Source organism: Miniopterus schreibersii (genome assembly GCF_964146895.1).
Source record: "Miniopterus schreibersii genome assembly, chromosome: 18".
Taxonomy (NCBI): Eukaryota; Metazoa; Chordata; class Mammalia; order Chiroptera; family Miniopteridae; genus Miniopterus; species Miniopterus schreibersii.
The window spans coordinates 30,685,409-30,798,227 of NC_138121.1; the positions used below are offsets into that span (position 1 = coordinate 30,685,409).

General features: G+C 45.6%; 2 protein-coding genes across 8 annotated transcripts; both read left to right on the forward strand.

Moving 5' to 3' along the window:
- Positions 1-295: 295 nt before the first annotated feature.
- On the forward strand, positions 296-76,941 carry GARRE1 (granule associated Rac and RHOG effector 1). Of its 7 annotated transcripts, none has more exons than XM_081117916.1 (15): positions 334-360; positions 25,176-25,229; positions 32,042-33,328; positions 53,353-53,562; positions 57,322-57,462; positions 57,671-57,766; positions 57,891-58,052; positions 59,444-59,602; positions 61,726-61,823; positions 67,270-67,395; positions 68,484-69,517; positions 70,275-70,440; positions 71,315-71,452; positions 73,548-73,626; positions 74,364-76,941. In XM_081117916.1, exons 3-15 carry the CDS (start codon positions 32,834-32,836, stop codon positions 74,670-74,672), a joined length of 3,213 nt encoding a protein of 1,070 aa, XP_080974042.1. In that variant the 5' UTR covers positions 334-360; positions 25,176-25,229; positions 32,042-32,833; the 3' UTR covers positions 74,673-76,941. The 7 variants fall into 7 exon arrangements, with proteins under 7 accessions (XP_080974046.1, XP_080974042.1, XP_080974041.1 ...); XM_081117914.1 differs by lacking the exon at positions 334-360 and adding an exon at positions 4,954-4,994; XM_081117918.1 differs by lacking the exon at positions 334-360 and adding an exon at positions 15,409-15,431.
- A 6,722-nt stretch (positions 76,942-83,663) lies between these two features.
- Positions 83,664-111,077, forward strand: GPI (glucose-6-phosphate isomerase; the record flags this gene model as incomplete). Its single annotated transcript, XM_081118573.1, has 18 exons — positions 83,664-83,890; positions 84,929-85,019; positions 85,340-85,408; positions 86,789-86,908; positions 92,660-92,743; positions 92,874-93,020; positions 93,772-93,843; positions 94,320-94,364; positions 95,658-95,711; positions 106,788-106,848; positions 107,287-107,330; positions 107,467-107,619; positions 108,597-108,726; positions 108,860-108,936; positions 109,992-110,120; positions 110,341-110,416; positions 110,502-110,568; positions 110,667-111,077. The coding sequence occupies 18 exons, from the start codon at positions 83,664-83,666 to the stop codon at positions 110,797-110,799; spliced, it is 1,779 nt and encodes a 592-aa protein (XP_080974699.1). The 3' UTR covers positions 110,800-111,077.
- Positions 111,078-112,819: the final 1,742 nt, after the last annotated feature.

Here is a 112,819-nt window from a genome sequence, read left to right on the forward strand (position 1 = left end):
GTGGAGGAAGGATAACAGGATGCTCAGATGGTTACATTCAGGAGGAGGGAGGGGTAAGGAGTGACTTCCTCAGGGAGGCAGTCTGGGGGGATGGGGGGGGTTTCCTCTTCAGCACATGACCCACACTGCCCTCACCCCCTTTCCTGCCTGGGCCACACCACCGAGCTAGACTGGACTGGCCTCGCCCCAGTCTCTTCATAGTCAGCAGACAGCCAGCTGCTCTGTGTGCAGAACAGAACGTCTGGCCAACCCTCTCCAGACTGTCTTCCAAACCCCGTGGATTCTGGAATGCAGCTACCCCTCCTGGGGCTCGCAGCCCATCCTGCAGCTTCCACACTCTGTCCAAGGGAGACTGATAAGGTAAAGTAGGAATGTTACTCTCTCTAAACTGAAACCCATTGCCCTTCCTCCCCCTGCCTCCAAGAACACTTGGCTGTAAAAACGCCTTCCCTGAAGGCTCTTCTTTCAGACAAGCCCGCTAAAAACTAATGTGTAAAAGCCCAGCCAGGAAGCCCTGGCTTTTCCATCCGTGAAGGGTGCACAGACCAACAGCAGGAACTTTGCCTGCTTAAGAAAACCAGTTCTGTAATCCCTCATGAGCCCCTCTAGGTGGGATGTTTGTATTCTGCAGCCCTTCTGAGGTTAGGAATGTGAAGCCCTCGTGAAAGCTAGCCATAGCAAACCTGCTTTTATTTTCTCAGTAAGAGGAGGCATCTCATGCCAAGGTCAAGGTACACCTCTCGCCCATCTCACTAATGCAGGGCTCTTCCGTCACTGGGGAGCTTCTGAAACCTTGTTCTGCTTTCTTCTCATGGGCAGTGACCTCCAAGACTCATCCCTTCCACAGGATCTGGTTCCAGCTCTGCCTCTAACCAGATACACAGGGTGCTGGGTGGATTCAGGAATAGACCCTATCATTGGCCTGGCCCTTCTTAGCCTCCAAAGTGGCAAATTGAGGTGTGGTCTGACAATCTCAGAGGTGCCATCCCATCCCTGTGTATGTGTTGAGGCTTCAAAAAGACCATCTCTGGAGAGCTGGAGGGTTACAGCTTGTCTCTGAAGACAGGGGTTCCATCTCAACCCCTTGGGCTCCAACCTCTTTTCTTGGCACTCTGGTACAAGAGAGCTTGGAATAGAGGTGTCCATGAGGTGACAAGTGTCTCAAACCTGTGTGGTGGGCACATGGGTGTCTTTTCCTCCCCCTTCTCTATATAAATGTGTTTGATGGATGAAAACAAATAGTTCTAACCTCTAGAAGGTGGGTATGATAACTAGGTGTGCTCACAAAGAGGACTTGGTAAGTCCACTCTACAAAATGTCCTCAGGTAAGCTGGAGAGGTCAGAGCTCCACAGAGGTCACCCAAGGTTGGCAATGTTCACACTGAGCCCAAATAAGAACTGTATATATGGCTGAATGGGTCTCCAGGACCTCCTGGCCTGGGTTGAAGCCTACAGAAGGGGCCCAGGTGGTGCCAGGCACGAGCGATTTCCAGCACCTTACTCTGCAACCATGGTGTTTGGAGTGAAGTGAGCAGCAGTGGTTGGAATGTGGGTCAGAGCCTGCCACATGGGAAGGGGGCCTCTTTAAAGTCCCCTGTGGCATTTAGCAGGTGCCTCTAGGCATGGACACTGGAGGCTTCTGTGGCCTGGAGTGGGAGCTAGGACCTCCAAATATAAGGTAGACTTGTCCTGAGACTACAGGAGCCACAGTTGGTCCACTCAGAAGCCAGCCACCATCATCCCTGGTCCCTTTTCCAGCCTACATAAGAAGATAGCAGCACCCAGGAACACTTCCTCCAACCCAGCTGTTCTCTTTCACCTCACATCCCTCCTCCCAGAGCTTGGATTTCACAGCCCATCGCGTCAGTCACACTCTCACCTCCCTTCGCTGTCACTCCATCTCTTCACATTCCCTGAAAGCTGCTGGGACAAGCCACTTAATCAGAAAGAGGGTTCTATTCTGAACTAATGGTTATCAATCGGAAATAGTAGATCCTCAGTACAACTGAGAAATTCTACCACATTTCTCCTGTCAGCTCACCTTTCTGCTTTCAGACCTTTTCCATTCTCCTCATACCTCTGTCCCCACGTGCCCCTCACTCTTTGCTGCAGCCTGAGGTAATCCATTGTCAAGTATTTTATTTTATTATTTTCATTGATTTGAAAGAGAGAGACATTGATTTGCCATTCCACCTATCTATGCATTCACTGGTGGACTCCCGTGTGTGCCCTGACTGGGGATCGAACCCGCAACCCTGGCGTAACCGGAGGAGGCTCTAACTAACCGAGCAACCCACCCAGGGCTTGTAAAGCATTTTAGATCCCCCTCAGGCCTCTTCAGAATCTCACAAGATGAACCAGATCATCTCTCTCCTGTACGCTTACCCTCTTTTTATCAAGCGGATCTTCCTGACATCAAAACATGTTTCGGTCTCTTCTGCCTTAAAAATCCAACCTCCAAATAGCCTCCCCGCCATCTACAGCCACCTGCAGCTCCTAACCGCAGTTCAATGGCCACCTAAGCGCCAGGGACATCCCCAGCACTCTCCTAAACTCCAGACCCCCATCGCAGGGCCTACTTAGTACTTCCTCTTGGATTCATGTTCACAGTGGCATATGGCCTTTCCCCCCATCTTCCACCCTTCCAGATACGGTTTCTTCAGGGGCTTCCCCCCACTGTGAGTGTCACCACTACAGTGGTTGGTTCCAGAAACCAGGAGAGATTGAGGATTCCTCCCCCTCCTGACTCTCCATATCTATTTAATTATTGACTTCACTCCCCATTGCCACTACCACAGTCTGTGAGTGGCTTTCAGAGTGAGGTCACATACCCACTAATGCAAGAAGGCAGTCTACTGGGAAACAGGAAGAACCTGTTAGAACTCTTTTTTTTTTTAATTGATTTTTAGGGAGAAAGAGGAAGAGAGAGAGAAATATCGATTTATTCCACCTGTGCATGTATTGGTTGATTCTTTTTAAAAATATTTTTATTGACTTTTTAGAGAGAGAAGAAGGGAGAGGGGGAGAGAGAAATATCGATGTGAGAGAGAAACATTGATAGGCTGCCTCCTGCACACTCCTGCACACCCCCTGCCCAGGATCAAGCCCACAACCCAAGCATGTGCCCTGACCAGGAGTCGAACAGCAAACTTTCCGTGCACAGGGTGACGCCCAGCCGAGCCATTGGTTGGTTCTTGTATGTGCCCTGACTGGGGATCGAACCCAGAACCTTGGTGTATCAGGACCACGCTCTAACCAATTGAGCTACCCGGCCAGGGCTTAGAACTTTATATATATATAGTTTTTTTTTATATTTTAAAATTCTTTTTATGTATGTTTCATAATGTAAATGGCATATTAGTGCATATATATATTTTATAAAATCTAGGTGACAAACTTCTATCTGACAGATGTTCAAAAACAAAAACTTGTGGAGTTTCTGGTCTAAATCAGGATCACCTTTTGCTTGGACAATCGAAATAGCCTCCTGACTGATCTTTACATCTATTGATTGATTGATTGATTGATTGACTGAGGTAGAAAATGCATAAAATGTACCATTATAACCATTTTTATTTCTTTATTTAAATATGTCTTTATTGATTTCAGACAGAGGAAGGGAGAGGGAGAGAGAGAGAAACATCAATGATGAGAGAGTCATGGATCGGCTGCCTCCAGCACTCACCCTGCTGGGGATCGATCCCACAACCCGGGCATGTGCCCTGACCCGGAATCCAACTGAGATCTCCTGGATCCTAGGCCAATGCTCAACCGCTGAGCCACTCCAGCCAAGCATAAGCATTTTTAAATGTATGGTTTTGTGGCATTAAGGGCCTTCACATTGTTGTGCAGCTGTCACCACATCCATCTCCAGAACTTTTTCATCTTCCCAATCTGAAACTCTGTCTCCATTAAATAAAAACTCTCTATGTTCTCCTACCCTGGCAACTACCACTCTACTATCTGTCTCTATAAACTTCACTATTCTGGGTTCCTCATATAAGTGGAATTATAGAGTACTTGTTTTGATTTTTTGATTGGCTTATTTCACTTCTTTATGTCTTCAGTTTATTCATTTGTAGCATATGTCAGAATGCCCTTCCTTTTTAAGGCTGAATAATATTCTGTTGTATGGATATACCACATTTTGTTTATCCATTCATCCATCGGTGGACGCTTGGGTTGCTTCTACCTTTTTGATTATGAATAATGCTATGGACATGGGCACACAAATCTACATCCACCGTTGCCATCCACAATACAGCCCAAGTCGTCCTTTAAACCCACAAGTATGGTTAAATCACCCCTTGCTTAAAACTCAGTTTTCCAATCTCTCAGGAAAGACCTCAGCACCCTAGTTTCTTGAATACAAAGCCCCTGAAGACACCTGCTGTTTTCTCCTGCGGAAAAGTCCCTTTTCCCAGCTTCTCCAAGCTCCCCCCTCCCCTTATTCTTCCCTTTAAGACCTCCACTCCTGCCCATTCCCTGGGCAAAGAGTTTCCCGATTACCCGCCTTCTCTAGGTCAGGGGACACGCTCCCTCCCTCTTCCACTTTCCCCTCCTACCACTTGCCACAGTTGGCACTCTGTCATCACGCGTATTTGTGACAATTTTATTGTTTCCGCCACCAGAGACTAAACCTGTGAGGGTGAGGGCCTGGCACCTAGGAAGCGCTCAATATGTCAGTGATCAGTCCCAATAATAACCCCCCGAGGCCGCAGCTGACCCGGCCCGGAGGCCGAGTCCCGGTGGAGGGCTGCGGTGGCCCCGCGGGCCCGGCCGCGTCCCCGTCCTCGCCGTCCCGCAGGAGGGTCCTCAGGCCCCGGGGAGCGAGGCCCGGGGCCGCCTCCGCCCGCTCGCGCGACGGGGTCCCGCTCCGACGGGCAGGGTCCGCAGCCACACCGGCGTCCGCCGGGGCGGGGCCGGCCGCAGACGTCACTTCCGGTGTACACAGCCGGTCCGGGCGGTGCGCGGGGGGCCGGGGCGCGTCGCAGGTGAGGAGCGGGCGCGAGCGGGCGCTGCGTGGCGCAGGCGGGCGGGGTCGGGGGTCGGGGGTCGGGGGGGCGGCCGGTGGCTGGCGGGTCGCGGCCGGGGCTGGAAACTGGACGAGCTCGCAGGGCGCCGAGCCGTAGGCTCCCGCCCCTTGCCCGTCCGCTGTGGAGGACGCCGGGTCTGGGGGCGCTGGCCGGGCGGACGGAAGCCCGGAGGGGCCTCTTGCCTCGCGCCCGGGCCCGGGGGAGCGGCGGGGACCCCGAGGACGCGGAGCCGCGGGGGGGGCGAGGCGGGGGCAGGAGCTCCCTCAGGCCGGCGCCGAGACCGGCTCCCGGAAGCCCTCGGAGCGGTCGGCGGAGGAACGGCGGCCTGTGGGAGGCCGGGGTCCGCGGGGACGGGCTGGGGACGTGGCCCGCGCGCCGCCCCGCGGCCGCCCGGCCGGCCGCGCGCACCTGCCCCGCGGTGCCTGGGGCGTTCGCGGCCGGCGCCGCCGGGCTGGGGGCGGTTCCGCGGGGCCCCCGGAGGACGCGGGGCGGCGGGGATGAAGGACCCACGCGCGTGCGGCGAGCGCAGGGTCAGGGGTGTGTCTTCCTGCGCCGCGCGGCGCGGCGCGAGGAGGGAAGCGTGCCTGCTTGGCATGATAAGAATTTTGTTTATAGTCCTTACGAATTTGCCAGATAAACACTCAGCTTGGGGAGGGGGCAGTGTGAAAATAGCTCGTTCCCGCCCCTCGCCTCCATTATGAAATCAAGTCATTCTCCCCTCCCCGCTTTCAAGACAACACAGAAAGTATTGCCGCAATACTTTTTGAAATGACAGTCATCTGCCAGCCTATCCCTCAGTGACAACCATTGCTAACATTTTGGTGGTATCAACAAATAGAGTCATGTATTATTTTTATGGACTTAATGGTATACCATTGCATATCATAAATTTAACCGGGCCCGGCAGAGGGACATATAGATTGTTTCCAGTTCGTCACAAGATAAATTGTGTCAAAAGGATTTGTCTGATTGTTGTTATCGGATAAATTTACGAATAAGGGAAAAGGTAACACATTCATTTGAAAAATACATAGTTTTTCCATTGTTGACATGTTTGAAAAAATACTCCATCTTAATGTTAAAAAATTCTGTTTACCTCTTGTTTCACGGGATTTTGTTTTTTTAACTTGTAGCTGTTTAATCTACTTAAGAATTGGTTTTGGTTTAAGATATGAGATATTTTAAGAAATGGGTTAGTTGTCCTGATTTTGTTGAAAAGTTATAACGGCTATTTTGTCATATTTTAGACCTAAAGGCCTAAGTATGCTTTTGTAAAAGGATTACTTACAAATTTGATACTTAGATTTTGTGTATGCTATTTCTAAATTTCATTCACAGCATTTTTTAAAATCATGTTCCTTTACAAGTCCAGGAATTACTTCATGTTTGAGAGTTATTTTCTCTTTATCTTTTAAAGTAAAAAGTGTAGTTTATTGCTATTTCATTTGGTTTCTTGCTGACAAGATAACAAACCATAGGAAGAGTTCAGGTTTGTTGTGGCAGCTTTTCAGTCTGGCATTTGAGATTCTAATCTTCCTCTATTTTTGCACACGAATACGTAGGTTAGCATTGGAGACCAAGATAGAAAAGTTCTCAGATTCCCTTGGCAAGCCTAGATTTTTCAATCTAAAATTATCTCTGGATTTTTTTGAAGACAACATGTTTTAAGCATCCTCTTTAAAACAAAAAAAAAATTTAAAACAGGTTGCACACGATTCTGTTGAAAATTTTACTAAATGTTTATTTTGTTGAAAACCTGAAATCTAATACACCAGCTTTACGTTGAGTGGTTCTTCCAGTCTATGGGGAGATAATTGTATCTGAGAGTTAGAGTCAGATGGGTTGGGTGTCCACTGCTCTCCCTTTCCCTCCTGTGACTTTGTCCTGTCACTTTTTCCTTAGTGGAAAATGACAGCCTTCCTAGGTAGACAAAGAATGTTAGTTTGAACAAGGATCGCTTTTATTTTGGAGTTACAGAAAAAGCAGGATGCCATTTTCTCTTAGTATAAGTTCACAGAGAGCTTGCATGTGTCGGGGGTTGTGCTTCAAATGCCTGGATCTCTACTGAAACTGTCCTCTTGAGGGCTGGGCTCCCTGATTGATAGATGCAGTGGCTGCTGCTTACTCATTTCCCTTGACCTTGGCCATAAATATTTGGCATGGTGAGCCATATTTCTTGCTGCTGTGAATCTCTTCTTGGTTGACCTCCTTGACTTGGAGCTGTTGTGGTCATTTTCTTAACTTTGTGCCTGTGCTTTTTCACTGGTCTTTGCTGCTTCTCTCCTTCCCACGTCTGCCTGGGAGCACTTTCTAAGGCTTAGCTTCATGCCTCCACCCTTGTCCTTCAATGCAGGCTCCTTCCCACTCATTTGGTATGTGACTTCTAGGTAGAGACACACTTCACCTTCTCACCCTTCCTCCACTCAGTAACCCCAACTCAAACTTTGCTGCTGGTGATTTCTAGATCTCCCTCTAACTGACCCTGCACACATTCCTGAGGCCATACTTTATCCAGGTGATGGAGCCTTTCACTACTTCCCAACGTGTCCTATCCTTCATGACTTGAAGGTTCTTATTAGCTGACATATCAACATCTCTTCTACCTTCTTGATTTGGGTTATATTTGTCACACGCTTTCTATCCCTACAAATTGATTTAAACTTTGTACCTTTGCTCAGGGTCTTCAGACATCATTTGCTTCCACCCTGGATGGGAAAGATGAAATCCAGTGAATTTAGTTAGCTTATATGTGTGAAGTTTTTCCAGTAGAGGCCAGTTAACTGTACTGGAAAATTGGAATACAAAACTGCAAGGCCCAGTCTGGGGGAGAAAATCAAATAAGCTAGTGCCATAAAACATTGTAAGTGCATAGAGAAGCAGGAGACACGTAGAAGCTCGGCCAGGTTTTAGAGATCTTGCCTGTTTTACTCACGGCTGTTATTTGCAGGGCCTAGAACACAGTGTTCTGGGAACAATTAAGTTTTTGTTAAATGAATGAATCAGTGATCATCTAAGAATGAAATCAGAATAAATGTTACACAAAACAGCTATCTATAGAAAAGATATAAGCCAAGGGACATTTTGTAAATGTAGTTTGGAGAATTTCAAGGAAAACTTTTAAATTCTATCAAAATGACCGAGTTATAACCCCAGGAAAGCATGATTGGAATGCGTTTGTAGCCTGAATGCTTAAACTTAATTTTGTATCCTCAAAAGAAAGACTGTCTTTTTTAGAAGAAGGGGGTTGGGATGGTGTCTGTGGAAATTGAGGTGGTGGGTCCAGGAGAGGAATTGGGTGATGCGTCTGTAGCACTGTCTGGGGGCCTTGAGCAGAGGGGCTGTGTGTAGTTCCCACTGGGCCTCTACCAGATGGGTGCATCCCTGTTGATGCCTTTAGGAGAAGCTTTGCTTTACTTTGCTTCCATGCTCGTAATACTCTGATTAGAACATGGCTTCATGTGAAGATTTCCTGCCAAGGAGAGAATGTGAATTGTTGAGAGCTTTGCATCCAGACTGCTTGGGTCAGATCCTGGTCTTACAGTGCTGGCTAATCTGTTTCTCAATCTGTAGAATGGGGATAATAGTAACACCTTCCTCTTGGCTGCCTTGGCACCTGCTAAGTGCTCAGTAAGTATTAGCTCTCATCAGTATTTATAAACTTAGTAACTGGCCTTCTGGTTAATACATCAGTTGTCTTTGAGCCTGAGTCAGTTCCCCTGAACATGGGTGCACTGACAAAGCTGAGCACTATAAGGTGGAAGTCATGACAGATAGGCTCTTCCCAAACTGGTCATCCAGAGAATCCAGCTACCGTTGTTAGGGAAGACTTTGCTGGAGGCCGTACTTGAGCTGAGTACTGTGGGAAAAGGTTAGTGAGTCCAGCACACTTGGGGCAGTGACAAGTACAAAGGCATACATGTGAGCAAGCATGAGTTTGTGGTGAGCCGCTGGAGATTTAGGGTAAAGGGTAGAGGGAAGTGAGATTGGAGAGGAAAGTGGGACTAGCTCTTGAAGAAATAATAACAAGGTCTAAATAACTGGGCACCAACAGTGCCTCGGGTGCAGCGTTCATTTCTCACACTCACTGTGCTAGTCAGGTTTTGTGTTAAGTGCTTTGTGTATATTACCTGGTTTAGCCCTCATAACAACCCTATGATGTAGGTACTTGTTATTACTCTTATAGAAGTGACATGTTGAATGTCACCTAATAGGTCTGTGTTGATGCAGCGTGCACATTTCTGGAAGGCTAACCCTGGATATCTTTTGCACATTTAAAAGCCTTTTGTGACTCCTGTTCCCTAATGAAGCCGAAGCCCACCAAGATCCCCTGACTTCATGAAACCATCTTGGGTCAAAGTGTGAAAATACATGTATCTTAAAATTGAATAAAACTGCATGGGTGCAGATATGCATCAAGCTCAGAAAAATACCATTCAGTGAAAAAGGCAAGATGCAGAACAATATGTATATGTACCCATTTGTTTAAAGGGGGGGGAAGGAAAGAAAGAGAGATGTGAAATAGGTGTCTAAAGTGCAAAAATGTCTGGAATAATAGAAAGGAAACAGTGGTTGCCTTTGGGATGAGGCCCCAGAAATCTAGGCTGTTAGACTGACCTATCTTTTCTTGTGTACTGTTGTATAATATAAATTTTTTTAACTCTGTGTATTGTATTTCAATTAAAAATTAATAAAAATAAAAATTTAAATGTCTGCTATGTAGATAGTCATTTAGAGAATGTAACATAGAGGTTAAGAGCAAGGACTTTATCCAGATTGTTTGGGTTTGAGTCCTGCCTCTGCCATTTACTAGTCACTAACCTCTAAGTTATAACCTTCCTTTACCTCATTTGACCTTGTCTGAAAATGGGGAGGAAATAGTATCTACCTCCTGGGGTTATAGTGAGGCTTAAATGAGTTAATATTGTGGAGTCTTTAGAACAGTTCCTGACAGATGCAGGTTTTCTTTTTTTTGTTGTTGTTGGTGGTGGTGGTATTATGGCCCTGTTCTGTGCACTGCAGTGAATGTGAAGATGGATCCAGCCTCTGTCTCTGTGCATTTAACAATTCATTTGGAAGGGGAAGGCACACAAAGCTAAAAGGAGCAGTGGCAGTGGAGGCTGCAGGAGCTCAGGAAAGGCTCCAGGGGAACTGAAGGGGCCCAAGATGGTTTCATTGAAACAGAGTATCTTAAATTTATGAGTAACTTCTAGAAAAAGTGAAAGGAGAGAAAAGAGCACAAAGGGACTTGTTCTAAGGGTGATGTGTGTTCCAGATGGACTGAGGTAGAGGAATGAGACAGGACAGAGCCTTGAGGGAGACTGAAATTGGGATGTGCCGTGGGATTTCAGGTCATTGCTATGTGGTTTTTCTTAGCATATATAAAATAATGATTTATAAATGATAGCATCTTGGGCTTGTGAAATGTGGCCTTACCTTGATCTTTCAGGTGGTAAGGTGTCTCTGTGTAATTTATTTAATGACTCCCTTAATGCAGGATATATGGGTTACTTCCAGGTTGTTGCTTATAGACAATGCTGCCAGTGAGCATCCTGAATGCAGGCCCCCATATTCCTGAGTCAGTTTCTAGGATTCATTGCTCAATGTATTGCCTTTTTTTTAAAACCTTTTTTTTTTTTTTTAAATATATCTTTATTGATTTCAGAGAGGAAAGGAGAGGGAGAGAAAGAGATAGAAACATCAGTGATGAGAAAGTCATTGATCGAGCCCGCAACCCGGGCATGTGCCCTGACCGGGAATCGAACCCTGATCACCTGGATCCTAGGTTGACACTCAACCGCTGAGCCACGCCCGGCCAGGCTTTAAAACCATTTTGACTTGAGTGTGGGCCACTGTCAGATATGTGCCTTTTCAAATTGGTAGTTGCAAAAAATCATAATGGAAAAGTTTTTGAGTGTGGAATTAAAAAGCTAAATATTACCTGAAAAAAATCTGATTTTCTTATTAAAAATGCTTTGAGGATTAGGTGCTAGTGAGATGGTAATTATGACTGGCTGGGGAACTTGGGAATACTGAGTCTTTTCCCACCCCACTCCCACGTCCCAGAGGTGGACGTGTATGCCTGAGAACAGGCAGAGGAAAGCTGGCTTGGCTCCCAGACTTGAGTACTTGCTGCAGGCTCTGGTAACCTAGGCAGGGAGAGGCGAAAGTGGCCCCTCTCAGGTGCTCTCAGGGACCTACCTGTTCAGCCCCTGAGTCTCAAGGTGGGAGAGAATACATACACTACATCCGCCTGCTTAAGTAATTCCTCTGCAGGGGCTGAAAGAGGAGGGAGTAGTGGGCAGGGAAATGGGAGGAGCTGTGGCCTCCTTCCCTCTGGAGGACACAGGGCAGCACCCCTTTTCGTTTGTTTCCAGGACTTTGGGAGTTGGGGCTAGAGCTGCAGGAAGGTAAGTGATATTTTTTAAAGTAGTTGTAGCTCTGCAGTAGTTTGGGGGAAAGGGGGTTTATTTATTTTACTAATGGTAGGTCAGAATGAAGGATTTCAGTAGAAGGTAAAATGCTGCCCTCTGACTAGTTCCTGGCTTCTTCAGAGTGCTCGCTTCCATTTACTGAGTGAGACTCAGAATCTGCCAAGTGCTGTCCTTCATGGATTTCATCTTCTGTGCAGTACTGAGACATTGAGGCCCAAGAGTTCAAGTAACTTGCCTAAGGGCATAGAGTTATTAAGCGCCATTATTCAACTGATAATCACTGAGAGAGGAATTCTTATCTAGGTCAGTCTGGCTCCCATACCCATAACTATAACTACTGTACTTTGGCAGTGCCTATTTTCATGAAATCTCTGTATTAGAGCATCTCACCTACAAGGTAACAGCATGAGCATTTTCTTTTCGTCTATTATGGCTGTAAGTAAGCTCCTAGAAAGAGCAGGAATTGTGACTGTCATACCGCATCCCCAGTACCTGGAGCAGTGCCCTGCACGTAGTAGGACCTTAGTAAATGCTTAAGTATGCGAAGGCTCATGGCCTAGATTAGTGACATCCTGGAAGCCAGTCTGGTGAGCCACTGCTCTGTAAGGCTATCTTCCCTGCCTGTGGGAGGGGTGGGGAGGAGACTCTAATGTCCTCATTCAAAATGTTCAACCTGCTGCAATGTTTGAGAGGGAAGAATGGGCCCTTCCCTGTGACACGGGCTTGCTATTCTTTCTCAGAGATGGGAAGGCTTGCTGGGTGTATAACACTGGCGTCAGTGTCCCAGCCTGGAGGAGGGATCTGCTACAATTACCCATTGATAAAATTTTATGGGTGCCTTAAATTTTCAGAAATGGTCCAGGATCTGAAGCATATTTATCCAAAATTTATATAATTCCTCTCTGTAGTAAGATAATTTCCAAATTACAGTTTGATTTACCCATTTGTATATGTGCTTCTTGATAAATACTTGTCTTTCCCACTTGAGGTTAATTTTGGGTAAGTTCCACAGTTCAAGTTGTTATGAATGAGTAGCACTAGAGAATTTTAAGTTTTCTTAAACAACTTGCGAATGGATACATTAGTTTTCACTAGTTCAGCTTGCTTGTTCAAATTTGGAAACTTTTTGGATAACTGGACTAAAATTAGGCTTAAATAGAGCTCAGTGGATCAAGTCTTTTTCATACTGTAACATATAACAAAAATAAACTGCAGGTTTTTAATAGATGAAGATTTTTTGGAATTTTTTTTTTTTTTTTTTAACAAATTGGGTTTGAAAAATCACATCAGTGCTGCCTTGGCTGGTGTGGTTCAGTTGGTTGGGTGTCATCCTGTGCACCAAGTAGTTCGATACCCAGTAAGGTCACATGCCTGGGTTGCAGGCTCTATCCCAGTACGGGGTGTGCAGGAGGCAGCCAATCGATGTTCCGCTCTCACATCGATGTTTCTCTCCCTCTCTCTCCAAAAATCAATTTAAAAATATTTTTAAAAATTACATCAGTGCTTTGTGGTTTTTAAAAATGATATACTTTAAAAGTAGTTATTCTCACTCCTTAATTTACACTTTACTTTCCATCAAGCAGCACAATTTGTGTTTGGAAATGTTTCATAGTGCTTGGGTGCATCTGATGTGAAATGTCTTAATGGTCCAAAGCCATTTTAGTTTATAGATAAAAACTTCATTTTACCTGAGCAAACATTTTCCGAAGTTTAAGAGCCAACTTTGTTCACCCTTTGGTGATGTGTGGTAGTTGTTTATAGATAAATCTTCTTGACAAGGCTTTGTCCCCACCCTCCACCCCTTTTTCTCTCTTCTTTTGAAGATTTCTGTTTAACAAAGATTTTTTGAACTCAGACTGTTCCTCTAATAAAATTATTTCTAAAGTTCTAATACTTGTTTTGTTTGAAAGGCAGCAGGCTTTGAGAGTTAGTCTTTTGCCTTCATAAGAAGACTAAACCGTGATTCTTAGAATACAGTAAGTTGATTTATTACCAGAAAAGACAGTAGGTACGTCTGTCCTTGGTAGGACCAAGTAATGATGGATTTTTTTAAAAAATTAAATGTTCACTCTTTTTCTTTGTATGAAACTAAAGATATGGTGTTTACCTTCTATTTCATTTCCTTTTCTACTTATTTATATAATAACTATTTAAAAAAATTAAACTAGCCATTGATCTTTCTCTTTCTCCCCCTCCCTACCCCTGCCAAAATACTCTCAGTTTAAACAAAATTAAACTGTATGACTTTTTAAAACATTTGGCCTATTTTTTTTAACCTGTATTATTTTGAAACTAAATTTGTCAACTCTGTTGACTTGGGGTTAGAAATTTTTTCTTCTGCTTAAATGGAATTACCAGTTGTTTGTAGATTACCAAATATAAAAGTTCTTAAATCTGCTAATGAAAACTTCCTTTGTTTTGTAGAGGAATGTCTTATTTTGTGGTGATAAGTTGTTATAGAGCAACTGTCAACACAAAACACAGTTAGGTGTCACCAGGTGGAGGCAGACCAGGAGCTCTCTGACAGCAGGCACTGTTAGCCTCTGCATCCTATTAGGCTCAACTCACAGGGTTGACCAAGTTGGTGGGGGACTGGTGTAGAAGCACCTTTATTATTTATTTATTTATTTTAAAGACTTGAGTCTTCTTTCTTTTTTTTAAAAATATCTTTATTGATTCAGAGAAAGGAATGAAGGGGGAGAGAGAGATAGAAACATCAGTGATGAGAGGGTCACTGATCGGCTGCCTCCTGCACACCCCCTACTGGGGATCGAGCCTGCAACCTGGGCATGTGCCTTGAATGGGAATTGAACCTCGATCTCCTGGTTCATAGTCAGTGCTCAACTGCTGAGCCACGCCAGCCGGGCTGAAGCACCTTTATTTTATTTTATTTTATTTTATTTTATTTTATTTTATTTTATTTTATTTTATTTTATTTATTTTTTTAAATATATCTTTATTGATTTCAGAGAGAGGAAAGGAGAGGGAGAGAGAGAAATAGAAACATCAATGGTGAGAGAGTCATTGATCGAGCCCACAACCTGGGTATGTGCCCTGACCGGGAATCGAACCCCAATCGCCCGGATCCCAGGTCGATGCTCAACCGCTGAGCCACGCCCGGCTGGGCAGCACCTTTATTTTAACTATGATGGATTCAAGCTCTTATTAGAATTATTTAGAATTCTATGATTAGAATTTTTACTTAATAGTATTTTTTCTATATACTTGAGTTCTGGTAGCTCTATGGTAGGATAACATGGACTTCAGATTTTTTCAGACGGTCAATTATTTAGTAACTTTATTTTGTTCTGTTTTAACATCAGTTTTAGTAGCTACTTCTTGACTAAAAGGGAAAAAATAATAATTTAGCCTTAGTCTCCTTGAAACTTCTGCAATGACATTTTTTACTGATAGGACTTCAATGTTTCAGGGGTTTTCACGTGATTCTTTAACATGCTTTTAATTAATTAAATTAATTCCTTGGAAACTGCTTCTGTATAATAGGCTAGTATCCAGTTTTGCACATATTTTTCTTTGGGGCAGTCTGGGCTCGGTGGACCCAGAAGTGACGCTTCCTTTCCTCTGGCCTTGGCTCTCCATGCCTGCCTTCCGTTTTGATGTTTTAATGATACCCTCCCCGTTCAGTGATTTGTGTTCAGGAAGCTGGGCAGTGATTACTTTTGTTTCTGCTTTGTGAACTTCCTCCCCCACTTCCTATTTTTACCGAGCAACTACAGGAAATGAGGCAGCTCCTGGCTGCTGCTAAGCATTGACTTTAGGTGGGAAGAGGGCAAGGCCTTAGGGCTTGAGCCATTTAAATAAAGCATTTTCCCTCTTTGTCCTTTCACTGCCTCCTTCCTGTAGGAATCAGAGGAACACCACGGGGTTGATAAGACCATATACCCCCCTCAGCTTTGGGGTGGGGAGCAGGTGCTGCCCAGCTGGAGGACAGAGCTTTTGTGAAGTAGGTGAGGGGTTTTTCAGTGGTGACAGTAGGGGTGGGAAGTAGTGGCCCTACGGACCAGCTGCTGTCGTGGGTGAACAGAGTGGCAGGAGCAAAGGCTGAGTTAAAGGGACCTGTTACAAATAAGGCTGGAAAGGCGAATTCTGGTTACTTTGGGGGCCTTGACTGGCAGGCTTGAACTGAGGAGCCCCGTCTGCTCTCTGAAATCTCTGATGGGGCCTCAGCCTCTGTGGCACCCTCCTTCCTCTAAACTCATGGCATTTGTTTTCCAAACCACTTATTTAGCATTTACCTACCTCTTTTCCAGGGATACCTCTTACTGTCTTATGTACCTGTTGTAGCTTAATTTATGGGGAAGTTTGTATCATCTTCCCAGGAAGAGGTAACTTTTTATGCATTAGGTAACTTGAATATGGAAGGAGCTCAAAGCGGTTGTTTAGCAGTTGCTCATTAGCAGCTCTGTTGACCTTTTGGGTGGATAATTCCTTGTCTTTTGCTGGACAGGGGGCTGTACTGTGTATGGTAGGATATTTAGCAGCATTTCTGGCCTTACTCACCAGCACTCCTCCATTTATGACAACCAAAAAATATTTCTGGCCCCAGCCAGTGGCTCGGTTGGCTGGAGTGTCGTCCCACACAGCAAAAGGCTATGGGTTTGATTCCCAGTTAGGGCATATACCTAGGTTGCAGGTTTGATCCCCTGTGGAAGTGCATTGGGGAGACAACTGATCGATGTTTCTCTCTCACACTGAGGCACCCCTCTTTCTCTCTTTGTCCCCCTCCCTCTCTCTCTCAAGTCAGTAAACGTATCTTCGGGCGAGGGTTTAAAAAAAGCTCCCAGACATTGCTAAATGTCCCCGGGGCGTGTGTGTGCTGTGTACTCATCTCCACTGTTGAGAACTGCTGTGTTAATGGAATGAATGCTGACTTACTAATTTTGTGAAATGGAATAAAATAGAATGTTTGGTTCCTTAGGATTGGAGCCATTTGTTAGTTTCTAATTCCAGTATCTGACATTCTCAGACATTTTTAGTTTGCTACTGAGATTTTGCTCTTGTCCATTAGCCAGCTTTGAGATATAACTTCTGTGTGCTTTCATGGAAAGAGCTGGGGCCTGAGCATCTGTTAGCCTGGCTTCTGGTCCTCATTAAAAGGCATTCTCAGCTTTAAATGCTTGCTCTGGAAGGCTATTTCCTTGTGAAGAATTTTTGCGAGTTTATTTGAGCTAAACTGTGGACAATTGCCAGGAAGCCAAAACCTCAGCAGATTGAGAATATGCTCCAGAGAATGGCAGTTTTGCACCTTGCTTTATAGATCACAATCAAAGGGGGAGATGTAAGTGGGTTACATGAAATCCATTGGTGATAGGTTAGGGAGGCGGGAGAAGGCAAAGCAGGGAAACCTCTGGGATTGGATAAAAAGTAAAATGGTAGACACACACTTCTTTTACATAGGTGGGTACAGGATAGTTAACAGTCAACAGTTAAGATATTAATAACAATGAAAAGATTCCTGGTCTCTGCCCTGGTGCATTGAGGGCCTGGAAAAAACGGAAATAACTTTGTTTTGGAAAGGCATGTATTAATCAAGTATGTTATCTCAGATGCAAAAGACAACGGACAGGCTCATTTAAGGTGAAAATTAACCTTTGTGAAGGGAAAATACTGCCTTAGGGCATGACTACCCATCATAGACTGCTTTTAGTGAAAAAGTTTTTAAGCTTCGGACCATCCTTTGTGGTTATTTTAGGCCTCTGAGTTTGCAAGGCCACCATTCAGGCCTTCCCTGAGCATGTGCGTTTAGCATGTGGCCCCTTTTCGTCCACACTTGGAAGCTGAACAGTGCAGTGTAAAAGAGAGAAGGAGAGGCATTTAGTATGTCACAGCAACAGCAGCTAACATATGGACTAATTGCTATAGAAAGGTGAACAGGACTCAGCTGTGTGTGAACTGTGGTGGACGGGACTGGCAGGGCTGAATGTGAGGGAGAAGAAGGGCAGGGAGCCGGGACGGGGGTGACACCTTAAGTGAAGGCTCAGGTTGGCAGTCAGTACAGCAGGAAGAGCGGGGGATGGAAGGATGACTGGATAAATTTGAAGGACCTGAGGAGATGTTTTAGGAGTCTAGTCCGCAGAGAGGTCTTGACGGGAGAGTTGAATTTGGGTATCATGAGCAATGCAATGGGTATGATCTAAAGAGATCACTTTTTATTGCTCCAGCTCAACTTTGTGTCAATTTTGAGAAGCCTCCAGCGTTATTTAAATCATCTCCCAAAAGTGAGAAACAGAATGTCTTTGGCCAGATGTTTGACAGAGGCGGAATAGTACAGTGATGGAGCACTCAGCCTCTGGTGGAGGACAACCAGGCCCCAAATCCAGCTCTGTTGGTGACTACTACCTTATCCAAGTGGCAAGGACTTGAAGAACTCATTTAATCTCTGTATATGCCTCGACTACCTCATAGGGTCATTGTCAGCATTAAACTAGGTAGCAAGTGTAAGTGCAAAGCACAATGCCTGGCACTTAGTACCCATTCAGTATTAATATCAGTGGTTTTTATTTTACAGTTCTAGTGAGCATTAAAAATGAGATTATGTATCTAAAGCTCCATTGTAGTAATTTATGAGTGGTTCATTTTGTTGAGGAGTTCTTGTGTGAACATGATATGTCATCAGTAGGGTTTTTTTTTAAAGGTTAAGTTTTATTTTCATTTATTTATTTATTCTTAATCCTTACCCGAGGATATTTTTTCCACTGCTTTTTCAGAGAGAGTGGGGGGGGGGGGGCAAAGAAACATCGATGTGAAAGAGACACATCAATTGGTTGCCTCTCACATGCCCCCAGACAGAATTGTGCCTACAGCCGAGGTACATGCGTGCCCTTGGCTGGAATCGAACCCAGGACCCTTTAGTCCGTGGGCTGATGCTCTAAGCACTGAGCCAAACCAGCTAGAGCAGTGTTTGTTTGTTTGTTTGTTTGTTTAATAAAGCAGAACCTTATATCTAACATTTAACTGCTATCTCTATGGATGGCAAGGCTGACTGTGTGAAGGCTAGAAATAGCAATTAAATAATATTAAGAATGAACTAATCAGCCCGGCCAGGTGTGGCTCAGCTGTTGAGCGTCGACCTAAGATCCAAAAGATCACAGTTCGATTCCCAGCCGGGGCACATGCCTGGGTTGCTGGCTCACAGCCGATCGATGACGACTCTCTCATCATTGATGTTTCAACTCTCTGTCTCCCTTTCCCTTCCTCTCTCTGAAATCAATAAAGATATATTTTTTTTAAAAAAGAATGAAGTAATCATTCAACAAATATCTGTTGAATGTTTACAGTGTACTTAGCACTCTCGAATATCTTGAATGAGCTCTGTGATGTTGCGGGTTGGCGGTGGCAGGGAAACAAAGGAAACTGGCAGTTGTGATACAGTACAGTACAACAGAGATAATGCTGAGACAGAGCTAAAAGCAGGGTGTTAGGATAGCACACAGAGTTGCTTCTAACTTAGTCTTTGTCAGGGTGTCTTCCCAGAGGAGGTGATGTCTACCTTAGATATCCAGGAGGAGTGAGAGTAAGCCAGGAGAACTTTCCAGGCAGAGGGAACTGAGTGTGTAGATGGCGAGAGGGAAGGTGGCACAGCAAGAACTGGGTAGTGTTGGGCAGAGATTGGGAGTAGTGGTATAAGAAAGTTGGGAAGTGTAGTGGAGAGCCATATGGATTTTACACAGAAGAGGGACTTGATTAAATTGACTGTAACAATCACACAGCAACCAGAGGGGAGCAGTCTGGCCATTTGGAAAATCACACAGGAGGTTCTCTGTAATTCAGGCAAGAGGTGAAGATGGTCTGAACTTTGGGTTGGCAGTGAAGACAGAAAAGACCTGACATAATAAGAAGGCAGGAAGGATATGACTAGATGATTAACTGGATATAAAGGTGAGTGAGGAGTAGAGGATAACTCCCAGGTTTCTGGCTCGTGCGGGTAGGTAAGTTATGATGCCATTCACCAAGGCAGGGAAGGAACACTGAAAGACGGGAGAGTTGGTTTGGACATTTGTCGTGGAGACCTGTTTAGTAGGGATCTAGATATTTGGGATCTGGAGCACAGGAGAAAGATCTGGGTTAGAGAGACAGATTGGGGAACCCTGCCCAGGGAGAATATGTTGATCTTAGAAACACACAGGGCACAGCATAGAGCTCTGGGTAACCACACAACGCTTAAGGCCTGTCAGACAGAGGGAGAGTGGGGGGCTCACAGAAGCAACTAAGAATAGCAGGGGGAAGAGGAGAGCTAGGAGACCTACCATGTTTTCATATCACTGTTTTAATTTGATAACATAGAAAGGGATCCAAAAAAGGACAGTCCTAATAAGAGAGAGAACTGAATCTTTTAGACATTTTCTCTTGTCTGGGTAGGTATTTTTAATTTATGAATGTTGAGAATAAAAGTCTTCTAAGCATTTTTCTGCAGTACATTTCTAAATATGGCTTGTGTCATTCAGAACTGCCAAAAAAAAAACATAGAAATGGTTGGGCTTTGAACTTCATAGACAATAACTTCACTAATCTCCCTAAAGAATTTCCTGTAGTGTCTCCACATTATCAAGGAGAGATATTTAAATTTACATTGTTGTGGACTAGAGAGGAAAGAATTTTCTGTATCTTTTTTTTCTGCAGAGGTAATTGTTTATGGAGTCGTTCATGGGTTTTTGTTGTTTTAATAAACAACACCTTTATTGAAATATAACTCACATTATAATTCATCCATTTAAAGTGTATAATTCAGTGAGTTTTAGTATATTCACAGAGATATACAACTACCATTACAGTTAATTTCAGAACATTTCATTACTCTAAAAGGAACAACAATGACCATATTCATTAGCAGTCATTCCTCAAGTTTCCTATCCACCCCAGCCCTACAGAGCCATTAATCTACTTTCTGTTTCAGTGGATTTGCCTGCTCTCTGCATTTCCTATTAACGGAATCATACAGTTTGTGCCCTTTTTTGTCTGGCTTCCTTCACTTAGCATGATGCTTTCCAGGCTCAGTGTATGTTGTAGCACGTGTCAGTACTTCATTCCTTTTTATGCCTGAGAAATATTACTCCATTTTATGCCTATATTACATTTTATTTATCCATTTATCTGTTGATAGACATTTCTGTGTTTCTCCTTGTTTACTATTTTGAATAATATTGCTCTGAACTTTCATATACAGGTTTTTGGTAAACATGTTTTTCCTTTTTCTTGGGTATACACATAGTTATGGAATTGCTTGATTACATGGTAATTCAGTGTTTAACCTTTTGTTTTGTTCTGTTAATCCTCACTCGAGGATATTTTCTCCCACTGATTTTTAAAGAGAGTGGAAGGGAGGGAGGGGGGAGAGAGAGAGAGAGACATTTGATTGATTGCCTCCTACACACACCCAACAGGGGCTGAGATGGAACCTGCAACCCAGGTACATCCCCTTGACCCGGAGTCAAACCAGCAGCCCTTCAGTGCACAGGCCAATGCTCTAACCATGGAGCCACACCGGTCAGGGCTATGTTTACCCTTTTAACACACTGCCAGACTATTTTCCAAAGTACCTGTGCCCCATAAGCAGCATATGAGGATTCCAGTTTCCTCATCCTTGCCAACACTTGTTATTGTCCATCTTTTTTATTATAGCCATCCTAGTGGTTGTGAAGTGGAATCTTAGGGTTTTGATTTGCATTGCCCTGATAACTAATGATGTTGTGCATCTTTACATGTACTTGTTGCCGTTTTATGTATCTTCTTCGAAGGATTCATCTATATTTGATCATCAATATTGGCGAGGTAAATTTAGTTGCAAAACCTGAAACTGTAAAAGAGCAGGTGTGTGTATGTGTGTGTGTGTGTAGTGAACGATGGTGTAAACATATAAAAGATAAACATGTAAAACATATAAAAGATAGGCCCCCCAGATAAATAGCCAGCACTCTCCATGGATTTCAAGCCTGAACTTGAGAAAGAAAGTGCTTGATGATCCTCTTACCTAGCTGTGACCTTGGAAGTAGAGGTCATGATCTCTGCTTTCTTCCCCATAGCAGCTATCCTAAGGCCAGATACTGCAACCACTGCCAGGTTTTTGCAAACCAATGGCCTGACAAGTAGAGAGGTAGCTTGCCACATGGATGAATGTAGGCTCATTCATACTGAAGCATGTATCAGAATTTCCTTCCTTTTTAGGCTAAATAATAGGCCATTGTATGGTTATACCACATTTTGTTTATCCATACATTCATTGGTGGACATCTGGCTTATTTCCATCTTTTGGCTACTTCTGCTATGAGCATTGATGTACAAAAAACTGTTGAAGCTCCTGATTTCAGTTCTTTTGTGTATATACTCGGGTTTGGAGTTGCTGGATTATATGGTAATTATGTTTAATTTTTTGAGGAACTGCTGTACTGTTTTCCATAATGGCTATACCATTTTACATTCCCACCAGCAATGCACAGGTTCTAATTTCACATCTTTGCTAACATGTTATTTTCTGTGTTTGTTTTTTCCTTTTTATAATAGCCATCTTTGTGGATATGAAGTGGTATCTCATTGTGGTTTTGCATTGCATTTCCCTAATGATTAGTAATGTCAAGCATCTTTTCATGTCCTTATTGGCTATTTGTCTATTTCTTTGGGCACATTTCTGTTCAAGTTCTTTACCCATTTTACAGTTGGACTGTTTTTTTGTTTTTTTTTTTATCCAATTGCCTGTGATCATGAGTTTAGAAGTTCTTTATATATTCTAGACTTTAATTCCTTTTCAGATATATTATTTACAAATGTTTTTCTCCCATTCCATGGGCTGCCTTTTCAGTTTGTTGAAAGTGCCCTTTGATGTACAAAAGTTTTAATTTTGATGAAGTTTAGTTTGCCTGTTTTTTCTTTTGTCACCTGTGTTTTGGGTGTCATATTCAAGAAATTATTGCCAAGTCCAGACTCATTAATTTTTATATATTTAATGAATTTTTCTCTAGAAGCGTTATTCTTTTTTATTCCTAAATTGTTCCATTATTGGCCATTAATAGAGCTTTTCCTTCAGGTTGACTCTGGGTCCTTTTGATATTAGCCAGGTAGTATTAAATGGGTTCCCTCCTTCTGGCCTAATAAGAATTCCTGGGCTTATCTTTTTGTTTCTGGCCATAGATCTAGAATCAGCCATTTCTGTAAGGAGCTCTGATTCTTTTTGGTGGGAAATCATATTTGGGGCATTTGTTGCAATTGTGATGTGAATTCTAGGTCTTCTCTGTGGAGTAAGTATGTGGTTTTTTTTTAAATATATCTTTATTGATTTCAGAGAGAGGAAGGGAGAGGGAGAGAGAGAGAGAGAAACATCAATGATGAGAGTCATTGATCAGCTGCCTCCTGCACGCTCCCGACTGGGGATCGAGCCCTCAACCCGGGCATGTGCCCTGACCGGGAATTGAACTCCGATCGCCTGGATCCTAGGTCAACGCTCAACTGCTGAGCCACGCCCGGCTGGGCAGTATGTATTTTTTGGAAAGAAAAAGATAAATCATGATTTCAGGCTGATACCTCAAACTCAAATAAAAGATTAAAGGATTTTTATTTCCTTGATTTCATATCCGTGTTTCTTCTCCTTTGTTGACAATAACACAAGAGAGGTACAGTCAAAACACTGCTTACTTGAAATAAACCTTCTTGATAAGAAGTTCAAGTTCATTTGTGTTTTTTATTTTTAGGAATTTTTAAAATTTACTTTTTAAAAGATACACAATATTTACATGGTTCTAAAGAAAAAACTATATAAAGCAAGATAGATTGAGGGAAGTATGGCTTCCTTCCCTGCTTTGTCTTTCTATACCTCATAGGAAAACATTTTTAATGGTTTCTGATTTATTCTTCCATTGCTTAATTTTAAAAAATATAAGCAAATGTGTGTCTGTATCCCCTATACCCTACTTCACTACCATTTTATTTATTTCCTTGTTTTTCATCTTGGCAATCGTATTTCTTACTTCTAAGAACTCTTTCCTGACTTCTTCCTTTACAGTTTGCTTCCGTTGTGATTTTGCTTGCCTCTCAAATCTCCCTGTGGATATTAGTTAGAATTTCTTTTCAGGTGTTTTTCTGGGACCTAACGTGTTTCTTCTGGAGTCTGATCTGCTTTTTTTTTTTTAATCTTCACCTGAGGATGTGTTTGTTTATTTTAGGAAGAGTGGAAGGTTGGAGGGAGAGAGAGAAACACTGATCAGTTGCTTCTCATACACACCGCAACCAGATACGTGCCCTGACCGGGAATTGAGCCCACCACCTTTTGGTGTACAGGACAGTGCTCCATCCAACTGTGCTACCCAGCCAGGGCTTTTTTAAATTTAAAAATATGTGTGTTTTTGCCTGACCTGAGGGGCGTGATTATGTAGGTAATATATATATTTTTTTAAATGTGTTTTTTTTAAATTATATACTTTACATTGAACACTTCAGAAAATATAATTACAATGATACCAAAATGCAATCCCTGGATTCAGTAAATGTTCTCTAGTTACCTTCAATCAATGTGTAGCATTAAGCTAACAAAATAAGTAATGATCTGCTTTTTTTTTTTTAAATATGTCTTTATTGGTTTCAGAGAGAGGAAGGGAGAGGGAGAGAGATAGAAACATCAATGATGAGAGAGTCATTGATCAGCTTCCTCCTGCACACCCCTGACTGGGGATTGAGCTGCAACCTGGGCATGTCCCCTGACCTGGAATAAGACCTCGATCTCCTGGATCCTAGGTCGATGCTCAACCACTGAGCCACACCTGGCCGGGCAGTAATGATCTGCTTTTTATCTTTGTTTTCCTTTTGGTTTTCTTTCACTGTCTGGCATCCTTGTCAATGAAGAACTGAGCTGATTATGTGGGTAACTGACAGAGGTTCCTGTTCTTCCAAGAGTACTCTTGCCTTAATAGGAGTTGGCTGAATCATTGTCCAGAGTGAGAAGTATGGAGGCGATCGAGTAGATGAACCTATTTTCCCTCTCCTGATTTCTGTACCTGCTCACTCAAAGCGGGGCATTTATCCAGCTCTGCCAGGAAAAGGGGCTCTGCCTTTCTGCCCATCTTTGATTCTGCATTTTCTGGGAAGTGTCTACCTCTGCTCTGGTCGGTCTTGTTATATAGTTAACTGCTTTCTCTCCATCTTCTAGAAAGTGGTCAGTATTAAAATAGACTACATCCCTCAGCCCTTCTCATTATTATTAAGCTGTGATTCCCTTTTTCAAATGTCTTTACTATTATTTATTTAGCTTGCCATCTTGAAATGAGGCTAGTTTGTGCCATACCATTGCTGTCAACAGGACTGCTTTTCACTCCATTTTGTCTGTTGGCTTAGTAACTGCAATGGATTTAAAATTTGTGTCTGTTGGCTTAATAACTGAAATGGATTTAAATTTGTTCTCTGTGTTCACAAAATATACCTGTCACTTCACTGAAATGTGATGCTGCCCGCCCTAGGATATAGACTCCTATTCAGTTCAGGGATTGGGATTTACAAGACCTTTCAGGGATTTACAAGACCTTTCTTGTTTGTCAGTAACTTTTTTCCAGAAAAGCAGAGGTAACAAGGCCTTACTGTGTGTGAATGATGATAATGTCAAACAAATAGTGCTTCATATGTGCCAGACATGATTCTAAGTGCTTTCTTTATATGTATAAATTTATTTAACTCAATAACAGTAGTTACTGTTATTATATCTATTTTGCAGACAATGAAACTGAGGCACAGAGAGGTTAAAGAACTTGCCCGAGGTCACATGCTGGTAAGTGACAGAGCCAGGATCTCACCCAGTTAGTCTGTCCCGAGGCCACCTTTTATCCGTTGTACTCTCTAAAGGGAAGCTCTTCAGATTTTCTTAGGATGACCCCTTTTTATATCTTATCAGTTATGGATATAAGAAAACCATCTTTACTTAAACGTTATGTAGCGTATTCTTTGGTGTTTGAAATAGAAATTGCTGATCACTTTGATTGCGGAAAGAAATGTTTTAAGTGATGTGATCAGATCTGAATTCAGTTTTAATCTACTGAGAACTTTTGCAAATTATTGTGATGTCGAAAAGATGCGACAGGTACTAAATGTCCTTTTCTGCTATGTGTTTGAAAACCTTAGGCAGCAGTAAAACTTAATGAACATGTTTTATCCCTTCAGGCAGATAAATACAGGGTGGGGGAAGCATTAAAAATACAGTAAGACAAGCACTGAGAAGAATTTTTTTTAAAGTGATATATGTAGGTGCTTGGGTACATGTTTGTGTGCATTTAAAACTTTATTACAGAAATGTCTAGTCATCTGCAACAGTAGAGCAAATAATATGATGAACCTTAGTTTCCAACAGTATTTTATCGGAATATTATGCTCACCACCATGAAGACTCCTTAGACGGTGTCACCTCCTTCTCTGTGTATTGTTTTTGAAAATGATAGAATTTGAATGGTATTTTAGTTCCATACTATTTCCTTGAACCCAACACTGTCTAGTTTTAATTACAGCAAGGATCAGAATCTGTTAAAAATAAAGTAAAACCAATTTTCATCTTAAGGAGTTTGTTCTCTCTTCCTGGAGGAGAATCCCAGGCTTGACTAGGGGACTTACGTGGTCTTGTTAGAAGCAATTCTGACACAAATAGAAGTTTTCATTTAATTGTCCAACCAGCCCCTTGGTTCTCAGAAATAGTCATTTATCACATGGAGTTAGGGAGTTCCCTTTCTGGGTTTTTGAATGAATAGGAATATTGGTGAAATACCTGAGTTGCATCAAGTGGTTCATGTAGTTAGTATCTTCAGGTGTTCGTGCTCAGGTGCCCTCAGTCCTTGTCGCTTTCAGCAGGTTTTCAGCTGAGCGTTTTGGTTCTCAAAGTATAGCATTCATCAGAATCACGTGGGAAGCTTTTGAAAAATGCATATTCTCTGCTCCTACTCCCAAAGATTGGTTTTTTAGATTTGGATTGTACTCCAGGAATCTGCATTTTAATAGTCATTCCATTAAGAGTGGTATTCTGATTCTAATATCAGGGAAGTCCTTCAGCCATGCTTGGTTTTCATTGGCTTCTTTCTTTTCATCCTAGGCTTAATAAAGTTAATATGGCATCTTGTGAAAAACTTCCTTTAAAAGTTTTCCTTCTGGCCCAGCTGGGCGTGGCTCAGTGGTTGAGCATGGGCCTAGGATCCAGGAGATTGCAGTTTGATTCCCAGTCAGGGCACATGCCTGGGTTGTGGGCTGATCCCCAGTGGGAAGCGTGCAGAGGCAGCCGATCAATGACTTTCTCTCATCATTGATATTTGTCTCTCTCCCTCTCCCTTCCTCTCTCTGAAATCAATAAAGATATATTTTTTTAAAAAAGGTTTTTGTTCTGCCCTGGCCAGTGTGGCTCACTTGGTTGGAGGGTTGTCCAGTGCACTGAAGGGTCACCGGTTCGATTTCCAGTCAGGGCACATATCCAGGTTACAGGTTCAGTCCCTGATTGGGGTGTGTATGGGGCCAACCAATCATTGTTTCTCTCATGTCTGTGTTTCTCTCTCTAAAATCAATAAAAAACATAGCCTCGATGAGGATTAAAAAGATAAAGTTTTCATTCTTAACATGTTTAGTTCCCATTACTACCACCCCTGTACACTGATATGACCCATATAGGCAGACTTATCCCAGTGCAGGTGCACCTTTGGTCCTGGACAATTCAATTCTGATGCTCCTGGTCTAAGGACCACAGCTTGAGAATATATAGGGGCATAGGTAGTGTGTGGTATGGGTGCAAAGGTCCCAAGTGTATTTCCCTTTGGTTCCCTTTAACGCACTAGCCTGAGCTTAGGCAGCTCCGCTGCTTGGTTACCCGTCGGACCAATACGAGTTGCAGAAAGTGAGGCTCAGTTTTCACGAAGTCACCTGTTTCCTGCAGTTCTGTGTAGGGGAAGGGAAGCACAGAGAGTATAGAGGGCAGGTGGTTCTTCACCTGGGCTCCAGGACCAAAAATGAATGGAAACTTTGATGTTTTGGATATGTATTTGAGTAAGGAGTGTTCTTTCATCAATTTCTCAAAGGAATCTGACCTTTTCCTCCCCAGACTTCACCCCCTCACTCTGCATACATAACACAACAAAAAACCACGTCCTGGAGCAGCCTGTGTAAGAATCACCTGGCCTCTGGAAAGCAACTGAGGGGGCCTCCACATCACAGTACAGCCATCTGTATTGCAATACACAGAACGCTGCAACACACATCTGAGCTTGGTGGACAGCTGTGGCCAACTATAATGCTTTCTTATTATTCCATATGTCGCCCTACATTTCCCAGCCTCTCCTGTAGTTACATTGGCACTGAGGGACTAATTCTGGCCAAAGGACTTTGAGCAGAAATGATGTGTGTCACTTTAGTGGGAAGCAGTAAAGAATGGGTATGAGTTTCTTTTTTAATGCTAAGGTGACTCTGGAAAACACAAGTTCCAATGATGCCCCTACAAGTTGAAGAAGGGCTGCCAGACCCACATTGAACTTAATGTGAGCAAGAAATGTCTATGGATTAGGCCACTCATTTAAGGATTTGTGACTGCAGTTTAGGTTAATCTGTCTCCAGTCTGGGTAGTTCAGAACAGAACATTTATGTATGTGTTTGAAGTTCTGAGACTCAATATACCCAAGTTTGATTTTGACACCATGTGGTCTATGCAAGACATATAGTATCCTGGAATCTCCCCCGCCCCCCCCCCCACTCATCTGTAAATTGAAGGGCTTAAATTAGATGATCTTTACTGGACAGGCTCTGGATAGCAGCATTTAACAGACTTCTAGTTGAATATGAAAAGGAGACTAGGTCTGATATTAAAGGTATCCCTGGAAAACTTATTTTTAGGTACTTGTTTTTATTTAAGAAGGAATTATATGCCTTTTGCTGTTAAATAAGTTACATAAGGAAAATGGCAGTGAAAGAGGAAATAATTTTACAAAAATAACAGCTTTATGTAGATATAAGTCACATACTATATATGTGTTTTAGTAGATTCAGAGTTGTGCAGCCATCACCACTATCCAACTTCAGAATCTTGTCATTACCTCCAAAAAGAAACCCATTAGCAGTTACTCCCTGTTCCACAAATCTACTTTCTGTTTCTGTGGATTTGCCTATGGGGGACATTTCATGTCAGTGGGATCAATACCATATATGTGGCTTCGTGTGTCTGGTTTCTTAAGAGTAGAATTGCTTGCCCTGCGTGTTAGCTCAGTTGGTTAGAGCATTGGCCTGATATGCCAAGGTTTCGGGTTTGATCCCCTGTGGGGGCACATACAAGAAGCAACCAATGAATGCATAAATAAGTGGAACAACAAATTGACATTTCTCTTCTCCTCCTTCCCCCTCTCCCTCTCAAAAAACCCCCAATTAAAAAGGGTAGAATTGCTTGGTCATATGACAATTCTCTGTTTAACATTCTGAGGAACTGCCAAACTGCTTTTCACAATGGCAGCATCAGTTTGCCTTTCCACCAGCAATGTATGAAGGTTCCAGTTTCTCCACATTCTCTCCTACACTTCTATTTTGTTTTTTGTTTGTTTTTATTGTAGCCATGCTAGTGTTGTGTGAAATGGTGTCTTACTGTGGTTTTGACTTGTGTTTCCGTGATGACTAATCATGTTGAGCATTTTTTTATTTGCTTATTGGACAGTTTTATATGTTTGAAGAAATGTCTATTCAAATCCTTTGCCCATCTTTTAATTGGGTAATTTGTCATTTTATTGTTGAATTTTAAGAGTTCTTTATATAATCTGGATACTAGACCCTTAACAGATGTATGATTTTCAAATATTTTTGCCCATACTGTGGGTTGTCTCTTCACCTTGATAGTGACCTTTGATGTATAAATATTTTAATTTTGATGACGTCCAGTTTGTCTATTTTTTCTTTTTTTGTCTGTGCTTTAGATGTGATGTCTAAGAAACCATTACCTAGTCAAATATCACAAAGATTTACACATGTTTTTGTCCTAAGAGTTTTACAGTTTTAACTCTTAAATTTAGGTCTTCTAGTCTATCCATTTTGAGTTAATTTTTATAAGATAGAGGTCCGTATTTTTTTTTTTTTTAATATATCTTTATTGATTTCAGAGAGAGGAAGGAAGAGGGGGAGAGAGAAACATCAATGATGAGAGAGCCATTGATTGGCTGCCTCCTGCACGTCCCCTACCTGGGGATCAGGCCTGAAAGCCAGGCATGTGCCCTGACCAGGAGTTGAACCATGATCTCCTGGATCCTAGGTTGAAGCTCAATTGCTGAGCCACGTCCAGCCGGGCCATATTCATTCTTTTACATGTGGATATCTAGTTGTCCCAGCACCATTTATTTTATTTTATTTTTAAAATATGTCTTTATTGATTTCAGAGAGAGGAAAGGAGAGGGAGAGAGAGAGATAGAAACATCAATGATGAGAGTCATTGATCGGCTGCCTCCTGCACGCCCCTGACTGGGGATTGAGCCCACAACCCGGGCATGTGCCCCAACCGGGAATCGAACTCTGATCGCCTGGATCCTAGGTCAATGCTCAACTGCTGAGCCACGGCCAGCTGGGCCCGGCACCATTTATTGAAAAGACTATTCAAGTTGAATGGTTTTGCCACCCTTGTCTAAAACCAATTGACCATAGATATATGGGTTTATTCTAAACTCTCAATTCTAAAATATATATATCTTATGCCAGTACTCCACTGTCTTGATTACCATAGCTTTATAGTAGGTTTTCCAATCAGGACGTCTGAGTCCTTCAACATATTTTTTCCATATTTGTTCTCTTGCATTTTCATATGATTTTTAGGATTAGCTTGCCCGTTTCTATAAAAAAGGTGGTTCAAATTTTTATAGAGGTTGCATTGAATTTGGTGAAGTAGTATATTTTTCAGCATTGCAAGTTTCATTTAAATAAACTTTGGAAACATGTAAAGTAAAAACAGAAGTTTATGATGCTTTTTTTAAAATTAGGTAAGTAGATGGTTCTTACTTGGCCTTCTGGGACCATTTGGCAGAGTAATGGGGGTGGGCTCTCAGAGCCAGAGGCACTGGTGTACAACACAGAACAAAGAAGGAATGCTCAGGGTTGCTCAAGACTCCCTGTGGCCAACTCAAGGCGATGGTTCTCCCTCACAGTGCACACAGTGTTCATGTGAACAGCCTTCCCCCTTCACCATTCCTGTTGAGCACTTCTATTGTGTATGTACATCAGAATTTGTAAAGCCACACTGATTATAATGGAGCACTTGGGTAGGGATAGATATGTTGCTTTATTGCCATGAATTTGAAAGAAAGAACACTTGGGGACATGGTTCTTATAAGTAGTTGTTTGATATGTTGTTTCTTGAAAAGTTTATGAGATCTTAAGAGTGAAGATTCTCTTGAACACAGAGCTGCAGTTGGTGACCAGTTTAGTTTCATTTACATGCTAGCTGGGTTGGGGTTGCTATACTTTTAGAGTATGTGTTTGTATCCATAGCACTTTTTTCATCTCTTGCTCTTTAACATACTTACCTTTTCAGTTCTTTATGGGATCACAGAACCATAAAGGAGACATAGTATATTGGCCATGATGAGTGATAAAGTATGACTTGTATTTATTTTTATCTACAAAGTAAGGAAAATAGAAAGAAAGAACAACCCAGCTATCAATAAGTAGACCAAACTATATACAGATATCATACAAGTTGAAAGTTTAATATAGACTAAATATAACACTCAGTAAAGTATATTTGTACTGTTATTATGTTTGGGAGAACAAATGGTTCAGGCAAGTATGAACCCTGGTGTTAGCTATGTGAGATTTACGCTGCTTCACTGTTGTAGGTATCAGTAACTACAACTAGAAATGTCCAGACATTGTTATTTGAACCTGTCCTGAGCCAGGGATTCTGCAGAAGCTATCCCAGGGTGCAAGGCTGGCACACTCTGCCAGGCTTCCCTTGAAAATTCAGAGGGGAAATGGGTACCTGAGTGAGGATGAGAAGAATCCTGTCTGTAAACCTCCTGCCAGCCACTCCCCTCCCCAGGCTCTGTCTTTCTGTATGCTGCACTTTGGTTCAGCAGAGTACGCTGATTAGGCCCTGTGTCACCCTGCTTTAGGGCTTCTGCAGTGGTGGTCCTTTCACCTGATGAGCCCCACACATCCCTTTTGTACTTGTCACAATCTGTCCTACAATTGAGACCTACATCAAAGCAACATTTTCTTCATAACAACCTTCCAGATTTCTCTCAGTCTTTGCTCATCACTCCCTTTCCCAAATCCCCTTAAAGTTTTGTGGGTGCTATACTTGTCAACATGAGTCCAGGCCTTGCTCAATGTATCAGTTACTAGCCTTGGCTTTGGAGTTGTTGGTGTGGAATCAAACTTTTTTTGTTGCATTATTTTTGTACTACAACTCAAGGAATTTTCTAGCAATCATCATCATAGTTCATCACTATTGTACCTACTTTTGTAAGGTTATAATATGATTTCTTATGCATTTGTGGCCCATGTTTGTGGGTAATAGCATTTTAGTAGTTAATGTTGCAGAATTATTCATTGCCCTGTAACTTGCCTAACTTTATCTTATTTTCCCCCTTATAGGAAATGACTTAGAGGCCTTACAATTACATCTGTTCACTCTTGCTTTGGACTTTACAGTTGAGGGCCAACCCAGTCTGGAAGCACCTCTTATTAATGTTACAAGGAAACCGCTACCTCAGCAAACAAAAGTAAAGGAGAAAACTTATAATGACAAACGCCATTTTTTAAAAATCAAAAACTTGTTTTCAGAAAATATTAAAGGAAATTTGGAAATTTTTTGCATTCAAAAGAAGCTTTCCAGGTAAATGGATTTGGCAGGCAGGCTCTGTCAAAATTCTGCAGAGACTTGATTTTCCTTCTTAAGGACTTAGCGTGAAGTAATTCTGTACTGCTTTTTAAATTGCTGTTGATCAGCTTGTAGGTTTTTGGGTTCTAACTTTTCTGGTATATTGAAGATACATTATATTACATTTTTTAAAGTTAAGTTATTTTTCTGCCATTGTAAATACAAGTATCAAAATATTCTTGCAGAGCAAATATATGTAAGCATTTTTCTCAGCAAGCCTATCTTTGTATTAAGAGAGTGGAATGCTGACAGTTCTTATACAGCATTTTGGACACACTTTTATTTTTTGTCAGAGGTCCTGCCTAAACTGAAAATATTAATTATATGAACCTATTTTCCTTCTCACATCTACATTGGATCACATGGTCACCTGCCTCATGGAAATGCATTTTTTAAATCTTAGATTTTCAGAACTCCACTATTTTTATACCTAGCTACAGTTTTGGGGAAAGAAAGATTCAGAACCCTGACTGGCTCACAGTCACTGGGACAATTCCCTCTCCCGCATGTATTGCTGCAGTGCCCAGGACAGTAAAATGGACTATAAGCGGCGCTTCCTGCTTGGCGGGTCCAAGCAGAAGGTGCAGCAGCACCAGCAGTACCCGATGCCCGAGCTGGGCCGAGCACTGAGTGCTCCCCTGGCGTCTACGGCCACCACTGCCCCCCTGGGCAGTCTGACCGCTGCAGGCAGCTGCCATCATGCCATGCCCCACTCTACTCCCATCGCCGACATCCAGCAGGGCATCTCCAAGTACCTGGACGCCCTCAATGTCTTCTGCCGTGCCAGTACTTTCCTCACGGATCTCTTCAGCACTGTGTTCAGGAACTCTCACTACTCCAAGGCAGCCACGCAGCTCAAAGATGTGCAGGAGCATGTCATGGAAGCAGCCAGTCGACTGACTTCAGCCATAAAGCCTGAGATCGCCAAGATGCTGATGGAGCTTAGTGCTGGGGCCGCAAACTTCACAGATCAGAAGGAATTCAGTCTCCAGGACATCGAGGTAGAGTATCATCTGTGTCATAATTGGGTAGGAAAATGTGTTCCAGGGGTGAGTGAGAACGCTGTACCTTTGTCCCGAGCCACCGTAACGATGGTCTCCATTTTTCTATGGGTGCTCTCTCCTTACAAAAAATTGTGTATGCCAGCTTCTGAATTGCTTTCCTTTCAAATTAAGCAGGTTCAAAGATTATTAAACAAACAGATCAACCTATATTTTATGTTAAGTTTTCAAATTGTAACTTAATTTGCAGATAACATGCTGTTAAAAGTACAGAGGGGAGACTGAGAATTCTAAATATGATTATAAGCTTTATTTGTGAATTGTCATTATATAGAACCATTGGTTTAATGTGGAAAGTTTCTTACATGTTTAAACTATTTTTCCAGTTCTAAGTTCACAGCTGTTCACAACTGGATGCATTTGATTCTTAGTGCATTTCTTAGGGTCTTTGATAGTCAAAATGAAATACGCCCCCCTCTCTCAAGGCTCTAGGTTAGAAGATCAGACTACAAATTTCATTCAGAATAAAAATGACCTTTTTCCTTCCTTCCTTTAAGAAATGATTTATTAAAATGGGATCTGTTATATTACTGTCACTACTAGATTATTTATTTTTTATTATTGATTTCTTTAAAGAGGAAGGGAGAGGGAGAGATAGAAACATAGATGTGAGAGAGCAACATTGATTTGTTGCCTCCTACCGGGGATCGAACCTGCAACCTCTTGGTGCCCGGATGACACTCCAACCAGCTGAGCCACATTGGCCAAGGCTAAATTTTTAAAATTATTTTTATCCCCACAGAGAGTTCTGAATTTGGTTTTTCCGTTGTACATTTTAGCAGCATATCATTGGTTAGGTTCCTGGATATTAGCAAGGAGAGTGTCCTTTTCCCCATCCTGGGGCTGAATTCGATTTTAGGAAATCACTAGTCTTCTGAGACAAATCTGAAGATTGAGTTGACCGAACAGGCTATCTTATACTGCAGTGGGTTTAGGTAAAAAAAGAGAGAGACTATTAAGTAACACAACTAATTTTTATCGTGTTTAAAAGTGATTCTGAAGACATTTCCAAGAGGAATTTAAAACTGTTTTTGAAAAGACACAGTATTTTTGATGCAAAATAGGAGTCATCAGACTTTTTCTGTAGAGGGCAAATAATAAATTCTAGGCTTCGTGAGCCACATGTGGCCTCTCTCACATATTCTTTTTTTTTTAATAACCCTTTATAAATGTAAAAACCAGTTTTACCTTGTGCATATCCGTTGACTGGATTTGACCCGTGGGCTGTAGCTTGCTGAACCTGCTAGTATAAATGTAAAACTTCCTTGGGTGGTTCTGTTTTGAATCCATCTAAATATATTTATAATTTCTGATTATTTCTATGATCATATTTTATATTGAAGAAAATTGTCATTTTGAAGTGTTTTTAAAATGGCTTATCATAGTTTAAAGTATTTTTTAAATTACACATGTAAAGCATATATTTTTAAAATGTTCGTCTCAAAAGAAATTCAAGCACAACTGTTGCTTTACTCTCATCCCATCCTTTTTCCCAGAAGTGACCACCACTAACCAGTTGGTGTGTGCCATTCCAGGCTATTGTCTCTGCGTGAAAAGATAAATATTTGTGCATGTACAAATGTACAGCTTTAGTTTGTTTGTTTTACATGAAGAACCAAGTTGTTCAGCCAACAGTGTGCCTGGTCACTGCTTGGTAGAGATGTGGCAAGAGCAGTTATGGACTCTTTGCCCTTTGTTGAACAATATTAGATCCAGACTGTTACAGCTGTCATCCTGTAATGACATAAGCACTTTTAGCTTTATTTAGAATTTTAGACAAAAGTAATTTGAAAAATAAGGAAGGCTTTTATTTTAACCTGAGCCTTATTAATCTCTTCTTCAAGCCATGCCTCCAGGTGCTGGAAGAGACAGAGTTAGACCTGCAAGACCATTTGCCTTCCAAGCCTTCAGGGCAAGGGCTGTTGTCCCCCGAGTGAGGACAACCCGAGGATGAACCAGCCATGAGGAGCAGGGGTTTAGTAAGCCACTGAGACACAGTAGCACCTACCTTGTCCCTTCTTTCTTGGGGCCAGCATGGACCACTTGAGCTGAGAAAGAGAATAGTTCATTATTGTTGTGGTTTGGAATTTTGACTTGGCTTTCCCCATTGAAAAGTGATTAGGATAGCTGGAGTACTACCATGTTTTTGTACAAAAGGGGTGAACAGGATTTCGGAGGCTAGACTGGAAACTAAGTGCTGTTGATGGATTTTAGAATCTATGAGTGTATTTTAAGTTTCAAACAGTCGACTTCTAAGTTAATTCTAAAATGTGATTGCCAAGTGTAGGCCTGCAGACTTAACATTTTTGCTTTTTCCACAGAGCAGCATTTGTTGTTTCTAGTATTTATGTACTGCCATGGGCCAATAAGTGTCTCTCTCTCTCTCAGAATATTCATGAACTCAGATGGACTGGCTAGGCATTTGGGTTTTTTCCTGTTGGTCTTTTTAAGTTTTATTAGCAAGGCCCTGAGAGGGCTCTTTAACATTCGTCCCTGGGGAAAGAAGTGTGTGACCTAACATTGCTGAACTTCACTGGCTAGTCAAGGACTACTCAGGAGCTGAGCCCGGACTGTGGGTGAGAAAAGCCCTGAACTCATTATTCAAATGCTTGACCATTTTAAACCTAAGACAAAGTACCAGCCCAACTGTCCCACCCTGAAGGTGCCCAAAGCATGTTTCTAATGCTGCCTTATTTACAGCCAGATTTGGGATGGACAGATCCTGAACTGCACTTGCTGGGGTAAGGCTGGGTATATGTGAATCCTGTCATCAGTGACCTTACCCCTTATACTGGGTGGTTCACCCTCACAATCTCAACTGTTAGAGAAATGAATTGTGGCTATGGTGTTTCACTAGTTAACTAGTGCTGTGACAGTTTGTTATGGGGCATGGAGTCAGAAGATCTGGGTTTAAAATATAATTCTGCTTCACCCTAGCCAGTTTGGCTCAGTGGTCAGAGCGTTGGCCCACGGACTGAAGGGTCCCAGGTTTGATTCTGGCCAAGGGCACATACCTCGGTTGCAGGCTCAATTGCCAGCCCGTCAGCACGCTGGCGAGAGACAAACAACCAGTCGATGTGTCTCTCTCACATTGATGTTTCTCTCTCCCTTCCACTCTCTCTGAAAAGCAGTGGAAAAAATATCCTCAGTGAGGATAAATAATAATTAAAATAAAATAAAATAAAATAAAATAAAATAAAATAAAATATAAAATAATAAAATAATAAAATAAATAAAATAAAATATAAAATAAATAAATAAAATAAAATAATAAAATAAAATAATAAATAAAATAAAATAATAAAATAAATTAAATAAATAAAATAAAATAAATAAATAAAATAAAATAAAATATAACTCTGCTTCTTACTGACTGAATGGCTTTGAGCAAATCTAACCTGTCTAAGCCTCGGCTTGCCCATCTATAAAATGGAATTGCCACCCACCTTCCAGAGTTCTTGTGACGATCAGAAGCAAGTGGTGTGTGTGAAACTCTGTACCCTGTTAGTTGTCATCATCATCATTTATTATTATTGCTTCCAACATGGCTTGAAAGTCACTCTTAGCCCTTGTTTGAAGTGCAGAGCACAATATGTACAAAACCAACATTGGAGAGAAGTGTGCAAGTTACTCCTCTAATTGGAATTCTTTTTGGTGGAAAAAGCTACCACTTCCAGAACATTTGCTCTGCTCATTTCTTTCCTGGTTCCTGTAGACACCTCCCTTTCCCCTCTGTGTCATCTTCTGTTTTGGTGTAGTATTACCTGCCTGATGTAGGAATTGCCAGGACCTTTTAAGTATAAACGCCTGAGAGACCCTCTTCCACCAATAGTTGCTGCTCTATTTGCCCTGCATCTAGAATGGGGCTTGGGGAAAGGAGTGTGGGGGTGGAGGGGTTGGTTCATTGAATACACTTGCAGTAGCTGAGAACCTTTGGACAAGCCAATTGACATTTTTCCCTCACTGGATTTGTAGAAAATGTGTAAGTTTACATTGTATATGGACAGTTTTTTCAAAAATGAGAAATAGGATCTTAATCAAGTATTTCATGGGATTTCCTTTGTATAAGTCTCACACTGTCAGTCCAGCCAAAAAGAGGAAAAATATGCTTTCCTCTATTGAATTTTTTCTTTGTATAAAGCTTTGACAAGCTACCATATGTTTCTTAGAGGTAGACTGCATGGAACCAGCTATCTCTATCTTTTTTAGCCTAGAAGCATCTCCACCAGTGGTTTTTATGATTGTTTTAATTCCAGTGTTCCTGTAAAATGTCAAGCTAGCTGGATTGAGTGGCTGATTTCTCTTTGATTTTGTCTACCTCAGTTTCATTTGTCCTAGAAATTTGTTACCATAACTAAGGATCATTTTCAATTAAAACATGTGGTTCATATTAAAGAATTATAGACAACCCTGTAACTTGGTTTTCTGTTTATTAGAAAGTTACAAATGTCTACCTCTTTTTACAAATGTCTATCATTTGTCTTAAGTAAAATTACTTTTTCAGTGCAAATATAAGTAAGAGAATCAAACAGACTCGTGATTCATGCATTCATTCCACAAATATCCATTGCACACTTTACTTGTACTATGTACTTACTGTTCCAGGCACAGGACACAGTGATGAACAAGAGAGAAATTCCTCCCGTTGTATAGATAGAAGAGGGCTGCAGTCTTAGATAAGACAGAAGGCATCACTGAGAAGGTGGCGTTTGAGTAACGACCTGAAGGAGAATGGAGTAAGCCCTGTTGATAACCAGGAAAAGAGGACTTCAGGCAGAGAACAGCTAGTGCAAAAGGTCCTGAGGCAGGAGTGACCCTGACTGAAGAACAGGGAGGACCTATTGTGGCTGAATTGGTGAGCCCAAGGGAGAGTACTAGGGGTGAAGTCAGAAAGGTAAAGAGGTCAGCGTCTGAAGGGAAGGTGAAGGGAAGCCAGCAGGACAGGATCTGCTGTCCTCGTGCAGTGAGCAGTGATGCCACGTCTCCCCTTGCTTGCTTTCTTCATCTCTTGGCAGCTCCAGGGCTCTGGTATGTTGAGGGCTCATTGTTGGGAGACTTTGGCCCTCTGGGCAGGTGCTCAGTACAGGCATCCAGAAGCCCAGGGCAATTACAGGACTCCCAGGAGTTTTATATCTTCCAGCATTTTTAGTGGCTTTCTATGTATCACCACCTTATAAATGGGCAGGCAGACTTTAAATCAAATCTTTGTAGGTTTTTTTTAGAATAGCTTATTGATTTTTTTTTTAGAGAGAGAAACATCGATGTAAGAGCATAAAATCAACCTCTGCTAGCTGCCTCCTGCATGCCTCTCACCAGGAATCAAGCCTGCAATCCACGTATATGCCCTGACCGGAAATTGAACCGACAACTTTTCGGTGCACAGATTGACACCCAACCTGCTGAGCCATACCAACCAGGGCAAATCTTTATGTAATTGAACCTTGGCTTTCAGTTTGATGCACTCACAGATGTATTTTGTATACTGTGTGATTACCTATGAAACTGAAATAATTTGTGAGCACTAACTCTTAAGGACCTTAATTCAGGCATATTAACATTTATTTGGGATAGATATATGCCAGAAATACTGTAGAGTAACAGTAATGGAAAATATTAGAAGCTCGTTTCAAAATGTTTTCATTAACCTTAACAGAATTAAATTTGCATACTGTTCCTTTTTTTTTCTTGCCTGGAGGTAAGATTCAGTGTTACTTTTTTTTGTTTTGACTAGTAGATTTTCCATAACAGATTATGGAGTAAATATTTCCTAACTACATAAAAATCCAAATTGTTGCTATTGATCAGAAACTATAGTTCACTTTATAAAAAGCTTGTATGAATCTGTTTTCAGGCATTGAAAAAATTTCTAGTCACTCTTTTTGGTTTATTCCTTTATTGAGGTGAATCCTCTATTATCTAAATTGTCTTCAGATTTTAGCCTTTAGAAGAACCTATAATTAATTAAATAGTTGGCATTTGGGTGAGTCTGTAAACTTCACTGTGAACAACAGACAAGATTTACTGTCTGACCAGCACATTCTACATGGGTAGAAGCCAGTGAAGCCAGAGGGCATGTGCTGCTCTGGGGAGACTGAACCCTTTGACGTTGATTTGTCAAGACACACTGTGCAACCAACTTCTTATCCTGAAAATTGCTAATTAAAAGGAGAAAAATAAGAAATTTAGCTAAATTCCTGCTTCTCCAGTACAGACTGTTTTTCAGGGTAACCAGATAGCCCTAGTGGATGAGATTCTTCTAGTATTTAGAATGTACTGCAGTATATTCTACGGTATACTGTGTAGTATACAGTATACAGAATATTCTTTAGTGTACCACATACAGTAATACTGAGACCCTTCTGTTTAGAAGTAGAGGGTAAATTTGGTGAAAGGCCCTGGGAGAACTTCATGATGGAGAGATCAGCCCTTTCCCAGCCAAATCCGTTGGTCAACCTCAGCATTATTGACTGTGACACAACCAGGTGATCATGTCTCCTGATAAGAACCACAGAGCAGCACCTCTGTAATATATTATTGTACTTCTTTTCTCCCCTCCCCTCTCGGGGGGGACGGGGGGATGACCAAACTAATGCAGCCTCTAGAATGAATTCCCAGTCTCCAGGAGATGTGAGGCGTAGAGGAGCAAGTTACACACCACCACAAGGGAGCAATCAGATGAATACAGAATGCGGCATGTTCTACAGGCTGCTAATCTGATTTGTTCAACAAGTCAAGTAGCATGAAGAAAAATTAGGTAGAAGGTACCTAAATTAAAAGAGAGAAGATATAATAACCAAATAAAATGAGCCTTTTGGGCTTGAGATTCAAACCAAAAAAAAGAGACATTTGAAAATATAATTTGGGAAGTTTGAACATGTACCAGGTCTTGATTGATTGGGATTTGCCTCAAAACATTTCAGCAAAAAGAGTTGAGAAGGATTCAACAATGGCACAGTGTCGGTAGTTATCAAAGATTTTTGATGGATGCGTGGGTTTTGGTTATACTCTGCTTTTGTGTATATTTGGACATTTTCCAAATTTAGAAAAAGGGAGGGAAATGTATGACTACATGGTAGGAGTGATGTGTCAGGAGTACCCTGTAAGTGGCTCCGTTTCATGGAGGGATTTGTGCGCGTGAAATGGCCTAACGGAAAGAAGAGTGTTTAGGAAAACTTCTGTTCTCTGTCTACTCGGGATACTCTACTTCGCTTCTGGCACTTCTGATTTCCAAATGTGTGGTGGAGGTTTTCCCCACACCAAGCAATTCTGGGTCATTCCTGACACTGTCTGGAGGTAGCATCAGAATCCCATAGGTTAAGGGCTCACTCCCACAAGACTGTCCCCCTCCCCTTTAGATACAGTTACAAGTCCCGGATGTTGTTACCTGTCCTTTTTACTGACTGGCTGTGAATCAGAGGTTCCCATGATTAATTTGCTAGAGCAGCTCATAGAACTCAGAAAAACATTTTACTTACTAAATTATAAAAGGATATAACTCGGGAACAGCCAAATGGAAGAGATGCATTGAGCAAGGTATGTGGGAAGATATATGAAACTTCTGTGCCCTTTCCAGACGTGCTGCCCTCCTACCACTTCCATATTTTCAGCAACTTGGATGCTCTCTGAACTCCTTTCTTTGGGCTGTTGAGCTTTTTCAAGGCTTCGTTACATAGGTGTGGTTTGATTAAATCATTGTTGGGGGCTTATTGATTGTACCTCCAGCCCCTTCTACTCCCCAGAGGATTGGTTCCCCTGGCAACAAGCCTCCATCTTTAGGTGCTTTCCAAAAATCATCAACATAAACTCAGGTTTGGATGAAGGAGGTTTGTTATGAATAACAAAAGATACTTTATCTCTCGTTACTTAAAAAAATGCCAAGGGTTTTAGGGAGCTATGTGCTAGGAACCTTGGAAGAAGACCAAATATGTATATTCCTTACTATAAATCACAATATCCTAGAGAGCGTTATTGAGTAAGGTATAGCTATGGAAAGAAAAGCAGAGAAATAAAGAAAATAGAAGTGACCAAGGAAGAAAATGAGAACAGAGGAAAAACACCTCTGAAGGCAGGACCCCAGCAGCAGGCGTAGGAGTCAGAGAAGGGATAGTGTGCTCCTAATTTTGGAGAATATGACTTAAAATTTCATAGTTGCTAAAAAGACTTGAGTAAACATAAGGGGCAAATTGGGTTTGATGGGCAAATTAGAAAGAAACAAAAGATTTCATGGAATGTAATTTTATGTAGAACTAGCTTTCCTGAGTTATTTCCTATTATAAATTTTAATGGTTGCTGGTCAGCTTATGAGATTTCACAGGATTGTTTTGGCAGCCTCTCTCATCTTTACAAATTAGGGATCTGAGCATTTGAGAAACAACATTTTCCTAAAATCCTTCTGGGACCAGTGCACACAGGGGCTGTGTCCTGTACTGCTCTGCTGCTCAGGCTAGTACAGCCTTCCTGCAGAGGGGCTTGTTTGCAGTATCCATCCCTCTACAAGACTGGGCTTTCTGACCTCTAACTAATGCTGAAATGAAATGTTCAGAGCCAGGAAAATAGAAATATCCTGATGCTGTGGAACCCCTGTGAGTCCCTGGTCACTCCAGGACTCCCCCCGGAGGCCCCACTAGCTCTGGAGGAGGCCCCAGTCACCTGGCCTGCTTTCCTCTTCACCTAGCTGCTATCACCTGGTCAGATACAGATGCGCTGGCCGAACACTGGCGAGGATGAGTGAGGACAATCTAAAGTGCTCCAGGCCTGGTGGCAAGACAGATGAATAAGTAGACTGTGACACTAGGTGTGATGAGTGCCTTGATGCACTGGAAAACAGCCTCAAGCCTAATCATTGATTGGTTCACTGTTCCCCTACCCAGCTCCCTGTGACAGGCCTCAGCGACCATACGAGAACCTCCTACCTATCTGGTAGGTGATGGCAGGGCAGAGAACCTTGTCGGCCCTGGTAAGAGTTTAGATTTTATACAGAATGAGGTGAGACTTTTTTTTAAAGAGGGATTTTGAGCAAGGGACTGATATTTAAGTTGTTTAAAAAAATCACTAGGGCTACAAGTGAAAGAAACCAAACTCAAAATACCTTAAACAATGACAATAAAAGCAAAAACAAGCTAATAGTTATATAGTACTTATGTTATGCTCTGTTCTAAGACTCTACACATTTTTAAAATTTTCGTTAAATTTATTGGCGGTGACTTTGGTTAATAAGATTATATAGGTTTCAAGTGCACAATTCTACAATACATCATCTGTATATTGCATGTGTGTTTACCACACAAAGTCGAGTCTTCCGTACCATATATTTGATGAGATGATACACATTAACTCACTGAATTCTATTAATAACCTTATGAGTTAGGTACTATTCATATTTACATTTTATTGATGTGGAGACTGAGGTGTGGACAAGTTAAGTAATTTATCAGAAGTCTTATGGCTAATCCAGACTTTAGACCCAGGCAGTTTGACTTACAGAGTACACTCTTTACTGTAGCACTGTACTGCCTCTCAACAAAGCCATGTACAATAGTCCCCCCTTATACATGATTTCACTTTCCACAGTTTCAGTTAACCTCTGGTCCAAAATATTACTTGGAAAACACCGACAATAAACAATTCACAAGTTTTAAATTGCCCGTCATTCTGAGTGATCTGATGAAATCTGCCTTCCTGCTCCGTCCCGCCCGGTACGTGAATCATCCCTTTGTCCACAGTGTCCACACTTTATACGCTACCTGCCCAATAGTCACTTAGTAGCCGTCTCGGTTATCAGGTGGACTGTGTGGTCTCACAGGGCCTATGTTCAGGGCATCCTTACGTTACTTAATAATGGCCCCAAAGCACGAGAGTGACACTGGCGATTCGGGTATGCCCGAGAAAAGCCGTAAAGTGCTTGTTGTGTACAGTCAGAGTGTCACCTGTAGCTAAGTCACAACGCCTGTGCCATTCACCTCACCTCATCTCATCACGTAGGTGTTTTGTCATCTCACATCACAAGAAAGGTGAGTACAGTACAGGGAGATACTGTGAGAGAGAGACTGCATCACCTAACTTTTATTAGAGTACAGTTATAATTCTATTTTATTATTGTTAATCTCTTACTGTGTCTAAGTTATAAATTAGACTTTATCATTGGTATGTATGTATAAGAAAAAATGTAGTATGGATAGGATTCAGTACTGTCTGCAGTTTCAGGCATCTTAGAACTATCCCCTGTGGATAAAGTGGGACTGCTGTATTTACCTATGAAACTAAAGAAAGTAAGCTTTTGGGGAGTGGTTGGATCTAGGGGCTCACTCAGTACTGCACGGACTCAGCCTTTGTCTCCTCTCTGCCTTCATTTCCAGGCAGTCCCTAACAACTCAGCAGAAAAAGCACCTCTGCTTTTCCTGAGGTCCTGACAAAAGTTCTACAGTTAATGTGGTTGGCTTGGCTTAGGTGATTTGCTCGTCCTTGGACCCTATGGCCAGAAGGGTGAAACTAACCCACCGACTGGCCACTTCTGGGGCTGGGGTGCAGGCAGAGCAGTGCAGGAGTGATTTCCTGAGGGGCTGCCTTCGAAGCAACATGGATTGGATGATGGGGAGGCCACCCTGCAGATGCCAGCTGGAGAAGGTTAGAGGATGAGAAACATAGTTAGGACCCTGGATACATGTTGGTAAATTGTTTCATTTTTCAGGATTTTAGCAGTTTATTAGGTCTTTCTTTGAAGCCTTCTGTTAATGTCTCTTAGTAAACTTCCATAGTTTGCTTCATAGTGACTGTGTGTACTTCTTAAAATTATTAAGTAATTTATATTTTAGTTGCTATAATGAATGAAATAATATTTAAAAGTTTTTTCTATAACATAGAAACATTGATATTTATATTATTCTCTCCTGCTATGGGACTGAACTCAATAATTCTAATGTTTCATTTCGTTTATTTGCTACTTTTTAGTATATGTAGTCATGTCATCTGGATGTGTTTCCTCTCTTCCAATAGTTATATATGTTGTTGCGTTGACCGTAAGTTTTAATATATAGGTATGCCTCGTTTTATTGTGCTTTGCAGATACAGTATTGTATTTTTTTTACAAATTGAAGGTAAGACTGTCCACCATCAAAAAGATTGTAACTCTCTGAGGCTTAGGTGATGTTTAGCTGCTTTTTTAGTAATAAGGTTTTTTTTGTTTGTTTATTTTGTTTTTTGTTGTTGTTGATCCTCACCTGAGGATATTTTTTCCACTGGTTTTTATTTTATTTTATTTTATTTATTTTATTTTATTTTATTTTATTTTATTTTATTTTATTTTATTTTATTTTTTAAAAATATATCTTTATTGATTTCAGAGAGAGGAAAGGAGAGGGAGAGAGAGAGAGAGAAACATCAATGATGAGAGAGTCATTGGTCGAGCCCACAACCCGGGCATGTGCCCTGACTAGGAATTGAACCCCGATCGCCTGGATCCTAGGTCGACGCTCAACCGCTGAGCCACGCCTGGCCGGGCTCCACTGGTTTTTAAAGAAAGAGTAGAAGTGCAGGGGAATAGAGAGAGAAAGAAACATCAACGTGCAAGAGACACATCCATTAGCTACCCCTGCACACCACCCAGGCAAGTGCTTTTGACAGGAAACCGAACCTGCGACCCTTGGGTGCATGGGCTGATGCTCTAACCACTGAGCCACAGGGGCCAGGGCTGATAGGTATTCTTAAGGTTGAGGTGTATGTGTTCACTTGGGCAGCATGTAAATTAAGGTATGTACATTGGGGTTTTTTAGCCATAATGCTATTGCACACTTAATAGGCTGCAGTATAGTGTAAATATAACTTTTATATGCACTGGGAAACCAAAACATTCATGTGACCCAGAATGGTTTGAAGGAGAAATATGATAGGGTGAAAGATACTGGACTTGCATAGGAGTGAATCAGAATTTCACTGACTCACTGTGTGTTTTGGGAACAATTGTTATTAGTTTCTTTCTTGGCTTCTGACCAATAGCCCTCACCCCTACTCAACACAGATACACCCATGGTCAGATGGTGTTTCTTCATAAAGTATGGAACATTAGGTGACTAGACTCAGGCCCAGATCATGAAAAGGCATAAGTTTGCAGGAACACAAAGCTCTTAGATTTATCTGATTTTCAACTCTAATTATTCGGAGACATTGGAGTCTAGATATTTCTCTTCCCTGTAGCGCTTCAGGTTGTATTTCAGTTCTGCAGCAAAGCAGATGCCTAGATGCTCAAAAGATTTCTTCTGCTCGTACATTTGAGCTCTAGTGCAGTTACTGGTGTCTCAGAAGTCATCTGAGGAGGAAGGGATTTCTCTCTGCTCTTTTTTTAACAGTAAGGATTTCAAAATTTATTCAAAACAGTACAGTCTGAGTGATTGTGGTGGCTGCATCTCCCAACCAGTGGTGCTGGCATCTAGTACAGGGAGGCGAGGGACGCTGCTAACAACATCTTACAGTGCACAGGACACCCCCCACCCCCAACACACACACAACAGAGGATTCTCTGGCCTCAAATGTCAGTGCTGAAGTTGAGAAACCCTGGAGTAGTGGAACTTGCTTGTGCAGACTTGTGACAGGAGCTGTTCTTAAATTTTTTGAGGAACAGCGAGAAGGCCAGTGTGGCAAGAGCAGAGAGAGGAGGGATAGGAATAGGTTCGGAGAATAGTCAGGGACCAGATCATGTAGGATATTGTAAGACACAGTGAGGAGTTCAGATTTTATCCTGATTGTAATGGAAAGGCATTGGAAGATTTTGAGCAGGGGAATAAAATAATCTGATTTCTGTTTATAAGGCTTCCTGTGTGGAAAGTAGCCTCTAGGGGAGAGAGGCGAGACTCTGCTAGTTTCCTCCCAATATCCAGTCTACCCTTCTTCCTTAGAGTTTTCTGGTGTGTGTGTGTGTGTGTGTGTGTGAGAGAGAGAGAGAGAGAGAGAGAGAGAGAGAGAGAGAGAGAGAGAGAAGAGTCAAAGATGACTCCAGGGTTTATGACATGAGCACTTGGATCACTGGTAAGTGCTATTTACTGAGTGGGGAGCAATGGGGAAGACCTAGAAAAATAGGTCTGCAATGCCTTTTAGACATCCAAGAGGCGATGCCAAGTAGATAATTGGATATACAGTTTTGTAGTTCAGGGCTGAGATCCAGACTGGAGATGTGAATTTGAGAACCATCGGTTAGTAGATATTATTTAAAGCTATAAAACTGGATGAGGTCATCAAGGAAGTGAATGTAGCTAGAGAACCAAAGGGGGAACCCAAGGACCAGTGAGTCATGGGGCACCGACATTCAGAGGTCAGGAGATGGATAAGGAGCAGCCAAGGAGGGTGCAGAAGGAACAGCCAAAGAGTGAGGGAGGCAGTGGGGCAAGTGCAGTGTCTTGGAAGACAAGGGAAACGAGTGTCCTCAAGAAGCCACCATCTCCAATGCTGCTGAGAGGAGGTGTGAGACCCGCTTCCCTACCTCAGCCCATCTCACCACAGTTATCACCTATTGAAATACCATGTGGATGAGTGGCTAGGAGTGTCCCTGTCAAATGGGGATGGTGATTTGTATTCAATGAAGTGACACCTGTGAGGCATCTAGTACCATGTCACCTAAGATGCAGAGAGCCCCTCTCGTAAGTGCTGAAAATGTTTACGGAGTCAGATTTCCACCTGTGAATTCCTTTTGCCTTTTTAGTCAGTTTATCAGTTGAGATACTTTAGTATTTTTTTTCTTGATTGAAGTGACAGTTTTTAATAAAAAATAAACTCACATCAACAAAAAGAATTTCCTAAATTCTAGTAGGCTCCTGGGCCATATTCTGGTTGGGTGACTTAAATATATTTTTATCCCTGCCCTATATAAACCCACAGTATTAATTTGCTTGTCTACTGTAATTAATGTGCACCTAGTTACCTTGAGTTGCATTTACCTTTTTCATGTCCTGGGTGATATTTTATAATTATCCTACTTAGTTATGTTAAGATTTATAGCAGTGTAGTGAAATACAAAACTTTCTTATGTGTGTTGGCTTGGTAATAAATTTTTGACTTATTTTGCAAAGCAGGCCATAAAACAGAACACACAACATGATTTAGTTTTTCCAAAAACCATCTACAGGTACAAATGTAGGCTGTATCAAAACATGTAATCAGTGGTTATTTAGTAATATTTGGTACATTTATTTATCTAACTGATCTTTTCCCCCCTAATTTATTTGCAGTGAATATGTATTACTGATGTAAAAGGTTGTGTGTACCACAGTGCTTGGCACATGAAGTAGGAGTTCAGAAACCATCTGTTGATATTTTCACCAGCAGTAAAGCAGCATGTCCAGGGGCAGAATGTAATTTTGTCTGAATGACTAGCATTTGGTGTTGACTCAGCCACCCTTGGGCATGTGTTAGCTTTTCTTCCTTCCCTGGTTCTTTCTCCTAAACATAGCATGGCAGTTTCTTTATGCTCTAGGTTAATACTGACTGCAAAGAGATCTTTGTTATTGTTTTGTTTGTTGCTTTTTTAGTTTTAAATATTTAAACACTGTAATCCGTTTTTAGGTCAGACTGTACATGGTAGTTTCTGTAAGCTTGTTTTTTACATTTTCATACTGTAATCTAATCTTCATCAGGCACTTTCCACAGTCCGTGGAAATGCATGGACTGTGTTCTCTGTCTCTCTGGAGACACATTTAGGTCTTTGTATCACGTTCTGGACTTCTGTTTAGGTCATTATATAATGACTCTGGAATTGTCATAAGAACAGAAGAGCAAGGTTGAGGAGGACACTTGGAAACAAATGTAATGTTTAAGGTATAAGTAAGGATTGGAGAGAAAGAAATGATTGAATTACTGGAATTTCTAATAAAAGGAACCAATTCAAATTGACTTCATTTCATTCACTCTAAACTTTTAAACTGATGAGAAATAAATAGTAGAATCCCTGGAAATCTTTGACACTATGGTATATGGGACAGTTTTACTTCACTCTGCCGGTTTTGAAAAATACCAATTGGTAAGTAAGGCTGAGCAGGAAGTGAATTTAGCGAGACATCGTGTGCATTGCCATGATGACCACAAGGTGTGCTGGGAGATGGGGTGGTCTTGGGCACTCTGTAATTCCCGCAGGCAGATGCTAAGGGCTGAGCCAGGCCCCAGCTCGGGAGAGGAGTAATGAAAAACAAATTTAAACTAATTTTTTTTTTAATTAATAAAATATAAAAATTACCAAAAAGAAAAGGTTTTCTGATTTTGTCCATGAACACAACACCCTTAGCAGCAGATGTGATACATGTTCAAGGGGATGGGAAAGTTAATTCGTACCCTTTCCCTCCACCTTTAGGGATTCCCAGAAAAGATAGTTTCATTTTAGCAGAACCTTGATTGCTGTTTATAATCCAGAATGTTCCATTGAGGCACAAGGGGAAGGATCACTGATTGTCTATACTCAGAAATTGGGCCTTTATGAGGAATTTAAGCCACACCAAAAGGTTTCTCCTAATGCAAAAGTCTGATAATGGCCTGTTGTTACTTGAAATTCCATCAACTTGGGGTACATTGGGGTGAATGGATTTATTTATTTTTAATGCAAATGCCAAGGGTAAGGTTAAATCCAATTGCTTTCTTCATAATTTTTAAATGAGACTGATGTGCTGAAGGACTCGACAGATGTTTTGGGGGTTGGAATTCCTCAAGAGGTACGCAAAGCTGCTCTTTTTCCCAAGCTCCATCTGCCTTCCCCCTGTTTATCATTGCTTTTTCCAGCCAGTCTTAGCAGCTGTTCTCTGCTGTAGAGATCATAAACTTTGAGACTCACGCCACACAGGAGTACCACAGGCCACCCCGCTTGTTACTCTTGTCCCAATCCCTTTCCCACTGTCTGAGAAGACTAAGCCATGCCCCTCAGTCTCCATTCCTGCCCCAGGGTCTGACACTGTATGGAGGATGTCAGGGTTCTTCTCCTTTTCTTAGTACCCACCCACTGTTGTGGCTACACCCCAGATCTTGTTATAGGAGGACAAGGCAGCCTTGTGGTTAGAAGTACAGCCTTTGGAGTCAAACAGACTGACATTGGATCTCTACTGCACATCACGTTTCTTTCTCTCTGTAAGCCTCAGTGATGTCATCTGTAAATGGATGAATTGGCGCCACCCCACAGAGTTGCTTCACTGCATATAAAGTGCTTGGTATGGCTTAAGCCCTCAATAAGTGGTAGTTGTTGATAGAGCTATAACTATAGCTCCACTGACATTTTAAACTCAAATGTCTCCCTCTTCGACCACTTCACTCATTCCCCAGCTTGCCACATCTGTTCTGCAGCCTCACTGAATCCCGCAGTCCGGGAAACTTTCTCCATGTAAAAAACTGCTGTCCACTGCCCTGGGATCACACACTTTCAAGTTCATAACTTTAGAGTCTATATTTCCTTCCAGGTTTCTCAGGAAGATCCCAAGGACTAGACCATCCGTGGGTCAAGGAGGGTGGGGTCTGTTACGGGAGGGAAGCTGGGATAAGAGAGAAGATGTAGTAGAGAAAAGATGGGTAGAGGCAACTGGAGATTGAGCTCTGTCCTCTCTCAGGAGAAGTTGCTGTTTATGCATCTGTACTTTATGCAAACTTTTAGAGCAGATATTCTGTGAAATGGCTTTTTTAAGATCCAGGGTAACTATTGGTTTGATTGGCTTTTAATGAATTGTTTACAACACAAATATTTTGTCACAAACATATTTGGATTGACTCTCCATGCATCATGGGTAGGAGGAGGGAGGAGCTGAGTTCTTGTTCTCGTCAGTCCTGATGTATAGGGAAGATTAAGTGATTAATCCTAGGTCAAACATAGTAAGTTAGTGGAGACCACATACCAAATGTCTGCCTTTTTAAATTTTTAAAAAAATATATTGGTTTCAGAGAGAGAAAGGAGAGGGAGAGAGAGATAGAAACATCAATGATGAGAGAGTCATTGATCGGCTGCCTCCTGCACACCCCCAACTGGGGATGGAGCCCGCAACCCGGGCCTGTGCCCTGACCGGGAATCGAACTGCGACCTCCTGGATCCTAGGTCGATGCTCAGCTGCTGAGCCACGCCGACCAGGCCAAATGTCTGCCTTTTAAAACGGGGCAGCATTTCTCCCCACCCTTACTCCTCCAGCAGCACCCTCCTCCTCTCACCATTCTCCCACTCAGCCATAAGCGGACGCTCCCAGCCCATCCTGCCATTGACCAGCACTGTCAGATGATGTCCGTTCTTCACCCTGCGTCAGGCCTTCAGAGCTGTCCCTGAATGTTCCCTTTTAGAAAGGGGTGGGGTAACTCTCCCTGATCCCTTGGTCCTCTCTTCAGAGAGCCTTTTCCTTCCCGCCTCGCCCCTTAGGGTTCCTCCTCCAGTAGCCCCCGACTTTGTATATCTACTTATTGGTTTGTTCCCTGCCATTAGAAGGTAACTCTCATGAGGACAGGGACTTGCTCATTGTGTTGCTTGTAATATCTTCTGGCCTTTTTTGTGCTTTGTACACATGAGGCATTCACCTGTAACGGGCTGGGAAAATGAACGACTCAGTTGTATTGGTCAGAAGCAGTAGAGTGATCGCAGAGATAGTGCATGGCATCTGCACTTCCCCCTCCCTTTGCCACGCAGCCCGGGAAGGATGAGGAGGTATGTGTGCTGAGGACCCAGCTCTCCTCATGCGCTTGCACTGTGGAGCTTCGGGACGTCCTCAGTTAAGGTTGGTTTTCTGTCATGTCCCTGGTCTCAGTGCAACCAGCCCACAGCTGTATCCAGCTGTTTAGAGCCTGTTGAAGGCAGTGGGGTACGCTGGCTAAGGGCATAGACATTTGAGTCATGTGACCACTCTGCCACATCAGTTTATGTTCCTCTGACAGAGTTTTAAACCTTTCTGTGTCTTTGCCTTATTGTCTGTAAAATGGAACTGACCTCATGCAGTTGTTGCCAGTTTTAAATGAGATGATCCATGTGAAATCCTGAGCATAGGAGAAATACATGCTGAGTGTTCAGTTAAATCTGGCTGTTATTATGTACGGCATTAAATAAATGCCGTTTATTCTATTCATGTCGCGTGTCCCTAGGTTGCTAAGTCCTCTTCCTCTGTGTCCCTCACCCTGCCCCATCTAGCACAGATCATTGATGGGGTACAGGTTTGGGGGAGGTGTGAGTAGAAACCCAGGAGGTTTGGATGTGAATTTAGCCTGTAATTCTGATTGTTCACTGTAGAGGGTGGATGCTTTGGTGTGAGATTTCTGTGAGTTTTTTTGTTTGTTTTAGTTTGGTCCTGGTGATTTCCATAGGGGAAAATAATTCAGAGGGATTAAGTGTCACCACTGGGAAGTTGCCTGACTCTTTCTCCAGGAAGCGCAACTCTGACCAGTGGGGATGGAACAGGGCAGCATCTGAAATGTGCGCTAGGAAGTGAGCAGGCCAAGGTTGAGTCTTATTTTTGGCTGCTCCAAGGGACAGGACTGGGCTGGAGGGTGGGCATTGGGGTCAAATTTTAGTTCCTTGTAAAAGGCAATGGAAATAGTTCCCCAACCCCAAGGCGTGCACTGAGTGCTGGCAGTGAGTGGGCCCTCCCAGCTGTGCTCCTGCCAGTTGGATAAATTGCAAACTCAATAAATAAATTTTGGTAAGTAACCTACTATGTAAGCCAGTGAAATTTGAAATACATTCCATGAAAAAAATTTTGACTGTTATGGAACATGATAAAAGTTGCAAAAAGGTTTTGTTTTTGTTAAATTTGGTGTGGGCAAAACAGCTGTAAAAGATTAGGGGAAAATGTCAATAACCTGGAAGGTCTCTACTCAAATTGCTTTTCAGGTGGCAAGTTCTTGCACTCCTTTAAAGAAAAAGAAATAGTAAATCATGGACAACACCTTGTAGCTGGGGTTAACTCAAGCAAGCAAACAGGGACCAGCAAGGTCAGAGAACAGCTTTAACCAGTGCCAGAGGCTTGCAGATAAATACACATTCGTATCTTAAAATGTCTGTGGTATATAGCATTTTTAGTATATACATTATTATAATTATATATTAATAGTATATGCTAAAATAGTGTTATGTATATGGTATTTTTAAAATTAGTTTTCTCCTTTAATGGACTATTCCATCAACCAACCAACTACTAATATGTGAGGGTTTCTGCTGTACTAACAAATGGAGTTGTCCAGTAGGTTTTGTTGACTCCTAGAATACTGGTCTGTCAGCTTTGTTTCGTAAGAGTAGAAATATGACATACAGCTATGTAATAACTATGTTAATAACACTGTTACCAAAATAACCTGTATCTTTGGATTCCATTTCCAATGGAATGTCTTCTTACAGTCAAACTGACTTTTCAGATTTTTAATCACCTGGCTTTTACTCTGCCTTCTGAATACTGTGTAGACATAATTGGAATTGTGGGTTGCTCTGATTTAGCCGGAGCTCACATACAGGAGGGTTGATGTGAGCCAGAGTCCAGATGAGGGGAGTGGAGAACAGGAATGGAGGAGGCTAGGTGAGAAGTTGGAAGATACATTGTACCTTGGGCCTTGCTATTTGGGTGACTTGTAGGAATCAGGCACCCAGGTCCAAAGATGAGAACAGAGGCAGATTCCTTCTAAAGCATGGTGCGTTTTTTAAAAAATTTATCTTTATTGTTGAAAGTATTACAGATGTCCCTTTTCTTTTCCCCCCCCCATTGCACCCTTTCACCCTGCCCCCCATCCCCAGGCCTTCACCACACTATTGTCTCTGTCCATGGGGTATGCATTTATGCATATCAATTCTTTGGTTAATCTCTCCCCACCCACCCCCACCTTCCCTCTGAGATATATCAGTCTGTTAAGCATGGTGACTTTTAAGCTTCGTATAATTTCAGATTCCTACCTAGTTGTTACCTTCTACTCAAATTGATGGTTGAGAATTTATTGCACTAATGCAGTAGCAACCCATAACCTAAAAGTGCCTGGCTCTCTTGTTTTCACAGGTGCTGGGGCGATGTTTCCTGACCGTGGTGCAGGTCCATTTCCAGTTTTTGACCCAGGCATTACAGAAGGTCCAGCCAGTGGCTCACTCTTGCTTTGCCGAGGTGGTCATGCCTGAAAAAAAGAGCAGCAGCAGTGGTGGCAGCTTGTCTGGCATGGGCCACACACCTGAACTGGAGGAAGCTGTGCGATCCTGGCGGGGGGCTGCTGAGGTAACCATGCCTTTGGGGCAATGGCTGTCCTGTGTTCAAACAGGAGAGGCCTTTGCCTAGTGTTTCTTAAAAGAGCCTTCTTATTTAGAAATATGAGTTTTAAGCTGTTACCAGTAGCTTGTTCATTCATTTAACAGTGAGTGTCTTTGTAAATGCCCACTTTGGGTCAGGCACGCGCCAGGCACTGGGATGACAGCCACTGCTCACATCCTTCTTGGAAAAGGGGCTTACAAAAAGCAGTGAAGGGGCTGTGATGGAGGTGCATGGGAATCCAGGGGAAGGGGCCTGCCTCCAACTAGGACCAGTGCGGCAAAGCATCTGGAAAGAGGGACCCGGGAGAAAAGGCTGGAGCCTCAGTCTATAAAGACAGGCTAGAGCTGGCTGCAGAGGGCGAGTAGTCAGCCAGGCAGCTAGGTGGGGATGTAGTTGGTGAGAACACATTTCTTGTAGGCATTTTAATATTCCTTTGTTTCCAAGGCAGGGGGAAAGAGCCTTTTTGAGTCAAGGCTTTAGTTTTGCTTTACAGAGTAAAAGATGATTTGTAGTTCAGGAGGAGTATATTGACTTATTTTGTAGTATGTTTGATCATTCCGTAATTAAACTGGTGAAGGATTTCGTTTTATGTTTTAGAAATCTTTAACCACATTTTTAAACGTGATTTTTTTTTTTACATCTTAACCTTTTACATTCCCCGGTTTTCTTAATTCATTTTTATGCTGTTCTGCATTGTTGTGATTTCTTTTGAATTTCCTTTCCGTGTTTTTCCCGTTTGCTTCTTTGTTTTGGTCTCTTGTGTTAAGGACTTTCCTTGGCTTTCTTGGTGTTTATCAGAGCAGCCCGAAAATGCTAATTGGGGGTCAAATGTGAGAGTGGGACCTGTTGACTTTATTGCAGGTGGTCGGGCAGTGGGGTCCAGACCCTTATCTTGTCATCTTAAAATCCTGTGTGTGTGCTGGCTCCTGGGCTTCAGCCTTCTGATCATGCAGCTCACATTCATACCCTTAGCACCGGGCTCACGGTCTTCTCCACTCCACTTGTTGGCATCATTCATGCTGGGAATCCAGCCCACATGGGGCCTCCTGGTGGTCCCTTGACCTCACCTTGACCTTTTCCTTCATCCACTTCAGTCTACCCAGGCCTTCTGCCTTCCTTACTTTGCTTCCAGCCAGTGATGGTACCCCACAGTACGCTGAGAAAATAGAATCCACCAGGCAGCAATCCCTCCTCTTCACGTCACCAAAATGACACCCTCCCCCCATTCAGACCCTCTTCTCTTCCTTCCCTTCATTATAATGAAGGAAGTGCCCTCTTTTCCTGTTGCCCTGTCGCCACCCTTCAAGGCTTCTGTGGTGGGACCCTGTGTTCTCTCCCCTTCAGCATGCTCCCGCCAGCACCAAACATGCTTCCAAACCCAAAATTCCACCCTGCCCTGTTTCTCTGCTCTTTTCATGGCCAACTTCTTAGAGTTGTTTACCTCATCTTTGGTTCATTCTAAAAAACATCATTAGGAAGCATTTGAAGTACATAGGAAATGCCACACATTTCCATCCATCTTCCTTTTAGCTTTGTCAAATGAATCTTAACTTTCTGCTACATTGGCTCTATACCTTTTATTTTTTTATTTTCATTTTTTTTCAAATATATCTTTATTGATTTCAGAGAGAGGAAGGGAGAGGGAGAGAGAGATAGAAACATCAATGATGAGAGAGTCGTCATTGATCAGCTGCCTCCTGCATGCCCCCAACTGGGGATTGAGCCCGCAGCCCGGGCATGTGCCCTGACTGGGAATCGAACCGCCATCTCTGGATCATAGGTGGATGCTCAACCGCTGAGCCATGCTGGCTGGGCTTTTTTTTATAGAAAAATATTATTACAAATTCAGATGAATCCCCTTTGTACCTCTCCACTATCTTACATTCCTTCCTCTCTAGAGATAACCTCTTGAGTGTGGAGTTTGTACACATTTTTATATGTTTGCTCTATATGCAAGTATTCATGAATAGTATAAGGTATTATTTTATACAATGTGAAACTTTATATGAATGGTATCATTCAGCTCACTGAAATCTGGCTTCCACTCTTACACAAGAACATGCCTTCTCTTGTCAAGGTCACTGCTGCCTTCTGTGTTGCCAAATCCAGAGAACCCTTTGACTCCATTCAGCAGCTCACGACAATATGAGCGCTTAGAAATCCTCCCTTCTTGTGACATTTTCTGAAACTAGGAGTTCTTAATTACCCTTTAAGACTGCCTCCTTTACCCCTCAGACCATCCTCTCCATCTACTTTGCTAGCTTCTCTTCAACAAAACCTATGAATGTGAATTTCTCAAGGCTCAGTTCTAGGGAGTCTCCATCTAGCCCTGGGACTTTAAAAACTGTCTGTGTCCTGCGGGCCCTCAAATGTATGTGACCAGTCCACTCCTGTGGGCTCCAGGCCCCTGTATTCAGCTTCCGCTTACCTCAGGTATCTAGGTGTTTCAGGCTTAACTTTCCCCCACAAACCTGTCCCTCCCCAGATCTTCCCCATGCTAGCAAGTGGTGCCATTCCACACAGGCTCATTCATGCAGGAAGCCTGAGATTTACCCTCCAGTTTTTCTGTCATGTTTACATCTAATCCATAAGAAAGGCTTACAGGTTGCACCTCCAAAATATCCCAGATCTTTCCCTTTCTTTCCGGTCCACTGTCACTACCCTAGTCCATGCTCTCTCCTGACCCTGTAGTATCTTACCCCTTTCTCCCTTTCCTGTCTGGCCATCCTTCATCTCTTTCCATTTAAAATTAGCTGATGTTGCAGCCCATTTCCATAAAGTGTGGACTCTTCACTATGACCTGCCTAGTCCTGCATAGTCTGGCTCCTGCCTTGCCCACCAGCCCATCTGTGGTCACTGTCCCCCTTGCTCACTGGGTTCTAGTTTCTTTGCAGACATGATAGCCTGTCCTACCCCCATCCCACACTTGTGTTGACTGCCTCTTTTGCCTTCTTAAATTTTCAGCCTAAATACTGATTTCTCAGCATCTACAGAGCTCTTATTACAGTTTTGTTTCCCTCCATGTGTTTTTCTCCATTTTTAATTTTTTAGAGAAATATCTTTTTTAAAAATTATTGATTGATTGATTTTTTTTTTAGAGAGAAAGAAACATTGATCTCTTGTTCCACCTAATTATGCATTCACTGGTTGATTCTTGTGTGTGCCCAGACCAGGGATCAAGCCTGCAACCTTGGCATATCGGGACTACACTAACCAACTTAGCTACCCGGCCAGGGCCTCCATTTTAATTTTTAAGTGTATTATTTATTATTTCTTTTCCTTTAATGTTCCAATGTATTTTGTCTTGTTCTGTATTGGTGTGACTTTTTACTTTCGTGTATAGGAACACCCAACCATGTACATTCTTTTTTTTTAATTCTGGGAACTCCAGATGCCAATATTCTAGGTTATATGTCTTTTTAAAGCAGAGAAATTTTAAATGCAAACATTTTTTATATATAAAAAATAAATAAGGGGTCAGGAAGTCTTTTTTCCAGGGTTTCTTAAAGAAGACAGTGCTATGCCAGGCTTGTGTTTTCTTCAGGATGGAGTCTTTCAAAATTTCTGGGTGCCCAGTTTGTAATATGACCAATCCAGAAAGTCTGCCTTATATCTAATGCTTAGATGATTTCTAGCTTTATTTCCGTTGTTTTTACTTTTTATCTTTTTAATTTTGCTAATATCTGTAGCATCCTCTTTACCTACCAGTAACTCTTTATGTTGCAGGCAACATCTAGACTAAGAGAAAGAGGCTGTGATGGCCGCCTGGCAGGAATTGAAGTTCAGCAGCTCTTCTGTTCTCAAAGTGCAGCAATTCCTGAGCACCAGCTAAAAGAACTGAACGTAAAAATTGACAGTGCTTTGCAAGTAAGTTTTTCAGAACTGGCACAACGATGCCTGAGGGATAGAACAAGGGAGGGAGTCAAGGTTGTGAGATTGAACCAGCTGGAAAAAGTAATAAGATAGTAGTTGGCCTTAAGTTTTAAAAACTAGAAATTTTAAATTTCTATTTTCATTGAACTTTGTCATTTTATAATCTATGGAATCTTGATTCTTGAAAATAATTTCTTTGCAGGCATATAAGATAGCTCTGGAAAGCTTAGGCCACTGTGAATATGCAATGAAAGCTGGTTTCCACTTGAATCCAAAGGCAATTGAAGCCAGTTTGCAGGTACGCTTTTCTTTCTGGTAGCTTTTGGGAGCTGTGGCATGGCAGTCTCTCCATTCCAAGTGAACCAGTGTCGTGACAGATGAGCTGTGGGTCACCTCTTCTCTCCCATCCAAACCTTTCCCAGGGCTGCTGCAGCGAGGCGGAAGCACAGCAAACGGGGCGGAGGCAGACCCCCCCGCAGCCCATGCAGTGTGAGCTTCCCACTGTCCCTGTGCAGATCGGATCGCACTTCCTGAAGGGTGTCTCCTTCAATGAGTCAGCCGCGGACAATCTGAAACTTAAGACGGTAGTTTTCCATGGGGTTCCGGGTGTGAACTTGAAAATACAGTTCTTAAGGGAACTTGAGGGCTTGTGAAGAATATGGATTAAAAACAAACCTGAAGTTAAGGCATTAACCTTTCTCAGTAAACTGGTACCTAAAAACAAACTATGATGACTTTTTCCTTTTTTATTCTCATCTGAGGACATTTTCATTGATTTTTAGAGAGAGGGGGAGGGAGGGAGAGAAACATCGATGTGAGAGAGACACATCGATTGGTTGCCTCCTACATGCACCCTGACTGGGGTCTGGGATCAAACCCACAACCTAGGTATGTGCCCTGACTGGGAATCTAACCGGCCACCTTTCGGTGTGCGGGGCAGCGCTCTACCAACTGAGCCACACCTCCCAGGGCTATGGTGACCTTTTTAATGAGACATTTGTCAAGTTTTATTTATAATTTCGTTCAAATGTTTATAAAGGGTTTTGAATGCACATTGTAAAATACTGTTTATGGCCCTGGCTGGTTTAGCTCAGTGGTGGGAGCATCCGTCCTCAGACCGAAGGGCCCTGGGTTCGGTTTCACCCAAGGGCGAGTACCTCAATTGCTGGCTTGATCCCCAGCCCCGGTCAGGGCATGTGTGGGAGACAATCCCTCTCTCTCTCTCTCTTTTCCCCACCCCCTCTTCCACTCTCTCTGAAAAGCAATGGAAAAAATATCCACGGGTAAGGAATAAATAAAAAAATACTGTTTATGATTAATGTTTCAGTGGACTTTCATGAAAAAATAAGAGGAGAAATGTTGTCATAATACAATAGTAATTTGTGGAGCATCATGTGTGCCAGGCATTGTGCCAGGAGTTTGACGCGCGTTGTCTCCTTTAATGATCGATCACCCTGAGCATACCCTTTTCCCCACTGGAGAGACAGAGGAGCCAAGGCCCAAGGTCACACAGCTAGAAAGTAGGAGATTGGAATTTGAGTTTATGCAGTCTGTTTCCAGAGCCTGCATACCCGACCACTTGGTCATCCAAAGTAAAGTTGAGGTTTTCATTGGTATTTACTTCTACCAAATAATTTTCTCTCCTTATTTAGAGGGATTCAGAATTCAAAATTCCTCAACCAGTTTGCATTAGCAGATTGCTAAATAATGCTGCATTTTGTGCTAGCATAGAAATATCATCTGTGTGTTAGTGCGTGTGCATCTAGACCTAACCACTCACTCTACAGGACAGAAAATCTCTGAGGATGTCTGGTGATAATTACTTAAGAAATTACATTCCATTATTTAGGGTACTTAAACAAAATGCTTTTCTTTTGAGGACTATTGTGTACCTGTAAATGCATTTCTATCTACAAATTTTAGAACTTGTGTGTCTTCATCTTGAAATGTGAACTCTCTTGTTATCCATCTATAGCATACAATGTTACAGCTGATCAAGGAGGCAGGCTGCTATAACGGAATCACACCAAGGGACGATTTTCCTGTCACTGAAGTGCTGAACCAGGTGTGCCCATCTACATGGCGGGGTGCCTGCAAGACTGCCGTACAGCTGCTGTTTGGCCAAGCTGGACTGGTGAGTGAATATGTGTGATGAATGAGGGGGGTGAGAATAGAGACAGATGTTGTTTCAAGCATGTGAGGATGTGGTACAGGCATGTGTGAAAATAATGAGTAATTTTAAAAGTTCTTTAGTGGTGCAGTGTTTAGGCCAGATAGAAAAGGTAAAGAAAGAGCGGCATTAAAAAGCCTTTTTTTTTTTTAATAGATTAATAGTATGTATTGGCAGGGAACCTAGCTGCAAAATGATGTTGCAGGCTTTCCTCGTTTTAAGGAAACCATTGCATTAGTAATGATTTAATAGAGTCCTTTGATTTGACCTAACTGTTCTGGAGCTATGGCGGATGTCTTTCCGTTGCTCAAACACAACAAGCTTCCACCTGCCTTAGGCCTTTGCGCTTGATGCTCCTTTTACCGGAGAATACTGCTCTCTGATTAACATGAGACTCACTGCTCAGTCTGCCTAATGTCAGCTTACACATCACTCTGAGAGACCTCAATGGTATAAGTAATGTCCCCAGCAGTCATTTTGTATCCCAGCTCTCTGTCTCCTTCTTGGCAATAAAATAACAATGTCAACTCAGAAGTAAGTTTGGTCTTTATCACCTTCGGAGAGAAGAACTTTTGCCAAAGTTGGATGCTGTTAGTGGCTGAAGTCACCATTTAGCTTTGTGTTTGACACCGCTGACCCACATAACCTTATTTATTTGATCCCACTTTCTAGAATTAAATGACTAGCTTTTGAAGAGATACAACATTTCAGTCAGGGGCTAAAGGAAGCCAATTAGAAATTAAGAAAATTAAAGAACTGTTTCTTAGTCTGATTCCTACTTTATGAAAGTAGTTGTCAGGAGGGTGCTATCCTTTTGTTTCATGAGGGTGAAGGCTCTGGTGGCTGAGCTCAGGATGGTGCTGCCTTGTAGAGGGCCAGATGAGGGCCTGTCCACAGTGGTGAGCTACACTGCCTTTAGGACTTGTTCCTTAGCAAGGAACCCCTACGAGAGGCATACACTGGAGACCCCCTGCTGAAGTATGGAAGAGCCCACTGCCTTTAGGAGATTGAGCCATACTCCCAAAGACCTAGCTGAAACTAGAACCATGGCAGTGCGTTCTCCAGAAAGAAGTGTACAGAATAAGGCAGAAGGGCACACAGGCTGTTCCGAGAAAACATTGTAGGCTTTAAAAAAAGTGTTCCATGTTATTCAAAGATCAGAAACTTATTCCTAGATGCCTCCCCCTTGATCCCAGGGCACCTTTGTATGTGGCTGACAAAGAACCTTTAGATTATGGTTCTGGGATTGGGAGGCAAGAGGAAACACCTGCCTGGTCCAACAATGGCTATTACTTGGACAGGAAGTCTTTTCCAAAGACATGCAGACCAGCTGTGGGAACTGTTTACAGCAGTGGAAATGAGCTCCGACATAGGCTGAGTTTGGAATCATAATAAGCAACTTTTCATGGCTTTACCCCTTCTGATGTGTAACTGACTTGATTTTCAAATGCTTTATGATTATCTTCTTACAGTTCTTTTAGTTATTTGAAAATAATGTTCATCACTTTGTCAAACTCTAAATTATGTTGGGTACTATATCATCATGTAATATTAAAGTCTATCCTCCAAATAAGAGGAAATCATTGAAGGGGAAGAGCTGGTTCCTTATCTTTCCTGAAGTAGTTCTGTTTTTATTGATGATTGAGAATGAAATGATCTTTAGGAAAAGCTTCATCCACTCTGGCTTGTATTCAGTCATTACAAATGGGCTTTTCTGAAGCATTGGCTTGATTTTTGTGAGACATTTTTACTTCTTTCAAGTGCATAGATTTAAAAAGTACTAAGATGAAGGAAACAAAGTAATTGCTAACTAACATTTATAATTTGGAAGATGTGCCACAAGTGCTTGCAAAGTTCAGCACACCCTGCACAGAAGTTGGTTGCTGTTTATTGAAGTATTACTTTGTTCAGTCATCTTTATTACCTCCTGTTGTCTCCATAGGGCCCCTGACTGGTCTCTGCATACCTGCCTTGCTGGGGGAATGGTTCTTATCAGAGTCGCTTAGCATCGATAGGTTCATGTATTGGATTTGTTTGTGATCATTTTTCTCTCCAAATGCTGATTATTATATTTGTTTCTCTCTTAGGTGGTAGTTGACACGGCACAGATAGAAAATAAAGAAGCCTATGCCCCCCAAATCAGTTTAGAAGGCTCCAGAATTGTGGTTCAAGTCCCATCCACATGGTAATGTGACTCTTACATTAACACAAGCCTAAGCTCTGATAGACATTTGCACACTTTTGACAATATTGCTGTGTCATGGACAAACCCCCTGCAAGCCAACAGGACATGTCTTCTGCTTACGTGGGTTTAGGGGTATTGTCTTTTCTTTGTTAATGCACCCACAGCTTTTAAACAGAGTATATAATTTTCTCTAGGTCACCCAGTGTTTCTGTAAAGCTGAGTCCAGAACATAGAATTCCTTCTCCACCTTTGTCTATTCCGACAACTCTGATGATCTTAAGTTCATGTCATTACATACCCAGTGTCATTGCAAATCAGGGAACAGACGAAACCATTTTTAATTTTAATGCTCCTACAGACCAGTAAGAAAGTGGACAAAGTGCATGAACAGGTAAATCAGAAGATACATAGTAAACAAATACTTGGAGAAAATGTGTAACCTCACCTAACAAAGGCAAAGCAAAGAAGCTGCGATGCCATTCTGCCCATCATGTTAAATTGTTTTAGAATAATAATTCTATATTTGGGCCAGATTATACAGAAACAGGCACAGAAGTTATTGAATAAATCACACAGCCTTTCTGGAGGTCAGTTTAATATATCAGAGGCCTAAAAATGGGATATGACCTCAGGAGTTCCACAGTTCCACCAGGAGGGATTTATCCTGGTGATGTCCATACCAATTCAGCTATAAGGATCAGCATCGTAGCTTTATCAGTAAACAGCAAAAATTAAACATTTATTGGAAGACTTTGCTATTAAAATTATCATCTGAATGAATATTTAACTATGTAAACGTAGTTATTTAAAGCATGTGGGTAGGAACAGATAGAGAGAGTGAGAAACAGTGGCATTGTTGGTGCCTGTACGGACTGAAGTGGGGGCTGGGTAATGCAAATTGTATTTAAACCATTTCTCCTTAAAATGTGAGGGTCCAGTGGTAGATTCTGCCCCGAGTTTTAGAACTAATTGATATTTCAAGTAGGGCTTGGCAGTTCACTTCATGTTCCCAAATCTCCCATCTGTGAGTTCCCCACTACCACCAAAACTTATAATCTGATTATTCAGATGGTGTACTATTTCCTGAAATGAATGGTAATTTATATACGTATTTTTATTCCTATCAGACAATAAATATAAAGCTCACTTTTCTATAAGATTTTTGTATTCCCAAATTCTTAATTTGTTTTCCAGTTCAAGTTTTTATTGAAAAATATTCAGCGTACCCTGGCCGGCTAGCTCAGTTGGTTAGAGTATTGTCCCCATATGCCAAGGTTACAGGTTCGATCCCCAGTCAGGGCACATACAGCAGTCAACCAATACATGCATAAATAAGTGCATAAATAAGTGGAACAACAAATCGATCTGTCTATCTGTCTATCTATCTATCTATCTATCTATCTATCTATCTATCTATCTATCTATCTATCTATCTATCTATCTAATCATCTCTGTCTCCTTCTCTCTCCCTTCCTCTCTCTAAGATCAATCAGTAATTTTTTAAATTCTCTTAAAAAAAAAGAAAAATACTCAGTTTAACCAGGATTCTTATTTAGAAAAAAACACCAGTTTGAACTTTTGGATAACTGGGTGAATATAAACAGCTAGTGCTGAAATGGTTAACACTTCAGTTAACTTTCAAAACTGTATGATTGATTTCTTTTATAATTCATTATACCTCTATGAAAGACCTTCTGGGCAGTGTTTCTTTGGAGGGGCTCCCTCTGCTGGTTTCTTTTGGTAAAAATACAAAGTTTTATTTGTTTCTCTCAAGTTATAAAATATGTGCATGTTGAGACAGACGGACTCAAACAGAGGTGATTACTTTACTCCACTGTCAGGAAAATGAAATTGTTAGCAAAGCCAGGGAAGAATTTATTATATTCCTTGCTGCCAGATGTTTTTCCCCAAACAAAGTAATACTTAGATTTTTAAACTGTCATACTTAAGCTATCCATTTTTCTTTCAACAAATACTTACAAAATACCTGCTATGTTACAGACACTGCCTGGGCTCTGGGAGTGTTTAATCATGAGCAAGACAGGCAGGGACCCTCCTTCTAACTGAGCTGACGTTGTAATGGGGGCAGGGAGGAAAGGGCTAACAAGCATAAGAGCTAAGTTCAAACACTGGCGAGTGTATGAAGGGAATGAGAGTAGAATGATGTCAGATGATAGAGAATAACTGGGGGAGAGGCTGTTTTGGGTGAGGAGGTCAGTCATGAAGGGCCTCTTCGAGGATGTGACATTTAAGAGGAGCTGGCCATGCGGAGAGTAGGTGGGGGAAGCATTCCAGGCAGAAGGAACAGCAAAGGCCTGAGGAGTGGCCCTGCATGGCTGGAGAGAGAGGGTAGGTGCTGATGAAGGGGGGGAGTGGGGGAGAAGCCAGGACTTGCAGGGTCCCTAAGGGACTTGGATGTTTATCTAAGAACAGGTAAAGGGTTTTAAGCAAGTTTGAGTGATCTGTGAAAAGAATAGGTTTAGTCTCTCTCTTTTTTTTAATGTCTTTTTATTTTTTTAATATATCTTTATTGATTTCAGAGAGAGAGGAAGGGAGAGGGAGAGAGATAGAAACATCAATGATGAGAGAGAGTCATTGATCGGCTGCCTCCTGCACGCCCCCTGCTGGGGATCAATCCTGAAACCTGGGCATGTGCCCTGACAGGGAATTGAACCTGTCTCCTGGAGCATAGGTCAATGCTCAACCACTGAGCCACACCAGTTGGGCCAGGTTTAGTCTCTTAAAGGGACTGCTCTCAAAACTGATGAGTAAAATAAAAATGCTAGTTTGTTGATTTTCAGAAAGAGATTATTATCACCAGGAACTATAGTACTCCTTTCTGCATGACCAGCAAATGCTCTCCTCATGGGCAAATACATGTGACCAGCCATATCACAAACAGAAGTTGGCTTGGTGGCATAGAGAAAGTGTGTGCTAATGATCAGCAATTCCAAGCTGAGAGGATTTGGTGTGTGAACCTTGGCCGGGTGCACTGGCTGAGATTCTCTCTTAGGAGTCCAGGGACTGGTGGGGCACTCTCAGAACTTGCCTTGCTGCCTTTTCCAGTGTTCCTGAAACTGGCCAGCTCACAGTCTCACAGATATATTTCTTCTCATGCCAAAGTCATTTGGAGAGTGGTACTGTCTTCTCAGGGTGGCTTCACAAGTATTGATCTCATCATTTAACTCCTGAGTGCCCAGGAGCAGATAGACATCTTTCTGCTTCTCCCGCTCAGAAAACGCCTTTTGGTGGAGATGGTCTGCATGTAGAGGGTTTTAAATGGGCGTGATGAGTTCTCCTTTGTGGTGTAGGAGGCTCACTCTGGCTGCTGTGTGGAGGGTGGGCCTTGGAGGGACCAGAGAGGAGAAAAGGAGACCAGTTGGGAGGTTGATCCTGAGACATAGGTGGTGGTGGTTTCTCGGAGTGGAGCAGTAATAAGAGAGGTGGTGAGAAGAGCTTGGATGCAGACTGTTTTGGAAGAAGAGCTGTCAGGATTTGCTAATAGATTAATGCAGGATACGAGGGAGCTAGAGGTGGCTTATAGGTCTGGGGTAGGCAGCTGTGTTGTTCACTTATTGAGGAAGTCTGTAGGAATCAGAATGGGGTTTGCGGGGAAGAGAGGAATCAGTAGTGGTAACCAGGCTACCTTTGAGCGCCTGTTAGGTGTGCAAGGAGAGATGGCAAGTATGCGATTGGATCCATGAGAGTGGGGTTCAGGAGGAAGGTCTGGGCTGGTGAGGGAAATGTGGGAGTCTTCAGTGTGGGGTGGCCTATGGGGTCTCAGGACCAGGTACAGTCTATGGAGTGAGGACAAAGCCTGGAGCATGCCACAGTACAGAGGCAGGGACAGGATGGAAGTCAGCGGGGGAGGCCAAGGAGCTGCCAGGCAGGTGGAAGGAAACGAGCAAGTTTGCGATCACTGAAGCTGCAGGAGACAGTGATCCAGGGGGAAAGAAACATGCACAGTGTTGCTGAGAGACTAAGGTGGGGACAGGTAACTGACCCTGACTTTGGTAAGATCTAAGCTGTTTGATAAAAGTTATTTTAGTGGAGCCCTGGCAGGTGTTGTTCAGTGGTTAGAGCGTCGGCCCATGCACTGAAGTGTCATCGGTTCAATTCCTGATCAAGGGCATGTACCTGGGTTGCAGGTTCAATCCCCAGCCCTAGTCAGGGTGTGTGCTGGAGGCAACCAATCAATGTGTCCCTCCCACATCAGTGTTTCTCCCTCTCTCTCTCCCCCTCCCTCCCGTCCTCCCTCCTTCCGTCTCTTCCACTCTCTCTGGAAATCAATGGAAGGAATATCCTCAGGAGAGGATTAACAACAACAAAAGGTTATTTCAGTGGGGTTATGGGGATAAAAGCTCAGTCAGAGTGGAATGAGAGGAGAATAGGAGGAGACAATGTGTTTTGCTAAAATGGGGAGCAGCGAATTGGGACAGTATTTGGAAGGGAATGGGGAGCTAAGAGAAGATGGTTGATGAGACTAGTTGGTTTGTTTTTTCAGTTTATCTTTATTGTTGAAGTATTACAGATGTGTCCCCGTCCCCCCCATTGACCCTCTCTACCCCACTCCCGCCCCCTCCCCAGGCCTCTCCTGCACAAGACTGGTTTGTTTGCCAAAGAGAGTATCACAGGGGCAGCATGGGGTGATTGCCTGAGAGGGGTCCTTGGGAAAGCCAGAGGGTGGCATGCAGCACTCAGGTAGAGGTCAGCCTGTGGTAAGAGCAGGGCCTGTGTTCCACTGTGATGGGAGAGAGAGGCGGGCAATGTGGGCAGGGACACTGGAGAGGTGGTGGAATTAGTGGTGAGTTGAGATGGAGTAGATCTCATCTCTGTGTTTTCTCAGTTAAATGACAGTTGAGATAGGAAGGAATGGGCAAGGTGGCAGGGATGGCGGAGCTTTGAGGAGAGACAAGGGGTGAAGGAATTTTTTTCCTTTTCATCTTGGAAAAGGAAAAAAATTAACTTCTGGGAAGGCCATGTTTGTCCCTTACCTGAAATTTACATTGAGTCCAGGGGGCTTACTGTGCGGGTTTTTCTCCTCTGTTGACCCTCAGTTTCTTGGGTACAGGTGTAGAGGAAGAGAGGGGCAGGGGTGTTGTAGAAAGAGTTTGCACAGGGCTAGATGCTGTGCCAGACCACAGAATCTCAGCAGGGTAGGGAGGAAAGGAAGGGCCGCAGCCCATGTTGGACAGTGAGAGGTCATTGGGAACTAGATAATTGAAACCCATCCTCACTCCAGACCCTCTTGCTTCCTCCTCCTTTTGCAGAGCAGCAGGTTTTAGTGTTAGCCCTGTCATTCTCTAAATGTCCTTACAGTTACTGAATTTGTATTCAGTGCAAAAGTATATATATATAAAAAAGTGTAGCCTTTTGTATAAGGCCTACTTGGAACACTTTTGCAGAGAAGTGCAGCCCAGACTAATGCATCCTGGTTTGTGCCCAGGTGCCTGAAAGAAGACCCCGCTACCATGTCCCTGCTGCAAAGAAGCCTAGATCCCGAGAAGACCCTGGGCTTGGTGGACGTGCTCTACACGGCTGTGCTGGACCTCAGCCGCTGGAGGGCAGGGAGGTTGGTATCCTCGCTGGTCACTTGAATTGGTTTGCATTCCAAGGTCCACACCTAGGGACTATGTCACTCATAGTATGTGAGTACATAAGAAAGAAAATATTTTGGTAACTTTTTGGGGGTAATAATTTCAAACTTACAAAAAAGTTACAAGAATAGTCCAGAGAATTGCTCTGCACCCTTTACCCAGACTCCCCATTTTGTTAACATTTTTGCTTTCGTTTGTTTTATCATTTGAGAATAAGTCCATCAAAAGGATTTTAACCCAATTCATATTCTCCTTATGAACTAAGAGCAAAGAAATGTTTAGAAAATTTACTTATATGCTGCATAAACTTTATTTATATTTGAAAGGAACTGACACTTGCAAAGTTATCTCTTTGTGAATTGTTAGCCTTAGAACAGGGCGGGACCTTGAACATCTAGCCATGTGTCCTCCCCTTTGTTAACTCATGAACACTAGGAGGTCCCGAGCAGTAAGGTGGCTCATCCAGGGTTGCTCCAGCTGTTACTTGCCTCAGCTCCCACCCAGTGCCCTTCCTATCTGTAGGGCTCTCTTTCAGTCCTGGAAAAGTGTGCTTGGAAAACTTAGGAAGTAACAACCATCTATTCTTGGCACTGTGTAAATTATTTCCAAACACATATTTGCCTAGTGTCCGTGAGTCCTGCCCACCCACCCCTCTTTGCTGTGTGGACTTGTCCATTGTCCATCTGTTAGATCTGCCAGACTCTCAGTCCCTGTTGTCCAGGCCTCTGCTAGTGACATCCCCCGCTCTAGCCATGCTTTGCTTTCCTGTTCTGCAGTTAAAGGGTTTTGCTCAAACTCCTCAGGCCAGAATCCTGTATAGTTTTCATAGCCCTATGTTAGACACTGTAGATTTCTTTATAATACATGTAGATAGCAAGTACTTAAATTATATACACTTAAAACTCTTGGGTGTTCATTTACTTACCTATAAAGTAAGTGAACCTAATACCACCCAGAGAGGTCTTTTCTTGTTCTTTAAGTCTTTCTTAAATACAAAGAAATCCATTTCATTGTCCAATTTGCATATTTGTCTTTTTAAAAAAATACATTTCTGTTTAAACAGGGAACAAGCTTTACCCTGCATACAGATCCAGCTTCAAAGGGAGATCTGTGATTTTGGGAATCAAGCTGACCTCCCTTCTGGAAATGGAAACAAACCTTCAGGTGGCCTGCAGAAGACATTCTCCAAGCTGACATCCCGCTTCACCAAGAAAGCTTCATGTACCAGCTCTGGCAGCAGCACAAATTATTCCATCCTAAATACCCCTTCCAAAAACATCTTCATAGCTGGGTGTTCAGAAGAGAAGGCCAAAATGCCCAGTAATATTGACTCAAGGCTACAAAGCATTTTGAACATTGGTAATTTTCCCAGGACTACGGACCCTTCACAGTCAGCTCAGAATTCCAGTGACCAAATGGCCAATGGTTTTCTCATGGAGAGGCGTGACAACTTTCTGCAGGGGGATGATGGCAAGGACGAGAAGGGTATGAACTTACCAACAGATCAGGAAATGCAGGAGGTGATAGATTTTCTCTCGGGCTTTAATATGGGCCAGTCACATCAGGGCTCCCCATTAGTGACAAGGCGTAATTCTGCTGCCACAGCCGTGGTGACTGAACAGAAGGCAGGAGCCATGCAGCCACAACAGCCACCACTGCCCGCACCCCCTCCACCACGGCCACCCCAGGCTGGGGCACACACACCTCTGACACCCCAGCCAGGCCTGGCACCTCAGCAGCAGTCCCCAAAGCAACAACAGCCCCAGGTCCCATACTACCAACACCTTCTCCAACCCATTGGACCACAGCAGCCCCCACCCCAGCCTCGGGCACCTGGGAAATGGGTACATGGCTCATCCCAGCAGCCAGCACAGCCCGTTGGAGCGGGTCTGTCTCCTCTTGGCCAGTGGCCTGGCATGTCTGATCTCAGTTCTGACTTGTACAGCTTGGGTCTGGTGAGCAGCTATATGGATAACATGATGTCAGAGGTTTTGGGGCAGAAGCCGCAAGGACCTAGAAATAATACCTGGCCAAACCGTGACCAAAGTGATGGAGTCTTTGGAATGTTGGGAGAGATTCTGCCTTTTGATCCTGCAGGTACGTGAGTCCCCCTCCCCACCTCAGGGTTGTAACAGAAATGTAATCACTGAGGACTTTGTAGGGCCTGTGATAGTTTGTGACCCATAGGTATTTTCCTGCCGTAGCTTTTTGTTTGACTCTTTCTCTAAATACCTTCTGTGCTGTTTTTCCTCTAGCTTTTAATGCCCTTGCACATCCTTACTCAGCTCTGTCCAGTATGTTCCCAGCTACCTCTTAATACATCCTGAAATTTCATGTTATTTATTACCACTCTTATCTTCAGACTGAATGAGCAGATTTGCCATCCAATATCCAGGAAGGTATTTGATCAGAGTTGGCCCCAAGTGGGAATGGCATATATTCTCTGTCTGGCTGACCCTGATGCTTTGATAACTTCGAGGTTATCAGTGGGCTGATCATCCTGATTTTCCAAGTTGTTACATATGTAATATTTGTCTTTAATATTTAGTCATAGATAAAACAAACCTTTTGTGTTCTTTCTGTCTTTCGATCGCATTCAGCCTGCCTCTGTCCTGGGCATAAGCCTTCCTGACAGTCCCTGTGCACATACCGTAGGTGAACTTCAGACCTGTGTGCTGAAGGCCCCAGCTCGCCATTGCAGACTGCTAGGCAAATCCTGCAGCCAACTCTGGCCACAGGCCTAGCAGCCCCTTACCACTTTTCACTGTGTGTGACCAGCACATCCTCAGAAAGTAGCAAAAGAAATGAGGCCAATTTGGCTCCAAACCCTGTTTATCCCTTTATCTCAACACAGTCGGTTCAGACCCTGAGTTTGCACGCTACGTGGCAGGAGTGAGCCAGGCAATGCAGCAGAAGCGGCAAGTCCAACATGGTCGCCGCCCAGGCAACCCCCGGGGACACTGGCCACCCATGGATGATGCCCATCGGACCTGGCCTTTCCCAGAGTTCTTCACAGAAGGGTGAGTGCTGGGTGTCCCCCATGGGGCCTTTGTGCACTCTTATCAAGCAGTTCAATTCCAAGCCCACTTGTGAGACTGACACATGGTCAGACCTTCAGAGGGCAGGGTTTTGTGACTGACTGTGGGATGCCAGATGGCACAATGTGTCCCTGTGAACACACCATTGGTATAAAACTGATTTTCAAGACAGACTGTTCTGCCTTAGACATTTTATAGTGTTTGTAAAGAAATTGCATGTTTCACGTGGTCTTTATGCTGAAATGAGCATGTGTATGAAACCTATGTGATTTATGTAATGTGATCCTCATAGCTTACAAAAGGCAAAAGTATGTGGATCAGATTCCAGTGTGTGAAGATAATTTTGGATTTTCATCATAAAGACAACTGGGGATTGATTTTTTTTCACATCCCTTAGTGCTACCTGGTTAATAAATCTAGACTGCTAAAGACCACCTCAACTTTTTGTTTGCTGAAGTGAGTTTCCTGTGTAAACCACAGGCTTCTGAGAGGAGTGAAGGGCAGTGATGCATATGTATTACAGTTGACCCTTGAACAACATGGGTTAGGGACGCCAACCCACTGTGCGGTCGAAAATCCGCACATAATTTAAGCTGGCTCTCCACATACATGGATTCCTAACCATGGATCGAAAATACAGTTGACCCTTGAACGACGCAGGTGTGAGCTGCACAGGTCCACTTACACGGGGACCTGCGTATAAGAGATAAGAAACCACTATTTGGTGTGAGATGAGTGGAGAGTAAAGACTGCTCTTTTAGAGCTTGGTTGGGGCTGCGGCTGGCCTTGGGCTGTCCAGCCAGTGTCCAGGCTGACTATGGGAGGTGCAGGCCCAGCTTCTGTCTTTGGCTTTCAGGGACGGCCTGCACAGCGGCTGGTCGGGAACTCAGGGAGACTCAGCCAGCTCGAGTGATGAGACATCCTTCGCCAATGGAGACAGCTTGTTCTCCATGTTTTCAGGGCCTGACCTCGTCGCTGCTGTCAAGCAGAGAAGGTACGAAGGAATTTCTGAATCAAAGGGCAGAGGGCACATGAACGATCTACAGCTTATTCCCCTGGAGGGTTCCAGAGCCTCATTGTTCGCAGCCGTCCTTGACTGAGAAAGGCAGCGGGTCTTTTCCAGCACTGCCTGGGTGAGGCCTCCATGGGGCCACACACAGGCTTGTAGCCCAAGTGACTTAACATTGGGTTGAGTTTTTGCTGGCAGAACAGTCTCATGCCAGTGGTAACCAAAAAATACCAGTGTGTAGGGCAGGGGAGGATTCTGAAACAGAATCTGCTGATGTTGGTCTGTGCCTTGCAGGAGGCAGCCTTTGAGGGAGGAGGGGCAGGGAGCAGGACCAGAACAAGCAAGTTCTAATCAGGACTCACCAACAAGCTTGGCAGCTCCAAACAAAGGCCTGGTCCAGGCTGGCCCTCAGTTTCCTTGTGGAGGTGGAGCTGGATAAAATGACCTCAGAATGGTATTCCAAAGTTGAAAAAAATAGTAATATAGTATATTCAGATCTAAGAAGTTTTCAGAAGCAGTTACAAATTAAAATGGGCCCTGAAATAAGAGAATTTGATTACAAAGAAGTAGAGGGATGTTGTGGGTGTGAGGAAGCAGTGGCCCAAAGGATGTGGGCAGGAAGGAGCTCGCAGGGCTGCTTGGGCATCGGAAGTCATGCTGTGGCTGGAGAGGGAGGCAGGTTGCACGGCCCTTGTGGGCGGTGTCAGGCTTCAGTGGTTAAGCAGTGGGGGGTGAGTAGGTGAAGAGGGAACGGTACCTGAGTCAGGAGTGGTAACAGCGGTGATGACAGTGATTGCTAATACAAACTAGGGTGCTTTCTGTGTACCAGGTCCTGGGTAAGCATTTACGTACATTTTCTCACTCAGTTCTCACAACCACTATATTTATTGCTAGGGCTACCATAACAAAGTCCCACAGACTGGGGACTTAAACAACAAAAATTTATTTTCTCACAGTATGAAGTACTGGGAGTTAGGACTTCAGCATATGAATTTGGGGTCAACATATGAATTGGGGGGTGGGGGTAACACAATTCAGCCCATAGCAACCACCGTATTATACAAGTACTGTTTTATCTGCAATTCATAGGTGAAGAAACAGTCTCAGAGAAGTTAAAGTCATTCATTCGTTCATTCTTTCATTCATTGGCACCTGTCATGTACCAGCCACTGGTGATGTAGCAGCAAACAAAACAAGTCCGTTTCCTTGTGGAATTTATATTCTATTGCAGGAAGGCAGATTACCAAAAAAAACCAACAAAATATGTCAGGTTGGGTTAGATGCTGTAAAGAAAAATAAACCAGGGTTTGAGGGCAGAGAGTGCAGGGGACCAAGTGGATTTTGTTTTTAGAATTGGATTCAGGGAGGCCTCTGATGAGCAGAAAGCTGAACACAGTGAGGGAGCAACTGGTGAGGTATTGGCAGTGGGTGTGTGAGAGAGAAGCGTCAGGGTGATGGGCAAGTTTCTGGCCTGAACATGTTTCTGTGTGAAAGGGGTGCCGCGAACCTGGACTTCGGGGACTGCAGGAGAAGCAGGGTGGAGCCAGGGGTGGAGGTGAAGACTTCTGTTTGAGTCATGGGAAATCAGAGAGGCCAGTTAGATCTAAGAAGTCACTTATAGCACCCCCTCTGCGGAGACTGTCTGCATGCGGGAGCGCTGACAGACTGATTTACCTGGCTGTGAGCCTGCTTCCATCAACATTATAACAAACCTTTCCATGTCAGTTGTGAAACTGAACAGGCTTTTTTGTTTTTAGTCACCTATCCACACTGCATGGTAAATGATCAGTCAGTATCTGTTGAATAAATTAACAAAAGGCCAGAGCTGATGGACTCAGAGAGCAGCTGAGTCAGTCAGTGTTTGTCCTCGTGCCCTGTGATCTGTGATGGCTTATGGGAGTGCAGCATTCGATGGTGACTCACCTATCCCCCTGCGCACTGTGTTCCCAAGCACCGCCCCCCACACACACACACTGGAGTCAGTGCCCCAGATGCCAGAGCCAAGTGGACAGGGTGCCTCCTGGAGGTAAGCTGGACACGAGGCCAGGCAACCACTACCCTGGGCTTTTGGTTCTTTCAGGAAACACAGCAGCGGAGAGCAGGAGACCAGCACGCTGCCCTCACCACCCCTTCTTACCACAGTGGAGGACGGGAATCAGGTATTGTGGGCTCTGCTCTGGCCATGGAGGGCTGGCCCTGTAGGATACAGACCATGAGCAAGGTTCCAAGGCTGAATTTTTTTTATTCACTTATTTTATTCTTACACAAGGATACGTTTATTGATTTTCAGAGCGAGAGAAAGGGGGAGAGAGAGAGAAACATTGATCAGTTGCCTCCTGAACTCCCCCCTACTGGGGATCAAACCTGCAACCTAGGTATGTGCCCTGATTGGGAATCGAATTCACAACCTTTTGATATGCAGGACAACGCTCCAACCGAGCACCCAGCCAGAGACCAAAGTTGAAGTTTTAAGAGGGCATCAAAGAAATGATGGGGTCTTTGTTTGTGGTAAACAACTTTTTCCCCCATGATTTTGTCTAAACGATCAGCCAGCTCAGCTGACTCAGGCCATATGTAGAGGGAGCTCTGGGACTGTGCTGTCTGCTGTCTGATAGGATAGCCGCTAGCCACATGTAGCTATTAGAATTGATATTAATATAAATGAAAGTTGAGTTCCTTGGTTGCACTGGCCATAACTGGAGAATGGCTGCTGTACTGAGCAGTGCAGACAGCATTTCTGTCACTGCAAGTTCTCTTGGACAGTGCTCTTCCAGGGCTGTGGGAATGGGAGAGGCTCTCACCCTGTCTCCCAGGTGAGAGTAGGGCCAGAGATCTGGGGAGGTGGGAAAGATTATAATTACAGAAATGCCACTAAGAACCTTCTTCTGTCTCTCAGGATAACAAAACCAAAACGTGGCCACCCAAAGCACCCTGGCAACACCCTTCTCCACTGCCCAGCACACTGCCTAGCCCAGGCGCACCACTCTATGCAGTCGCCAGCCCTGGCAGCCAGTGGAACGACACCATGCAGATGCTGCAGTCCCCGGTGTGGGCTGCAACCAGCGATTGCAGCACCGCCTCCTTCACCTATGTGCAGACCCCACCGCAGCCTCCACCCCCACCAGCACACAAGGCAGCGCCCAAGGGCTTCAAGGCCTTCCCCGGGAAGGCTGAGCGCAGGCCAGCCTACTTGCCCCAGTACTGACCCAGGCTAGCCAGCCTGCCTGCCCAAAGCTGTTGGGGCAAGTGTCCCATCCCAGGGCTGACTAGCACAGCCCCCCAGAGGACCAGTGCACCCCTGTCCCAGGCAGGGATCCTTGGGGATAGGGTGGTTGGCAGCTCCAAGCCTTTAAGGCCTAGCTTCTCAAACTTTGGAGGCATCAGACCCCTGGAGGGCCAGCTGAAGATGGAGGTCTCTGACCCTCCTCAGGGAAATGCTGGATCTTCGAGCTTAATAAGCACTTCTGGTGATTCTGATGCAGTTGGGCCACAGGCCACACTCTGAGAAATAGCTCTCAAGTTTGTAGTCCCACTATGTGTGCTGGAAAGGCATCAGGCCTGAAGGCTGACTGCAAAACTGACCATTCTTCTGAAACCTCCCCTTAACACATTGAGTGATGACCACACCAATCACTGTATTTTATAGCTATTTTTCATGTAGGTTTTTAGTTAAAACATCTCCTGCCTAAAATGCATTGAAGTTTTTAAGATAACAAATATAGCGGCTGGAGGTTTGTTCAACACTATTTTTATTTAAGCTTATACAAAATGGGCAACATATAGAATATTTGTGATCAGAGGCAATCACCTGGGTTTTGTGTGTGTGGGCAGCCCCTCACCACCCCAGCAGCACCCAGGGAGTGCAGCCTTTATCAGATTTACAAAGGCAAGGTCATAAAACTGATATCGGAGGCATATTCCTGATGGTGCCTGGAGATGAGCCAGCTGGCTGCTGTCTGTGCAGGATAGAGATACACCTGTTCCTCTCATGTCCTTCCACACATGGCCAGAGGCTTCAGTACAGTCTCAGATGTGGGGGGTGGTCAAGGGGCTGCACAGAGACACCTGCACTTGAAATTGCAGTAACTTTTGTGAGCTGGCTCAAGACAAACCAATTAAGATATAGATAGGAATTAATTTAAAGTATTTTCTTTACAGAAGAAACCCACCTCATTTTTGGTTAATGTGCCATTAAATAAATAACATCCTGTGGATTTAGGGATATTTTCCACCCAGAATGGATCCAGAAGAATTGAATGGTGCTTAAATTGAGAAATAATAATAAATATATCTATATAGACTAGATATCCCACTATATATTAATTGAGGTTACTGAAGTTCTTTATATAAAACTTATTTAAATTTTTCATATTTCATCTTTGAAAAAGTCTAATTGAGAAAAATCTGTAATATTTTCTGGTATGAAAGTTTGACAGTATTAATATTTTTTTTATATTTTCTTAAACCATTAAACCATTTTAATATATGTTAACTACTAATAAATGGTTTATTCTTTCTAACTCCATATAACCTTTTCCAGCAAAGATTGTAATAACACATTTATGTTCTCATTTTCTACAGATATAAGTAAATTTATATTTAAAAAATACCAAAAAGAAAAAATATATATATGTATGTATACACACTAATTATAGAGGGCCCTTCGGGTGTCTGAGCCCAGCCATCTGAATTTTCAGTACTGTGTCGCCAGGCTGCTTCCAGGCCTTGGGTGTTGTCCTGTGCTGTGTGGGGATGCCATTGCTGCCTGTACTTATGATCCTTTCACCGTGGGTTCCAAACATTCACCTCACCATGTTTACAGAGAACTATTTTGTACATAGACTTTTTCAGGCACGTGCTTTGCACCAACCCTGCGTGGCTCTTGTCTGTGTTAGCCGTCACAGTGTGTGCACTAATCTTTGTTGAAGTTGTTTGTGGCTGTTTGACTTGTAAGATAGTTTTCTATTTCCTTTAGTAATGTGTCCACAGTACCCTGTATTTCAAGTTCTGTTATACTGAAGTACTCTTGTTTTAATAGTGCCTCCCCGAGACCTCACCCTGATCAGAGGTCAGTCCTTGATGCCCCAACACAGCTGACATCAACATTGCTAATTGTCCCATTCTAGTCTGTTTTTCTTAAGACGTTTTGTAATTGCATCTCCATGGGCTGTGAGACTGTGTGAAGCTGTTCGTGTGATTTCCTGGTAGGTGCTGTGTTCTCGGCACCGCCTCGTTCTGAACACTGGTAATTCCAGGTGCTGCGCTTGGCAGAGGAGTCTCTCCAAAGCGCATATGTGTGCGTGTGTGAGCGTGTGTGTGTCCTTTGCGTGGCCGGGCATGCTGCCTTGCTCAGCAGGACATTGGTGAATAGTTACAACGCTTCCAAACTGGAACTCTACATTTTGTATCTTACTTTTAAAGCTCCTATAAGTAAATTAACTATTGGCTTTATTAAAAATATACATTTAATAATATATTTTGTATGTCTGTTTAAAATGAACTGCAACGGAAACCACATCAGAAGCCCTACCTGATTCATTACTTTGAAAAGCTGCACCTGAGTTGGTTTTTAGGTCAGTCTGTCATCCGATTCCTAGAACTTGGAAAGGGAAAGACCACTGAGGGTGCAGGATGAACTGGCGTGGGTTAGCAGGAAGCAAGACAACCTACCCCACCTCTCCTGCCGGCTTCCCCAAGGCCAAAGCTGAGGCCTCTGTGTGGGTGAAGCCAGTGTCATGACCACCTGGAAGGATGCCAGCTCTCCTTGGGTTGTGGTCTGCCAACACCCACATTCCACCAAGCAGGTGTGCCATCAGCTGTCCAGGCAGCCTTTCCAGGGAGCAGACCTAGGTGGCAGAGACCCTACCTCAGAGAGACAAGGACTAGTCTCACTGGATGACCATTCTACTAAACAAAATAGATTATACATTGGGAACCACAACTAGAGGTTAGGTTACAGAGGAATTTCAACTCTTCATTTATAGCAAGACAGCACTTGATTGAAACTTTTTTTCATGAACTTAAGGAAGCAAAGTATGTGAGCATTAACATATAATCTAACAGTGTAAGCACCAGTCATGCTTCTTTCTGCTGAGATGCCCAGAAGCTGAGCATGGGGACCTGCACCTCAGGACAAGGTTGCTTAGTAACAGCCATAGTGCATGAGTGTGTTAGGGAAAGTTTATATTAAAAGCTAGCTGGGAAAACACATTTATCCAAGTGTGTTCCTATTTAACACAGGTACCTGGTGCTGTTCACTGATCTGATTCACAAGAGTGGTGGAGATAGGAGTCACGTAGCCCTGGCTTATTTGCTGGATGGGTGGTGATGGAAGCAGAACAGATGTTACACCTGAGCCCCTAGAGGGCCCTTGGAGGCCTTACCCCAGTTGAGAAACAGAGTGGGGGACATAGGCAGGTGAGATCCTTGTAAGGCTGGTTATACTCCTTTCTCACTTGGGGTATCCTGGGTGTGGTAGCCAGCTCTAGGAGTGTAGCTGAAATGCCGAATGCCAGTCATGGTCCTGGGAGGGGAGGGCCCTCTGCACTGCATGGTCCCTGTTGCGATCTGGAGACAAAGAAGAAATAAACCATTCCAATGGCCAGCTCCTCAACTGCCCAAAAGCTGTACATGGCCAGCATGCCTAGCGGGCTCCCACCTGTATGTGCCTGGGAGTATGAGGAACCTCCAGGGGCAAGCTCCTGGAAGTAACACATAGCTGGCCTTATGATTTCACAAGGGTAGACAGCTGGACCCAGGACTCTGCATGTAAGTGAAGGGACTGAATGTGGCTTTTATTGGGATTGAGTTGGGGATATGGGCTGAGGAGGAAGGATTGTTTGAGGAGTGCCATGTTCAACATTTACTGATGTCACCTGGGAGCCAGGACTGCAAAGGAGATGCAATCTCTGCCCTTAAAACTCAGTCTTTTAGGGGAGACAACCCCATCTTTCCCATCAGCCACCCATCCACCCAGTTTCTCAGGCAGAAATCGTAGAAGGCATTCTTTAGTTTCTATAAGTGGACCTTGACACACATTTAAATTCTCCCATGTTCTTACATCTCAATTGCCAGCAACCTGGCCCTCACTGGGCTCCGGCCTCGGGGTTCCCCGCACACCCGCGCCCCCGGGCCCGCCTGCCTATTGCTCCTGGCTCTGCTCTCCGCTCGGCGCCTCTGATAAGTCCTGGGCCAGGGCCCACCCGGCCTCTACCCCGCTTTGCTTTTCATTACAGCAATTAGCACCCCCCTGGAATTGGGCGTTTGCATCTGTCCCGCACTAGAACCAAGGCTTCGTGAGAGGGCAGAGCAAGTCCTTTACAGCCATGAATGTCCAGGGTGCAGAAGGGCCGGAAGCAATCCCACAGGCCAGACGAGAGGAGGCGTCTCCGGGGCCAGAGGCAAACTTCTAACAGAAGAAAAAAAAGAACTAGACTTAGGATGAAATCGCCCCTCATTTAGGACCAATGTGCATGAGGACCGGGGTCTGCACCAGCGCCGCAGGGAGGGGCTGACGTTAGGACTTGTGGATGGGACTGAGCAGCCCTTAAGTATAGATTTTTCTGTCCTCATGGAAACCCACGCCAGCGTGTGGTGGGGAAGTTTTTCTAATAGACCAAACAATGGATTCACACGGAAAATCTGGGGCGACACGATGACACGCTAAAGCGTCATGCAGACGCAGGACGAGCCCGGGACCTCCCGAGGGCGCTAACGCCCCCTCCCACGCCTCGGGTGCGCATGCGCGCGCCCATCCCCACGCCGAGCGTGCGCGCATGCGCGCACACGTTCATCGCCAACGTGCCGGCGGAGGCGTTTGCAAGTGCCCCTCTCTGCAGGCCCGCTCCGCTCCCCACTCGGCGCGGGGGCATGCGCACACGCGCATCCCGGGACGTGCGAGCCCGCACGCAGACGGGAGCGCGCCCCCGGCCCCCCACTTGTGTGGGTCCCGCGGTCCCTGCATGCAGACACGTGCGCGCCGCCCCTCGCGAGAGTGGGCGCCTGCGCCAGGAGTTGCGCGGGGTTCCAGGGAGGCGTGGTGAGCAGCCGTCGCCCGCTCAGCGTGACTCAGCATACGCGGCGGGTGCGCCTCCCCAGAACGCGAACAGCTCATCAAACTAATCGGGGTGGAGCCCCTCGCGCCTGACCTCCCGACCTCGGGCCCCAGAACACACCCCACCCCTCCCCACCCCCCAGTCCCTCTCCCTTTGTCTCCGCCTTTACCCGGCGACCCCCTGGTCTCCAGGTCCTGCTTGACCCTATCCAGCGGCCCCCAAATTAAGGACGGACTTACCTAAGTGCCTATGCCTCAGTTTCCCCACCTGTACAACAGGGCTTTTGTTTGGAACTTTGCCCACCGCAGGCTCAGTAAGTGCTAGTTTCACAAATATTCCGTGGAAACCAGTTGTTTTTCCAAGGCTGTGCTAGGCTCTGAAATTAATCCTTGAAAGTTTAGACTGTCCCTGGGTTTACTAACTTGGCCCGGCTTTCAGGTCCACCCTCCAATCCACTCCTCTCTCCAGGGCCAGACTTGCTGAAGTCACTTGAAGGTGCCCAGCACTGAAGCAGGGTCTTTGAAGGTTCGGAGCCAGGATTTCTTTCAGTTGCGGTTAGTCAGCCCCTGGTCTGGGCACATGTGACCCCTCAGAGCTTCACTGCCCTCAGGATTCCTGGGATTCTGGACCCTATACTCTGAGGTTTGCAGGTGCGGCTCAGTACAACATATGGTGCTGATTGTGGCGATGGTGGTAGAAAACAGGTTTTTTTGTCGGAATATACCTTACACTGATTACCTTACACTGATATTTTTGCAAACTACAGATCTCACTCCATGCCCCAAGATTTGATCAGAGATGCCCCCCCCACACTTGGTCAGTGACTGACCTGTCTCCCACATACTATACCTTCCCTGTTGGGTTTCTCCCTACTTCCCTGCACAGATCCTGAGACCTGGGCCAAGGGGAGCAGTGTTGATGCAGTGGGTGGATTCTCCTACCTCTCTGCCTTTGCCATGCTGTTGTCCTTTCTGTTTGCGATTCCATTCTTGGTCATTTCCACTAGTAAAAGTCTACCCTGTCAATAGAGGCCTAATTGATATTAAAACAAAACTGGGATGATGGAGAAGAGCCAGGAATTGGCAGGCAAGACACGGTTTGATTAAGAGCAGAGCTCTGGTCCAGCCAGGCGTGGCTCAGCGGTTGAGGGTCGACCTAGGATCCAGGAGATCGCCGTTTGACTCCTGGTCAGGGCACATGCCTGGGTTGCAGGTTCAATCCCCAGGAGAGGGCCTGCAGGAGGTGGCCGATCAGTGACTCCCTCATCATTGATGTTTCTATCTTTCTCTCCCTCTCCCTTCCTCTCTCTGAAATCAATAAAATTAAATTTAAAAAAAGAAAAGAAAAGCAGAGTTCAGGAATCAGGCAGCCGTGGGTTGATTCTCTACTTACTAGCAGAGTGGCTGTTTTCAGATTTCTTAACCTGTCTGTTAAATGGGGAGGACAATATAGGGCTGCTTTCAGGGTTGTGTAAGAGAAAATTTAACACATAGTTCTGCACAGAGTAAACTGGCAGGAATAGTAACCATGTCAGTTGAATGATGAATGACTTTCAATTAATAACAGTCTTCCTTTGTTCTACTCCTTTTTGTGTTTACTCTCCTCAGCTACTGTGACTTATGGCCCTCCAGGTAGGAACAGTTTTTTCCTAATGTAGAAAATCCATGCAACTTTGGAATTTCAAAATATGATAAACCTAAAATATTATGGGGAAAATCCAGAATAGTTGAAGCTGTTGGGAAACACAGAGGCTGAACTTCTGAAGATGCACATAAAGGAATGTCAGAAGGATGAAACCTTCAAAAAGTCAATGATTGGGGGTCTCATTTCCTTCTTCTGTACCCAGAGCTGCGCCTATGGGTTTGGGGTGGACAAGAGAGGATATTGGAGAAGACAGTGTGGTGGTGGGCAGGTGGACACCCATAAAACCTTTAGAAAGACTTGGAGTTGTAAATGACAGCTCAGCGCAAAACAACATCACCATTAAGAGAAATCACTGATTCCTGTATCAGCTGCAGACAGAGGTGGCCCAGCCCCAGGAACTTGGGCCCTGTGAGGTTCACTCTGGCTTTTCTCTGGGGGTCATTCTCTTCATTGTTTTCCTTGAGACCAGGGACTGATCCTCAGGTTTGTCCTTTCAGAAGGGTAACAACACTACAAAAAGCTGGGAGTTTCTGCTGCTGGCACCAGGATCACAGAAAAGGACCCTGTTTGGCTGCCTTAGGTCCTGTGCTCATATCTGATGTAATCAGGGAGTTAGAGGAAGAAACACAAGGGTGGGAAGTCATGGTTTTGGACAAAGACAAGAGATGCCCACCATAGTCACCAAAAACAGCCTAGAAAAAAGGAGTCGGTGGCTACTGTTGGGCTAGAAGTCATCCAAGGAATCCTAAGGCAGGTGGATAATGGTGCAGTGGCTGCTGAGACTGGCTTTCCTATTGGATGAGGTTGTGTTCTGATACACAGGATTTAGGGATGGGAGTGCTGTTCTGTGCAGACAAGTCACTGGCTTGGATGGGAAACTCTGGGTGGAGTGTTCCTCATTACTCCAGCAGAGCAGATGCTGTTCAGGGCTGTCAGGGTTGTGCTGGGTCAGGGAAGTTCAGTTAAATCTCAGAGCTGATAGTTGATCCAAAACTCTTCTGGGTAAGTAAGGATGATGTGGACAGGGCATTTCTTCAGTCTTCAGCCCTTCCCTAGTTTCCTTCTTCATCTTTAGGACTCCAGACCATTCTGGGCAGGGAGAGAAAAGTCACTTGCAGAGGCGAGAGGTGGCAGCGACTGCATGGAGCTGGGAGGTGGGCGGTAGGAAGACCTATGGTTGGGACTGCAAGCAGGACAGGGCACACAATGGGACAGCTGGCTACTCTGGGGGAACCTAGCAATGAAGAAGCTCAATTTGAGTGCCCAGGTCTTGGACCTACTCTCCTCTCTGACTGTATTCACTCCCTCTCAACCTAACTCTCATCTAGAGAGTGTCATTCAAATGCTATCTATTCACTGACCGCCAAGGTCTTCCTCCAACTCGAACCTTTTCTCTCCTGTATTCCAGACATAAATACCCAACTCAGCACCTCCACTTAGATATCGAATAGGTTTTGAAAACTCGACATGTCCAAAAACAAGATCATGATCTTTCCCCCAAAACTTGCATCTCTGCCAAGATGCAATGACAATTCTATTTTTCCAGGAATTCAGTTAAAAAACTGAATGTCACCCTTGACCATTCATTAGATCTCTCTCTCACCAGGAAATTGTCAATTCTTCACTCACAATATATCCAGATCACCATGCCCAACTCCTGCTACCTTGACCCGAACCACCTTTGTTCCTGGCCTGCATCATTGCAGTAGCTTCTTATCTGTTGTCCTTACTTCCATTCCTGTTGCATTGTGGGCCTGATCCTTTGTAAAACATGCCTGATGTTGTCCCTTTTTTGCTGAGAATCCTTTAGTGGCTTCCCATCTCTCTGGGAATAAATCTCAAGTTCTCACAGTGACTTACAAGGTGTATGTGATCTTGCCTTCCTTCCCTTTCTGACCTCACCTTCTACTACTCTCCCCTCCTTCACTCCACTGGAGCCAACTTGCCTCCTTCTGCCTCTGAAACATCTAAGCATGCTGCTCTCAGGAATTCTGCAGTTGCTCTTCCCTTTGCCTGAACACTTTCCCCCCAGATATCCCATTGACTGGCTTTCTCACCTTCATCAGGCTTTTGCTCAAATGTCACCTCATTAGTGAGTTTTTCCGTGACCACTCTATTCAAAATTGCAACCTCCATTTCCGGCACCCTTTCCAGCTTTCCTTTTCTCAATAAATAACACCAGCATCTGACATACCATATATTTTACGTATTTGCCACTTATGTATCCGCAGCTCCTGGAACGCTACCTGTAACACGGAAGGTGTTCGGAGCTGTGTTGAATGAATGAATGAACGAACGAATGAATGAAGCAGACTGGGCACGGAGAGCTCGGCCCCAGTCCCGGAGTCACGTCCAGGCAGAGGCGGCAGAGGGGCAGCTCAAGTGCTCCCCTGTTGCAGGGACAGAGCAGCGGAGGCCCCAGGGCTGGGCCGCTGGCAAGGTCGGGGGCGGACGCTGAGGGCGGGGCCTGGCGGGCGGGGCGGGGCGGGGCCGGGCGCATGCGCCATAAAGACAGCTGCCGGGCTCCGGGCTCGCCGCGCCGCCCGCTCCCTCCGCTAGTTCCTCCGCCCTCCTCACAGCCCGTGCACCGCGCTGCTCTCGCCATGGCCGCGTTCACCAAGGACCCGCAGTTCCAGAAGCTGCAGGAATGGCACCGCAAGCACGCCTCTGAACTCAACTTGCGCCGCCTTTTCGAAGGGGACAAGGAACGCTTCAACCACTTCAGGTGCGCGCGGGGCCGCAGCCGGGCGGGACGTGCGGGCCGGGATCGGGGCGCGCGGGGCCGCAGCGCCCTCGCTCCGGGGGTGCAGGGCGAGGGCCGGGGCTGGGGGCGGGAGCCGGCGTCCCCGGGGGTCCCGGCCGCGGATCAGGGCCCGGGCCGCACTTCGTCCTTGACGTCTCCTTGAAGCGGATTCCGGGGGAATCGCGGAAGGTCCGGGGGCTGCTTAGTCAGGGGAGGTGCGCCCCTCCGGGGCTCCCCGTACACGGGGCCATGCCCCTCAGCCTCCTCCTGTCCCTGCCCCTCCCCCCCCCCGACGCCGCCCCGCAGCCCCCGCGGACTGAGAAGGAACGCTTCCCGCTGTTGGGCGGCGGGGCCCTGGCTGACGCAGCGGGCGGGGAAGGGGTGCCCGCGTCCACCCGCTGTCTGCGGGGGGCTTGGGACCGTCCGCGGGGTGCGGTCAGGGTGGGGCAGACCCGGGGGATTGCGGGGAGTCTGGTGGAACGGTGGAGATGTGGGGACATGACTCCTGCGGAAGAGGCTAGGTCTGGAGGCTTGTGAAAGACCAGGAAATGGAAAGGAGTCTATTAGAGGGCATCTTGGGGTGCGGGAAGGGGGCGGAGCGGGCTCTGGTGCAGGTGCTTGGGGAGGGGAGGTCTGTGGCTCCGGGCTGGAAGACCCGGATGGCCAGCCTGCAGCCCTGTTATCTGGGTCCTTCCCTGAGGGTGGAAGCTCAGGGAGGGGCTGGTCACTCCCTGGACTTGGGAGGGACAGTGAACCTAGCTCCTTGTCTTCCCATCCCCCAGCTCAGTTTTAGCCGAGGAATGGCTCCTCACCCGGAGACATGCCTTTCCCTCAGCGGCTGGCCCTTTTCTCTGTGCCGCTGCTGCAGATCAGCCTGGGGGGCAGGCAGGTGACAGACACCACGACTGTGCTGGGCAGCTGAGGCCTGTTTGGGGTATGGCACAGGGAGAATGTTTTTTCTGGGAGCAGTTATCAGGTGGACCTGGGGTGTGGTCAATGGCTTCTGCCGTCTTTCTGCAGCTTGACACTCAATACCAACCATGGGCGAATTCTGGTGGATTACTCCAAGAACCTTGTGACGGAGGGCGTGATGCAGATGCTGCTGGACCTGGTAATGTTCTGCTGTGGGAGGCTTGACCTGTAACCCATGGTGTGGTGGGCAAGCTGGGCTCCTGGCAACACCCATGTTCTTGAGCATCTTTACTTCCTTTTCTCTGTGGACCTCAGTGACTGCCTGTGTGCCAATTTAGGGCTCTGAGCTCCTGGCCTGGGCTCAGGTTCTAGCAGACCCTTCCCAGGCAACGGGGGAGGACTCCAGGCTGCAGCTGTCTGTCACCCCTACCTGGGGCTACACCAAGCCCTGTGCTTGGGAGCTTGGACTTGTGGTGGCTAATGTGGGTGGGACCAGGCCTTAGTGTCTTCTCTTCACAGGCCAAGTCCAGGGGTGTGGAGGCTGCTCGAGATCACATGTTCAATGGAGAGAAGATCAACTTCACCGAGGTGAGCAGGCCTGCTAGGCACCAGACTTCTCAGGTCCTCCAGGGCCTCTTCCTTCCCTTTGGAGGTCATCCGACCGTTAGCCTCACCATGTCTTCACCCCTCCTCTTAGGCAATGCTTTTGCTTAACGAGGGGCCTAAAGTCTATTTCCTCTAGCAGGTTGCCTGGCCTTGGGGTGTGTCTTCCCCAAGACTGATGATTTGGATCTGGTGAGTGTGGAATCGCTCCCAGTATCTGCCTAGGGAGAGCACATCTTGAATCTGTGAGGAGAGGGCTTCTCAAGGCGTACTTGGAGAACCTAACTTTGATCTAGCTTTGTTGCAAGTTTATTAGTGAAAAGAAGACTTATGACAAAAGATCAACTTCCTCAGTGGTAGGAGTTAAGAAGCAGTGGTAAGGCCAGGCCTTGGGGACCCTGCTCCCGAATTGCTATGGAGGCCTGGAGGCATAATAGTCCCAGAGCACTCAGAGGCTGGGCCTCAAGATCTTACTCTTTTCCTTTCATACGAGGAGCCAGAGCCTCAAAGTTCCAGTGCCTTACCCAAGATGTCATATCTGTAAGAGGCAGAGCCAGGATTCAAACACAACCTATCTTGCACTGCTGGGCTAGGCTGAGAGAGACTGCAGTCAAGGAGGGCTTCCTGGAGGGGTGCATTTACCTGCTGAATGTGGGACAAGAGTGAGGTTGGGCAGGGCAGCATGAAGCCCTCTACCTTAGTGAGCCTCTCCCTGGGTTGGAGTCCCAAGACCATCTCTTTGCTGCCCACCTGGCATCTTTAGATCTGTTTTCCTCAAGGACTGCTCTGCTGGCTTCAGCTTGATGAGACTGTTGCTATCACATGACAAGACCAGCTGCCTGGCACCTGTCACAGACTTAGGGTTTGGTTTGTTTCTGGCAGTTGGTGTGATGGGGCCACTTGGTGAGGGAAGCTTGAGTTGCCTGCTTTGCTTGACATTCAAGAGGCTGGGGACACTTTTCAAAAGATGCCAGCAAGTACCATGTATTCTCATCAGGAAGATGAGACGACTTTAGGCTCTGAAGCCATTGCTTGTCTCCGACCTGTGTTTTCACCACTCTCCACCTTTCCTTACTGTGTTCCTCCTTCCTTGGCTTTTCACACCCTCAATACCTGTGGGCCCTTGGGGCCTATCTTAGGCTTGTCCCAGTCTCCATCCCCTTGTGGCCATCTGCAGCACATAAGGGAGCTGCACATGCCTTGCCTTCCCCCTTGGGGTAGCCCCTGCTTTCATAAGCACACAGTGGGTCCTCAGTATGAAACCATGTATTGACAGAGACCTCAGGGCCTGTATGTTCAGTGGATAAGAGGCCGAGCTGACTCTTGGGACCACACTGCACTGTGCATTCTTTCTCTTGTCCGCAGAATCGGGCAGTGCTGCACGTGGCCTTGCGGAACCGGTCAAACACTCCTATTCTGGTGGATGGCAGGGATGTGATGCCAGAGGTCAACAGGGTCCTAGAGAAGATGAAGGCTTTCTGCCAGGTAAGCAGCTGCTGGGCTGGACTTGCCTTTATTTTTTGTTTTTTCTATTTTTTTAAATATATCTTTATTGATTTCAGATAAAGGAAGGGAGAGGGAGAGAGGGAGAGAAGCATCAGTGATAAGAGAGTCATTGATCAGTTGCCTCCTGCACGCCCCCCACTGGGGATCGAGCCCGAAACCCAGGCATGTACCCTGACCAGGAATCGAACCACAATCTCCTGGATTATAGGTTGATGCTCAACCACTGAGCCATGCTGACTGGGCTTGCCTTGCCTTTAGCTGTATGTGTGCATGTGTTTGGAAATTTGGGGGCCCTGGTGGGCCTCCTCTCCACTGTCTTTGGAGAGGACTCAAGCCCTCACGGCAGCCTAAGGTGGGAGTGGTCTGTGTGATCACTGGCCCTTGGGAGCTCTGCTAAGGCACGAATTTCCCTGACCCAGTTCTGAGGGAACCCACCACTGGCAGCAGTGGAACAGCTTCCCTCCTGAACTGTAGACACCTGTAGGCCAGTGGCCAAGATCTGAAGAGAAAAGTGAGGACAGGAGAATGGGGAAGAGATTTGCCTCTTCTAATCTGTTTAGTCGTATGCCCTTATTGCCTAGTCTAGAACTAGATAAAATAAATATTTTAAAATTTCTTTGACCACACCTCCAAATAACTCTCCAAAGGCTTCCTATGCATGTGCACATATATCTGTCGTCTCCTCTTTGAAATACACACATACCAGTGCGTACACACACAGGTTCATTTTCACCTCCTCTTCTGCAGCTTCTTTGTACTTATAAATATGTAAGATATGTGCCTCTGTCAGCGTTAATGTGCATAATTTCCTGAGTGGGCTGTAGGGGTGCAGCCTCAGAGACCAGCTAGAGATTTCGCCACATCAACACTGTGGCGGCCTCAGTGTCTTTTTCCAGCCATGATCCTGCTATGGGTGGCAAACATCCTCAAGCCTGAAGGACAGGGGTGATGTCTGTGGGCTTGTTTGTCTGTGTGAGTGTGTGCACGTTCATTACATGTGCTCTGGGAGTGATAATCTGGGCTCTGGTCAGCTTGTACCTGAAAGCAGTGGCCCCCATGTGGCTGGTCAAAGTCTGGTTGCTTTGGCTAAGAGTCATTTTCAGACCTGAAATGGCAGGAGGTGATCTGTGCATCAGTCTAGAGGCCTAGCAGCCGATTGAGTAGTATTTCCTGGGGTGAGGAAGGCCTGGGATCCTGATGGGAATCTGGTTTCCAGAATATTCCTTAACAATGGTTGGTATGTGTGTTGGCCCCTAGGTGTGAGGAAGGGCATTTCTGCCACCTGCTGTGAGTGGCAGAACTGACATACCTGGGAAGCCTGCTGCTCAGTTTGATCAGCCCTTGTGTGCTCAGGCATGCCGTATGGAGAGTGTGCCACTGTCTGGCTGGGGAGCTATTTCCAGGATCGCCCTCCCGTACAGCTGGCTTCTGGAGTAACTGACTCAGACTGATGGGGTATTTATAGTATAGAAAAGCTGCTTAATGGCAGCATTTCCATGGTGAGGAACCCCCATTGCTATGGTTTTGTTTTGTTTTTAATATGTTTTTATTGATTTCAGAGAGAGGAAGGGAGAGGAGGGAGAGAGAGAGAAACATCAATGAGAGTCATTGATTGGTTGCCTTCTACACGCCCCCTACTGGGGATTGAGCCGGAAACTTGGTCATGTGCCCTGACTGGGAATCAAACCATGACCACCTGGTTCATAGGTCGACTCTCAACCCCTGAGCCACACTGGCTGGGCTGCTATGCTCTTAATAGTTTGCCGAGATTGGGTGAGAATGCCATGACCTTGACTGTAGTGGCAAAAACTGAAAGCAACCTGAGCTCATTTATCAGAATGGACTAATCAGTAAAATCAGTGTATATTCATGCACTATAGGAATTAGGAAGCACCTTTAGTAATTAGGGAGCTGTGGTTGCATTGACCTGCCATGCTGTTCAGGATACACTATGAATTTAAAAAAGGAAGTTACAGAATTGCATGTGTTGTAAAACACTATCTGGTCAAATAAAGAGTATGTTAAAGATAAACACACCCTCTCCTCTGAGATGCTTTATTATAACAAAACTTTAATGGTGAGATTGAGAGTTGAGAAAATGTGTAACTTATTTCCTTTCTGTATTGATGGAAAATTTTCCATAGGTTGATTACTTTATTATTTAAAGCAAAAATGAGAGCTGCTGGGTCTTCAAATTACTCCAAAATTTAGCAGCTAAACACAGCAATCAAAATCTCTGTGGATCAGGAATTTGCAGTGTTTCTGGTAGCTGGTTCTGCCTCAGGTCTCAAAAGTTTGTAGTCAAGATGTTGGCCCAAGGTTACACTCATTTAAAGGCTTGGTCTGCAGGATCTTCTCCCAAGTGGCTCACTAGCAATTAGTGCTGGCTTTTGGGAACCTTCAGTTCCTCACCAGGTGGACCTCTCCACAGGCGGCTGATTTTCCCCAGAGCGAGTGATCCAGAGTGCCTGAAGGTCTTTTATGAGCTAGCATCGGAAATTACACTCTTTGATTTCTGTAGTACCCTATTGGTTTTACAGGCCAGCTCTGATCAGAGTGGGAGGGGACTACATAAGGACATGAATGCAATCCCTGGAGGCAAGGATCATTGGGAACCGTCTTGGAAATTGGCTATCATACTCTGCCCTCTGGCTCCCAGTGATTCATCATGTTCCTTCCACATGTAAAATACCCCTGCTCACCTTCCCCTAAGGTGATACTTTATTACAGTATTAGCTAGAAGTCAAGAATCTCATCATCTAAACTGGGTACAGATATAGTAATACCTGCTTTTTTTTTTTTAATACAACTTAAATACAGTTTCTGTTGATCTGAAAATATGTGAATTAAAGAGACAGGTTATTTACCCCCTCATACACACAACTTATAAGGGTGAAATAAATATAGGATTACTGATAGGATAATTCCTTTTCAAAAAGAGGGGGGAAATGGGAGGCACACAGAAGCCATTGGTGCAAAGCAATTCTGAAATCCAGCAGGACACATATTTGCAGTTACTTGGTTAGCACTCAAGGCTTGGGAATCATTCCTTAGGGCTTTTGGCTTTGCTTTCATTCATTCCTTTTACATGAAAGGTACTTTGCAACTGCATCGTTTTCTCAGCCTGCTTACTGCTTGTAGAAATGCCGGTATCTAAAGGCTGCTTTTCCCATTGTACCATCTCTTGTCTCTTTTAGTCTAAGCTGGTGGTGTTTCTGACAATTCAGTTATCTTAAAAACTTTGTGGGGCTCCTATGTAAAAGCTTATTGGCTGTTCACTCCATTAAACAAAAGCAATACCCACAAATGTCTTCAAGGTAAGTCCTTTTCTCACCATTGCTTCTGAGACCACAGATACTCTTGAGCTTCTTAAAAGCCTTTGACCAAAAGGTTCTCTGTGTTACTGCCTTGGCTTTTCCTGAGGACTTAACAAAGGGTTTTACAGCTACACTCTCGGCTTTGTCTTTATATTATGCTTTTGTGACATTGCCCTACATTTGGTCTTTGCTAAGGAGCCATCTCTTTTTTTTTTTTTTTTTTTTGAGAGAGAGAGAGAGAGAGAGAAATATGGACCGACTTCCTCCTGCATACCCCCTATGCAACCCAGGCATGTGCCTTGACCAGGATTCAAACCAGCAACCTTTTAGTGCATCAGATCCTGCCCAACCAACTGAGCCACACCGGCCAGAGCAAGGAACCATCTTTTTTTTTAAATATTAACCTCACTGTTTAAAATAAAATAAGTTTTTATTGATTTCAGAGAGGGGAAGGGAAAGGGAGAGAGAGAAACATCAGTGAGAGAATCATCGATTGGCTGCCTCCTGCACACCCCCTACAGGGAAGAACGCCCGCAACCCAGGGCACATGCCTTAACGAGGAGTCAAACTGTGATAATTTGGTTCATGGGTCATTGCTCTACCACTGAGCCACACCAGCCAGGGCAAGAAACCCTTTTTTTTTTTTTAATAAATATGCTTTAATTTTCATTTTTAAAAATATATCTTTATTGATTTCAGAGACAAGAAAGGAGAGAGGAGAGAGAAACATCAATGATAGAGTCACTGATCGGCTGCCTCCTGCATGCCCACTGGGGATCGAACCTCGATCTCCTGGATCATAGGTCGATGCTCAACTGCTGAGCCATGCTGGTTGGGCAAGGAACCATTTTTTTTTTTTTAATTCTTTTTTATTGCTTAAAGAGAGAGATCTGCTGCTCCACTTCTTAGCATTCATTGGTTAATTTTTTTTTTTTTTAAATATGTCTTTATTGATTTCAGAGAAAGGAAGGGAGAGGGAGAGAGAGACTTGAAACATCAATGATGAGAGAGTTGTCATTGATCGGCTGCCTCCTGCACACCCCCGACTGGAGATTGAGCCCGCAACCTGGACATATGCCCTGACTGGGAATCGAACCACGATCTCCTAGATCCTAGGTCGATGCTCAACCACTGAGCCATGCCTGGCCAGGCGAGGAACCATTTTTTAATTTTAGCATCACTTCCTTCCTGGAGAGGCTGGGAATTTTCAAACCCAACAATTCCTGGCTTTTTTTTGTTTAAAAGTCTTCCTTTAGCTTATTTTTCTCATATTTTACTGTAAGCACCCAAAATCCAGGCAGTTCCTTTAATACAGAAAAACTCTGTAGCTAGATCATCCAGATCGTAAATAGGTTTATCTTTTACTTTCCCTATTAATGCAGGCAATGGTGGTGTTAAACTTTCAGTCACTACATTACAAGGATTCTTTTTCCTCCAATTTCCAATAAGATTTTCCTCCCTTTTCTTCAAATCCACATTAGCCTCTTCAAGGACTATCAAACTTCTGCTAACAGTCTCTCCCAGCGGTTTTTTAGGCTTTCTTCAAGGTTTTTTATGTTTTGCCTACAAATTTTTGTTGTTTGTTATGACAGTATCCTACTTTTGGGTACCAAAATCTGCATTAAACTTGGCTTCAAGCAGCAGTAAACATTTATCTCACGTAGTTTCTATGGGTCAGAAATTACGGACTGGCTTAATTGGTTTGGGGTCTGTCTTGAGGTTGTGGTCAGGGTGTTTGCCAAGGCTGCACTTATCCACATGTTGGGCGGGTTCTGGAGGGTCTTCCAAGGTGGTTCCCATTCATGGATGGTGAACTGGCCCTGGCTGTTGGAAGAGCGCCTCAGTTCTGTGACATACCGGTTTTTTCATGTGACTTTTTGTGTGCCCTCACACATAATAGATGGCTCCACCAAAAGTGAGTCATACAAGAGCTCCACACACTGAACCCGAAAGGTCTTTCATGACCCAGTGTCTGAAGTCACGCTCCCATATTTGCGCAGCTAATGGGTGCACAGCTCAGCCCTGTTCAACATGGGGGCTGCTGGGGTGTGAATGCCAGGAGGCAAGAATCTTGGGGTCCATGCGAAGGTTGGCTGCGTGCATGTCTGATGTTCCTTTTTCTGGCACAGAGCAGTCACGGTGGTTGGCATTTCGCATCTCTTGGTCTCTGATGTATTGGGTTCTGCTGAAAGTTCCCCCTTGTTTTATAAATTCTGACGATATTACTGTGAGGTGAGGATATCATCCCATTTTGCTAATGATGAAATAGTTGGGGATGAATGTGGCAGGGATCTGCCACTCAGTAGGGCTTGAGAGTTCGGGTTGAGGCATCAGGGTGCAGCAGTAATGATGTGTTTGAGCGGCAGCCTGTCCTTGGGAGTTTGGGCTAATCCCATCTCTCCCTCTGTACCAGCGCGTCCGAAGTGGTGACTGGAAGGGGTACTCGGGCAAGCCCATCACAGACATCATTAACATCGGCATCGGTGGCTCTGACCTGGTAAGGAGAGGATGGTCTTGGGATGGGGCAGGGGTCCCATCTAGGGCCTTGGTTTCTCCAATGATGGGAGCTGGCTGTCCCCACCTCTTGGCCCTAGAATCTTGTTTTCTGATGCTGCATTTCCTCACAGGGACCCCTCATGGTGACTGAAGCCCTTAAGCCATACTCTTCAGGAGGTCCTCGGGTCTGGTTTGTCTCCAACATTGATGGGACCCACATTGCCAAAACTCTGGCCCTCCTGAACCCTGAGACCTCCCTGTTCATCATCGCTTCCAAGGTACGGGCCCCAAAACCAGCCTAGCTTCCCTGTGTGTGTCGGGGTCCTGGCAGGCCATGGGACCTGCCCACCACTTCCAAGTGAACGATGCTTTGTGCATCAGGTCAGCACAGCCGCCCTCAAGACGGTTTCTGGTTTGGGGGCAACACTGATTACCTGATGAGAGCCTAGACTGACCAGTTTGAGTCTTGGACTTCAAGCCATACCCACTTGCTTTGTGGGATCTGTGCGCAGCCTGGGACTGCGCTCATCCTTAGAGATGTGTCCCTAATGTGTGCTCTTTTTGATCCCAGAGCCATTCTCAGATAGTGTAAGCATTTTCTTTGTTGTCATTTATGCCCTTTTTATTCACATTAATGCTCATAAAATACCAAGAATTCCATTTGAATTCAGAGATACAGTCTAGCCTGGCCTGAAGGCATGGCCGCGGCCTCTCTCCTGGAAGACGCTTTGGACTTTGACGTGTGGCAGGGATTGGAGGAAAGAGGGTGGGTTGTGCTCTTAATAGGGTTCCCCTGTCTCTGGTTGTGAAGTCCTGGAATCACAGGGTGATACTACTACTTCCAGGCCCCTTTTAGCCCCAGATGCAGCCACTCATCATGGCTTTGTGGGCCTGTGGGCGGAGGTTATGTGGAGTCATGCACTGCTCCTTGTGACAACTGGGCATCCACATGGCCTCTGCTGCTCAACCCTGGCTTGAGGCTGCGCAGACCCTGAGCTGGGGACTAACTGCTGTACTCTCTGGCTGCAGACCTTTACCACCCAGGAGACCATCACAAACGCAGAGACGGCGAAGGAGTGGCTTCTCCTGTCGGCCAAAGATGTGAGTGCTAGGTGGGCAGTGGGCAGTATGTGTGCCAGGAAGGATGGAGCAGGGTTGCCCACCCACCTGAGTGGCCCAGCTTAGCCCTGTAGCCCTATTTCCGTAGCAGGAGACAGACTCTCTGGGGCTGACTTTCCTAGTTAAGATATTTGACTTTGCCAGCCCCGGACACACCAAATGTGGCAGAACCTGCTCTAACTGGCTAAAGACCCTTTCTTTAAGGCACCTTGGCTCTATGGGACCCTCTGTACCCCTCGCCACACCCACTTTATAAGGAAGGCCATTCCTGGGCCTTGTATGCTGGTGAGGTAGGATGGGCCAGCCAGCCTCTGGCCTCCTGTCCTCTCGACCTTGAGGTGAGGCTCCTCCAACAGCCTCAGGACCAAGGACCTTGGTTTCTCTGGAGTTGGGAGTGTCCCCTCCCTTGGGTAGCCCCCTGGGATGGCTTTAGTGTAACTTGGCTTTATCTCTTGTAGCATTCTGCTGTTGCGAAGCACTTTGTTGCCCTGTCTACCAACACGGTAAGTGCCCATGTCGTTCCCCAGACTACCTCCCAAGGAAGGCACAGGCAACGCAAGGACATGGCCTTTCAGAATACACACACCAAGATGTGGTTCACAGATTTGGGGATCTTGGCTGGGCTGGTGGGAGAGGAGGGTTAGTTGCCTATGAGTGACATGAGCTACGAACTCCCCTTTCTTCTCTGCATTCTCCCATCAAGTCTCTGCAGCTCTGAGGGCTTTGCAGTCAGTGAGAATGTGTCAACCCCACGCATCTCTAGGCCTGACATCTTCAGAATACTCCATACATGTGACCTTCCTTGGCCTCTGCTCCTCTGCTACCAGCCTCTCCTCAATGGGGTTGCTGGCCAGGGATGGAGATTGTGTCCCAGTTCTTACATAAGGATATGACTTTATGCCCAGTGGTTGCCGGGGTTAAAATGCGGGCCACCTGCCTGCCAGGTCTCACAGTCTCCTTGGCCGGAGGTTGTGCAAGGTAGGGTGGGGATGGGCCAGTGGGGCAGGGTGGGGCTCCGGAAGTAACAACCATGGTGAACCTTGTGAGCCCTTGCTGTGTGGAGGGCTTTGTGCTAGGCTGTGTCAGAGTCGGAACCATACTCATGTCTTCCTGACTGCTCCCTCCCACCCCCTCCACTCCTTCCTGCCTCCATCTCTGACCTGCCCATCAAGGGAGACAGGAGGCCATCTTTAGACTGGCTAACCACAGTACCACTGCCTAGCTCCTGCAGGCAGACCTCAGACTGGTTAGTAGGGCATCTCTGCCTGCGCACCTGAGGGCTAGGAGTGATCATCCCCTGAAAGCTTCCTAGGGCAGAGTCACCATCCCAGATTTTGAAAGGGCTGGACAGGTGTCCTGGCTGTGTGGCACCTGGCCTGGGTGGTAACCCCTGCCAGGGCTCAGGCTCCAGCCCTAGGCTCAGTTTCCCAGATGGCCTGGGGAGATCAGTCTCTGGTACCCTGGCAGGCAGATGTAGGTAGGTTTTGGCAGAGCAGCGTGTGGGCAGGTCCTCATACTGGGAGTGCAGCCCCCTCAACAGGAAAGCTTCACAGGTGCTAGGCCACTGGCATGCTGGATTCGAGCTGGCCTGGTGTCCAGCTCTGGGGGTGGCAGCTCTCGGTCGCAGTCCTAGTCCCTGTCCTGTCCTAGCCCTGCCCCATCTGGGGTTCTGTGGAAGGTGGGGGTGCTCCCATGACTTGGACTGCACAATTTCTTATTGTGCGGACTTCCTGGGCCTCCTGTTCTTGTCCAGCTAACACATTTTCCTTCTTTCCCTCTCCCTTTACCATTTTTAGACCAAAGTGAAGGAGTTTGGAATTGACCCTCAAAACATGTTCGAGTTCTGGGATGTAAGTAAAGGCACTTCCTTGCCGGATTAGTTATGTCCTCTTAAGTCATGATCGCTGAGCCACAGATGAGGGTTCCACGGGTTCAGATCAATATTTATTGAGCACCTGCTACATGCCTGGCTTTGAGAAAAGCCAGGAGGCCCTAAGAGAGGCCTGTGGAGCAGGAGCAGCCCAGTCAGGTTGAGGGCTCCACTTCCACTGAGGGCGAGCCAAGCCTGCAAGGCCAGGGTGACAGTCCCCTGGGTGACTGCCAGCAGCACCCACTGAGGGGTAATGGGAGCCTCCCCTACCCTCCTCAGGAAGCTGAGGTTATGAGTTATTCTCAGTGGTGACCTTTCTCGTGAACTACAGCCACAGCCTGAAAAGGCCAAGGGGCAGGGGAGAGGCAGGGGGTGTGACCAGGGAGGCCAGGAAAGATGCTGCAGGGCAGCTGGAGGGCACAGCAAAGAAGAGGCACCAGGCCCAGGGCCTGGGTAGGGCCTTGCTGGGTAGCTTGCAAAGCAAATCTTGACTGAGTTGCAGAGCTGCAGGGCACTCTAGCGACAGGTGTCACATGAACTCATCTCTGTTAGAGCCACAGCTGGTGCCAAGCAATGGGCAGGAACTTTCCTTGCAGCTTGCCTGAGAGCAGTAGTGTCGTGAGAAGGGCTCCAGCTGTGGAACACAGGGAAGGATTGGGGTGCAGGGATACAGTGAAGGGGGTGATGTAGGTCCTGTGAATGCAGTGAGCGTGACCTTGGCAGGCTCACCAAAGAGGGCTTGATCCCACTGGGGCTGTTTCCAGGTCTTTAGACTGGAAGCTTTTTGCATGGTGGCAGCATTCACAAATACAGCCTTTGAAAGCTCTAAGGGCTTTGAGGTCTGGGAGAGAATTAAACCCTAAGGTACCTACTGTATGTAATGAGTTAACTTCTTTCTCGAATGGGACTAGTCATGTACCGTCCTTGGAAGAATTCAGAAGTCACTCAAATCATTTTCTGCATCCAGTGGCTCAGATGAGGAACCTCTGTTGAGAGAGACTGTGCAGCTCTAACAAGTGCTGCATGCTGATAAAGGAGGGAAGCACCTTCTTCTCCCCCGGGACCTGCAGCCCGAGCAAGTGGTGGTTAGGGACATGTGGGTGCTCCTGCCAGCCAGGGAGCCCAGCAGAGCAGGGTTGTGTCCCAGTCTGGGTGTTCAGTGCCCGGAACTGCCCAGCATGCAGAGATAAGTTGGGGTGTGGCTTAGGGAGAGGCCTGCGTCTCCCAGGTAAGGCCTAGGAATAACACTTCGGCACAGGAACATGGGTCTGGGGCTGCCTAGTGAGGCCTGGGTGGCCAGGCACAGTGGAGGCCTCCTGGCCAGGCCAGACATACCACATGCCACAGTAGCTGGAGGAGCGACCTGTCTGGTCCACTAAAGGTATATGTTGCTGAATTGAGACGTTGACATCTGAGGAGCCAAGAACAGGGTCAGAAGTTGTTTCTGGAGTTAGGGTGTCTCAGTTAAGGCAGAGGAGCCAGGACAGACATAGGGATATTGCATTGGCTCTGAGGTAAGGCTGGAAGAGTCCAGTTGAGCAGAGGTATGTAAAGTGGTGAGGCCCGGTCTGTCGAGGTAGGTCATGGGTCAGCTTCATGTGTTGTGATCAGGTGGGGGCATGGCAATAAATCAGGACTCAGCCAGTCAGCGTACATTGAAGAGCTAATTTTGCCTGATGAGGTCTGAAGAAGAACCAGGACAGGCGCAGGTGAGTTCAAGACGGTGCCAGGACAGGTAAAGGTACAGGTTAGGTCTTTGAATTCTGGAGGAGACATAGATATTTAGAGGTGGTTCTGTCAAGTGAAGTCTGTGGATCCAAAGTTACATGTAGGTATTTAAATCTGGATCTGTGAGTTCAGGTTTGGATCTATGGCATGGGACAGGTACATACACTGGGGTCTCCTGATCAGCTCTGAGAAATCAGCATCAGGTAGTGGGTAGCTGACCACTCAAACGAGGTGATTGGAACTCAGGATTAGACAAACACAGGTAAGTCCCCTGAGCCAGGTCAGCCACCTAGCTCTCGGCATCCTGACCAGGTGTGGTGTGCAGAACTTGGGGCTGCAGAGGCCTCTGAGTCTCCATAACTAGGCCAGGGTATGGCCTGTGGCATTGGGATCTGGCTGGGGTTTGAGGAGCCCACATTATTATTCAGTAAAGTAAGGATGACTTGAACATGAACTGTGGTACCACGTCTGTGTCTCTAATAACCTAGATGCCTACTAAGCAACTAATGGGAAGGGAGTGTCTATGGCATGGATATACTGGACAAAGGGAGGAATTGCATCCTGGGTAGGACAGAGCTGGATGATGTGAGATTTCATCACTCAGAATGGTGCGCAATTAAAATTTTGTAAATTTTTTATTTCTGGAATTTTCTGTTTAATACTTTTGAACCATGGCTGACCATGGGTAACTGAAATTGCAGGAGGCGAAACTGTGAATAAGGGGTGACTATGGAGTCTGCCAGGGATGGTGTGTAGAGCTATGAGCTACATCTGTGTGAGGTCTCAGGAGCTGGAATCAGACAAGGGGTGTGTAACTAGGTTTCTTAAGGAGGCCTAAGAAACCAAGATTAGGCACAGTTACATAGAACTGGGTTGGTCAGGTAAGGACACTGGAGCCAAAGATCGCAGAGACAGTTGCGTGTGACAGGTGAAGGCTATGCTCAGGTCATGGTCAGAACTTTGTCTTCAGGTGATGTCTGAGCAGTTCTGGTGTTGCAGAGAAGTCAGTGGTACTGCGTCCCTTGGGAAAAGACTGAAAGCTGGAGTTAGGCAAAGGGATGTAGAACTGAATCCATCTGGAAGGTTTGTGAATTCTGGGTCGGACTCAGGTATGTGGAACAGGTCTGTCAGGTGAGGTTTGAGGAGTCAAGGTGAAATACCCAAGTTAGTACTTTTGGGTGTTGAACAGGTAAGGTCTGAGCCGCTGATGTCAGGTCCTGGTTTGTATTCTACATCTGAGGAGCTGAGGTCAAGCACAGATGGGTAGAGCTGAGTATTTCAGGTAATGTTTATGAAACCAAGGCAAGCAGACTTAGGTTGACCTGAAAAGCCATGGCTAGGTTCATTCAACTCTGTCCCACAGGTGAGCTCAGGCACAGGTAGGTAGAGCAGATTTGTCGGTAAGGCCTGGGGAGCCAGGGTTAGGCTCATCTAGAAAGAACTGAATCTCTTAGATGACCTCTGAGAATATAAAGTGAAGACAGGTAGACAGAGTGAGATCTCTCTTGAGAGATCTGAGGAGCTGAGATTGGGTACAAGTGAGTAGATCTGAATCTCCCAGGTAAGGTCACGGTTGGCATCTCTACCTATCTTATAGAGATCTCATGTGAGATTGAGAAGTTGTGGCCAGGTACAGGTATATGGAATTGAGTGTCTCAGGTAAGATCTATGGAGCCTGCATCTGGCACAGGCTTATATTCTTGGGTCCAGTGTGAGTTAGGCACAGTGGGTAGAGCAGGGTTTGTCAGGTAAGTTTATGGAGCCAGGATCAGGGCAAGTTAACAAATTGGGTCTGACAAGTAAAATCTAAAAAGTCACGATCAAGCTCAGGTAAAAACCAAATGCCTCCGATGAGATATAAGCACATGAGGTACAGGTAGGCAAAGATAGCCCTCCAGATGCAGTCTTAGCAGCCAGGAGCAAGCACAGGTAGGTAGAACTGGTCCACCACTTTTGTTCTGAGGAACCAGGGTAAAACACATTAGAAAGAGTTGGCCCACCAAGCATGGTCTGAGGACCCAGCATCAGGCACAAGTGGACAGAGCTGGACAGTCTAGTGAGGTCTGAGGACACGGGGTCAAGCACAGGTAGGGTGGGCTGGCCTACAAACTGCAGTGTAAGTAGTTACAGTCATCTATAGGAAGACCTAGCCTGCCACGTTCAGTCTCAGGCAGCAGGGTCAAGCCCCGGTAGGTAGAACTTTCCCACCCAGTGATCTAAGGAGCCATGGTCAAGAAAGGTAGGCAGATCTGGCTCACTAGGTACAATATAAAGAGCCAGGGTCATTTATAGGTAGGTAGAGCTGGCTCACAGGTATGGTCTGAATAGCCAAAGTCAAGTACAGGTAGTAGGTATAGCTGGCCCACCATGTGAGGCCTGAGGAGCTAGGGTTAGGAACAGGTAGGCAGAAATGCCCACTAGGTACAATGTAAGGAGCCAGGATCGCATACAGGTAGGTAGAGCTGACTCACAAGGTGCAGTTCAGTGAGCCAAGGTCAAGCACAGGAAGGTAGAGCTGGCCTGCCAGAGATGGTCTGAGCACTCAAGGTTAAGCACAGGTAGGCAGAACTGGCCCACCAGGTATGTCTGAGGACCCAGGATCAAGCATAGGTAGGTAGACCTGCTCCACCAGCTGCAATGTAAGGAGCCAGGGTGATCTATAGGTTTACAGAACTGACCTGCCATGTGAAATTGGAGAAGCCAGGTTCAAGCACAGGTAGGCAGAGCTGGCCTGGTAGAAGTGGTTTGAGGAGCCAAGTTCACACACAGGTAGGCAGAGCTGACCGGCCCGGTGCTATCTTAGGGTGCAGAGTCAAGCACAGGTAAGTTGAACTGTCTCACCAGGTATGGTCTGAGGAGCCAAGCTAAAGTACAGGTAGGCAGAGCTGGCCCACTAGGTACAGTATAAAATGCCAGGGTCACATACAGGTAGGTACAGCTGGCCTACCAGGTATGAACAGAGGAGCCAAAGTCAAGAACAGGTAGGGAGAGTTGGCCTGTTCTACTGAGCTGTAGTATAAGAAGCAAGGGGCATGATGTGCCTTGCCTGATTTTATCAGAGGACCCAGGGTCCAGCACAGGTAGGTAGAGCTGCCACCAGGTGTGGTCTGAGGAACGAAACTCAAGCACAGGTAGGCACAGCTCGCCCATTAGGTACAGCATAAGGAGCCAGGGTCATGTACAGGTAGGTGGAGCGGGACTATCAGTTGTGGTTGGAGGAGCCTAGGTTAGGCACAGGTAGGCAGTGCTGTCCTCCAAGATGCTATCTGAGGACCCAGGGTCAAGCACAGGTAGGTAGGACTGTCCCACCAGGTGTGGTCTGAGGAGCCAACTTCAAGCACAGGTAGGCAGAGCTTGCCCATTAGGTACAACATAAGGAGCCAGGGTCATGTACAGGTAGGTAGAGTTGGTGGACTACCAGTTGTGGTTGGAGTAGCCTAGGTGAAGCACAGGTAGGCAGAGCTCTCCCATTAGGTACAGCATAAGGAGCCATGGTCCTGTACAGGTAGGTTGAGCTGGACTACCAGTTAAGGTTGGAGAAGCCTAGGTCAAGCACAGGTAGGCAGAGCTACCTCATTCTGTACAGTGTGAGGAGCCAGGGTAATGTAGGTAGGTAGAGGTGGACTACCAGTTGTGGTTGGAGGAGCCTAGGTCAAGCACAGGTGGGAAAGCTGACCAGCCAGGTACTGTCTGACGACCCAGGGTCTAGCGCAGGTAGGTAGAGCACCAGGTCCACCAGGTGTCGTGTGAGGAGCCATGCTCAAACACATGTAGGTAGGGCTGTCCCACTAGGTGTGTTCTAAGGAGCCAAGCTCAAGCATAGGTAGGCAGATATGACACATCTGGTACAATATAAACTGCCAGGGTCATGTACAGGTAGGTAGAGCTGGACTACCACTTGTGGTTGGAGGAGCCTAAGTCAAGCACAGGTCGGCAGGGCATGTCCATTAGGTACAGTATAAGGAGCCAGGGTCATGTAGAGGTAGGTAGAGCTGGACTACTGGTTGTGGTTGGAGGAGCCTAGGTCAAGCACAGGTATGAAGAGCTGACCTGCCAGGTGCTGAGGACACAGGGCCTAGCACAGGTAGGTAGGACCATCCACCAGGTGTGGTCTGAGGAGCCAACCTGAAGCACAGGTAAGCAGAGCAGGCCCACTGGTACAGTATAAAACGCCAGGGTCATGTACAGGTAGGTACAGCTGGCCTACCAGATATGACCAGAGGAGCTAAAATCAAGCACAGGTAGGCAGCGGTGGCCTGCCCAGTGCTGCCTGAGAGAATCCAGGGTTAAGCACAGGTAGGTAGGACTGTCCCACCAGGTGTGGACTGACAATCCAGGGTCAAGAACAGGTAGGCAGAGCTGGCCCATTAAGTACAGTATACGGAGCCAGCATCATGTATAAGTAGGTAGAGCTGGACTACCAGTTGTGGTTGCAGGAGCCTAGGTTAAGCACAGGTAGGTGGAGCTGACCTGCCAGGAGCTGTGTGATAAACCAGGGTCAAGCACAGGTACGTAGACCTGCCCCACCAGGTGTGGTTTTGGGCTGAGGAGCCAAGCTCAAGCACAGGTAGGCAGAGCTGGCCCAATGGGTACAGTATAAGGACCCATTATCTTGTACAGGTAGGTAGAGCTTTGCTACCAGGTGTGGACTGAGGAACCATACTCAAGCAGAGGTAGGCAGAGCTGGCCCATTATGTACAGTATATGGAGCCAGGGTCATGTAGAGGTAGGTAGAGCTGGATTACCAGTTGTCATTGCCGGAGCCTAGTTCAACCCCAGGTAGGCAGAGCTGGCCCACTAGGTAATGTATAAAATGCCAGGGTCAGGTACAGGTAGGTACAGCTGGCCTACCAAGTATGACAGGAGGAGCCAAAGTCAAGTACAGGTAGGCATAATTGGCCCACCAGCTGCAGTGTAAGAAGCCAGGTACATGATTGGCCTGCCAGGTTTTATCAGAGGACCCAGGGTCCAGTACAGGTAGGTAGAGCTGCCATCATGTATGGTTTGATAAAGCCCTGTTCAAATACAGGTAGGCAGAGCTGGCCTGCCAGGGACTATTTCAGGATCCAGGGTCAAGCACAGGTAGGTAGAACTATCCTACCATGTGTAGTCTGAGGAGCCAAGCTCAAGCACAGGTAGGCCGAGAAGCCTTCCTGTTGTGGCTGAGGAGCTAGCATCAAGCACCGGTAGGTAGGTCTGGCCCGCTAGATACAGTATAAAGAGCCAGGGTCATATACAGCTGGGTAGCACTGGCCCGTCAGATGTAGTCTGAGAACCCAGGATCAGTCCACAGGTAGGTAGAGCTGGCCCACCAAGTGTGGTTTGCAGAACATGGTCAAAGTTAGGTAAGCAAAGCCTGTCTGCCAGGTGTAGTGTCTTATGAGACTTAAGGAGTTAGGGCTGAACACAGGTAACTAGAGTTGGCTCTTTCAGGTATTAGATTCAGGAGAAGATAGGCACCCCTGGGTCTCTGTGGTGAGACCTGAAGAACCAGGGTATAGAGCCCTTCCAGGTCAGGCAGAGCACTGTGGAGCTCATAGGAGCTCCAGGGACCAAAGTTAAATACAAGTAGGTAGAAGCGGCTCTCCAGCAAGGACTTTGCAGCTGGAGGTATATATACCTGGATCTGACAAGCGAAGTCCTTGGAGCATGGTTCTGGCTCAGGTGTGTTGATCCAGGTCTTAGAGGTTAGACTTGGGGAGCATGGGTTAGTCACAAGTAGGTAGAACTACATCTCTCAGGTGGAGTCTGTGGAGCATAGGTATGTATGCAGAGATTTCGCTTCTAATGAGAGCTGTGACTCCTCAGTGAGGTATTGGTGCACAGGTTAAGCAGGGGTTGTTAGTATGGGATCTCTAGAAGATGTAAGAGCAAAGTCAGGCATAGAATGTAGACTTGGGTCTCTCAAGTTAGGGCTGGGAGCCCATGTAGATAAAGCTGCATCTCAAGGTGTGGAGTCTGAATTGGGTTCAGGGATATGGACCTGGGTCTGTAGGTTGAGATGCAAGGGTCAGCCCCAGACAGGTATGTGAAACTTGGTGCATTAGCTGAGCTGTCTCACTCCTGCCTCTGACAGGTGTACAACCCTGCAGTATGAGGTACTCGAGTAAGACAGAGAGAGCTAACCTCTCAGGGGAAGCACCATTGCATCTATGCCCAATGCTGGCTTTGTCAGTTAGTCCATGGACCCAGGCTCACATGGGCAGAGGTGTAGAAACATGATCTTAGGTGGGTTCTGGCCATCTGGATTCAGGCACAGATTGGCATCCTTGGGCTTGTTAGGCAAAATGAGTGGGCACGATTAGCCCAGAAATGCATAATTGGTGAGGCCTGAGAAGGTGGGTCAGACACTGGTGGGAACTTCAGTGGTAGGATTGGACACTGTCAGGTAAGTAGTGTGGAGCTCTCATCAAGGAAGACAGTCATTCCTGGTACGTGTACCTGTGTCTGCCTGGGAAGGTCTTGAGAACCCTTAGGATCAAATAGGACAGATAGAATGCCCCAAGTCAGGTCAGCATCATGGTCAGGTGTGATGGGCAGAGCTCAGGGTATTATAGAGGCCTGAGGATCTATAACTAGTCTGAGGTGTGGTCTGTAGTGTTGGAGCCTATTTGGCATAAGGTCTGACTTTCTCAGGTGAGGAAAAAGGTAGGATTATGTCTTGTTAGATAAAGTGAGATCTGTGGCACAGGTGAGGCACAGAATGTTGAACAGACTGAGGAGCTACATCTATAAGGTGTGGTCTGAGAGGCCCACCGAAGGTACAGGTGAGGTCTAGAGACCTGTGTCTGCAGGTGAGGTCTCAGAGGCTCAAGTCAGACACTGGCATTGCTGGGCTTTCCAAAAGAGTGAGGTCTGATGACCTAGGCTCCGCCAAGGTTAGCAGCCTGGAATCTGTCAGTCTGAGGGCTGTCTGCTCAGTCCACTTTCTAGAATTGGTTCTGTTGGGTGAGATCTGAGAGCCTATGTCAGGCATGGTGTGGCCAGCAGAACCGAGTCTGCCAGGTAAGGTTTCCTGAAACCTGGACCCTTTCCATGTGAAGGCTCCACCATTCATCTTTATTACCCAAGCTAGAGACCTCTGGGCCATCCTTGGGTCTCTCATCCTCCTAATTCACCCTGTTTGATTGAACCTCCTGAATCTGCACTCTCAGGGTAGCACCATTCTCTGGATGACCACTGGGGGGTCCTGAGTGGTTTCTTGCTTCCATTTTCACCTCGCCCAGACTTCCTGGTTTTCCAGCCTGGCCTCTCGGCTTCTATCCTTCAGTCCCAACTCCTTCCTTCATCTTGTAGACTATGCTGTGCTTCCTCCTGCCCAGCCTATCTCATTGGGCTTCCAGAAGAGAATTAAGCCCTAATGCTTCAAGGTGTCCATTGAATGTAATGAAATTAGCATCTGTCCTTTGCATGTAGAAGGGTACTAGCCTTGGACTGTCCTTGGGAGAAGTGAGAAGTTAAGTCACTCAAAGCATTTTCTGTGGGAATTAGTTCTCCCACTATTGAGAAAAAGCTCTTGCCACAGGACCTTTGCACCTGCTGTTCTGGTTGCTGGAATGCTTTTCCCTCAGTGCTTCCTTGGGTAATGCTGCTCTTCTTTAAACCTAGGCTCAAGCAACTGAGCCACACTAGCCAGGGCCACATTTCTTTTATAATTGGTTTCGGTACTGTCTTTGCTTTCTCTCGAGCACTTGTATCTTTTTATCACATTCATTGGCATGATTGTTTCATTTACCTCTTTCTCTCCCATGGATTATTTTCATTTCCTGTGCTAGGAATGTGGTCGGAGCTCCAGAAATAGTTGTTAGGAAGATGCGAATGGAGCTCTGAGGAGTCTGATAATACGAAGTGGAATCTGCAATGTGGCATGAAAAGGCACAGTGTGAATGAGTAGTGGGCCTCAGTGTGTCTTGGGGCTGAGGCTGAGGCAATCGGTGAAGCTTAGGTATGAGCCACTGGGCCTGTCGGTGTCTCAAGAGGCAGGCTAGGTATAAGTATGAGGCGCGGGGTCTGTCAGTGTCAGAAGGGGCAAGGCCAGTCCTAGGTATGAGGCACTGGACCTAATAGTCTGAGAATGCGGACATGGCGTAGGTACAAGGCACTGGGTCTGTCAGTGTCCAAGCAGGTGAGTGAAGCACAGGTATGAGGCACTGTGTCTGTTGATGTCTGAGGAAGCGGGACCTGGCACAGTTATTAGACACTGAGCCTGTCATTGTTTGCAGGTATGAGGCATTGGGTCTGTTGGTGTCCCAGGAGGCATGACCAGGCACAAGGATGATATTCTGATCTGTCAGTGTCCAAGGCACAGGTATGAGGCACTGAGACTGCCTGTGTCCGAGGAGGCCAGACCTGACACAGGTCTGAGGCACTGGGTCTGTCAGTGTCCAAGGAGGTCGGGCCTGGCACAGATATGAGATTCAGGGTCTGTCAGTGTCCAAGGAGGTTGGGCCTGCCACAGGTATGAGATTCTGGGTCTGTCAGTGTCCAAGGATGTTGGGCCTGGCACAGGTATGAGGACCCGGGTCTGGAAGTATCTGAGGAAGCCAGGCACAGATATGAGGCACTTGGTTTGTCAGTGTCTGGAGAGGTGGAACCTGGGACAGGTATGAGGCATTGGGTCTGTCATTGTCCAAGGAGGTCGGGCCTGGCACAGGTATGAGGCGCTGAGATTGTCTGTGTCTGAGGAGACCAAACTCGGCACAGGTATGAGGCACTGGGTCTGTCAGTGTCCGAGGAGGTTGAATCTGGCACAGGTATGAGATTCTGGGTCTGTCAGTGTCCCAGGATGTCGGGCCTGGCACAGATATGAGGAGTCGGGTCTGGCAGTATCTGAGGAAGCCAGGCACAGGTATGAGGCACTTGAAGTGTCAGTGTCTGGAGAGGCTGAACCTGGCACAGGTATGAGGCACTGAGTCTGTCAGTGTTTGGAGAGGCTGAACCTGGCACAGGTATGAGGTGCTGGGTCTGTCAGTGTCCAAGGAGGTCAGGCCTGGCACAGGTATGAGGACTGGGTCTGTCAGTGTCCAGGGTGGTTGGGACTGGCACAGGTATGAGGTGCTGGGTCTGTCAGTATTTGGAGAGGCTGAACCTGGCACAGGTATGAGGCACTGGGCCTTTCAGTATCCGAGGAGACAGAGCCAGCCATGGTAAGGTCTCTGATTGAGTCTTCTGGCTCTGATCAGTCCCAGCACGTCACCGGCGGTGGGTTGCGCCAGGCCCTCTGAGCTGCACCTGTAGAAGAGCATTGCTCTCGGGGGCAGGTTTTGTGGCAGGCGGGAGGGGGCGGGTGTGCCAACCCTTCCTCAGCACCATTTCCTGTCTCTCTTAGTGGGTAGGAGGACGCTACTCGCTGTGGTCAGCCATTGGACTCTCCATTGCCCTGCACGTGGGTGAGTATGTGTATGTTTCTGGCTTGGGAGATGATGTTGAAGGTTGGGTGAGGGTCTCATGTCACTGAGCACCTTCCTGTCCTCATAGGCCGCTGGCCTCGCTGCCCTTGGCTGGTGCATTTCTTTCAGGTCAGGAGGGATGGACCCAGTTTTCTTCGGGGTTTGCAGGTTGGCCTTTCCCTCTCCCCTCACACCTGCAGGCCTGTTTGTTTCCTGGAGGGGTTGGGAAAGGCCTGTTTCCCGTGGGAGGCAGTTAGATCCACCTTTGCTCTTAGAGCCAACTCCGATTAGAAAGGCTTTCTGCCTACCCAGTTCCTCCCAGGCCTTCTCTCTACTGACTCCACATCCAGCCTTTCCCTGGTTCCAGAAGAAGCTGTACCCACTACCAGGAGGGCTTAGGGCATGACCATTTTTGTTGATGCTGCTTTTGTGTGACAGGATTTGACAGCTTCGAGCAGCTGCTTTCGGGCGCTCACTGGATGGTAAGTGCGGAGCCTTGTGTTGTCTGCCAAGCGCTGGCCAGAGACTTGCGGTTAGTCCAGCTCCTTCCCTCCCACTCCCTCTCTCCTTCCCTCCCTGGCAGCTGCTCAGCGCCCACCCACCCTGCTCTCATTTCAGGACCAGCACTTCCGCACGACGCCCCTGGAGAAGAACGCCCCCGTCCTGCTGGCTCTGCTGGGTATCTGGTACATCAACTTCTTTGGGTGTGAGACGCATGCCATGCTGCCCTATGACCAGTACCTGCACCGCTTTGCTGCCTACTTCCAGCAGGTACCAGCTGCCAGGCCAGGCCTTGGGGTCAGCACAGCCTATGGGGGGTCTGAGAGGCCTGTGATTCCAGGTACCCAGCTTCCTGCACCTTCAGAGCCCTTTTCCCCATTACCCTTGGGCATGACCAAGGCCCACCTCTGCTTCCCATTCATGGTGAATCTTTGCATCCAGGATCTGTTCAAGCTGAGTGTCAGCTGAGTTTCACTTCCATGGGAGGGACATGACTGGTTGTCATGGTGTCCTGGCCAGTGAGACCCTGACTTGGCTCAGGGTATGTTTCTCAGCTGGGTCATTTCTTCCTTGGCCATCACTCTGTGTGCCTGCGGTAGGATGGGGCCACAAGTCAGGACCCTTGTGGCTTGTACTGCCTTTTTCCCTCCATAAATGCACACACCCAGTTTGTGGTGCCTCTTTGGGCTACTCACAGCCCTCTGCCCCCCCCGGAGTCTCCAAAGTGCCCAGAGCCCCCAGAGTCCCTCTCCTAGTCCAGCCTCTGCTCTGAGCAGGCAGCCCTTCCGCATCTGTCCCTGCTTTTGTTTAGCACAAGCCCTTGGGCAGGTACAGCAGACTTTCATCAGGTGAATCCTGTGCTTGAAGGAGGGGCAGAGACGCCCCGTGGCCCAGCATCTAGCTGAGGTGACAGCCCTTAAAGGCTGTACCCTCTGACGCCAGCCTGCTTCTCTCTCAAGAAGCCAGTTGAAGATTTTGTGACCAATTTCTGCCCTTAGGGAGGTCTTCCTAGAACCCTCATCACCACCTTCTCCTAGACATGGGTCCTTCCTGCAAGATGGGCTAAGCTAGAAAGCTTGTGAGCCTGTCTCTTCACAGGCAAGGGGAGAGAAAAGGATCATGCCTATGGGTATCTCACAGGTCCAGACAAGGCAAGAATGCCTGGTACGTCCCAGGCAGGATTTGGGCACAGTGCACGAAGGAGCAACACTTGCAGATAGAGGGCTGGGTTTCTGTCTACATTCTAGGGTGACATGGAATCCAATGGGAAGTACATCACCAAGTCTGGCACCCGTGTGGATCATCAGACGGGCCCAATTGTGTGGGGGGAGCCAGGGACCAATGGCCAGCATGCCTTCTACCAGCTCATCCACCAAGGTAGGCCCATCTGGCCTGGGTCCAGGTGCTGCTGGGGAGGGAGAGGGCCCACCAGCACTGACTTCTCCATTAGGTCAGTGCTCTCCCCTGAGGGCTGGGGGAGGTGCCTGAGTGACCACAGTGCCCTTCACAGGCACCAAGATGATACCCTGTGACTTCCTCATCCCAGTCCAGACCCAGCACCCAATAAGGAAGGGTCTGCATCACAAGGTAAGAGCCCCCATCCAGACCCTCCTCACGCTTTCCTAGGCTCACTTTACAGCCAGGCTTCTTGAGATCTGGTGCATTGGTCAGCAGCTAGACTAGTTTTCTATTCCTGCCATAACAAATTACCACGTGCTTAGTGGCTTAAAACCACACCCATTTATTACCTCAATTTCTATGGGTCTGAAGTCCACCAGGCTCCTCTGGGTCTCTGCTCAGGTTAGGACGGAGGTCCAATTTCCTTGCTGGCTGGTTGCCAGGGGTCATTCTCAGCTTCTAGATGCCACTTTGGCTTGTGTTCCCCTCCATCTCAGAATCAGCAGTGGTAGATTGAGTTCCTCAAGCTCCAGTTCTCTCCTGCCTTTATTCTGTCGCATCTCTGTGATTGACCCATTTGCTGCCTTCTACTGCTTTTAAAAAGGGCCTGCGCGATTACCTCGGGCCCACCTGCATAATCTCCAGATCCTAAGTTCTGTAACCTTAATTCCATCTGTAAAATCCGTTTGGCCATGTAACGTAACATAGACAGGCATAGTAGTGGCGGGTGAAAATCATGGACCAAGATCTTGCCGACCACAGCAGCAAATGGGAAAGTCACCCCACTCCTAACCTGACAAAGCCCTTGAAGAGGATCGATCACACCTCATCTCAGGTGTGCACAGTAGCATGGGTTCCTGTGGGCACCAGCTTTGGACTCAGAGAGCTGGGTTCAAATTCTGATTCTTCCCTTCCATACTTTGTGAGCCAGTACTGTTCACTTGAAGAAACCGAGGCTTTACTACAAGAGAGATGATGCCTTTCCTCCTCAGGATCTTAAGAGATGTCAGTAAAGGTCTTAGCAGGGCGCTTGGCAAGTAGTACATATTCCTTAAAGGGTGGTTACCTACTTTCTAGTGTCATCAGATGTGCCTTGCTGTCCCTCCTTGCTCCAAGTGAGCTCGAGAGTGGGGGCCAGCAGTCTGGCCCAGGCTGGGACTAACCACAGCTGGGAAGTGCCAGGCAGTCTTGCCCCTCTGCCTGAAGCCGTGCTTACAAGCATAATTGGATGTCTCGCTCATCAGATCCTCCTGGCCAACTTCTTGGCCCAGACTGAGGCCCTGATGAAAGGGAAGTCAACAGACGAGGCTCGGAAGGAGCTCCAGGCTGCAGGAAAGAGTCCAGAGGACTTGGAGAAGCTGTTACCGCACAAGGTCAGCACTTCGGAAGTGGGCCTTGGGTGGCATACTGGAATTGGAAGGATAAAATTGCAGGGCCAAGGCAGGAGCTCATGGCATGCCTGGTTTGCCCTACACAGTAGAAGGGGCTATCCTTAAAGACCTACATATCCCAGCTTCTAGGGCAGGTGGGCTTCCCTTCTGAGGACTTAGGGATCACAACTAACTGGGGGACATTCCTGGGTTTTTTCTGAAGGTCTTTGAAGGAAATCGTCCAACCAACTCTATTGTGTTCACCAAGCTCACACCATTCATTCTTGGAGCCTTGATTGGTGAGTGAGTGGGGAAGGTCCCAGCTTGGGGTAAGTTGTTCTGAGCTGAGAGAGCCCTAATGTGCACTGTCTGCCACCTCTGCAGCCATGTATGAGCACAAGATCTTCGTTCAGGGCATCATCTGGGACATCAACAGCTTTGACCAATGGGGGTGAGTTGCTGATTCGAGGGGAGGGTGGAAAATGCTTGTGAATTTCACTAGCAATACTGGAACCTTCCTTATACAAATCTTTCTCCTTTTCTTGGTAGAGTGGAGCTGGGAAAGCAGCTGGCTAAGCAAATTGAGCCTGAGCTTGATGGCAGCAGCCCAGTGACCTCTCACGATTCTTCTACCAATGGGCTGATCAACTTCATCAAGCAGGAGGGTGCTGCCAGAAGCTAATAAACTCATGCTGGGCTGCAGTCCCTGTTGTGACTGTCCTCCTTGTCCCTCCTCACCAGAGTCTGCACTGTGTGGTCCTGCCCAGAACACCCTCTTCTCATGGGTTTAGACCACAAGCCCTTTGAAGTGCTGGTCTGGAATTGTCACCTCCACCCTCCGTGTCCTTTTTTTACAATTAGCAGAAGTGTTTCAGTGCAACTGATTTTTCTGACCCACATTTACATTGTTCATGTACCAGGTAGAAAAATAAAGATGCCACAGAGGAGGTTGTAAACTCAGCCTCTTGTTTCCTGAGATGGTGCTTTTTGTAGGAGTTAGAGCGCCTGTAGGAGGAGTGATGTGCCTTGATTGAGGCTTGACTAAGTGGTGGGCAGGTCCAGAATGGAGGATGGTCCCTTCAGAAGAGAGTGTATGGGGCGGGACACAATCAAAGTCACAAGGGCTACTTGGCCTCTGATCAAACCCATTCTCCATCTTCCACTCCTCACCTCTGTGACTGGAGAAATTGTATACTTCTGCTCACTGGATGATTTTAAAAACCAAGTTGAGATTACATCTGTTCTGGGTGAATTCCTGGCCCAGATCAAGGGTGACTACCATCACCTGGCCAGATGCCTAGGTAATTCTTTACTTTTATAAGGTAGACGTTGAAAAAAAGATTTTTGAGCAAACTACCCTATTATCTTCAAGATATTAAATAATATTCCTGGTTAATTAAGCAGAAAAGGAATTTTAAAGAGTGATGGGCAGAATTGATGGGCAGGCTAGAAGCTGAGCATTCAGGACCTACACCCTAGACCAGGATACAAAATCCAGATGGGGAACCTGCTGCCCTCGACCCCGTCATCTGGGCTGCCTTTGCCCTGTTCTCTCCTGGGTCACCCACTTCTGAATTGTACTCTGGCTTGGTCACATGCCTTCCTTAAGACAGGGCAAGCCAGGATTCATATTTTTTGCTCCCATAAGAAGGCAAACTGCACCCCCAAAGTCTCAGTGAAAAATGCCGTAATTCTAGAAAGTGACTGACCATGCAGGTGCAAATGTCCACTTAAAATGATACTTAGAAGTTGTCGGCACTTCTCATCTATTGGTGAGGTAGGTTTCTTTTTTTTAACTCCAAAAGTGAATGCCCATTTTCTCCCGACCTTTGCAGAGATGATAGAATGATGTTCTTTGACAGTTGAGAGCTGTTTAGGCTCCTGCTGACCCACCTCTTTTCTTCATGTAGCTGATGAAAAGTGAAGGCCTTTTCCTATCACAGCCACTTTGTCTATTACAAAGTAACAAGCACACAAAAAGTGCAGACAGGAAATTCAAGGTGGCAGACCCTCTCAGGCTAACTTGGCTTCATGTGAAAGATCTCTTAGCAGTGAGACCACTGTGCTCTAGGCCAGCTGCCAGGGCTCATGTCTTCTCTTACGCAGGAGGAACTGGCACATGACAGTTGGCCACATGTCCCTTTACCCCGTCTTATTCTCCTGCCCCTCACCACTCCTAGTGTCATCACTTGTGGCTTCCGCTTAAGTGTCCCATGGCTGCCTGTTGTTTCAAGTATTGAACAGTATATTAGTTGGAGTTCTCCAGAGAAATAGAACCAATACGGTATATAGTTATTTGAGATTTACTATGGAATTGCCTCATGATTATGGAGGCTGAAAAGTCCTATGGTTTCCCGTCTGCAAGCTGGAGAACCAGGGAAGCCAGGGGTATAATTCAGTGTGAGTCTGAAAGCTTAAGAACTGGGGGAACCGCGGGTCTAAATCTCAGAGTGAAAGTCTAAGAAACAAGCTCAGATGTACAAGGTCAAGAGAAAGTGGATGTCCCAGCTCAAGAAGAGAGAATTCTCCCTCTTTTTTCTTTTTCTAATATATCTTTACTGATTTCAAAGAGAGGAAGGGAGAGGGAGAGAGAGAAATAGAAACATCAATGATGAGTCATTGATCTACTGCCTCCTGTACACCCTGCTCTGGGGATGGAGCCCGAAACTGGGGCATGTGCCCTGATGGGGGGGAATTGAACT

Excerpts from the sequence above, each read along its gene's own strand:
- GARRE1 (XM_081117920.1), top strand. The coding sequence starts at position 32,834 with ATGTATTGCTGCAGTGCCCAGGACAGTAAAATGGACTATAAGCGGCGC. Across the intron at positions 67,396-68,483 it reads AGCCGCTGGAGGGCAGGGAG|GGAACAAGCTTTACCCTGCA; the intron begins GTTGGTATCCTC and ends CTGTTTAAACAG. Across the intron at positions 69,518-70,274 it reads TCTGCCTTTTGATCCTGCAG|TCGGTTCAGACCCTGAGTTT; the intron begins GTACGTGAGTCC and ends ATCTCAACACAG.